Source organism: Oryctolagus cuniculus, chromosome 7 (genome assembly GCF_964237555.1).
Source record: "Oryctolagus cuniculus chromosome 7, mOryCun1.1, whole genome shotgun sequence".
NCBI classification, from domain to species: Eukaryota; Metazoa; Chordata; class Mammalia; order Lagomorpha; family Leporidae; genus Oryctolagus; species Oryctolagus cuniculus.
Genome location: NC_091438.1, coordinates 86,321,142 through 86,454,962, shown reverse-complemented (window position 1 = coordinate 86,454,962; position 133,821 = coordinate 86,321,142). Strand labels below are relative to the sequence as shown.

The 133,821-nt window shown below is 44.6% G+C and overlaps 1 protein-coding gene and 1 pseudogene across 4 annotated transcripts; both read right to left on the bottom strand.

Moving 5' to 3' along the window:
- Nucleotides 1-37,323: 37,323 nt before the first annotated feature.
- Nucleotides 37,324-127,125, bottom strand: LPAR3 (lysophosphatidic acid receptor 3). 4 transcript variants are annotated; one of them, XM_051856309.2, is made up of 4 exons: nucleotides 126,915-127,125; nucleotides 126,415-126,473; nucleotides 96,558-97,314; nucleotides 37,324-39,057 (listed from the first exon to the last, which is right to left on the bottom strand). In XM_051856309.2, exons 3-4 carry the CDS (start codon nucleotides 97,291-97,293, stop codon nucleotides 38,726-38,728), a joined length of 1,068 nt encoding a protein of 355 aa, XP_051712269.1. In that variant the 5' UTR covers nucleotides 97,294-97,314; nucleotides 126,415-126,473; nucleotides 126,915-127,125; the 3' UTR covers nucleotides 37,324-38,725. The 4 variants fall into 4 exon arrangements, with proteins under 4 accessions (XP_051712269.1, XP_008263185.1, XP_051712271.1 ...); XM_008264963.4 differs by lacking the exon at nucleotides 126,415-126,473; XM_051856311.2 differs by lacking the exons at nucleotides 126,415-126,473; nucleotides 126,915-127,125 and adding an exon at nucleotides 126,265-126,381.
- A 5,886-nt stretch (nucleotides 127,126-133,011) lies between these two features.
- LOC100340929 (survival motor neuron protein-like) overlaps nucleotides 133,012-133,821 on the bottom strand; it is a 2,720-nt pseudogene continuing 1,910 nt past the window's right edge.

Here is a 133,821-nt window from a genome sequence, read left to right as displayed (position 1 = left end):
AACTGCCTAGTTTAGGGTTAAAAAATTCCAGGCCACAAGAAAGGAAAAGCAATCCAAAGTGTGCCCTGGAAAACCAACTCCTTGGCTAAAGACGCACACGGTGGCTCTTGGTTGGGTGCAGACTCAAGTGCGCCTCCCTAGGCTCTCCAGGCAGAGAGGAGGAGGAATGTTAAGTGCCTGCTGCATTGGCGTTAATTAATTTCTCAAGGGCTGTGGCAATCAGGAGGCTCCTGGATGTCTTTCAGCCTGCTTTGCCTTTGGAGAGCGAGTAGTTAGTCGATGTGAATGCCGTGCGCTCGGAAATCTTAGCAGCTATTCAAGCGCTGGAGTGGGAGAGCAGAAGCGTGGCGAGTGAGGAAGAGAAGCAGCCCGGCAGGGCGCCTTTAGTCACGGAGAGAGGAGCAATTCCAGCTCCACAGCAGCAGAGGCTCCCTGTGGCTTCTCCAAATGTTATCCTTTGGACCCAGGCCCTCCTCTCTTCTGGAACAATGTTTAAACACACCCTGCTCCATCCATATTTATATAGCTCCCAGCAGGGAGCATAATCCCGAAGGGCAAATTCCAGGCAGAGCCATTCCAAAGAGGTCACCAGGATACTGGAGAGGCCCGGAGGGGAAAAGGATCCCCCTACCCAGAGTGTAGAGGCTGGCCTGGGTGGGGGCAGGGCACCGAGCGGAGGCATCTCGAATCTTTCAAGGCCAACCTCAGGGTTGCAGGTGCTTTCCCACTGAATCGCACCCTTGCAGAGGTGCCTGGAATGGAGCCATTTCCTTTGCTGTGCAGTCAGTTTCAGAGGACCCCATCCTTCCTCTGCTGACTCCCAATAAATGAGAGCGCAGCTTAACACAGAGCCTCCCACAGAGTGAGGCTTCCATGTACGTTCTTTGTGACCCTTCATGGAAGGGAGGGCGGCTGCCAATGAGTCTTGTGGGTTCTTTTCCTCAGCTTAGTACAGAAATAAAAAGCCAGAGGCCGGCGCCGCGGCTCACTAGGCTAATCCTCTGCCTTGCGGCGCCGGCACACTGGTTCTAGTCCCGGTCAGGGCGCCGGATTCTGTCCCGGTTGCCCCTCTTCCAGGCCAGCTCTCTGCTGTGGCCAGGGAGTGCAGTGGAGGATGGCCCAAGTGCTTGGGCCCTGCACCCCATGGGAGACCAGGAGAAGCACCTGGCTCCTGCCTTCGGATCAGCGCGGTGCGCTGGCCTCAGCGCGCCAGCCATGGCGGCCATTGGAGGGTGAACAAACGGCAAAAAGGAAGACCTTTATCTCTCTCTCTCTCACTATCCACTCTGCCTGTCAAAAAAAAAAAAAAAAAAAAAAAAAAAAAAGCTGGAAAACAATTTGCAAAGAGGCAGAAACTTTTATTTGACTGGCAAGTGACAGATAAGGCATCTGGTCTGAAGAGACCAGGCCGAGTGCCCGAGCGGGACACTGGCTTTGAGGAAGTGTCCTGGGCTTTTCAGGCATTATTATCTGTTCATTGGGTGCCCTTTGGACAGGGGGTTTCACATACATATGTTGATGGGCTTGGGGCTTAAGGACGTAGTAGGGGTCTCCTGGAGGTTGTCTCCTTAGGGGCTCAGCCCCCTCCCCTGCTAGCTCTGGGTAGAAGATTGCAGCTAACTTGAAGGCATGGTTTAAAACTGCAAAGTCACACAGGATAGCCAGGGTCTCTTGGAGCTGGTCCAACTCTCCCCAGGGGCTCAGCCCCTTCCCCTGCCAGTTCTGGGTGGGTGAAAGATTGCACCCACCCTGAAGGAGTGATTTAAAGCTGCAAGGCCACACATGCAGCAGATGCCAGTTGGTCTGGAGACAGGCTTTCCAGCCACAGCCGACAGCTTGCTTGTGAAGGACACTCTACCTATGTCTGAACATTCCCAGCCTCTCTGGGTGGCCTCAAAGGGTAACAAGTCCTTGGTGTTCCCCCTGATTCTCCCCAGGGAAACAAATGCTTAAGGCATTGAACACATACGTTGTCCTACCACAGCCTCCAAGGGTACCCAACAGACCTTTCCTCTTTTTTTTTTTTTTTTAAGATTTATTTTATCTATTTGAAAGACAGAGTTACAGAGAGAGGTAGAGACAGAGAGAGAGGTCTTCCATCCGTTGGTTCACTCCTCAGATGACTGCAACAGCCGGAGCTGTGTCGATCTGAAGCCAGGAGCCAGGTGCCTCCTTCTGATCTCCTACATGGGTGCAGGGGCCCAAGCACCCAGGCAGTCCTCTACTGCCTTCCCAGGCCACAGCAGAGAGCCGGATTGAAAGAGGGGCAGCTGGGACCAGAACCGGCGCCCATATGGGATGCTGGCACCACAGGCAGAAGATTAGCCTACTGCACCATGGAGCTGGCCCCCAGACCTTACCTCTTAAGTCCAGTTCCACCAACATCTAGGGAGCCCCTTCTGAGTGCTCTGCTCATTCAGCTAGTCTGTATTTTTAAACTGGAGAGTTGAGGCCATTTACATTCAGGGTAACCAATGATAAGTCACTTTGACGAGACTTGGCCCTGCCATTTTTCCACAAATATTCCTATTGTTCACTTTGGATTTTTTCTTAATACTTTTACTGGGGAATTTTCTGTGTTCACATTCTTTCATAGTGATGGCTAGCTTTCTGTGTGTAGCACATCCTTAAGTATCTTTTGTAATCCTGGATGAGTTATGACAAATTCTTTCAATTTCTGTTTGTTATGGAAGGTCTTTATTTCACCTTCATTCTTAAATGAGAGCTTTGCAGGGTACAATATTCTGGGTTGACAGTTTTTTTCCTTTTAAGACTTGAACTATGTCTCAACATTCTCTTCTACTCTGTGGGGTTTCTGATGAGAAGTCAGCTCTTAATCAAATTGGAGATTCTCTGAAAGCAATCTGGCATTTCTCTCTTGCACATTTTAGAATCTTTATGTTTTTACTGTAGAAATTTTAACTGCAATGTGTCATGGTGAAGATCTTTTCTGGTCATGTCTGTTAGGAGTTCTATGTGCTTCCTCTACTTGGACACCTCTTTCTCCCTCCAAATTGGGGAAGTTTTCTGTGATCATTTCACTAAATAGGCTTTCTAGTCCATTGTCTCTCTCTCCACAACTTCAGGAACTCCTAAGACCCATATGTTAGGTCATTCAATAGTATCCCATAAATCTCCAACACTTTTTTAAAGTTTTCTAATTTCTTCTTTTTTTTTTTTTTAGTCTGACTGAAAGACTTCCAAAGATTTGTCTCCTAACTTGGTTATTCTTTCTTCTGTCTCATCAAGTCTGTTGTTAAGACTTTCCATCACATTTTTAATTTGATCTATTGAACTCATCATTTCTAATATGTCATTTTGACTTCTCTTTAAAAATCTCAATTTCATGGGAAAAATTTTCATTCATGTCATGTATGGTTTCTCTAGTTTGTGTATTTGCTTCTGATTGCTTTTGAGTAATCCTATGATTAATTTTTTGAATTCTGTTTCTGGCATTCCATCAATCTCTTCATCTTCACATTCTAATATTGAAAAGTTGTTGTGTTCCTTTGTGGGGGTCATGTTGTCTTCCTTATTCTTATTTCTTGAATTTCTGCATTTATTTTTAGGCATTTGTGGAGTTAATTGTTGTTTTATCTCCTCTCATGGCTTTTTTGTTTGAGCTATGCCTCTGTGGCTTAGTGAAATATCTGCACTTTCAATGAATACCAAGAGGTTTGTGGGGGGTGTGTCCAAAGAGCTCTGGTCAGTGCTTCAAAGTGGGATGAATATCCAGGGTGATACCCAAGTTGGGCGTGGTAGATCTCCTCTTATTAACAGAAGTGGGGGAATGGTCGCCTCTGTTGGTATGATCACCCCCTCAGCTCCTCTCCTCTAAGCTGAACAATGCCTGGGAGTTAGCCCCTAGTGTTTTCAACACTCACTGGTGCCACTGTATGAACCATACAAATGATCCTCACTGTGAGCACAGTTCCCACTGCAATGACCCACCCCAGGCAACCATGGAGCTCCAAGTATGCGGAGCCACACCCAGTGATTGCCCAGAGACGCAGCTACACCCTGCAACTTCTCATGCAACCACCGAGTCATTCCTCCCAGCCAGGCTCAAAGTCAGTGGGGACTGCAGAATTTTCTCTCCACTAGATTTTCCGGATCACATGCATACACAATAGCCAATGGCCAAATCGTGCTTTCTCCCTGCCAGTGCTGCCAGTACTGCCGAGAAAATGGAGTCCTGTCAGCCATCACTGTGCACACTCATAAAAGCTTCCAGAGCTGCCACCCAAACTCAAAATGGTACCCGCCCTTTCTCAGGCAGTGGGTGCTGTTGTGGGGAGGCTGTGGTGAGATAAACTTGCCCCTTCTACTTTCACTGGGTCTGTGAACAATGGATAACCCCTTGGGATCCAGTCTGGACTCATGCCATGCTATTCCTCTGTCTGTATCACCAAGGGTTGCTGCAGTATGGTATCACCTTGGTCTCCAAGTTGCCACCTGCTCCAGCCTTCCACTGCTGCAGTCGTGTGTTGTGTTCATGTTTGTTCTGCACATCTGCACTTCCACACAGGTCCACGGCATTCCTCCTCCTCTTGTAGGACTTCCAGTGTGGCTTTCTCTCCAATTCTCCCCTGAGAGTGCGCTTCTTACACTTTTTTTTTTTTAACTATTTATCCCTAGCCTAGCACAGTATGCCAATCCCTAATCTGCCATCTTGGAATCCCTCGGGGTGAAATTTTACATGCTTCCTTCTCTACCTCAGAGGCAACCTCCAGAGAAGTGTGAAGAGCTGAGCATGGAGATGAGCTGGCACCTCAAGGAGATGGTCCTCAGCAATATGATAACCGAGTTCCTCGTTTTGGAAACAAATTTTCTATGTGGGTAACTAATTTTGAGCTACTTGGTCAACATTTTGTAGGGTTGGGGGTGGGCGTTTGTCCAGTTGGCTAGGATGCTAGTTGGGATGTTCATAGCCCATATTTAGTGCTTCGGTTCCAGTCTCAGCTCTGCTTCCAACTGTAGCTTCCTGCTAATGTGTACCCTGGGAAGCAGAGGGTGATGGTCCAAGGGCTTGGGTCCCTGCCACCCACAGGGGAGATCTGAGTTGAGTTCCTGCTCCCGGCTTCAGCCTGGCCCATTCTTGGTCATTGCAGGCATTAGGTTAATGAACTAGTGGATGAGCACTCACACTATCTCACTCTCTAGTTCTCTCTATCTCTCTCTGTCTCACAAATAAATTATTTAGAATTTAAAAAATAGAGGGTGAAAATTTCTATCTCTACCTTAGTTCCAAATCTGTAAATAGAGCTTTTGAGTTCTGTTGAAACGCTTTTTCCTCCATGAATCATTTCTATTATCAGCAGTTTGTTCCCACAACCTATCCTTAACCCACTACAATGCACTGTCTCAGTCATACACACACATCTGCACATTGGACTCCCTGGTTCTGTTTGTACACTTATGGGCCAACATCACAATATTATAGCCCAGACCAGCTTCTCAAGTGCAGTAAGCAACATGTTACAACATAGAAAAGAATCTTAATTCCAGGCTTGGAATTGAGTCAAGGCTGAAATTCAAAGGAGTGATGTTTATTGCAATGTTTACTTTTAAACCTGATTCATGCCTCACTGTTTATAATTTTTTGCTACATTTGAATGATTTTTCTGATGATTAAATGAAACAATGAAGAAAATGCTTAAAAATGCTCTACCTACAGTAAGCCCTTGAAGAATATTGCCTATGTTTATTATTTTTAATTTTTTTTAAGATTTGCTTATTTGAAAGGTAGAATTACAGAAAGAGAGAGAGGGAGAGACAAACAGAGACAAACCATCTGCTGGTTCATTCCCTGAATGGCTGTAATGGCCAGAGGTGGGCCAGGCTGAAGTCAGGAGCCAGGACATTCATCTGGGTCTCCCACATGGGTACAGGGGCCCAAATATTTGGACCAACTTTCACTGCTTTCCAAGGCTTCTTAGCAGAGAGCTGGACGGGAACAGGAGTGGGTGGGACTCGAACTGGTACCCATATGGGATGTTGGCACTGCAGGCGGCTTAACCAGCTACTTCACAGTGCCACCCTCTATGTGTATTAACAGGAGCAGTTCTTTTAAAGATTCAAGGGGTATATAGAAATATATCTTCCATGAGAAATGAGTTTGGTGGTTTTTGGTGTTGATTACTTTGGTCTAATTGGAACTTGTGTTGTTCTTCAATGTTTTGTGTTGATGTCTTGGTCTCCTCATTAGATCACACAGACTCTGAAGGCAGGGCTCTCATTTGATTTCTACTTTCATATCTGTCAGAGAATCTATCATCATTTCTTACATGTAATTGCTGCTCAATAAACATATTTAAATTTAGATTGACTAAATTCTAGAAGAGATCTGTCAATGAGTACCAAAGTGATAATCACCCCTCACCACAGTGCTTGGCAAGTGACTATCTGATCCTCAGTCTTTTTCTTTTTAACCCTTTTTCCCACTTCAGGAAAATGATCAGGTTCAGCATAAGGTATGGCAGGATAGGAAATGAACCCAAAGGATGGTGGACGAGGCTGCTTGACTGGTTCATACACCTGGCTTATCTTTGTGTCTCTTTTCCTCATGCTATACAGTGGCCCAGGAATTCTCATGACCTTTTCTGACCTCCAGGCTCCAGGGATCAGATGGAGCACCAGTTACCCCAAGTGCCAGTTCCCCCGATGGTTTGTTGTGCTGAGATGCAGCTGACTCCTCAAAGGTCAGGCAAAGCACAAGGAAAAGCAGCCCCGTTCTAAGGAATCACTGGCAACAAGTTGGGGCAGGCTGAGTTGGCTCTATCCTCTCTTTCAAATAATAAGCCATTCAGTCTGGTGAGAGAAGTGAATCTGCAATCCCTGGGCCTTTCCAGCAGCCCAGACAGCTGCCAGCTAGACAGTCCATTTCAAACCACCAATTAGGAGGAGCAGCTCAAGTTGGTTTGAACAAATCCAGGCACCTCTCTCTGCAAGTTCTTGATGAGCACGCTGGTCTGCATGGAAAACAAAGTTGTTTCATCTTTTGTGGCATTGTTTCACTCCAAAGAACAACCTGGATTTCTCTCAAAACTTGGCTTCCATTGACTTGCCCCCCAACCCCCACCAAATAATGTCAAGTTAATGAAATCATCTGCTAAGGGATATGAATCCAAGTGCAGTCAAAGACATTTTGCTACTTTTTTTAATACACATAGAGGCTAACCACATCAGTCAGCCAGCCTGTATTAGAAGTAAAATAGAATTTTGCTACCAGATAAAGACAGTAATTATTTCAATCAGCAGTTGTATTAGATATAGCAGGTAATGAGGAATAAAAATATTGAACCAGTCCAGTGACTCACCAGGCATGCTTTTTCTTAATACTCTAGCCAATGGAGCAATAAACAGTGGATTCAGCTGTGTGAGGCTAGTAGCTTTCCCCCCAAGTGGATTGAGTCACAATTCATCACTCACTGCGTGATAAAGAGGCAGCCCATCCCTGAACACTGCACAGACATGAGATGCCAACAATATCTGATCCACACTTGATTGAACATTACTCTTGGTGCAGAGTGACCCATGTGGAAAATGGAAAACCCGAGGTTGTTTGTTCATCAGAGAAACAATAACTTAATGATACTTTTGACTCCATTGCTGAAATACAAAAGGACATTCTTAGGATCTAGGGTGTTTTTATTCAGTACCTTATCAGACTATTCTTTTTACTTTGCATAAAGTAACAGAAGGAAGGGAAGGGAAAGAAGGGGGAGAGAAAGTAAGAGCAAGGGCCTCTGTGTTCTGGGAAAACTTTTGACCAAACTGGGCTAATAGAGCAGAGAAGACTGAAGAAGCTGATGGTCTTTTTGCACAGTTAGCACATCTGAAGTTTCTGCTTTGATTAGTGCCTTTCTGTGTGATCTGAAAAGTCTATCACTAAAGTAAAAACTGACAGTACTTCAAGGAGTTATTGACAAATCCATGATCAGAGTGAGAGATTTAACTCGTCTTTCTTAGTAATTGATAGCTAAAACAGCCAAAAAAAAATTCAGCAAAGTTATAAAGACTTTGAATACCATGATTAACAAGCTTTATATAAAGGATTTATATAGAGCACTGCACTCAACCATTAGAGACTTCACATTCTTTTCAAAATCACTTATTACACATTTGAAAAATAAGGGCATAAAGCAAATATCAAATCTTGATAGGTTGTAAAGCATCAGCATCATTAGACCACATCACAATTAAGTGAAAATTATCATTTTAAGTTCTTATACATTTAAAAACCCATAGAGGAAGGGTGGGCATTGTAGCACAGTGGGTTAAGCTGCCACCTGGGGTGCCAGTGTCTCATATACAAGTGCCTTGGAGTAAGGCCTGCCTCTATTTCCAATCAGCTTCCTGCTAAGGCATGTAGGGCCATCAGATGATGGCTCAAGTGGTTGGGTCCCTGACATCCATGTGGGAGACCCAGATGCAGTACATGCTGTTGACTTTGGCCTGGCCTATCCTTGGCTATTGCTGTCATTTGGAGAGTGAATCAGTAGATGGAAGATCTATCTTCTTCTTCTTCTCTCTCTCTCTCTCTGCCTTACAAATAAATAAATCTTTCTAAAAACTTTATAGAAGCAGAAAGAAGATAAGGAGCTGCCTGGGGTGGGAGGAAAGGAGAATGGGGAGTTTCTGTTTGCATGGTGGAGGGGTTATCTTTGGGTGATGGAAACATGTTAGAGCCAGATAGAAGCAATGCTTGCACAACAATGTGAATATATTAAATGACACTAGATGGTGTACTTTTAAAAAAATTTATTTATTTGAAAGGCAGAGAGGGGGAGAGATAGAAAGATATTCCATTCACTGGTTCACTCCCCAAATGGTTGCAATGGCTGGGGCTAGGCCCATCTGAAGCCAGGAGCCAGGAGCTTCTTCCAGGTCTCCCACATGGGAGCAGGGGCTCAAGCACTTAGGCCATCCTCAGGTGCTTTCCCAGGCACATTAGCAGGGAGCTGGATCAGAAGTGGAGCAGCTGGGATTTGAACTGGCACTCATATGGTGCTGGTGTTCAGGCAGCAGCTTAACCCACTAAACCACGACGCCAGCTCCAGATGGTGTACTTGAATATAGTTAACTTTATGTACGTGGTTTCACATCAATAAAAAAACAAGTGTGCCTATCCCTGTGCTCCAATCCTAGCATGTGGGTACTTGAGTAGTATAACTTGTGAAACTTGTTCAAGCTCTTCACTTGCAACATGTGCACGTTTGGTATTATATGTGTATACGTTCACATTATCTATATTATACCTCATACAGAGTGAAAATTTTCAAAATATGAAAACTAAGAATATGGAGTGACATCTGCATTGCCACTGTGCAGGAGGCAGTGCATTCTTGCAGAGCATGGGTTTTCAGGTGGGAAATCAGTGCTGACGAAGGATGACCGTGCTTCTCCCAAGTACAGAAAAACTAAGAGCTTAAAGACTTATTTAGGGAAAAAAAGGTTTAAAATCAATAAGCCAAGCATCCAATATAAGAAGAAAGAAAAACCAACTGACTATTCCCAAAGAAAGTAAAAAGGACTAACAACCTTGATTAGAGAAACACATAACAGATACAACGAGGATGCCCAAGAAAGCCAAAAATGGACTCTTTAAAGACTCTAATGTCCGAAAAGTTTCATAAAAAATTTAAAATATGTGTGTTCTATATACTTACATATTATATGTTATTATTAACCAATAATATTAAGAATGAAAGAGGAGAATACAAAAAAGACAGAAGTATATTGTGCCAATAAGCTTAAAAATGTGCATTAAGTGGACAATTTCCAGAAAAATACCACTTAAAATACTGACCAAAATGAAATAGAAAGCCTGCATAATCAGCAGTAAAAATTTTGCCACACAAAAAATCCTAGGCTTGGAAGCTAGTTTTATTTGTAAGTTTTATAATTTTTATTGGTGAGTTCTTCAATTTACAGCCCAAGATTGTAACCAGTATGTTAAATAAGCAGAGTTCATGGGATGTAACCAGGAAAGTTATAAGCTTTGTCTTCTACTGTCCCTTTAAACCTTCCACTGCTATTGAGTAAAAACTAAGGCAAGCCCCTTGACTTTCTCTGGTATTGTCAAGTAATGGAAGTAGTTATATTTACTTTTGGAAACACACCCAGACTCAAACTAGAAACTAAATGTCCAGTCCAACACCATTAGCCAGGATTCCAGTTTGAAAGTTCACCTTTCTCTGCACTCTACCTCCCCTTCCCTTCTCCCAGCCAGGGGCTCAGGCAGGCTATCCACCTATTTGGGGGAAGGAAATGGAGTTAGGGTCTTCACTTTTTCTCTCTCACCTTCTCAATCACTCCTCCTCTGTACCTGTTGGGTTTCCATCAAGACACAGAAAATGTATATAACCCCTGTTATCTGAGAAAGATTTCTTTAATTTTTTATTTTATTTTATTTTTAAAAATTATTTTATTTATTTTAAAGACAGAGTTACAGAGAGAGGTAGAGCCAGAGAGAGAGAGAGAGAGAGAGAGAGAGAGAGAAAGGTCTTCCATTCTGCTGGTTCACTCCCCAAAGGACCACAACGGCCAGAGCTGAACTGATCTGAAGCCAAGAGCCGGGAGCTTTAACCCACTGTGCCACAGTGCTGGCCCCTAATTTTTTATTTTAAATATTTATTTATTGAAAGGCAGAGTTACAGAGAGAGAAAAGGAGGGACAGGGATCTTCCATTTGCTGGTTCACTCCACAGTGACCCCAACGGCTGAGGCTGGGCCAGGCAGAAGCCAGGAGCCAGGAGCCAGGAGCCAGGAGCCAGGAGCTTCTTCTTCCATCTGCGGGTTCAATCCCCAGTTGGCCATAACGGCTGGAGCTGCACCAATCCAAAGCCAGGAGCCAGGAGCATCTTCCGGGTCTCCCACGTGGGTGCAGGGGACAAGCACTTGGGCCATCTTCCACTGCTTTCCCAGGCCACAGCAGAGAGCTGGATTGGAAGTGGAGCAGCCGGGACTAGAACCAGCGCCCATATTGGATGCCGGCACTGCAGGTGGCAGCTTTACCTGCTATGCCACAATGCCAGCCCCAATAAATATTTAAAATTAAAAATTAAAAAAATCTCTCTCAAATAATGGGGGTTATATACATTTTCTGTGCCTGAGGGAAACCCAACAGGTACAGAGGAGGAGTGATTGAGAAGGTGAGAGAGAAAAAGTGAAGACCCTAACTCCATTTCCTTCCCCCAAAAAGGTGGATAGCCTAACAGAGCCCCTGGCTGAGGGAAGGGAAGGCAAGGTAGAGTGCAGCTCTCCCAAGCTGGGTCCTGCCAGCTCGCTAGAAAGTGCAACTGGACCAGGGACCGGGAAACCGCAGTGCTGGTGACGCGGAGGAACCACAAGTGGACAGGACTCCACAGGGAGCAGCCCAGGAGGAGCTCCTCTGCCTGCCTTCCAGTCTCACCCTAGGCCAGCTGGCAGAGTAGAAGTGTGGCTTCGGTCTCAGCATCACAGAGCAGGGGGAAAGAGGGCAGGCTTGGAGCTGAGAGACAGTCCCTTAATGACTGACCCATCCTCATCCACTCTCCACTGTTTCTGATCCTCTCCAGGTTTGAGAGGTGGGACAGGAAGGGACACAGAGAGTCCTGACTTTACTGGCACTGTTCTAAGAGCGCTTTGTCCTCTCTGGATAGGCCAGGTATCTGAAGCTGATTCTTTCGCTCATGGAGTGCTTTTTTGTGTACTTTGGAGAACGTATTTCTTACCCGATCCCTGCTGATTTCCTTTGATCTGCATGAATGCACTGTATTGTGCACGTTGCTTATTCACCACCCCTTAGAGCCAAGGAAAGCAGCATCCACCTCCAGACTTCCCCTGTAATGAAAACTGTTCACCTCTCCAACAGATCCAAGTCTATTTGAGTTACGCTCTAAGGTGACCCAGTGCCAGCTCTTTTGTGCGCATCTGCCTACACATGAGTGGAGGAAACACATTCTTTGCCAGCCAACTTTGGGGACTGCAAGCTGATTCAAGCCCAGCAGCAGCCTTCTGCCACTCCATCGCCAAACAGATCAGCCAGCCCCTCTCTTTCCTCCTGTGTCCTGTACGGGAGCCCTACACAGTGCGCTGCACCTGCCTTGCTGTGGAGGCCCATGCCCGCGTTCTCCAAGGGGGATGAGAATCCCCTTGCAGTTGGCTTGAGTCACACGAGGAGTGTTTTCCGCAAAAATCCTTTGAATGCATTTTAAATTCCACTATCTCTAGCCATTTGCATGACTGAGAGGGTAAGAAATGCTTACTATCAAGGAAGGGATTCTTGGGTATTTCTGATGAGAAGGCTATCTTGGTCTAGTCTCTCACTTCAGAAGTTAATATCATTTGAATCTTGGTGCTTCAATTAAAACTTATCACGCTTTTAAACCAGTCTTAAAATCCTCCTATTCATGATGAGATTAGAATAATATTTATCTTAAAATAAAATGAAACATTTCCAGAAAGAAAAATTAGAGGCGATTCTTATTCATATGCTAAGTTGCAAAAAATTCTAAACAAGCTACTACTTTTTTACTTTTTTTTTTTTGACAGGCAGAGTGGACAGTGAGAGAGAGAGAGACAGACAGAAAGGTCTTCCTTTTCCATTGGTTCACCCTCCAATGGCTGCCGCTGCAGGCGCACCGTGCTGATCTGAAGGCAGGAGCCAGGTGCTTCTCCTGGTCTCCCATGGGGTGCAGGGCCCAAGCACTTGGGCCATCCTCCACTGCATTCCCAGGCCATAGCAGAGAGCTGGCCTGGAAGAGGGGCAACCAGGACAGAATCCAGCGTCCCAACCGGGACTAGAACCCGGTGTGCTGGTGCCGCAAGGCGGAGGATTAGCCTATTGAGCCATGGCGCCAGCCTACTTTTTTTACTTTTTAAAAAGTTACATAAATGGAACAAACTTCATGCATTTCATATATACAGTTTTAAGTGCATAATGACAGTTCCCACCTTACCCCCGCCTCACTCCCACTTTCCCTCCTTCTTATTTTTCTGTCAATTTTTACAATGACATACTTTCAGTTTTCTTTATAATCACAAGCTTAATCTGCCACCAAATAAATAACTCAACAAGCAGTAAGTAGAAAAGCCATTATTTTTCAGGAGTATAGACAACAGCTATAAACAATAATCAAATCTCAAAAGGTCAGTTTTGCTCATATACATTACTTTTTTTGTACTCTGTATATTAGTTACCATAAATCAGGGAAAACATGATATTTATCTTTTGGGGACTGGCTTATTTCACTAAGTATAATGGTTTCCAGTTGCATCCATTTTGTTGCAAAAGACAAGATTTCATTCTTTTTATGACAGTAGTATTCCATAGTGTGTATATATGAAAATTTCTTTATCCAGTCATCAGTTGGGTAGACATCTGGGTTGATTTCATACCATAGCTATTGTGAGTTGAGGTGCTATAAACATAGGGATACAGATAACACTTTCATATGCTGATTTCATTTTCTTTTGGTAAATTCCCAGAGAGTAGAATGGGAGGGTCATTTGGTAGATCCATTTTCACATTTCTGAGAAGTCTTCAAACTGTCTTCCATAATGGTGTACTAGTTTACATTCCCACCAGTGGTGGATTAGGGTACCTTTTTCACCATATCTTCACTAGCATTTGTTATTTTTGACTTTTGGATGAGGGCCATTCTAGCTGGGGGGAGGTGAAACCTCATTGTGGTTTTTATTTGCATTTCTCTGATGGTTAGTGATCCTGAGCATCTTTTCATGTGTCTGTTGGCCATTTGTATTTTATTCTTTGAAAAATGCCTGTTTGGAGCCAGCATTGTGGCATAGTGGGTTAAGCTGCCATCTGCAATGCCAGCATCCCATGTGGCCGCTGGTTCGAGTCCTGACTGCTCCACTCCCAATCCAGCTCCCTGTTGATGTGCCTAGGAAAAGCAGCTGAAGATGGCCCAAACCCTTGGGCTCTTGCACCCACACAGGAGACCCAGAAGAACCTCCTGGCTCCTGGATTTGGCCTGAACCAGCCCTGGCCATTGTGGCCATTTGGGAAGTGAACCAGAAGATGGAAGATTCCTATCTCCCCCTGTAAATCTATTTCTCAAATAAATAAAATAAATCTTTAAAAAATGTTCAAAAATATCCTTAGCCCATTTCTTAACTGGATTGCTTGTTTTGTTATTGTTGAGTTTCTTGAGCTCCTCATATATCCTGGATATTAATCCTTTATCAGTTGCATAGTTTGCAAATATTTTTTCCCATTCTGTTGGTTGCTACTTCACTTTATTGAGTATTTCCTATGTAATGCAGAAGCTCCCTAGCTCAATGTAATCCCATTTTTATATTTTTGTTGTTATTGCCTGAGCTTCTGAGGTCTTATCCAAGAAGTCTTTTCCTATGCCAATGTCTTTGCAGAGTTTCCCCTATGCTTTCCTCTAGTAATTTGATGGTTTCAGGTCTTAGGTTTATAACCTGATCCATTGTGAGATGATTTTTGTATAGGATGTAAGTTAGAGCTCTTGTTTTATAGTTCTGCATACAGAGATCCAATTTTCTCAACACCATTTGTTGAATAGACTATCCTTTCTCCATGGGGTGATTTTAGTTTGTCAAAGTTTAGTTGGTTGTAGACACATGGGTTAGTTTCTGGGGTCTCTAGTCTATTCCATTGGTCAACATATTTAATCTTGTGCCAGTAAGAAGTTCTTTTGATTATACCTGCACTGTAAGATGTCTTAAGATCAGGTATTGTGATGCCTTCAGCTTTATTTTTATTTAAACAAGCTACTATTAACCAAATCCATCTGAGTATTTAAAAATCAATACATCCCGGCACACTGGGTTCTAGTCCCAGTCAGGGCACCGGATTCTGTCCTGGTCGCTCCTCTTCCTGTCCAGCTCTCTGCTGTGGCCTCGGAGTGCAGTGGAGGATGGCCCAAGTCCTTGGGCCCTGCACTCACATGGGAGACCAGGAGAAGCACTGGCCGCAGCGGCCATTGTGGGGGTGAACCAATGGAAAAGGAAGACCTTTCTCTCTGTCCCCCTCTCTCTCTCTCACTGTCCACTCTCCTGTCAAAAAAAATCAATACATCATACTAAATCTGGTTTATCCTAGGAATGAAAAGTTGGATTAACCTTATAAAATTCATATAATTAACTACATTAACAACTTAGAAAAAGAAGACCATTTGACCATTGCAATAGATGGAGGAAAAACATTTGAGAAAAAGAAACCTAACTTGTGATAGCAACACTGAAAACTCTAATTAAGGTGATTTTTTAAAATAGGATAGAAGCCAGAAACTTACAGCAGATACCATACTTAAGGATAAACTTACAAGTATTCCTTTTAAATTAGAAACAAGCTGAAGAGGCCCAATATCATCATTATATTCAGTTTAAAATGGAAAATAATAATAGTTAAAATAAAAACTAAATAATAAAAAAACAGGACTATAAATAAGAGGTATACAAATTGAAAAAGAAGGAATAAAATTATCATTATTAGCAAATGATATGATTGCCTATGGATAATATTCAAAATAATTGAAAGCCAAAACATTAGAATTAAGAAGAGAATTTAGCAACGGGGTTATGTGTACAAAAAACAACTTCATGTCCATACATCAATTATAAAAATTATAATTGTGTACTTTTCAAAAGATACAGACATCCTATATGGTCAATGGTTTGAGTCCTGGCTGCTCCACTTCTGATCCAGTTCCCTGCTAATGCCCATGAAAGCAGCAGAGGATGGCCAAGGTGCTTGTGCCCCTGCACCCACGTGGAAGACCAAATGAAGCTCCTGGCTCCATGTTTCAGACCAGCCCAGCTCTGGTCATTGCATCCATCTGGGAGTGAAACAGCAAATGGAAAATCTTTCTGTCTCTCTCTCCCCCTCTATCTCTCTGTAACTCTGCCTTTCAAACAAATAAATAAATCTTTTAAAAAAAACTATAATAAGGTAAGATCAACATCTTTATGGAAAAAAGTTTTCATTAAAGACATTAAAGAAGACCTGAACTAATAGAGAGATTACTATGTTCACTGGTAGATAGATCTGACTAATAAATACACCAACTCTGCCACATACATTAAAATTCCAGTTGATACCTCAATAGTTCCTCATGGAACTTAATGATATGATTACAAAACTGACCTAGCAGTTAATGATACAATCACTGTGGAAAGCACTCTGACATGGTCTAGTATAGTTGAGACTGTACATCTCCTATGACTCCCAGGAATATGTTCTAGAAAGACTCTTGTACATGAGCACAGGTGACAAGTTCCAGGCACCACTGTTTATATTTAATAACAAACTGAACACAACCAAAGTCTTCACCAATAAGAGAATGACAAGTCAATTGTCATCTATTCATAAATATCTGTAGCAAGGAAAGTGAATCCACTATACAATAAAATCTCAATTTTCCTCAGATGAGAGGAAAATACATAAAATACGATGTTTTCATTACCTTAGCAAACAAGCATGAAAAGTCATATTCTGTTGTAAATGTTGTTAATCTAACAACAGCAAGAAGATGATAAAACCAACTTTCAAGGTAATGGGTATCTGTCAGGGAGGGACCATGGGCTGTGATTGGCAGGATCTCACAGGTAGGGCTGCCAGAAAAAATAAGGAGACCCAGATAGCTTGAATTTAAATAACAAAGACACTTTTAGTGTAGGTATGCCTTAGATATTGCATAAGACATACTTATACTGATTAATTATTCATCGTATATCTGAAACTCAAAGCTAGCTGGGCATCCTCTTTTTGCTATTTATTTTTGGTTAAATCTGGCAACTCAGAGGGAGTGTGATATTTTTAATGTTCTGTTTCTTAAGTTGGGTGGTAGATAAATGAACGTTCATTGTCCTACTTTATTTAAGGAGAAAAACTTTAAAATAATACTCATTATAATTCCATTTGGTAAAATCAAAGCTATTGGCCCCAAGCTTAAATAAATAAAAGTAAGCAGTAGCTATAGGTGAGGTGGGGTTGGTTATCAGGAGCTGGTCCTCCCCTGCCACTTGGGATATGTCAAATTGCTCATAGCTGGGCTTTTTTCTTGTTGCTTGCTCTCTGTGCTCTGATGATCACCTCACTCCATTCCACAATAAAAAGTTGCTGTCAGCATCACCCAGGTCAGGTGTCCCACCATCTACCTTTTACAGTATCTGGAAGTGTGGAGCATTATACAATGTGGGGTCCACTTCAAGCTCATCTTCTAAGCCATAAAAGACTTGTTCACCATTAAAATCCCTTCCTATTTCTCCAGCTCACATCTCTCAGAGAAAACATCAGAAAAGAGAACACAGAGGGCTTAAAGCAGTGGTCCGTTCCCAGTCCCAGGGGAAGGAGCTTACCAGAGGGAGAGAAGCTGCCCTTACATTTACTTGATGAAGACTCCATACCTAAAGATTCTTCATGAAGCAAGCGCACAAGAACAGGTAAAGTCTTTGCAATGATTACTAAAAAACCTAGGAACAAGAGCAAGGCATTCCAGCGTAGCTGCTCGGTACAAAGGGAAGAGATTTGGACCAGATCTATCTTTAAGAGAAATCTCAGAGTGAGCAGGTCTGTTTCGCCCACTGCTGTATTTCCAGTGCTTATTCCAGTGACTGGCACACAGTTGTCCTCAATACATGTTTATGTCCTCAATACATGTTTGAAGGCTGAATGAAAGAAGGAGCAAAGGTAGCATTAAAATTCTTATCAGATTCTTTGACAGGAAGAATTAAAGTCACATCAGGGCATGGGTGTTTGGCACAGCAGTTAAGACACCGCTTGTGATACTTACATCCCAATCACAGTGTCTGATTCGAGTCTACTTCCTGCTAATGTGCATCCTGGAAGGCAGCAGCTGATGGTCCAAGCACATGGAGCCCCAGCGCCCACATGGGAGATCTGGATGGAGTTTCAGACTCTGGACTTGTCTGGTCCAGCACTGGATGTTGCTGGCATTTGGGGAGTGAATTAGTGGATGGAAGATCTCCGTGTGTGAGTGTGTGTGTGTGTGTGTGTATGTGAATGCTTTTCAAATAAAAAATGAAAAATAAATTTTAAAAAGTTACATAAGAATCTGATGATTATCTTATATATCCCATTGTAGATAGGTAATAGTAACTGCTTGTTATTCTCAGTGTAAAGTGTGGATTTTTTTTTAAGATTTTATTTTATTTATTTGACAGGCAGAGTTACAGACAGTGAGAGAGAAACACACACACACAGAGACAGGTACCTTCCTTCTGTTGGTTCACTCTCTAAGTGGCTGCAGTGGCTGGAGGTGTGCCGATCCAAAGCCAGGAGCTAGGTGCTTCCTCCTGGTCTCCCATGCGGGTGCAGGGGCCCAAGGACTTGGGCCATCCTTCACTGCCTTCCCAGGCCACAGCAGAGAGCCGGACTGGAAGAGGAGCAGCTGGGACCAGAACTGGCACCCATATGGGATGCCGGCGCTGCAGGTGGAGGATTAACCTAGTGCGCCACAGCACTGGCCCCAGGTGTGGATTTTTTGAATTCAAAGAACCCCTGGGAGAAACCCACATACCTATTTCAGTCATGACCTGGTGCTCTGAGCAGGCAAATTCTTGCATTCAGTCATTTGCTCAAGGAACATTTATAAAGCATGTGCCAGGTACTGTGGTAGGCCCTGGAGATTGAGAAGGAGTGTGCAATGAACATTTACCAAGTGTCCAGCCACAGATCATGACTTAAATGAGCTAACTTGCAGCCTTAAGTAGTAGATACCATTATTATATTATTTTACAGATGAGAAAACTCAGAGGACAGCAAGACCTGGTCAGTGGCTTTAAGAGGGGAGACATTATTTTGAGGATTATATCAGATTTGTAGTACACTATTCTGAGTATTTCTTTTAAAGTCCCATGGGGACAGACTATTTATCTATCTATCTATCAGCTATCTATCTATGTCACTTGAGGTGCTGTCCCTGGTCACCTACATAAGTTTACCTACAGTTGTGTAACAATATTGCTACCCAATCAGAAGCTTAACACAACATTTAATTTCTCTCAATTCTGGTGTGTTGGGAGTCAAGGTTTGTTTAGCTGGGTGCTGGGCTTCATGGTCTTGTTTGTAAGCGGCAATCAATGGATGAGCTAGGGTTGGACTCTCACTCTTCAGCTTGCCTGGGGAGGGACACACTTCCAAGCTCATGTAGTTGTGGATTGCACACAGTGCCTGTGGGCAGTAAACTGAGGGCCTTGGTTTCCTCCTGACTGCCAGCCCTTGGCTGCCCTTAATTCCTTGCCTGTTGTTTCTCCACCATGACAGTCGGCTCCTTCACAGCCAGCAGTGAAAGGGTTCCTGGCACAAGGGACATTGTTATCTCGTAACACAACCCAGAAGGGACATCCTATCAGGTGCACTCCATATCTTTTTAAAGATTTATTTTTATTTTATTTGAAAAATAGAGTTGAGAGGGAGGGAAGGAGGGAGAGACAGAGAGAGAGAGAGAGAAAGAGAGATATCTTCCATCTACTGGTTCATTCCCCAAATGGCTACAATGGCCAGGCTGACTCCAGGAGCCAGGAGCTTCTTCTGGGTTCCCCATATGAACGCAGGGGACCAAGTACTTGGGCCATCTTCCACTGCTTTCCCAAGCCATCAGCAGGGAGCTGGATCAGAATTGGAGCAGCCAGGACTCCAACAAGTGCCCAGAGGAGATGCTGGCACCCCAGGCAGCCGCTTCACTGTTATGCCACAATGCTGGCCCCTCACCTGCACTGTATTATATTTGCTAAAATAGTCACAGGTCTGTCCACCTTAGGGGAGAAAGGGTCTGACCAATTGGCCAGCTTGGAAGCACAAGGAAATTTTAGGAACGGCAGCCACGCTTTAGAAAACCAGCGACACAGGCATCAATGAATGGGGAGAAAAGTCCTAAAACCAGAAACAGTTGCCACTTCAAAACAATCGTTCCCTAGCCTTCTCCATGGGGGCAGGGTCAGCTCCTCAAACGAAATAAAAGAATTCGAGAAAAATCAAACGTCCAACCAAATCCCACCGGCACTGCACCGTCTTGGGGAGGAGGGGCAGGCAGGGGCAGGAGGCAAGCCTTGATGGATTCTTGTTATCTGTTCCGTCACTAGAGGCCTGTGGACCGGGAGTTCCTCCGTGTGCCAAGGAACACTCTGACTCAGAACAAAGGCACCCGCAGCGCGGTTCATGGCCCCAGCCCCAGCCCGAAGGGTGGAATAACTAGAAAGTTTCTTCTGTGTTGTTTGTAATACATGTGAGCTTTTTGGTGTCCTCCAGTGGTCTTGGGACTAGTACAAACTATTCACAGGTAAATGTTGCTTTTTAAATATTAATATTCGATTTATTAAAGTAACCGATTAAGAAAACTAAATTTCCTGAAGCTTTTAAGCTGGGCATCAATCTTGCTGTTCCTTGTATATTGTACATACATATTCTGTTATATTTTTGAAAACTATGCTAAGGGCCTTTGAATGGTATGTGATCTTACGTATAAGCTTAGCTAATGCAACATCCTCAAGCATTTTAAGTTACACTTACACATCAATTTATTTTATTTCTTTTCAAAAATTACTTTAATATTTTAAGTAAACTAATATAACTTTCCAGAGTATTAAAAATAACACAGAACAGCACCAGCCCACCAATTGTAAATAGGGCTAACCTTCATTTCTTTTAAATATGTCATACTGTAAATAAACTTAGCAAAATTATAATTTGAAAATCTAAATAAATTATTCACACATTATAAATTAGAATGTAAAGTCGGTTAATTCTACTATTAGGCCAAATTCTCTTAAGTTTTACAGGCATATGAGGTGCCAAATACCAATATATGACATTAATATGCAATGCATATACTTCTCTTAAACACATCCCTGCTTGAAGCTACATCAGCTGGAGTTGAGCCATGCTTCTCCACCGTGTTAGCTTGTTAGGCTGCTATAACAAATCACAACTAACTGGGGGTCTTAAAACACTGATATTTATTCTCTCTCAGTTCTGGAGACTGGAAGTCTGAAATCAAAGTCTCAGCCAACCCCACTCTCTCTGGAGTCTCTGAAGGAGAGTCTTTCCTTGCCTGTCCTGGCTTTGGGTGGCTGCTAAGCATTCCATGGCTTCCTTGCTTGAGGCTGCATCACTCCAATCCCTGCCTCCACCTTCACATCACCTTGCCCTCCACGTGTCTCCTCTTCTGTCTCCTGTAAGGACATTCGTCATTTGATTTAGGGCTCACTCAGGTATTCCAGAATAATCTTATTTTAAGGTCATTAGCTTTATTATATCTGCAAATATTCCTTTTTAAAAAAGATTTTATTTATTTGAAAGGCAGAATTAGAGAGAGAGAGTGCACTTCCATCCACTGGTTCACTCCTCAAATGGCTGCAATGACCAGGGCAGGGCCAGGCTGAAGACAGGAGCCAGGAGCTTCTTCTGGGTCTCCCACATGGGTTCAGGGGCCCAAGCAGATGTGCCATCCATCACTTCTTTCCAAGGCCATTAGCAGGGAGCTAGATGGGAAGTAGAGCAGCCAAGTCTCGAACTGGTGTCCATAAAGGATGCTGGCATTATGGCCAGCGGCTTTACCTGCTACACCACAATGATGGCTCCAAAGATTCCTTTTTCAAATAAGGCAACATGTACAAGTATCTTTTTAGGGGCCACTATTCAAGCTACTATACCCACAGAAGAGCTGTCCTTCCCATGAGTCATGGGAACACCCAGAGGTGATGCTTAGGACACTGTTTGCCTTCCCAGCAACAACACTTCTGGGATTTGCTAAATTCTATTTTAAGCAGTTTTGCTAATGCTGTTCACATGAGGCTGTCTCACAGTCCATGTCCCCAAGTTCACATTTTACTGAATCTTCCTATTCTTCTCACAGAGTCCACATCTACCACCCCCAACAAAGCTGGACCATATACTTCATTTGATCAAGTATTGCATTTATAACTACTTAACATAGTCAAATATATTGTTTGGATATCTCTACAGGTATTTGAGCTTTGAACTTGACAAAACTCTGTATACTTTTCATACCCTTCCAATCTATTAGAATGCTCAATTCTTTTTTTGACAGGCAGAGTTAGACAGTGAGAGAGAGAGAGAGACAGAGAGAAAGGTCCTCCCTCCATTGGTTCACCCTCCATATGGCTGCCACGGCCGGCACACTGTGCGGATCTCAAGTCAGGAGCCAGGCATGTCCTCCTGGTCTCCCATGTGGATGCAGGGCCCAAGGACCCGGGCCATCCTCCACTGCCCTCCCGGGCCACAGCAGAGAGCTGGCCTGGAAGAGGGGCAACCGGGACAGAATCTGGCACCCCAACCGGGACTAGAACCCCGAGTGCCAGCGCCACAGGCAGAAGATTAGCCCAGTGAGCCGCGGCGTCGGCCTAGAATGATCAATTCTGAGGGTTATTAACATGGTCTGACATCTGTCTATGGCTTTGTCTGACTGGTGAGTCACATTTCTGAGGTCTTTCCACCAACAGTTTCAATCAGTGGGTAGGAATTTCTCAGGGCTTTGGAAAAAACTGTTGAAAAAGGAATCTTAAAGAACCAATTCTGATAATAAGTCTGCCTAAAGGAGGTAAAATTGTAGAGTTGTTAAGAAACTCATGCATTTATACACACATATACATACAAATATATATACTTTGGGGCTCAGGAAAATCCCTTAAGCTTTCTGAGTTGGGGTACTCATGTTTACACAATAGAGGTGAAAACCACACCAACTTACTTTACTGAGTTGCAACATGCTACAGTTTGCATGTGTTTGTCCCCAGGGACTCATTAGCCCCCCACCCCCACCCCCACCCCCCCAGTGTGGTAGTGTTGGGAGACAGTGTGGAATATTCCAGTGGTGGGCTTAGCGGGATATATTCGATCATTGAAGGGATTGACTTTAGAAAAAATGATGTAGTTCTTGTGGGAGCCTGGTTCATTCTTGAGGGAGCGTTGTTCTAAAGCAGGAAGATTGCCCTTCCCCGGTCTCTGACTCATCATGTATGTGATCTTCACCTTCCCCGTCTGCTCCCACTTCAGTGATGCGATCTTCTGTGAGACCCTCACCAGGTGAGTGGAAGCCTGAACCAGCTTTTGAACCACCAGAACTGTGAGCTAAGGAGGCCTCTTTTCTTTTTCATAATGAAGATTTATTTCATTTATTTGAAAGACAGAATTAAAGAAAGAGGCAGAGACAGAGACAGAGATATTCCATCTGCTGGTTCACTCCCCAAATGGCTGCAACAACCAGAGCTGAGTCAATCCAAAGCCAGGAGCTTCTTCTACGTCGCCCACGTGGGTGCAGGGGCCCAAGGACTTGGGCCATCTTCTACTGCTTTCCCAGGCCATAGTAGAGAGCTGGATCAGAAGTGGAGCAGCCAGGACTTGAACCAGCACCCATATGGGATGCTGGCACCACAGGCGGAGGCTTAACCTACTATGCCACTGCTCCAGCCCCAATATATTACATGTTTTTACCATACACACACATACACACACACAGAACTCAAGGAAACATAGATTTTTGTTCAGTACTTTGTGGTTATGGCAATGTAGGTATATGCACAAGCATAAACTCATCCAAAGGTATACACTGAGTATGCAACTTCTGTATATCAATTATGAGGGGACTTCAAAAAGTTCGTGGAAAATGTGCGTGACCTTTTAATATTCCAACTTACGAAAAACTTTTTGAAGTACCCACACATATCTCCTTTTAAAGAATATTTCCAATATTAAAAGGAGGTTCCTCCATGCATATTTTACATATTCATTTTATTCATAAATAAAAGATTTATAATATTTATGAGTGCTTACTGTCTGCCAGGCAGTGTTCTACGTGGGCTAGATCACTGACAAAACAGGCAACCGTGGAGTTTCAGTTCTCGTGCAGGGGAGCATTTCAGAAGCTGTAGATAAGCACTAGGAATAAAACACGGTGCAGGGGAGGGGGAAGGGCAGAGCTAGGGGTGGAATGGGTTGCAATTTCAACAGGATACGCCAGGTCTCATGGGGGAGTCATTTGAGTGGAGACTTGAAGGAGGTGAAGGAGTGAACCACACACAGTTACACAGGGAGACAACATTTCAGGCAGAGAACCAACAGAGCAATGACCTGAGGTAGGAGCAGCCCTGACTTGTTCAAGGACAAGCAAAATGACAATGTAACTCAGTGGTGTGAGCAAGGGGAAAGTAGGAGAAGGAGCGAGGTGACACAGCCAGATCACGAAGTCCTTGACCTCACTGGAGTAAAACAATAGTCCAGGGGTAGCATGACTGGACTTTAATTTCAAAAGGACCACTCTGGCTGGAGTGGAGAGAGCAGACTGTAGAAAGGGAAGTGTGGAAACCAAGAGACCAATCCCCGGATGTGTAGGTCTTCAGGGAAGAGATGAAAGTGGCTCAGACCTGGAAGTGGTGTGGGAGGTGGAACACGTGGTCAGATTCCACTTTTGTATTGAAAAGAGGCAAGGCAGCTTGTTGACCGATTGGATGTGGAGGGCAGACTTCAGATTTTTGACCTGCAAACCTGCAGGACTGTGTTACCAGCAACAGAAACAGGTAGGGCTGTGAGTGGAGCAGGTGGGATGAGCTGTATATTGCACATGCAAGCAGAGTTTTCCACACCTGTCTGGAGTTTGAGAGGGTCTTGACTGTAGGTATAATTTGGGAGTTGTCAGCATTGACATGGAATATAGAGCCATGTTCCTGGATGAAGTCACTGAGATACAGGGCAGATACAGAAGGTGACTGGACTCAGGTGGAATCCTCCAACATTTAGAATCCAGAGAAAAAAGCAAAACCAGTAAGAGACCTGGAAGGGACAACCAAGAGAATGTGGCCCCTGGAAGCCAAGAAACTGTATTCTCTATGGGGCTGGAGTCTGCCTTTCACTTTCTGGGCCTATTCTCATGTCACGGTGACAATGAGCCCCTTATCAGTCCAGGTGGCACCTGTTGTAAATCCTCCCAGTCACCCCAACTCTTCATCTCCCGCTCAGTGTCTTTTGCCTTTCTGCATAGATTTCTGTGCAGAATCAAATGGATTTTAATTGTTTTAAAATACGAATGGAAATAAAAGTCAAAGAATGTGATTCAGGATAGCAGCAGTTTTCAGAAAGTGTATCTGTAAGGGAAGCTGTTTGGCACAGCGGTTAAGATGCTGCTTGGGACACCTGCATCCCATAGTGCAGTGCCTAGATTTAAGTCCCAGATCTGCTTCTGATTCCAACTTCCTGCCAATGCCCACCTTGGGAGCTAGCAGATGATGGCGAGAGTGGTTGGGTCCTTGCCACCCATTTGGGACACCCGGTTTGCGTTCTGGGCTCCTGGCTTCAGCCTGACCTAGCTATGGATGTTGCAGGCATTTGGGAGTGAACCAGCAGGTAGAAGATTTTTCTTTCTTTCTTTCTTTTTTTCTTTCTTTCTCTCTCTCTCTCTCTCTCTATCTCTATCTCTATCTCCCTTTCCCTCCTTTCAAATAAAATGAAAATAAGTAACAATAAAAAGTATGTCTGTAACTCATTTATATAATTTACATAAAACATGCACAACACATTGAAATGCCCCTTCAGTTGTGAGATTTCAGAAAAATTCTAATTGGCTCCATGGCAACAATGAATTTTATTGCTTACCCTGTACAGTGTACAAAGGCAATCCCAATGGCACTTTTGATAGACAACCTAATGAGAGACTTACTCATACATTTTAGACAGAGCGGCAGTCACTGAGTAGGTAGCCCATTCCGTCCCCTGAAAATCTACTGGAAGAGGCGTAGTCACAAGCAAGAGCTCCTTTTGAGCTCAGGATCCATGTTACTTCCCTCAGAATCTTTCCCAGTACCTTAGTACCTTAGTACCAGCATGCTGCTGGCCCAGGGTGGGTACTACATAAATGTTTGCTCAGTGACTCATTCATCACTGAATGCCTTGAAACGAGATTTTGTTTTTCAAAATAAAAACAGTTAAAATTTTGATTAACATGTCATTTCTGTGCGTTTTATATTTCAACACATGTATAGTGTACAAACTGATCAATTAGGCAATTAATATTTTCATTTCCTTACCTTTTCTTCATATTTGGAGGCTACCCACTGCTCTCCTCTAGTTATTTATTTGGTATGTAAAAATAATTTTTTGGATAGAAACAAACTCAGACAAGCAAAACAATTATACTTAGAAGCTGCCTTTTATGTTGAATTTATTGCAACTTTTTGATTGGATCATTTGTAGTTCTCTTTTTCCTGTAACATAAAAACTCAAAAGTGAATTTATTTTGTACCCAAGGACAGGCGATATACTCAACTTATTTGAACCATATGTATTTCCAAAAAGAGTAACTAGAGAGAGAAGGGAGCTGCAACTTTCTAACCAGCAGTACTGCTGAGGATGGATACTGGTTTACTTTGCAAATACTGCCCTCTGCCATTTTTGCTGCAATTTAAAGAATTATTATTTACCATATTATCAAAGTTGCTTTTTAAAAAAAGACTCTGAGAAAGCAAGAAAATCAGTGTCATCACTGAGCTTATTACACAGGTGCATGTGAGAAACTATCTATGGGCCAAAGGGCACAAAACAGAGTTAGTCTGCAAATCCACCAAAAGGGCCATTTTCAGGATCAGCCGCCTTATTGGATGCATAACCAACAGTCTACCTACGGTCTCTTTCAGCGAAGGAAGCAGGGGAGATGAAGAATCACTTTGTCAGCATGTTCTAGCTTTTCAGATGATTCTTAGCTGTCTTTAGAATTTTTTTCTTCAGCACTCAGACGGACAGCTATAAAATTGATTGGCTTGAAAGCCAAATAAAATAAAACACAGTAGCTCACTTTATCAGTTAATACTCACTATATATTATGAGCAGTGCTGTGTTGGGATATCGACCCTGAGATTAAAGCTGGAGAAATATAGATTCTGAGATTCTGTGGACACATAAAACTCCCATGCCATGGTGACAGATGATAATGAGCTTATACTCAAAGACTATTTTTTACCACAGTGGAGCCCAACAGCTGTATTTTTTTTTTTTTAATAATGTGTTGTACAAACCAAGCAGGGAGCATTCACTTAGGAATTCTGCAGTGCAGCTTCCTCAGGCGCAAGCATGTTGGCAGCCGTCTTGCTTCAGGCCGCAGAGGACAGAGACTCTCCCAGTCCTTTTACTGCTCGGTTGGGTGGTTGGTTGCATAATTTGTCCCTCCATTTACTATAATCCATCTGGCCTCAAGGCGTCCTTCATGACCATTCCTTGTATTCATCACATTCTCCATGTTCTTTTTCTTTTTCTTTTTCCCTCCAGCTGGAAAGTCCTTTTGTATCAATAAAATTAAAAAACTCAGGGCCGGTGCTGTGGCATAGTGGGTAAAGCTGCCACCTGCAGTGCCGGCATCCCACATGGGCACCAGTTTGAGTCCTGGCTGCTCCACTTCTGATCCAGCTCTCCGCTATGGCCTGGGAAAGCAGTGGAAGATGGCTTAAGTCCTTGGGCCCTGCACCTATGTGGGACACCTGGAAGAAGCTCCTGGCTCCTGGCTTTGGATCGGCACAGCTCCAGCCATTGCGGCTAACTGGGGAGTGAACCAGTGGATGGAAGACCTCTCCCTCGCTCTCTCTGCTTCTCCTCTCTCTGTGTAACTCTGACTTTCAAATAAATAAATAAATCTTTAAAAAAAAAAAAAACTACTCCTGGGAACAGCTCTGGAGCACAGCACTGGCCTCCCATGTTGTAGCACCAGTTCCAATCCTATCTGCTCTTCTTACAATTCAGTTCCCTGTTGATGCAGCTGGGAAATCAGCAGAAGATGGCCCAAGTACTTGGGCCCTGCCACCACCTGGGAGACCTGTATGGAATTCCTGGTTTCAGTCTGGCCTGGCCTAGGCTGTGGTGGGCATTTGGAGAATGAGCCAATGAATGAAAAATCTCTTTCTAGGGGCCGGCACCGTGGCTCACTTGGTTAATCCTCCACCCATGGCACTGGCATCCCATATGGGTGCTGGGTTCTAGTCCTGGTTACTTCTCTTTGCTGTGGCCCGGGAGGGCAGTGGAGGATGGCCCAAGTGCTTGGGCCCCTGCACCTGCATGGGAGACCAGGAGGAAGCACCTGGCTCCTGGCTTCGGATCGGCACAGCGCGCCGGCCGTGGCGGCTATTGAGGGGATCAACCAACAGAAGGAAGATCTTTCTCTCTGTCTCTCTCTCTCACTGTCTATAACTCTACCTGTCAAATAAAAAAAAAATTAAAAAAAAGGAAAATCTCTTTCTCTGATTCTCCCTCTCTCTGCCGCTCCTTTCAAAGAAATAAAATGAATCTTATATGTTTTTTCTTTTTTCTTTTTTTTTTTTTTTTTGTGACAGGCAGAGTGGACAGTGAGAGAGAGAGACAGAGAGAAAGGTCTTCCTTTGCCGTTGGTTCACCCTCCAATGGCCGCCGCGGCCGGCGCACTGCGGCCGGCGCACCGCGCTGATCCGATGGCAGGAGCCAGGAGCCAGGTGCTTTTCCTGGTCTCCCATGGGGTGCAGGGCCCAAGCACCTGGGCCATCCTCCACTGCACTCCCTGGCCACAGCAGAGGGCTGGCCTGGAAGAGGGGCAACCGGGACAGAATCCGGCGCCCTGACCGGGACTAGAACCCGGTGTGCCGGCGCCGCTAGGCGGAGGATTAGCCTAGTGAGCCGCGGCGCCGGCCCGAATCTTACATGTTTTAATTTACTCATATTTTTAAAGATTTATTTATTTATTTATTTATAAGTCAGAATTACAGAGAAAGAGGAGGAGACAGAGAGAGCGAGTGATATCTTCCATCTGCTGGTTTAGTCTCCAAATGGCCCCAACAGCTGGGGCTGGGCCAGGCTGAAGCCAGGAGCCAGGAACTTCTTACAGGCCTCCCACATGGGTGCAAGGGCCCAAGCACTTGAGCCATCTTCTGCTGTTTTCTCAGGCACATTAGCAGGGAGCTGGATCAGAACTGGAGCAGCAGGGACACAAACCGGTGCCCATATGGGATGCTGGCACTGCACCACAGCACCGGCCCCCTACTACTCCTGTTTAACACACTGCTAAAGTGTCACATTTTTCACAAAATTTTAACTTATTAAATCCCAAATTTTCAATTTTGTGAAGATTTCAATGATACAGTATTTACTTCAAAGTTACTATATGTGGCAATTTAAGTCTTTATAGATGTCCAATATTATGACAATGGGACATAATGCATTGAAGCAAAAAAATTTCTGGGTAAATTGGTTCTGTATTCAAATCCGGACTTTATAACATTTATTAGCTGTGGAGCTGTGGGCAACTAATACCACCTTTCTTTTTTTAACCTCTAAAGTAGAACTTAAAATTCTTATGTTTGTTTCACAGCTAAGCATGTAAAGTTCTTAACACAATTCCTAGACCATAGTGGCCACTCAATCCATGTTGGCACCCTCCTTGGCTCCTGTTTTCTGCATTACAGTAGCAGTTAAAATTGTAGCCCTCACTTAGGTGAACATGCACTGAAGTTTTCACAGCAGGATTTCCTGGGTCCCAGGCTCTTAAGTGCACCGTCCCTTCACTTCTTGCCTTAATCCATGGTTCTTAACCCTGGCTGCACGTGACAATCACTTTGGACGTACCCATGGCTGGGCCTAATCCCCCAAGATTCTGATTAAATTGGTGGAATCCAGACATGGCCTGACAAAACAATTCAACTCTCTGTCTACACGCATAAATACAGCCGGACAGTTGGGCTGGTGAGAAACATGTGACTTTTCTGAATGGCCACATCTTCAATCCGTGCCCACCCTCCTCACTGGGCGGCAGTTCTACCAAGTCCACTCATTGCCCCACTCCTTGGGGCTATGATTTCTCACCTTTGCCCACCTCACACCTCCCGCTCCTCCTACCCTATCATTACCCCGTGTGCTCCCTCACTGCTAAGAGGAAAACAGTAAGCATACTCCCACATACTCTTCCAACTCCCTGATGCATACCCGTCTTCCCTCCTCTCACTGTGGATGGAATGTCCTGGTTTGGATCAAAGACCAAACCTTTTCACCTAGACTCTGGAGCCCGTACCTTTCAGCAACTGTCACCTCTCCACTGAGTTGTCATTTGTTCCATATCTACTGCATCATTTCCATGCTGATCTACTAGGCAGTAATAAGTTTCATCTTAATGTAAATTCCTCCCTTGATCTCATAATGTCCTCTAGCCACTGCCCCATTTCTCAAGTCCCTTTTAAGGAAAAATAAAAATCGCCTCAAAAGATAGCCAGTCCTGGTGTCTCCTATGCTCTCCCCCATTTTCTCTTGAATATATTCCAATCAGGTTTCCCTCCCCACCATTCCACTGAAACAGCTTTGTCAAGGTCACCTATAACCTCCATGGCCAAGTCAACTGTGAAATCTTAACCCTCAGTTTGCAGTAGTTGACTCAGTTGTGCACTCTGGGTCTCAGCTGACATCTGGGGTTCTTTCTACACCTCTGCTTCTCCCTCTCTGGCTCCTTAACTGCCTGCTCTTTTCTCTGACCTTAAACATTGAGGATCTTCAGGGCTCATGTCTCAGACCTGTTATTATCTCTATCTACACTCACTGTCCCAGTCATTTGTCTAATCTCATGGCTTTAACTTTTGACCATATTAGGTGGCTGTGAGGTTAATATCTCTTGTCTGCATCTCTTCTCTGAGCTTCATAATTGCTGATCTGGCTGCCTTCTTGACATTTCCACCTGGTTGTGTCTCTGCAGCATCAAATGTGACACATGGAAAACTAAATTCCTGACTTCCACCCACTCCCACATCTGTTACCCCTACCATCTTCTTTGACTCCATCCAAAGAAATAAATTCCATGTTTTGGACTCAAGTGCTTGAAGTCTTTTTTTTTTTAAGATTTTTATTTATTTATTTGACAGGTAGAGTTACAGACAGTGAGAGAGAGAGATAGAGAGAAAGGTCTTCATCTGCTGGTTCACTCCCCAACTGGCCACAATGGCCGGAGCTATGCTGATCTGAAGCCAGGGGCCAGGTGCTTCCTCCTGGTCTCCCATGTGGGTGCAGTGGCCCAAGCACTTGGGCCATCCTCCACTGCCTTCCCAGGCTACAGCAGGGAGTTGGACTGGAAGAGGAGCAACCAGGACTAGAATCAGCACTCATGTGGGATGCCAGCGCCACAGGCAGAGGAGTAAACTAGTGCACCACAGTGCCGGCCCCTGAAGTCATTTTTAAGATACATCCATAACAATAACTACAAATATACATTGCTCAACGCTGTTCTCCATAAGAATCTCCATAAAAACCTTATGAGATAGAGGTATCATTGCTATCCTCGTTTTATGGATAAAAAGGTAAGGAGCAGAAAACCTTGCCCCAAATCACACAGCAAGTAAATAAAAGAGCTAAGATGTAAAACTAAGCCCTTTGGTTCCAGCTTCCATGTGCTTAACTATAAGGTTATGCATTAATTCTATGCTTGAATACTTAGATTGTCTAGAAGTGTCCAGTAGCTATAAATCACTGTTTTTACCTTTTAATTTCAGAATAGTTTGACATTTGCAAAATAAAAATCATACAATTGTACAAAGAGTTTCCATCTACCCCACACCCCTTATACACAAATATAAAGGAGAACTTAACTCAGTTTGATCCTTGAGTTAGTCACTAATGCATCTTAAATATCCACTCAATCTTGTGGTCTTAAGTTCCTCATTTGTAAAATTAAGATGACCCCTATATTAGAACTTCCTCAGAAGGTGTATTAATCAGGCTATCAGAAGAAAGAATGTTAGTGTGACTTCTCCCCTGAACTGTAAACTCTGAACTTAGATCTATTGCTATTCTCTTCTATAAAGGGCTCACCAATTGCATCTTCTAGGATCATAGGGACACTGCAGTCTTTTTTAAAAATTATTTCTCTTATTAATTTGAAAGGCATAGAGACAGAAAGTGATCCTCTATTTCTGGTCCATACCCCCAACTGCCAGGGTCTGGACCAGGAGCCAGGAATGTAATCAAGGTCTCCCAGGGACCCAAGTACTTGAGATGTTTCCTGCTACCTTCTCAGGGTGCACATAAGCAGGAAGCTGGAATTAGGAGCAGAATCAGGACTCAAAACAATGCAATTTGATATGGGATGTAAGCATCCCAAAAGATGTTTTACCTGCTGCACCAAACATCCATCCCTGGAAATCTGCCATTTAAATGACTTTGCACATCCAAGTTTGACAATTAGCTTTGCTTACATTATTTCAAGATCCTATTCTACTTACTACCTGAAAACCTGAAGGAAAGATTATGTAATGATATATCTGCCATAGTTGTATGTCAACTCTAACCATGAATAATTTGAATAATTTATTTCTTGTGCATTACTGTCAGCTTCGATGTCACGGATATGGATTATGAACAGCTAATAACACACGAGCTATGCTCTTACATTCTTTTTGTCTTTGGAAGACAATGCTTTTGGAAGATCCCGATATTATAATGAGGAACTTTCACATGGCATGTACCAACACAATGTTTTAAAGAAGTTTTACCCCTTACTGTAGAACTAGTTATACTATCTCTTCCCTAATAGGTCTGAGGAAAAGGGGAAAGTGCCAGAAGCCAAGAACCGTTCCCCGGCCCTGCCCTTTCTTTTTCCTTTCCCCATGGGCTGGTTTGTACGTCAGCGCTCAGCTCTGCTGCTCATCTGTTCTCTACGTTCTCCTGCATCCGGAGGGCTGGAAGCCTTGGCACTACACTTCCCAGAATATAGAGACAGGAAACGTCCCAGGTTAGACCTGCCAGTGCCAGCTAATTATGAGAGATGAAGAGACCAGAAGGGAAGCAGGAGCCACGCTCTTCCTCTAGATGCAGATTTGAAATCTGAGGTTGGGCAGTGGCCTCTGGGTGTCCTTCCACAAATTACTGACCTCAGCAGGCTGCTTCCAGAGAGCCCTGAACTGTGCAGCAATAAATGGCGAAAAGTTAACTGCAAACCTGAAACCTAATTGTGGGCTTCCCTTCTCCAGCTCCCTCTGGCCTCTCCAACTGTTTTATGAGCACCTAATTGCCTGTTTTAAAAACTTCCCTGCCTTAAATACCCAGAATAGTTTGTTTTTCTGACTTAAGACTAACTGATGTGTCCCATCTGCTAAATTTATATAAACCTGTGGTCAAGTATGCACACAAGCAAAGCAAAACACAGAAGTCTAGTTTAGATCATCAGTACCATATCCCCAACTCATAAACTGTAAAATGTTTTAACCCCCAAAGTAGCCCTTTTCTTCCAATAGGTGTTAGAGAATTCTGTTATCAAGAATGATATTCCAGAGGCCAAATACACAAAGTTTATCGATATCATCAATGTGCTATCGTTATACCTTAAGACCGGCAGCAACAAGAACCACATGTCCCTCCTGTTTTCAGCTCCCTTTCACTTCAGTTCCCTTATTTGGTATTTGTGTATATGTTTGATTTATGATTTTGCTAACGCTTTTAAGAGCAAGAGTTTTTTTCGGTGGAGAGTGCAGAGTCCCCAGCACGTTGGAAATGTTCAAGAGATTAATGTGCGGTTTTCTATTTGTCATGAGGAAGAAAAGAGCAGCTCACGTGTTTCACCATTAAGTCCACTCTTAGGAAACATAAGGAGGTCATCCAGCCTGTTAGGCTCTCTGCACGGGTTAGCAGTTCCATTTAGTTCCAGAAAACCCTCCTGCTCTGTACTGAAGATGGATTTATGATCATACATGTCACAACTACCTACAACGCAGATTTTAGATCATCTCCCTAGGTGATTCTTATTCTGAAACCTGAGAAACACTGCAGTAAATGACAATAGGGCTCCTTTCCATTGAAATCCCTATGCAATAAATGAAAGTCACAGTATCCTGACTATGGCTCCTTCCAGGATTCTCATCTGGGAGATGCTATGTGAAATCAGGACTTTGGAGATGGAAAGATCCTTACAGATCTTTTAATTTCAACCTCTCATTTAGAAGCCCAGCAATCATGTTTAGAGTTTCATAGACAGTGTAGGAAAGAAGTCAGAACCCACATATTCAGAATTTAGCTCAGTACTTTCTTTAGTATGGGTTATCATGTGCACTTGCTGGAGTGGTGAACTACACAACTCTACTTACGCTAGGAATACTGTTGACAGGCATATTAATTGACAGGGTTTTCTGGCAGATTGCAGTAAAGTTCCAAGTTACTCATTGTGTTTTGAATATTCTGAATTTTGAATAGATTCAAATGTATCTTGATGAAGGCATACGCCTTTCTAAGATGTAAAACTGTCTCCTAGCAGGCATCTCCTCCCCTTTCTCTTGAATGTACCTTATTACTGTGCAATGCACACACTCTCAACAGAAAATAAAGTACAGATGGACTTTATGGAAATTTGAATTATGCAAAGTTGAAATTGTTAGTACAGAAAATTATATTGTTTAGCTGCAAAAAACTGCTAGGAACTGCAAATTCCAAGATTGGCTGGCTCAGTGAATGGCAAACCATGTTGTGGATTGCCACACAGAGTCACTGCAGTGTCACATGCTGAAGTGTTGCCCACACATTCACTCATGTGCTTTGCAATCTCCACACGTGATTTCACTATAAACACTTAGCTCAGAAGTTACAGATGGGGGCCAGTGCTGTGGCACTGGCATCCATTATGGGTAATGGTTGGAGTCCTGGCTGCTCCAATTCCCATCCAGCTCCCTGCTAATGTGCCCAGGGGGGCTCAAATTAGGTCACCATGGCAACTGCTTGCTTGAAAAAAAAAAAGAGAATGTTTTAGAAATAAATTTTTTCAATTTCTTACTGTATTTTTCTTCATATGCATAAGCTTGGGGCCAGTTATTGGCCTTCATCAGCCTATGCACAGAAATGATAATGACATTACCTTGCCTATATTTGTGCTAATTCCAAACACACACAATTCCAAACCAGAAAATAAATGCAAGTCTCCAACACAGCTCTAATTTCCCCCAGAATCAGCACTTGGATGTTTTATATACTACAAATCCCAATGTAGAGGTGTTGGGTCCCTGGCCTCACTGGCACTCACAGCACATGCTTAGCCCACATGTGCTGTGTGTCTGTAGACTGTCTCACAGCACATGCTTAGCCCACGTGTGCTGTGTGATGTAGACTGTCTTCCACTTGAGGGGGCTACAAAGGGCTGGGTTTGCCTCTCAAATAAATAAATAATATCTTTTTAAAGGGGTGTTTATATATTTGAGGGTATTTTAAAAGATGTGTTTTACTTATTTCAAAGTCAGAATTAGAGAAAGAGAGAGTCAGAGAGAGGTCTTCCATCCATTGGTTCACTCTCCAAATGGCCACACCCGCCGGAGCTGGCCTGATCTGAAGTCTTCTTCCAGGTCTCCCACATGGGTAAGTGTCCCAAGCACTCAAGATATCTTCTGCTGCTTTCCTAAGCACGTTAGCAGGGAGCTGGCTCCAAAGAGGAGCAGCAGAGATTCAAACTGGCACTCACATGGGATGCTGGTGCTGCAGACTGTGGCTTAATCCCTGCATGACAGCACCAGCCCAATAAATAAATTTAAAAAAAGTATAAATAACAAAACTCTATGAGCCCCTACCAACTGCCATCAATAGTTTGCAATCTGTTAATTTAGGAAAGAGCACACTCTAAAAAGCACTGGAGCAATGGTATAAAGATAAAATACAGCAGAACGACAAAAGACAAACCAACCTCACAACAGCATCCGTTCTAATATTTATTTCTCTGTGAAAATAGTCTTAAAATTATGTGTTGTGTTCAGGACAGCATCCTTCACACAAAATGCAGCCTGTCTTCCTTTAAAATCTTTAGAATTCCTCATCTTTAAGTGACTCTAACCCCAACTCCAGTGCCTGAATACAGTATGTGTAACATCAGACAGATCCCTAGGGGTTCCCAGTTTAACTCCACATCAGTGCTCCACCAGGGTGATGGAATTCTCTGATAGACTTCCCAGAGTTAGGTCTGTGTTTGCGGGTTAGTAACTGTAGTACACAGTGAGGTGCACCATCACGTGGGCTAATGCTTTGGTTATTTTCACTCCAGGCTCTGACAGGGCTGGAGTTCATTGATAACTCACCTTCCCAGGTGTCTTCCCAAGGCTTACTTTCATTATTCATCATCAACCAATCAAAAAGAAGCCCAAGCCATCTTATTGCTGCTCCCCCCACCCCTCAACCTCCTGCCCATAATGATGAGAAGATCAGAGAGCCAATAAGCACAAAGCACTCTGCCTCTCAGGAGGAAAACCAGTCTATAAACACAGAGCACAGCACGCCCTGGGCTCTGCACTGGACCATGCTGCAAATGAGTACAGCTGTGCCGCCTGCACTAACACTTCTGATGTGACACCACAGGGACCTGGTCCCCGGCCATCCTACCATGGGCTAATCATGTGCTCTGAATGCTGATGGAGCCAGGGAACCAACACGTCTGCATTGGGAGTTGTAGTATTACAAAAGCATCTAAGTGCTGATTCTGAGGAAAATTAGAACTGTGTCAGAGACTTGCATTTATTGTGTGGTTTGGAATTGTGTGTGTTTGGAATTAGCACAAACGTAGGCAACGTAGGGCTTTTGAAGGCCAATAACTGGCCCCAAGCCTACTACCCACATGAAAAAAAATTCATCATGAAAAAATTTATTTCCAAAACATTCCTTTTTTTTTCAAGCAGGCAGTTGCCATGGAGACCTAACTTCTTTCACTAACACAGACTGATCAGAACAACTTGGACAAATCTAAGAAAATGCAATCTTGTTTGGATGGGGAGCGGCCCATGCCTTGAGTCACAGGTGCTTTGGCAAAGTCTGGATGAAATCTGCAGTATCACCATAGCAGTGACTTGCAGATAACCTTGGGACTGTAGAATCTAAGCAAGAATATTCTTTGTTTCTCTCCACCCCCTACTAAGGGCTGGGTTTGTCGAGTGTTTTCAGCAAGACCTGAGAACCCAGACGCCTGTCATTTCCAGATATACATTCTTTTCTACTCTTGCACCGCTGTGGATTTGTGTGTGCGTGCACAAAAAGAAAAGCATTACATTTCCACCGGGAGTCTCCACACTTCAGAGCCCCTCCAGACAGCATCCTGAACATGGCTCTCTGCTGCACGGTATAAAAATGGTTCTTTCCTTAAAATAAAACCTTTGCAGATCCCTGAGTAGCTATTTGGGGACTGGAATTCAGTTTCAATTCCCCACTGTTTGGCCAGCTGTGACTCAAAATGCTTACATAAAACACTGAGAGTATGTACTTTGTGGCAAACTTGATGTGTCTTCTGCAATAGAAAGGTGTGCTAGAGTTACCACAAACTGCATTGTTTACTTAGAAAACACACAAAACAATAAGTAGCTCAACAAGAGAGGACACATCTTTTTAAAATTTTATTTTACAGGTAGCTTTGATATAAGCTTCAGATAGACCCACTGACTACACAGTTTGTGAAATCTATACTTTCAAATCATTATACTCTCTATTTTAGGCCATTCTATCTAAAAGCATGGCTTCTCAAATCTTTTTATTACAAGTAGTTCTTGCACAAAAATGTTATATCACAACAGCAAACAATGTAAACGTCTTCTGCAAACTACATAAATACGATCATATCTGCCTGGATGTTCTTCTTCCTTTAGGTCAGAACACACTCTGAGTGCTTCCACAGCCAACTTTGGTCAGTAGCTTTCGGGAGTGCAACCTTGCGTTTTCTTCTTGGCCAACTTGCCCTTTACCTTACCTTCTTAGATCTTCGAAGGAGAATTCAAAATAGAACCCACGGCAAAATTCTGCCCACAAGTAAGACAAGTGCAAGAAACACGTGGATAACTCTGGGCAAAATAGGAGACGTGAAAAGCGCCCACGTATACGGTCTGAGCAGCCATCAGTGGTTGAAACACAAGGGCTGAAGCGAAGCTCCCAGCTGAGGCTCTCTGCTAGGGATCCGGCCTGCTCATCCGCAGATAACCTTGCTCATCCGCACAGCGTTGACTCGGCTCTCTAGAAACTGCTAGTTTCCAAGGGGCACCTCTCTCTCCTTTCTCTTAGACCACAACAGGCTGTGTCTGCAGCTACTGTCCTCGATGGAGCAGTCTCGGTGCCAGCAGATTTACTTCGCCATCAGTGTCTCTGGAGTCTTTAAACACAAAGTTAGGTCATATAAACACACACACAGGCACACACATCTGCACACGTGTGCACACTCGGAGCAGCACACTGAGGCCTGTTTCACTCCCAAGGAGGCTTTAAACGTTTCCCTTGTTTGTTATTATTAAGTCAGTATTTTCCTCGGAATGTTCCTTTAGTTAAACATCAGGTTGAATCTGGAGCCTTTAACGGATTTGTTATTCTTAGGTTCCTATTGAACACTTAGCTACTGGCCATGTTTCTTTGATGGGGAAAAAAACTATTGCCCAAGCATCTCTAAAAAGTACAAATGCATACAAGAAGGACTACAGAGGCTTTCCAAGAAGCTACCTAAGGTGGCTCAAGTAACATTATTTATCATTTATTTTGGCCTGAGCCCTTTAACAACATCCTCTGGTGGAGGCAGCAGAGCCCAGAGCGCCGGCGGGGTGGGCAGATGCTCTGAGCACTTCCCAGGACAAGCAGAAATCCACCGTGCGTGTTCTCAAAACGCCCGGTGTCCCTGCTTTGAAATTATGGAAGACAATATTAAAAAAAAAATCTAAATCTAGCAGTGATCAATTCAGACCTCAAATAACACTGTCCATGGGCTTTGGTGGAGACAGGTCACCCCAGGGGCAGCCACAGCTTAGGAGCTGCTGCTTTTATTACAGACTGTGCTTTGGCTAACGCTGTCTTCTATGTACTGGCTGCCCGTGTCGCTCCTGCTGAGGACCGTGGAGGGCACCCGGGAGGGGCGCCTCTCGGGGCTGTTCTCCTGGCAGAAGCAGCAGATCATCTTCTTCATGGTGCTGTACATGTCCTCGTCCTTGTACGAGTAGATGATGGGGTTCATGACGGAGTTGAGCAGTGCCAGCAGCAGGAACCACCTCTTCACGTGCTGCACGCCGCACTGAGTGCAGTTCAGGCCGTCCAGGAGCAGCACCACCAGGCCTGGGGTCCAGCAGACCACAAATGCCCCTGGGGAGAGAGAAGAGGAAGCAACAGGTGCTCAGACTCCAGGCTGCTTATTCGGGGCTCCTTTCTCCCAGCTTTTGGTCAGTGGCATCCAGGGCCCGTAAGGACTTGTTTGGACAACTGCAAAGCAGACTTGCACCCTTCATCTAAGCAAATCTGTGCTTTGGGGAGGCAAACAGCTGGGAACTGCCTTGATTATCAGCCACATTCTAGTTCCCTTATCTGCAAAACACCACTGCACATCCATGATCTCTGGCTGTTCTCTGAACCATGCTGGTGGCACCTGCCATCACTATCCACACTTGACAGCTGAGAAAATTGTGGCTCAATTCCAGGGTGAAATGGTGGGGGAGGACTCCCTGTCTCCAGGGCTTACACTTAATCTTAAATTCTTCTGTTTTCTAAATTAGATTTTTTTTGACAGGCAGAGTTAGTGCGAGAGAGAGAGAGAGACAGAGATAAAGGTCTTCCTTTTCCGTTGGTTCACCCCCCAATGACCGCTACAGCCGGCGTACTGCGCCACTCCGAAGCCAGGAGCCAGGTACTTCCTCCTGTCTCCCATGCGGGTGCAGGGCCCAAGCACTTGGGCCATCCTCTACTGCCTTCCCGGGTCACAGTAGAGAGCTAGATTGGAAGAGGAGCAACTGGGACAGAATCCAGCGCCCCAACTGGGACTAGAACTCGGAGTGCCGGCACAGCAGGCGGAGGATTAGCCAAGTGAGCCACGGTGCCGGCCTCTAAATTAGATTTTTTAGTGCATTTCTGCAAATAAGATGGACTGCAGCTACTGCATTCTCCTAGTGTTTTAACTAAATTACCTACTCGCAAATTTTATTCTTTGTGCATCTGTGTTGATGCTTAGAAAGCACTCCATTCTTGTTGACATAGTCACAGGCTATCTGCTTAATCATAGGCTCTAGGTTTAGATCTGTTTTGCCTGAAATAAATCTTTCATGATAGGATCGTTAAAAACATGCTTTTTAAATTCTGCTACAACTGAATGTGAACAGTGAAGTCTCTTCTGAGTCTCCAGGCAGTGGGTCGTACTTATCTCTGAATTCTGTGAGTTTTCTCCTAACATGAGACAGAGGCTCAACACTGCCCAACTTAGTTGTAATAACCATAGGTAACCTTTATGCTTACTGTAAGCCAGACGCTAGTGTTGACTCTTTCCTTGACTAACACATAGGACCGCTCTGTGGAGTTTGGCATTATTGTCCCCAGCAAAAAATGAGGCACAAGAGAACTTCACTAACTTGCCTACGATCAAGTAGCTTTTAAGGGATACCTATTTTTGAATACAGGCAGTCTTTCTCCACAGGCTGTGCCCTTGTCTACTAGGTGACCCAACTCTGTATTATGCCCATTCAACAAAGATTCATCTCATTTTTTAAAAAATATTTATTTGTTTTTTGAAAGTCAGTTAGGGGCTGGCGCCATCGCTCACTTGGTTAATCCTCCGCCTGCGGCACTGGCATCCCATATGGGTGCCGGCTTCTAGTCCCGGTTGCTCCTCTTCCAGTCCAGCTCTCTGTTGTGGCCCGGGAAGACAGTGGAAGATGGCCCAGGTGCTTGGGCCCCTGCACCCACATGGGAGACCAGGAGGAAGCACGTGGCTCCTGGCTTTGGATCAGCACAGCGCTGGCCGTGGCGGCCATTTGGGGAGTGAACCAACAGAAAGAAGACCTTTCTCGCTGTTTCTCTCTCTCACTATCTGTAACTCTACCTGTCAAATAAAATAAAATAAAATAAATAAATAAATAATAAAAATAAAAAAGAAAGTCAGTTATAAGTTTTATATATATAGAGAGAGAGACCTTCCATCCACTAGTTTATTCCCAAATGGCCACCACAGCTGGAGAAGGGTCAGTCTGAAGCCAGAAGCTTCTTCCGAGTCTCCCATGTGGGCCAAAGGACTTGGGCCATCCTCTGCTGCTTTCCCAGGTGCATTAGCAGGAAGCTGGATCAGAAGCGGAACAGTCGGGACTCAAACCGGTATGCATATAGGATGCCAGCATTGCAAACTATGGCTAACCCTGCTGTGCCACAGTGTCAGCCCCCTCAGCTCATTCTTAAAATGTGCTAGAAGCTATACCAGACAGTCAACAAGGTAGAGACCGACCAAGCATCCAGAAAGCTAAAATGCTAATGGAAGAGAGAGACTAAACAAGCAAGTCTATACAGTGTATCACTAACTAGTTATGCTTGCTGGTTGGAGTGAGTCCTGGAGAGTACAACTGTGGTTTTAACTTCTTTCCAGCAAGACAAGTAAAGAATTTCAGAGAAGTGGTGGAAGGCAGGAAAGTTCCGTGCCCATGTCTACACCTGATGAGCTACTTTTCTAGTTACGTGAATCACTTCTCTGAGCCTCCATTTTCTCCTTTATAAAATAAAGATCATGAACTGGATTGGCTGGGAGGTGGTTGGAAGGATTAGAGATAATGGAAAATGGTGCCCAACACTGTGTTTGGTTTACTAAGCAGTGATTATTCTAGCTTCTTCATTCCCAACAAAATCTGATGTCTCTGAGGTAGCTGGAGGGTCTGGCTCTCTGTTTCATGAGTATAGTTCACAAAACACTCCCTTTTTTCTTCTGTCCTGTATTGTTACTGGTCTCAGTGATGTATGTGGACAAAGAACTGGATGTGGAGATAAGAGATCAGAGATATGGGTCCTAACTGCATGGCCCTGGGCTTTGTTCAGTTGTAAAGTGAGGACTGCAGTCTAGGTCTGGGATTTTTCAAAACATGGGTCAGGATTCCTTGGTGGATATATAGTTTAATGGGTTCGATCAGTTTTTTTGTTTGTTTTTGTTTTAAATGACAGAGAAGAATAGAGTAGCTCCAAGTATATAATATAGACTAAGGGAAGCTTTCTTTCATGAAAAATGTTTTTAGGAACACATTATATTTATGTATATATTGCATATAAATAAAAGTCTATTTCTTACTACTGGGCTTGGTCAAACATTCTGAAAACACTAGTGCAGGAGACAACTCCAGTTACAACAGTAACAAGTGGTAGAACAGTAACACTTGTGTTCTCTGACTCTCCCAGGGAGGGGCTGCCAGGCAGTCCTGAGAGGAGAACCACACACAGCAGACTTCAAAGCACTGGAGCTGCCAGGGCGGAAGTGAAGAATCTTTGCTACATGCAATCGCATACTTCCAAAGAAATCCTGCTGGAAGTGTTCCAAGGCCCTTGTATTAATGGGAAGGAGGGGAAAACTCTATAAAAGTACACATCCAAATTTAATAGAAGATATTACTTGCAAACTAACATAAGGAGGGAAATGGAACTAAAGGAAAAAGAAAAACTCTCAATACAAAAGAAAGGAGGTAGCAACAAGTGCAATGTACAAAGAAAATGGAACAATGCAGTTTGATGATGGAAATGAATACAAATACATTGATAATCAAAGTCAATGAAAATTAAGATATAGTTTAAAGACAGATGAATCTAAGCAGCTTGAGGTCTAACATTATATCTTTATGAATATTGACACAAAATTTATCATCATGCAATAATTCATAATTATTTTCCCTTTGTGTCAAATTACATAAAACAAACCACTCAGTTAACACTTGGCAACTTTTTGTTGAATAATAATTTTGTATTTGGCAGTAAGAATTTAAATAAATTAACTCATGTAATGTTCATATCAACACTTGGAAACAGGCACTAATACTGCCCTCATTTTAAACCTGAGGGAATGGAGGCACAGAGAAATTAGGTGATATTCTCAAAGTCATACAGCTGATCGGAGGCAGGGGCAGGATTGCAGTCCAGGAAGCCTGGGTCCAGAGCCTGCACTCTGTCCACATGCCTGGCTGCCCAACAGTGGGCCACAAAGTGAGTAATGGGAGATGGGCGGAGATACTTCTGGACTTTGAAGTCGCCACTGTTGGTTTGCTAACAAAAGGGTTTTCTGGCCAGAGAAGGAAAGAAGGAAGGAGGTTGGATTGGAGGGAAGGAGGGAGGACTGGAAAGAAGGAAACAAGGGAGGGAGGGACAGAGGGAGAAAGGTAGGGAGAGGAGGAGGAAGGCGGAAGGACAACAAACGTAGAGGCTGGCCACTGGGTTAGAACAGAGACAAGCATCTGCTGCTCTGTCCTTACTGTTTCCAACAGCAGCAAAGGGCAAGGCACCTGGGAAGAGCAGCCCCCTAAGCCCAGGCTGCTAAACTAGAGCACGGCTGCTTCAGGGAGGTTGCCCTGAGCTGACCACATGCCCAGAGGTGACCCTGGGGAACATGGCCATTCTGACTCCTCCATCCAAAGGCGAAGCTTTCTTTCCAAACCCATCTCAGAACAGATGCTCAGTTCATCCAGCGGTCCGTTGATGAGGGCTTTTTACTCTGTGTCTTCAGCTACATATGAAGCACCCAAGAAAAAATTTAAAAGAAGAAAACGTCAAGAATGGTTTTGGCTCTGGGAATCTGTAACCTTAAAGAGACCTTAGAGAATGCGGATAGAAAGACACAAATGGGCAACTGTTCTAATTCTTAAAGCTGGGAAAGCCTGCGTGTGTGTGTGTGTGTGTGTGTGTGTATGAAATATATGTATCAGCCAGTCCCCTATTAGTCTTCAATAAATTGTAGAAGAAGAAACTAAAAGGTTTGCTGTTTGTGTGTTGATGTTTAGTCTCAAAGCTCGGACTACAACTGCTGGGAACCAGCGGCGTTCAGAGAAGATGTCGTGCCAGGCCCAAATCTCTTTAAAAACAAACAGGAATGAGTCCAGAAGTATCTACCTGGGACCCAGGAGAATAAATTAGGTCTGATTCCCCTGGAGGAGAAAAGGCCTAGAAAAGACATGTGTTAGCCGTCTCCCAAAATCTCAAGGGCATCACACAGTGAGAGGAGCACAGAGGTGTCTCGGGCCGTGTCAGGTCACCTGAACAAGTGGAAAAGGACAAAGAGACAAGACTGGGATGTCACACCTCCTCCAAGCAGATGAAGGGATGGCAGAGAGGAGTCTGCTGTTCAGCACACACACAGCCTCCCTTGACCAGCCACTTCCTTTGCCTGGATTGTCCTGAGACAAACAAAGGCAAGGGATTTTTTCCTAAATGAAAGGTAGGGCTTAGTGTTCACTTTACACATTAAAAAACTCCCTAAATTCTACTGAACTATGAGTTTCTACTTCTTATAAAATTCAAGTAAATATGACTTATTTCACAGACACAATATGGGAACAGGATGGTTAGGCTAAGAACTGATTATAATGGTTTCATTAAGATATTGGTTCCCAAGCTTGGCTGGCCATCCATACTACCGTGGGAGATTTTTAATCATGCAAATTCTGATTGGGATCCACATCAGATCCAACAATCAGAACCTCTGGGGGATAAGAAAATCTGTAGGACTAAGAAGTTCCATAGGTAATTATGACACACGATTAGTTTTGAGAACTATTTCTCATACTGAGTCCAAATGGCTTAATCAAGCTGATTCCATCAGTAAAATCACAGACTCTTACAGACTTAGCAATGAGCCATGGAAAAGACTGTGGGCAGAATTCTCTAAAGCAGGAAAATAAGCATCTTTAGAGATTGGTATCTTCAATTTGTACTTGGAAAAATGGGCACATAACACATAAACATGAGGAGTCTTCAAAAAGTTATGATTTCAAATACATATTATATAAAATCTATGAATATTTCAATAATTTTTTGTACCATAATAAACTTATCTTTGAATTCCATTTTCCATAAATTATTTATTTGAAAGGTAGAGTTATAGAGAGAGAAAGAGAGAGGGAAAGAGAAAAAGAGATCTTCCATCTGCTGATTTACTCCTCAAATGGCTGCAATAGTCGGCCAAAGCCAGGACCCTGGAATTCCATCTGGGTCTCCCATGTGGGTAACGGAACCCAAGTAGTTGGGCCATCCTCCTCTGCTTTCCCAGGCACACAAGCAGGGAGCTGGATTGGAAGTAGAGCAGCTGGGACTTGAACCTGCACTCATTTGGGATGCTGCATTGTGGGCAGCAGTTTAACCACACTGTGTCACAATTGCTGGCCCTTTTCCACAAACTTTTTGAAGTATCTTCACAAATTTACCAACACTGGCAGCAAAGCTACTCTATAGGCCATGCATACACAGTTCTCCTCCAGGCCTCTGTTGATTACTTGGTTTGCCCTGCCAGGCATGCCTTCCCACCTCTCAGTGCAAGGTCTATGTTTCTTTCTAAGCTTAGCTCATATTCCACTTCCTCTACTGGACAACTCCCATTTCTCCAACCCACAGTGACCACTCCCCACTCCCTACTCCTGTGGCACTGGGTACATTATTTGCTTAATTCCATGCTAGCATTTCCTGAGAGCTCTGGGCCGTGCCATGTGCATAAGACCTCGATGCTCCTCTCTTTCAAACCTGTTACAAGCTCACTACTCTTTCCATTAACTCCACCTAACATGAAAAAGTTGAAGTTCAATAGCTTTTCCTAGGTTCAGGAGCCAACAAATAGAAGAGTTATATCTTGAACCTGAGCCTTCCCAATGGACGCTCTTGAGCACTATGTTATGATGGAGGTAGGTTTTAATACATGAGTCCTATCTCTCAGGCACGTTACAGACTTCCTAAGTATGCAAGCTGTGCCTCATACCTGTTTGTACCCTGGGAACTGAGCAAGAAGGCCCACATTTAGTAGCAGGAGAGATGAGTTAGGCGAATGTAACTGAAGTTAATTAACAGTCAAAAGAGGCTTCCTTTCCAACTTGGCCCCTATGAGATGGCTCTCACAACGAAGGGTGGCAAGAAGAAGGGCCATTCTGCCATCAACCAGGTGGTGACCCAAGGATCCACTATCAACATTCACAAGTGCATCCATGGAGTGGGCTTCAACAAGTGTGCCCCTCAGGCACTCACAGAGATCCAGATGTTCACCATGAAAGAGAGGGGACTCCAGATGTGTGCATCAACACCAGGCTCAGCATCAAAGGAATAAGGAATGTCCCATACCACATTCGCATGAGATTGTCCAGAAAACATAATGAGGATGAAGTTTCGCCAAACAAGCTCTGCGCTTTGGTTACCTATGTACCTGTCACACTTTCAACAATCTACAGTCAACGTGGATGAGAACTGATTAAGTCAGTACAGCGCCAGGTACTGTACCAGATGCAGCTCTTGTTGATGTAAGTAAGTAGTGTACTGTCTTGCCCATCAGGGACTGACAGGGATGGAAGCTGAACATGGTGACTCTAGTACTGTCAGAAAATTAGCTGAAGTGACACCCAGTTGAACTGCGTTAGGAAGGTTAGGAATGACAGTGCAGAGATGAAACACAGCATGATGCATTTGAGGAATTCCACATAGTTTGGGATGGTTTTTAACCAGAAAGGCAACTGAGAAGGGAACACAGGGCCAGACCCAAAAGATCCTGTGTGAAGTACTCAGGAGTTTGGGTTAAAGCATAGACACTGTCAGCCTTTCACAACCAGGAGTTCATCCAAAGACTTTAGTCTGAATGCCTTCAGACACCATTGTATATAATGAAATAACTTTTTTTTCCAAGTATCTACAATGATATGAATTATATACTGCTTTTGAGAAGATTAAGGAAATATTTCTCTATTCTATGGTTCATAAAGAAACCCTAATGAGAAAGCTCAGGTCAAAGGTTTTTCAGACTCAGTAGCAACTCACTAGGTTGTGAAATCAATTTAGTGGGTTTGCAATCAGCAATTTAAAAAATGGTGAAACAGGCCGGCACCACGGCTCACTAGGCTAATCCTCCGCCTGCGGCACCAGCACCCCAGGTTCTAGTCCCAGTCGGGGTGCTGGATTCTGTCCTGGTTGCTCCTCTTCCAGGCCAGCTCTCTGCTGTGGCTCAAGAAGGCAGTGGAGGATGGCCCAAGTGCTTGGGCCCTGCACCCCATGGGAGATGGGGAGGAAGCACCTGGCTCCTGGCTTCAGATCAGCGCAACGCGCCAGCCGTAGCGGCCACTTGGGGGGTGAACCAACGGAAGGAAGACCTTTCTGTCTCTCTCTCTCTCTCACTGTCTAACTCTGCCTGTCCAAAAAAAAAAAAAAAAGGTGAAACAGAAAACTTCAGAGTACATCAAGTGTAGTATGAAAGTTATTTCAGCTACATTCAAAAACATATGTGTATTGCCCTGTGATACAGAATGTATACATTTCTCTCTCTCTCTTTTTAAAGATTTATTTATTTATTTGAAAGTTACACAGAGAAGGAAAGGCAGAGAGGGAGAGGTCTTCCATCTGCTGGTTCACTCCCCAATTGGCCACAACAGCCAAAGCTGGGCCGATCCAAAGCCAGGAGCCAAGAGCTTCTTCCAGGTCTCCCACGTGGGTGCAGGGGCCCAAGGATTTGGGCCATCCTCCATTGCTTTCCCAGGCCACAGCAGAGAGCTGGATGGGAAGTGAAGCAGCCGGGTATCAAATCAGCACGCGTATGGGATGCCGGCACCACAGGCTTAACCCACTTTGCCAGAGCGCCATCTCTGAATGTATGCATTTCTTATTGTGGGATTCAATTTTTAAAATCAGAAGTTTGAAATCTGCTTCCACAGATCTGTGCCTGAAAGAATTTTTAAAAATTAATACCACCTACATATTTTTGAAGATTTATTATTTATTTGAAAGGTAGAGTTACAGAGAGAAGGAGAGACAGAGATCTTCTATCTGCTGGTTTACTTCCCTAAAGGCTTCAAAGCCAGGAGCCAAGAGCTTCTTCTGGGTTTCCCATGTGGCTGCAGGGGCCCAGGGACTTTGGCCATCCTCCACTGCATTCCCAGGTGCATGAGCAGGGAGTTGGATCGGAAGTGGAGCAGCTGGGACTTGAACCAGTACCCACATGGGATGCTGGCACAGCAGGCCGCAACTTAACCCACTGCTCCATGGCACTGGCTCCTCAAACATTTTTTTTAAAGTAAAGAAATATTTCACCCAAAAGAAACGTACTATTAAACTTCATAATCTGAGCTGCTCTGGCTTAAAACTCAAACAAACAAAAAAAGTCGGGGTGGGGGGAGAGGGTGTTGGCTGAAGTCTTGCATTGTAAAATTTGCTCTTATCTTTGCACTCCAAAACTCCTCCCCCATGCACACACTAAGGCACTACTTGGTGCCAAGAAACTCTTGGTAACGCTACTGACCACACTTTGAAAGTTACCATTATAGAATAGTGGTTCCCTGAAGAATTCTAATCAATGGTGTGGATAAGCCTTATATGGTTGGCCTTTGGTATCAGGGAGAATTGTTTCCAGGACCTCCTATGGATACTAAAATCTACACATGCTCAAATATCTTATATAAAATGGTACAGAATCTATGTACATGCTCCTATATAATTTAAATCATCTCCACATTATCTGTAATATCTAATACAATGCAAGTGTTATGTAAATAATTATTACACTATATTGGTTAGCAACAGTACAGTTCAGTACAGACTCGACCATTGTAGATCTAAGTACACAGTACACATCAACAACAACACAATTATTTTTCAAAGATTTTTGATCCTTAATTAAATCCATGGATGAGGAACCCTTGGATAGACTGGAACAATTGTGTTTCATTTTTAAAAAATTTCTTCATTTTTGAAAGGCAGAAAGAGAGAGAGATCTTGCATCTGCTGGTTCACTCCTCAAATGTTCCAAACAGCCAGGGCTAGTCCATGCTGAAGCCAGGAACCTGGAACTCAGTTTGGGTTTCTCACATGGGTTGTAAAGACCCAACTACTTGAGCTGTCATCTTTGCCTCCCAGTGAGCGCATTATCAGGAAGCAAGGTCAGAATCAGAGAAGCTGGGACTCAAACCGTGTACTATGACATGGAATGTGGGCATCCCAGGCAGCACCTTAAGTGCTGCACCAAATGCCTACCACCCCTGCCCCGCCCAATTGTAATTTAGAGCAAAGCTTTATCTGAGTACTCAGGGGGAAAGGAGGCATGTAAAACTAAAGTCTTGCTCCAATGGCATCAGCCTCACATGAGTGCCCTTACCCAGTCCTGCCCAATGAGATACAGAAGAAGGTGTGACCTGGGCATCTCCAGTTTTAACCAGTTCCCTGGGGAATGCACGATAACATTTGAGAGCAATGACTCTAGGCAGGGAGACTCCTTAGGACTGGCAAAAATCCAGGTGACACTGACCAAACAGTGGGTGTGGAGATGAACAGAAGTAGATGGGTTTGAGGTGGTGAGGAGGAAGGTACCTAAGACGTCATGATGAGCACTGGTCTAGGAAGTGAGGTGGAAAAAAGAACCCAGGGAGGCTGGGTAGCACGTGGCTGGGATAACTGGGTAGGGGAGACAGAGGAGGGACATGGTGACAAGGTGGAGATTTTAGGCAGTGGGTGCTTAAGAGTGTCTGGAACCCCTCTGGTTGGGGATGTAGAAGGCAGCCAGAAGCAGGGGTCAGAACCTTGAGAGCTCCAAGTCGAAATGTGGACTCAGGACTCAGCGACAATGGGAGGCACTGAAGCCTTCTGTCCTTCCATTAATAAACATTTCCTAAATAAACACCTAGCATGTGTCAACTATGAAGAGTGAATGTCTTCATGATGATTAAGTTTGGAGAGCAAATCTAATGTCCTTCTATCATCAAGTGATGGGCAGTTACATTGATAACAAGCAACCATTTTTTATTTTAATGACTTTTTAATTTTACTTGAGTATCTGTTTGAGATTCACTAATAGTTCAGTTAGACAATATATGAGCTTTCCTTTAATAATTAAATAAAATAATTTTAGTCTATACCAAAAATCAATAAGTTCAATGTTAATTTTTAAAGTATATCATATATATATGAATATTCAATTACAGTATTGAGATGACATTTTAATTATTGAAATTTAAGGTAATCAGAAACACCAACTTAAGGAATGTATAAAACTTTGGAAGGAAGTTACAATTAAAAATGAAAATGTTGGTGACAAGTAAAAATAAGATCTTTCAAAATTCCTAATCAATATTATACTTAGACAATTTGTAGCCACTGCTCACCTCGATTTGGAAGTTTACAGAACATCTCAAACAATGCTCTGGCTCTGGCTTCATCTCCACATTCTAGGAAGTAAGCAGCACATCACTCGTGTGTGGGAGACACACCCCCCTGGAGTGTATTTAAGATGGTTCAGGAGGTGGGCTTGCGGTGCTGTGCTTCAGGTGCAGTTTCAGACACCCACACCCCACATGGAAGTGCCTGGTTAGATTCCCAGCTCCCTTGCTCTCAGTCTAGCTTCTGCTTATGGGCACTGTAGCAGGCAGCAGGCAGTGGCTCTAGTCCTCGGGTCCCTGCTACCCATGTGGGAGACCTGCATGTAGTTTCAGGCTCTTGGCTTCAACAGGGCCCACCCCTAGCTGTCAGGGGCATTTTGGGAGTGAACTAGCAAATGGAAGCGCTCTCTCTATGTATCTCTCTGCCTTTCAAATACAATGGAAATAAATTAATTAATTAAGAAGAGATTAAACATTCCTGGGGTTTGGGTTAGAGACAGAATGTTCAGAAGGCTGGGGCTAGATGAAACCTGCTCTTCAGAACTCATCCTTTACTCTTCCATCCAGTGATCCTAGAGGCATATTTCCATCTGTTTAAAAGCTCACACACGGAATTAACAAACAAACAAACAAACAACTTGACATGTGAGTGGCACACAGATAAAACACCCATAACAATACAAACAACTGCACAAAGTAGTCTCACTTTGGCACAAGGACTACTAAGCTCATCAGCCAGGAGGATATGATTTAAATCTGTTCACTCTGTTATTCTTTGCTTTTAGCCCAGGAAAAAGCAGCAGGACACAAGCAATAATACTAACCTAGGAAGCCACAGGGCTGTCTGATTTACTAAAATAGAAAATTACAACTCCACATAAAAATCAGGTTGTGGACCTCATCCTAGGGAAGTACTCTTCTTCCTTGAAAAAGAATTTTGAAAGTAAAATTTTGAAGCACGTATCTATTTTGGGTTAGAAGCATTATAATGTGTGAGTCACATGAATAGAATATTCAGGTGAAAATTCACGAATGGCATTAAGGAACTTGTTCAACAATTTTAAAATACAACTTTCGGATGTGGTGTGCATTTAGATTCATATTCATTTACCCACAGGATTTTTTTAAAAATGCATTTATTGGAAGGCAGAATTACAAAGAAAGAGGAAGAGAGAGAGGGAGAAAGAGAGAGAGAGAGAGAGAGAGAGAGGAGAGAGGGGAGCAGAGAGAGAGATGGATCTTCCATCTGCTGGTTTACTCCCCAAAAGGCTAGAATGGTCAGGGCTGGCCAAAGCCAGGAGCCTGGAATTCCATCTGGGTCTCCTACATGGGTAGAGAGGCCCAAGGACTTGGGCCACCTTCTGCTGCTTTCCCAGGCACATTAGCAGGGGACTGGATTGGAAGTGGTGCAGTCAGAGCTTAAACAGGCAAATATATATGGGATGCTGGCATTACAGGTGGTGGCTTAACCTGCTGCGCCACAACGCAAGCCCTTACCCACAGAATTTTAGAAGCCCAATGATTGAGAAAATAGATTGTCACATAGGTGGAAGGAATGAAAATATGATTTAGTAAGTCTGAATTATTTATACTGCAGAAAACAAGAAAACACAAAGATACTTCAACTAGGTGACAAGGAGTCAGATATCCCACAAATGATTCATTTAGCAGCACTGCTACCACTGCTGGATCTTTTGCCTCTAACAACCAGTTTAGACACTTGCTTTAAATTTGTGGCCAGCTTTGGAAAGCTGGAAATCTCGATGCCAGGGAGTTGTGAGATGAAATTTAAAACAGAGTCATACCAGCTAGAACCACAGCCTAGACCTAATTCTAGTGTTTAACTCTTGGCAATAGTTGGAAATCATAAACTATATAAGTAAGAAAACACCATCTCCACCTCCAGATGCCACGTTAAGCACCATGTGTACCGACCAACAATGCTTTACTCCCTCACTAACGATCACACCAAGGGCTTTCTGGCATCTAAGGAGAGGTGTGAGGTCAGCTATCTGGATGGGCAGAGGAGCAGCTGGTTGCTCAGTGGAGTCTTAGAGACTGACGGATCCTAACTAGCCCTGCCCAAGGATCTGAAGTTCTTCCAGCTGGAGGTGTGCCTGCGGATGAGGAAGGCCTTCGTTGTGCCTCCCGGAGATGCACTGACACATTAAGCTGTAGGTACAGAACATTTTATCACACAAACTGCACTAGCACAGAACAGGGCCCTGAGGGAATGGAAGAGGGCTCTCTTTTACGGGGCTGAAAATTTTTGAAAGGACTAAAAGCATGGGGCAGTGCACAGGAAAGTCAACTAGAAGAGGAAACCAGACTCTGGACGTGCAGACGGCACAAAACGCTGTTCTGAGCCCAGAGGAAGGGAATGGGAAGTGAGCAGGAACTGGAGGAGTGGGCTGAAACCATGCCTCCTGTCGGAGATGAACCTGGAAGGATTGCAGCACAGTAGAGCTCAGGGCTGCCAACGTCCTCACATCGAGCTTCCGCTCCTCACCCTAGCCCAGCAGCCATCACTAACCACCACAACACTACTGGCTTCAGAGCCCAGCTCTGACACAGAGTCCTTTGCTGTCCAGTTCTCCAGGCAGCCTCCAGCCCTGCAGTGGAAACTTTCAGGGAGAGGAAACTCACTTCCCATTCCTCTTCCAGTAAAAAGAGCACAGGCCTGAGGTCAAGCAGATCCTGAGTTGAAATTCCGTGTATGGGGGCCGGCACTGTGACATGGTGGGTAAAGATGCCGCCTGAAGTGCTGGCGTATCATAAGGGCACTGGTTCCTGTCCTGGCTGCGCCTCTTGTGATCCAGCTCTCTGCTATGGCCTGGGAAAGCAACAGAAGATGGCCCAAGTCCTTGGGCCCTTGCACCCATGTGGGAGACCTGGAGGAGGCTCCTGGCTCCTGGCTTCAGATAGGCGCAGCTCCAGCCGTTGTGGCCAATTGGAAAGTGAACCAATGGATAGAAGATCTCTCTCTCTCTCTGACTTTCAAGTAAATAAATCTTTAATATATATATATTAATATATTAATATATATATTTTATATATAAATATGTATAAGTATATATATATTATATATATATATAAAAGAAAGAAATTCAGTGTATGAGTGAAGGCAAACCATTCTCTTTTCTGGACCTCCTATTAGCTATGAAACGAACTATGGGACTTTTGTGAGAATCATTGAAACAACATGTGAAGAGGGCCAAACACAGAAAACGCTCAGAAAATGTGAGTTTCGATTGCCCACAAGTATTGGTTACTTCCCCTACCGTGCTTCTTCTGCAGTTTATAGGCAGTGCCTCAGTAGCAGCTGTGTGCCTACAGGTGTATGTGCGTGGGTGTGTGCACACTCACATCTTAGTCCATTTGCTGCTGCCATCATAGAATACCACAGACTAAGAAAACGGTAAACAATAGGAGTTTATTTGGCTCGTGGGTCTGAAGGCTGGGAAATGCAAAATCATGTGGCCCAGTATCTGGGGAGGACTTCTGTGCTGTGACATATCATGGCAGGATGCACAAGATCGGGGGGAGGAGCAAGCTTAGCACAAACCTGCTCTGGAGATAACTAGCTCGGTCCCAGGATGACGACATTGGGCTATTCATGAGCACACAGCCCTCACGGCCAAACTGCCTCTTAAAGGATTCATGTCTTAATATTATTGTAATGGCAATTACATTTCTTTTTTTTTTAAGATTTATTTATTTATTTGCAAGTCAGAGTTACACAGAGAGAGAAGGAGAGGCAGAGAGAGAGAGAGCGAGCGAGAGCGGTCTTACATCCGATGGTTCACTCCTCAGATGGCCACAATGGCCGGAGCTGTGCCAATCCAAAGCCAGGAGCCAGGAGCTTCTTCCAGGTTTCCCACATGGGTGCAGGGGCCTAAGGATTTGGGCCATCTTCTACTGCTTTCCCAGGCCACAGCAGAGAGCTGGATTGGAAGAGGAGCAGCAGGGTCTCGAACTGGCGCCCATATGGGATGCTGGCACTTCAGGCCAGGGCGTTAACCCACTGCGCCACAGCGCTGGCCCCGTGGCAATTAAATTTCAACATGAGTTCTGGAGGGGACATTAAAACCACAGCACTTGTGCACTCACACTCACAATTAATTACACTCCCCCCATTTCTATACTCTTGTACCTGCCTTGTTGACTGACATCCTCAAGAGAGACAGATCCCTTTCTTATCTTTCTCAACTGAGACTATCCGGTGCTTAGCCAAGTGCCCTAGACCCAGTAGGTACCTAATGGATGCTCACCAGATGGAAGAGTAGGATTCTTTATTAGAGTCCAAAACCTAGAGTACAGTTTTCATAATGTAATTCTATTTCTCTGCTCTCTGTTTCTCCACCTATATATTAACGTGTTGGGCAAGAATGACCTGTAGGGCTACTTCTGATGCTTACATTTTATGGTTATGGTTTTTATTCAGTTTTCTTTAATTATAGCCAATATATAGCCCAGGTAACTGAGAAGAAAGGCAAAAATGGATGCCTCGCATAGTGCCAGGTAAGAGAATTCTGTGGTAAAACTTCAGATGCATGTCATGATCGCAGCAGAAACTGGGGTCTTGATGGGGCATTCAGAGCTCTTTTGGACATTCAATATTTATTCTACTAGTGTACAGGGAGCATTTAAGTCCTAGGCGCTGTGCTGAATCACCAGCAATAACAAGGAGACCGATGCGTAAACGGTTACTATGCAGGCATAAACAAGATGCTGTAAGGGTCTGACTCATCGTCTCCATGACAGTGAGAATGAGTGTCCCCAGTAGCATCACCATGGATTGAGGTTTGTTTTGGCTTTTTGATTTATTCAAGAGGCAGAGAGACAGAAATGGATAGAGGGAGAAAACCATGATCTGCTGCTTCACTTTCCAAATGCCTGTAATGGGCTAGGGTTGAACTTGGCAAAAGCAGGAGGTAGAATCTCAACCCAAGTCTCCCACAGCGGTGGCAGAAACCCAGTTCATTGAGCCATCAACCACTGCCACGCAGGGTCTGCATTAGCAGGAAGCTGGAGTCAGGAGCTGGGACTGAGTATCAAACCCAGGTACTCCAATGTGGGACATGTCTTAAACAGTAGACTCGACACCGGCCCTGGATTTAGTTTTTAAATGGATAGATGTATTAGGAATACCTTTGGCTGTGCATTGTGGATAAAGGTTATGTAGGGGGACCACTGGATTAGTGCTCTTGCTCCCAGGACTGGACTTTTTCTCTCCCTTCTACTATCTTGTTAGGGAGGGAGAGAGGAGAGGAGTGTGGTTTTCTTCTTGGAACCATAGCTATGGAGCGCATGAAATCTGTTCTTTTTATACTAATAAAAAAAGATTAAAAAAAAAGAAGTCTATGACTGCTGCACTATAAGATACCTCTGTTTAAAGATACACCATTAAATAAAATATTCCAAGGTTTTTTTAAATAACTCTAAGAGGTTTCTAACTCAGAGAAAGTTCCAGGAGGCAAGGTCAGGCCTGTCCTTGTCACTAGGAAAGTGGGCAACCCCTCAGGGCCCCAATTCTTCCCTCTTGAGGGGACTCAAAACCATGTGAGTGAGCAATATTGCAAAGTCACAAGTTGAGGGACTGTGCACCAACAGAACCCACCAGCCATCTAAGTGAAGAAAAAACCATCATGCAGACATTGTGCAGACACCACACCACCTGCGGGTGAGGCCGCCCAGTGTGGACTGCAGTGCCCATGGAAATGCCAGTCACAGAGCCTAACGGCGCCCACGGAGCTGTGCAGTGTGACGACTCCGCCAGCAGTAACATCACTACCCAACAGCTCTCAAGTAGCTCAGGAGTGCTCAATAGGCACATCTTGTAAAAACTGACAGAAGTGATTTTTACACAGTTTGAAGACTATCTGCTAGCTCTTCACACAAGTCAGTATTTGTCCTTTCTGATGAATACTTTATCAGCAAACTTCAACAAGAATTTCAGCCAAGATTTTAGGTCAGAAATGTTCCTCAGTGAATACTGTGGGTCTGCAAGATTCTTTTTCTTTCTACTTACTCGAGGCTTTTTTTGAATGGTTAAAGTTTTTTTTTTTTTTTTAAGATTTATTTATTATAAAGGCAGAGTTACAGAAACAGAGGGAGAGGAAGAAAAAGAGAAAGATCTTCCATCCATTAGGTTATTCCTCAAATGGTCACAATGGCCAAGGCTGTGCCAGGCCGAAGCCAAGAGCCAGGAACTTCTTCTGGGTTTCCCACGTGGGTATGGGGACGAAGCACTTGGGCCATCTTTGCTACTCTCTCAAGTGCATTAGCAGAGAGCTGGATTGGAAGTGGAGCAGCTGGGACTTGAACCAGGGCCATACTGGAAGCTGGTGTTACAGGCAGCGGATTTACCTGCTATGCCACAAAGTCCACAGCAAAAGTTCTTATTTTTTAACTTTAAGATTTACAAAACCCCTCAGAATTCTAGAAATTTTCTTAAAGATTTATTTTACTTATTTGAAAGAGTTACAGAGAGAGGTAGAGACAGAGAGAGAGGTCTTCCATCCTCTGGTTCACTCCCCAGATGGCTGCAACGGCCAGAGCTGTGCCGATCTCAAGCCAGGAGCCAGGAGCTTTTTTCCAGGTCTCCCACGTGAGTGCAGGGGCCCAAGGACTTGAGCCATCTTCCACGGCTATCCCAGGCCATAGCAGAGAGCTGGATCAGAGGAGGAGCAGTCAGTATGAGAACCAGCACCCATATGGGATTCTGGCACTGCAGGAGGTGGCTTTACCCACTATGCCACAGTGCTGGCCCCCCAAATGACTTTTACCCTCTTCCTTATAACTTTTATTGTGTTAATTTTTTGCTGTAAGCATGTTTTTGTTTTAAATAACATACCCTTACTAAAACTACTTCCATTTCTATTTTGGTGACAAATATACACTGTATACTATATACTATATGTATTATATATATAATTTTAAAGATTCACTTATTTATTTGAAAGGCAGAGATACAGTGAGAGAAGGAGAGAGGGAGGGACAGAGAGAGAGAGAAAGAGAGAATCTTTCATCCTCTGGTTTTCTCTTCAAATGGCCACAATGGCCAGGGCTGAGCCAGGCCAAAGCCAGGAGCCAGGAGCTTCTTCCAGGTCTCACACGTGGGTGCAGGGACCGAAGAACTTGGCCGTTTTCTGCTGCTTTTCCCAGGTACACCAGCAAGGAACTATACCAGAAGTGGAGCAGCTGGGACTTAAAATGGTGCTCATATGGGATGCTGGCACTGCAGACAGAGGCTTAACCCTCTATGCCACAGTGCCATCCCCCAACAAATATATTTTCATGAGCTAGATTCTATTGCAAAAATGCCACAAGAGGATTCTACAAGTTGTGAAACTAGAAGTTGACGATTGCTTCTCCCAAGGAATGTTTTAATGCCAGTTTCACTCCATTCTGTTGTAATTAGTTTACTAAATAGGAAGATACCCAGTAAGAACATAAAGTCATTAAATGACAAACTTATGTAATAACTCTTGAGGTGGAATCAATAAAAATAAACTGTGTAAAATGGAAGGTTACTGAAATATTAATTAAATTTTTGTCTATTGGTTGTACATTAAGTAAAAAAATGTCCAAAGCTAAAGAAAGAGAAATATACTGTACTGTATACTGAGCCAAAAGGTCCCAAATGACCCCTTCCCCTAAGACCATGACTATGGGTAGTCCCCAGCTGAACACAGGGGCTGGGGAAGTGGAGGCCACCACAGAGCGTTATGGGGTGGAGGGCCCTAGACTCCTTTATTTATTTACCATCAGATGATGAAGGGCCACATAAGTCCATCTTCCAGACAAATGAGGCTTAAACACCCTTCAAATAGAAGCACTAACCCCTTTCCTTAAGAAATGGAGCCTACTGATCACAACCTGGCTATTTTTTAGTTTTGCCTTTTAAATTTGTTTGAGAGGCACACACACACACGCACACACACACACACACACACAGACTGAACTCCCTTCTGCTGCTCAACTCCCAAAATGCCCATAATGGTAGGGACTTGGCCACGCTGAAGCCAAGAACCAGGAGCTTAATCCAGATCTCCCATGTGATTGAAAGGAAACCAATTACTTGAGCCATTGCCTGCTGCCTCCCAGGCTACATAATTGGAGGAAGTTGAAGTCAGGAGCTGTAGGTTTGCATCATGCCTAAGCACTCCAATATGGGACACTGGCATCTCAAATGATGACTTAACCACTAGGCCACATGCCTACCCCTCTTTGCCTTTTCTTGATGACTAAGTCACCGCTATGAGCATCTGTCACCTGCAGAGCGGGTGATATTACTAGACAGCTACCCTTCGCTTGTCCCCAGTGAGAAAGGTCCTTAGCCATCCATGGCCAGTGTGTCAGTGCCTCTAACAAGCCATGCTGGGTGTTCCCCACTCCCCTTCAGTTGGCTGCTTCTAACATATTGAGAGCTTAGAATGCAAATAACCAAATTTGGTAAGAATTGCAACTGAATAAAGTCAATGGAGCTCTGAAGAATGATATCAGCAACAAAGCACATCAAAAGACTTTGACACAACAGTATGTATTGACAGGATGTTGTCCACAGGAGGTACAGGTGCCAGAAGACTGTTTTGTAGATCATGTCAATATGGGGACACCAAGAAGACAGAATTCATATCCATATGAGCTAATTTCAATAATTCAATCTGTCCCATGAAAGATGGAAAACTAACTCACTATCATCATGACTATCTAAAATCACATCAAAACAAAAAACAATCCCCCAAAAAAGGTTACTAAGCAAGTCATTTAAGTTCCACCTGAGATCTTGACACTGGCATAAGGACACAGGAAAACACTTTGAGTTCCTTTTTCATTCTATTCCAAGCCCACACAGTGAAAGCGAGTGAAGCAAGCATCTGCACACACACAGATTTAAAGATAGTCTGCTGTGAGTACACCCTGCTAATTCCTAAGTACCCAGCTTCTCCAATAACTCGCTTCACTTTTTTATGATTTACGCTGTCAAGAAGAAAATAATCCAAATAGCAAACATGTGTAGTTTTAATGTGGCCAGGTTAGAATTCAGAGTACCATTTAAATTCTGTCAAAATATCTGTACTTGCTAATCCTTATCATATCTGACTTTTCTTTAAGCTTTTGCAATTAGTGTTTACCATACTTTGTTTCAAAGGAATGCAATGTAGCACCACCTTTGTTTTCTAAAGACTTTAAATTTTACTTTGTAAGACGCAAAGCAATGCCACTAAGTGCACATTGTTCAATTCTAAGAATATAGCAATAATTACTGATTAACTTCATTAACTGGGGGTATGGAAAGCCAGAGGAGCAACTATGGACTTGTTTCCTTACTTTCCTTATTCCTCTAGTCCCTGGCTGTTGCACTGCCTTCCTTGGCCCAGTTTCTTCACATGCTCTTTTATTCACTTTTCTTTATTTTCGCTTTTTCCTTAGGAATTCTGCTTGTATCCTATTTGTGATGGCAACCTCACCTACTTTAACTCTTTCAAACTTAAAGAGCACTCACTTGACTTCACTGTTCAGATTTGCATACAGCATTGCTGTCTGAGGACTTCATGCATCATGCAGCAAACACTTATGGAGCTTCTCCGAGGAGCCAGTGTCAGTGCTGACTGCTCAGGAAACGGATAAGCCAGGCAGTCTTTCCCAGTTCCTGACTTCATTAGCTCCTTCTCAGAGCTTCAGCTCAGGACTGCCTCTTTGGAGAGGCCTTTTCTTTGTGCCATAAAAGCTGTGTCCAGTTCAGTCATTCCCTAAAATATTATTATGCCAGACTTCCCTGTATTACTCCGTGCAATTATTTTCTTATGAATTGATAGGTTGAGTGATATATTTACCAAATGCCACTGGACCGGTTGCAAATGAAGGCTGAGAGCAGGGATTTTCCTGCTTAATTTACTGACAGACTCTTCCCACACATACAAGGCTACCTACTTCCCCTCTACAATTCCGATTCCATGGAAGGGACCCAAAGAAGGGATGTTCAACAAATGCCACATAGGATTCCCATGCTCAGGCAAATGTGGGAGCTGCTGCATCTTACATAAACCATGATCTTCAATTCTCTGTGGCCAATCAAAATACTTGACGACCATATCTCCTTCTATCTCACAAAGAAAAGGTTTCTCAGAGGTCCTCTGCTGCAAAGGAGAGGATCTTCAGCTCTGATACGTTCTGGAGTCTCCCCGGAAACGTCATTTCCTAATAATGAATGGTACAGGCCTCACGGGACTTAGGGGAAACCATTGCCAGTGAGGTTCATGCCCAAGAAAAGCACTGGGAAGGCCCAATCTTGTTAATAACTTACTGTAACAAACAAATTATGCCACTAGACAAAGGCAAGAGCTAAATGCTATCTAGAAACATTTTCTTATCTTGTACTGAGCAACTTTTTGAAGTTTCATAGATGGAATGTGATGGGAGACTCACGCATACAGTGAGGATGAAAGCAGAGGTGGAACACATGGTGGACACAAACAGGAAGGGAAGGGGGAGGGGAAAGGAAAGGCAGAGAAGGGAGGCAGACAGACATGGCAGGGACTACAGATAGATGCCATGGAGACAACCTGGACATGGGGGAAAAGGGTTACTCTTTGAGGTAAGCCCTCAACTGAAGTCACCAGACAGAGATACTGCAGCTCTAGGTCGGCTAGACCACTACTGCTGTGGACTGAAGGCAGTATCATCTAGGCAGAAGAACACCATCAGAGCCCGGAAGGACCCAATTCTATTCCCTTGGGGAAAACTCTTGGTCAAGATGTCAAGGTCAGGCTGTTCTTACCCCTGGACTCTCTCTACTATCTGATCCTGTTCAAAAGACAACTTTGTTTTTCAAGTTTTTGTTTATTTTTAAATTTTTTAAAACTTTGTTATGCAAGTTTCATGTATTACATATATAGAGATTTAGGAACACAGTGATACTTCCCATCCTACCTCCATCTCGCCCACGCTCCAAATGTTCTTCCTCCACCTTCTCCCGTTCCCACTCTTAATTTTTACAACGATCTATTTTCTGTTTGCTTAGTGATCATGTAGTTAACTACACAATAAGTAAAAGAGTTCAACAAATAGTATTAAGAAAAAAAACACTGTTCCTCAACAGAAGAGACAAGGGCTGTAAACAATCATTGAATCTCAAAATGTTCATTTCATGCCAATACATCATATTTTATGTACTCTATTAGTAACCTTGGATCAGGGAAAACATATCTCCTTTTGGAACTGGCTTATTTCTTTTCTTTTTTTTATTTCACAGGTAGAGTTATAGACAGTGAGAGGGAGACAGAGAGAAAGATCTTCCTTCCATTGATTCACCCCCAAATGGCCACTACAGCCGGAGCTACGTGTTTCTTCCAGGTCTTCCATACAGGTGCAGGGCCCAAGCACTTGGGCCATCCTCCACTGCCCTCCTGGGCCACAGCACAGAGTTGGGCTGGAAGAGGAGCAACCGGGACTAGAACCCAGCGCTCATATGGCATGTCGGCGCTGCAGGTGGAGGATTAACTGAATGAGCCACGGCGCCGGCCCTGGAACTGGCTTATTTCACTAAGTATAATGATTTCCAGTTGTGTCCATCTTGTTGAAAAACACAGGATTTCATTTTTTTTTTCCTGTTGAGTAGTACTCCATAGTGTATATATAACATAATTTCTTTATCCAGTCAACAATTGATGGACATCTGGGTTGATTCCATTTCTTAGCTATTGTGAACTGTGCTGCAATGAACATGGAATACAGATAACTCCTTCATATGCTTCTTTCTTTTTTTAAAAAAAGATCTATTTATTTGAAAGTCAGAGTTACACAGAGAGACGAGAGGCAGAGAGAGAGAGAGAGAGGTCTTCCATCCACTGGTTCACTCCCCAGTTGGCTACAACAGCTGGAGTTGTGCCAATCCAAAGCCAGGAGCCAGGAGCCTTCTCGGGGTCTCCCATGCGGGTGCAGGGCCCAAGGACCTGGGCCATCTCCCACTGCCTTCCCAGGCCATAGCAGAGAGCTAGATCGGAAAAGGAGCAGCCAGGACTAGAATCGGCACCCAGGATGCCAGCGCTTCAGGCCAGGGTGTCAACCTGCTGCGCCACAGCGCCAGCCCCACTGATTTCTTTTGATTTGTGTAAACTCCCAGGAATGGGAGGGCTGAATCATATGGTAGGTCTATATTCAGATTTCTGAAATAATCCCCATACTGTCTTCCACAGAGGCTGTGCCAGTTTACATTCCTACCAAAAGTAATTTAGGGTACAAAAGGCAACTTGTGATTATAACTGAACTTTCCAGTTACCTGAACCCCTTGGTAATTATTTTGCTTTTGTCCAAATAAATACATTGGCATTCTAGGTAGACAGACAAGACACACACACACACACACACACACACATCCTACCACCACCACCAGAGAGGGCAGGCAAAGGGAGGAAGGAAAAGGCAAGCTGGCCTGACCTCATTCCTTGTTCACATTCCTCCCTCGGCCACTATTCAGGCCCAGTGATCGCCTCCCCATTCTTTGGAGGCCAGCCCATCATCAGACTCCATGCAAAGCTTTCCCCAGTCACTCTCCCAAGGGCTGAGTCCAGTGTTCCTGCCCCACACTTCTATGGCCCCCTCCACACTTATTGTCTCAATTACTAGGTTTTCCTTCTATCTGGCCACTAGACTGAGAGCACTTCCAGGGCAGAAACACTGCCTCAGTCACCATGGATTCTGGACATCTGATGGGACGACAGGTGTAGAAGGTGCCCAGTTTCCAGGAAGGCATGAGAGGGAAGTTGAAATGTCACAGAGAGGAAACACAATGAAAAATCAAACATGTTCCCTGTTAGGCTTTCATGTAAAATCTCTCATTCCAATGCACTGTTTTCAGATAGAACATTTCCCAAGAAATCAACCCTGATCACTTTTTGGTGCCATCAAGCCTACAGCACTGAAGGAGACCCACCTCTTCTCAATATGAATTTATCCCTAGTCTATTCTATTCCCAAATTTTTCAAGTTGGTGGTTGGACTTTCAAAATACACTTTGTTATGAGCACATGGACACAGTAAGTCACTCATAAAAGTCTGCTTCATCCATATACAGTTCATTGCTTCATAGGCAGTTGCAGACTTAGAGCAAGTTGATTTGCAGTGGTTTTATTCATTAATCTATTCTTGGCTAGTCATATCCTTTTTTTCCTTGATAATATTTAGAAAAATTTCTGATCGTTTCCTCTCAAATTGTGAGCCTTGTCTTACATAAGACCCCACCTGTCCCTGCAAGGGGTGGAAGAGGTGTCTCTGGTTTGCTGGTTATTTCTTTAAGATCCTTCAGATACCTCTTATATCTCTGTATTGGAAAATGAGATAATTCTTAAAACATACAATTCATATAGACATATATACATATATTTATGTATAATACATACACATATTGTGCATACTTTAATATATTTGTTTTATGTTATATACAAATAAATATCTAATTCAGAACTTATTGGTGCAAATTTCCATTATAGCAAGACTGGGAACATGGTTCTCTACTAAGACATTATTTCTGCTGAAAATGGAATTAGACTTTCCCTAACTGTATCCTGGAAAGCATGCAGTAAGTTAAATACAAGGAATGCTGCTGCTGGCAGTGCCATCCTGTGGAACCACCAGGTTTTCCTATGGCAAAGGAAGATCACAGTTCAGATGTGTGTTGCCAACCATATGTAGGGCCCCTCTTCATCTAAGAATACTAATACAAAAAGTTAATGTGGTTTATTTCTTATTTTTTCAATAATCATCAACACAATTATTAATCTCTCCAATAAATGTTGGGAGCTCAAAACGACTTGACAGTTTCTGCCTTTAAAGTATTCCAGGAGTACACTGGAAAAAAAAAAAACTGTCATCAGGTAGTAAATGACATGCAGGAAATGAATGGCATGGGCGAATGAGACAGGAACTTGGAGAAGTGATCACAGGTTGGGGTAACTGACGAAGACATGATGGAGAAAGTAGGGCTTGAATTATTGGGGAGAAAGGATACTCTCAAACTATTGTCCCGGCCCCTGGCCAAACGTCACAAATAAATTTACCAATCTTTTTTGAGATCAAGTACTACACCTTGGTGCTGTGAAATAACAAGCTGGAACAACTCCCATTTCACCCAAAAGAACTCTCTGAACCATGTTATCACAGGTACTGGGAAGCCAGGGCTCCTCCCTGGATTTTCAATGTTTATTTTAATATAGACCAGAAGAGTCTGAGGATCTTCGTACAGTGTATGTTTTTCCACATTTGTATAAGTCAAACACATTTAAAACACACATCATAGTTTCAGAGAATCTTCCGTTCAAAAAGTTATTTTTATCATCCTAGTAATTTGATAGATTAGTAGGTCAAAATGTGTAAGCAATAAATATTTTTTAAATTGTTAATCAGTGAAGAAGAAACTTCTAAATCACATAAATACATAAGCTGAGAAAGATCACTCAAAGTGTAAAGTGGTCTTTCTTTAAATTAGAGATTGTCTACCTTGGTCTAGGATATGGGACAAATCAAACACCCTCGCTCAGTAAAAGGAGTCTCAAGAGTTTGTGGAACCAAAGAAATCATGACACTCGAACAGAAAAAGCTCATCTTCTGGTCCCTTAGACCTCCCCTCTCCACCCATAGGAAAAATGTAAAAACTCCCTCTTTCAACATTTTTCCTGAAACATTTGTGTTTACTATTGTATGCAATGACTAATGTGGTATTTTTACTTAATGATGTAGATATACACAAGGATTTACTATTTAGGTAAACCTGGGTAATACCCTCTGAGCACTGTTTCCTCATCTGTAAAACAGAGATCCTTCAGGGGGTGATGAACATGGACTGAGAAAATGGGTACGAGGCCCTTCCGTGCGGTGTTGATCATTACATCATCATCACGATCATGGCTGTATCATTGGCTCTTATTATTATTATTATTCCAGGAAAGGCCTATTATAGTCTGATATTTAGAAACTTGGAACAGCGTTGGTCAGAGGGACAATATGACGCAGTAACTGAGCAGCTTAGCCTCTAGAGTCAGACTACTGGGTTCAAATCCCAGGTCTACCACTTCCTTTTATATAAAATTGAGTAATATTCATTTAACCTACTGATTCCCCCTGTACCTTAATGATCTTATCCATCACAAGATGATAGTAAGAATACCCATCTGGAAGCTGGCATTGTGTTGCAGTGAGTTAAGCTGCTGCCTACAATCTTGGCATCCCACATGGGTGCTAGTTAGAGTCCCAGTTGCATCATTTGCAATCCAGCTCCCTGCTTATGGGCCTGGTGAAGCAAAGAAAGATGGCCCAAGTGTTTGGGCCCCTGTACCCTTGTGGGAGACCCAGAGTTCTAGACTTCTGGCTTTGGTCTAGTCAGTGCCAGCACCAGCAGATGGAAGACCTCTCCCTCTCTCTCTCCTTCTTTCTCTATCTCTCTGTCTCCCTATACCTCTGTCACTCTGCCTGTCAAACAAATAAATAAATATATTTATATATTAAAAATAAGAATATCTATCTGCTGGGGTTGTTTTAAGGGATATACATATAAATTTATGTATTATATAAGTCTATATTTATGTATCACAATATATATTTTAATATAGTAATGAAAGAGGCAGATATATACACACACACACAGAGTACACTTTTATTCACTGTTTCATTCCCCAAATGCACACAATGGCATGGGCTGGGCCAGGGGCCAGAGCCAAGAGCTGGGAACTCATTCCAGATCTTCCACATTGGTGGCAGGGACCCAACTACTTGAGCTATCACCAGTGCCTACAAGGATCTGCATTAGCAAGAGGCTGGACCTGGAGTCAGGGCCAGGAAGTGAATTCAGGCATAACTGCCAGGCCAAATGCCTGTCCCCAACGGACTTACTATGCATCAGGTATCCAGAACAGAGCTTGGCACAGAGGGAGGCTCTGCATGTTAGCCGTTTTTGCTGTTGGCCTCTCTCTCCAGCTTTAAAGATGATCAGAACCAAACTTAAGAGTCTAGGAAGAGGGCTGGCGCCACGGATCAATAGGCTAATCCTCCGCCTGCGGCAATGGCACACCAGGTTCTAGTCCCGGTTGGGGCACCGGATTCTGTCCCGGTCACTCCTCTTCCTGTCCAGCTCTCTGCTGTGGCCTGGGAGGGCAGTGGAGGATGGCCCAAGTGCTTGGGCCCTGCACCCGCATGGAAGACCAGGAGAAGCACCTGGCTCCTGGCTTCAGATCAGTGTGGCGGCCGCTGTGGCCATTGTGGGGTGAACCAATAGAAAAGGAAGACCTGTCTGTCTCTCTCTCTCACTGTCCACTCTGCCTGTCAAAAACAAAACAAAACAAAACAAACAAACAAAAACAAAGAGTCTAGGAAGAGGTGGGAAAATACTGAGAAACTAGAGCTATTTGAGATACACAAACTACCTCTTGTTTTCTGAGTAATCCCAGAGGTACAACAGTTTTTAAAAATAAATGCAGCCATTTAGAACATAACTATATAGATGAAACTAAGTGAAAATGACCCAAGTGACCGAAGTTGCCAATACTGACCTTTACATTCAGCATACCTCTTATACAGCACCAGAAAGGCTGTAAATATATTTTTATGTCCATTTTCTCAACTAAACCATAAGAAGGTTCAAAAAGTTCATGGAAATGTGCATTATGAGAAAACTATGCATGGAATTTAAAGTTTTTTTTGTTTTTGTTTTTGTTTTTTTTGTATAAACACAAGTCTTTTAATGCCAATTTCCATTAACATCTGAAGTACTCTCATGTATTTCAAGGACTGGGACTAAACTCATATATACAACAACACACATAAAGTAGCACTTAATCAATATTTATTCATAAATGAATGATCAAACATGAATAAATGAATGATCTAAAGATCAAGTAAGGCCGGCGCCGCGGCTCACTAGGCTAATCCTCCGCCTAGCGGCGCCGGCACACCGGGTTCTAGTCCCGGTCGGGGCGCCGGATTCTGTCCCGGTTGCCCCTCTTCCAGGCCAGCCCTCTGCTGTGGCCCGGGAGTGCAGTGGAGGATGGCCCAGGTGCTTGGGCCCTGCACCCCATGGGAGACCAGGAAAAGCACCTGGCTCCTGGCTCCTGCCATCGGATCGGTGCGGTGCGCCGGCCGCAGCGCACCGGCCGCGGCGGCCATTGGAGGGTGAACCAACGGCAAAAGGAAGACCTTTCTCTCTGTCTCTCTCTCTCACTGTCCACTCTGCCTGTCAAAAAAAAAAAAAAAAAAAAAAAAAAAAGATCAAGTAAGAGGCTGGCATTGTGGTGTAGCAGGTGCTGGTTCAAATACCGGCTGCTCCACTTCTGATCCAGCTTCCTGCTAATCTTCCTGGGAAAGCAGTGGAAGATTGTCCAAGTTCTTGGACCCCTGCTACTCATGTGGGAACCCAGAGAAAGCTCCTGGCTCTTGGCTTAGATAGGCCCAGCTCCAGCCACTGCAGCCATTTGGGGATTGAACCAGCAGATTTCTCTGTCTCTCTCTCTCCCCCTCCCCCTCCCTCTGTAATTCTGCCTTTCAAATAAATAAATCAATCTTTAAAAAAAATAAACATACGAGCCGGCGCCGTGGCTCAATAGGCTAATCCTCCACCTTGCGGCGCCGCCACACCGGGTTCTAGTCCCGGTCGGGGCGCCGGATTCTGTCCCGGTTGCCCCTCTTCCAGGCCAGCTCTCTGCTATGGCCAGGGAGTGCAGTGGAGGATGGCCCAGGTGCTTGGGCCCTGCACCCCATGGGAGACCAGGAAAAGCACCTGGCTCCTGGCTCCTGCCATCGGATCGGTGCGGTGCGCCGGCCGCAGCGCGCCGGCCGCGGCGGCCATTGGAGGGTGAACCAACGGCAAAAGGAAGACCTTTCTCTCTCTGTCTCTCTCTCTCACTGTCCACTCTGCCTGTCAAAAAATTAAAAAAAAAAAATAAACATACATGTATACATGTAGATGTTAGCCTAGGTTAAAGAAGTCCTTTTTTTTTTTTTTTTTTTTTTGACAGGCAGAGTGGACAGTGAGAGAGAGAGAGACAGAGAGAAAGGTCTTCCTTTGCCGTTGGTTCACCCTCCAATGGCCACCATGGCTGGCGCGCTGCGGCCGGTGCACCGCACTGATCCGATGGCAGGAGCCAGGTACTTCTCCTGGTCTCCCATGCGGGTGCAGGACCCAAGCACTTGGGCCATCCTCCACTGCACTCCCTGGCCACAGTAGAGAGCTGGACTGGAAGAGGGGCAACCGGGACAGAATCCGGCACCCCGACCGGGACTAGAACCTGGTGTGCTGGCGCTGCAAGGCGGAGGATTAGCCTATTGAGCCACAGCGCCGGCCTAAAGAAGTCCTTTTAATTCAAACAGCAGAGTTCAACCATTGGCTAACCATACAGAAGATGAAAGCAATGGGAAGAGAAGTAGAACAGTAGTGAGATTCCCATAACCCAAAATGTCAATTCTGCAGGTCCTATAAGCCTACAGTGATTACACTGAAGTTTTACTATGAATCATCTTGTTTCCTTGTCAGTTCTAATTCGCCAGCCAGAATAATGGCATTTCACAGGACCTTTGGCAAGATCATTTGCTTTATGCAGATGATACATACTTGTGCAATTAAAGGATTTAATGTTCATGTTCAGGTCAAATGATATCACGTCATCTTTCCATACTTATAAAAATCTTTCAATGAATCCAATAAAACTGTTTTCTTGTAGAATCAGAGACTCTGAGACTTGCAAGAATTCTGAGAGGTGGTCCATCCATCCTCCTGTGCTGTGGAAGAATCCCCTAAATAGCACCATATCTGAGGGCCATCTTACATCTACCTTACAGCTCCAGTAATGAGGAGTTCACCACAGTCCAACAGGCAGCCAGCTCCACTGGAGACCAGCTCCAGCTTTTAGAGAAAAAAGTTTCCTGATAATGAGTTAATATATCCTTTCTGTAATTCCTATCCTTGGTCCTAGTTTTAGCTTCTATTTTTCAGAAATAAAATTCATTTCCCAGGAAGCAAGTCTTAAACTGCTCTAACTGCCATGTCTCCATTTCTTCTGTTCTCTGGGGGACACTCCCCCCATTCTTTCATCTGTTCTGGCTCCTTCAAAACCCAGGCTCCTTCCTAAAGGTGCTGAATACGCTTAAGCTGGCCTTAGTTGCCAGTATGCTTTTACATACATCCAGAGAAAACAAAACAATTTCTTCCCCAACTCTGGATTCTACTCATTCAAGTTAGGAGCCTACAATCACATTCCCCTTTCACATGAACACGGGCATGATGGCCCCTACCCTACAGCACTTCTGATTAACAAAAATCCTTAGGCTTTTATTGTCCCAGAACATTGATTGTTGTTAAGGAGGTTTACCCCATCTTTGTGTTTGGATGGGTGTGGTGTGTGTTACCTAAACTCAACACCCACATCCATTATTATAAAACACTGTTTCCGCTCTTTTGGTATATCATTGTACTCTGTTGATATCTGTTGACGTGTGGATCTTTCTACCTAACTATTCCCCCCACTTTTTGTCATTTACCTATTGAGCCACCTATAGCAATGTTTTTATGTCTGCTTTAAGTTGTTGTTCTTTTGCTCAGGAAATACAGGCCAAGCGCAGAGTTAGCCTTGAGATTCTTGTTAGATGGACATCAATCCTGCTAATTACCAGCCTTTAGGTATAATTTGGTTACTGACACATTCCTAACTGTTCCATCAGTCTGCTCACCAGAATTTTACATCCAGTCACATCCATACCATTTACAGCATTCTCTTGATCTACCTGCCTGGCAACCATATCACAAAATGTAATGGGTTAATTGTTATTTAATTTATAGGGTGCCTTACAAACACCACTTCTATTTTTTTACTTAAAAATCCATTCTGCAATTTTGTCAAGCATATAGGAGTCTTTGTTAAACATTAAAGTAGTTAGGTAAACAATGTAAATTCATGCCTTATTTTCCAACCTTATAAAACATGGCTCATATTTATTATATATTCAAAATTTTCTAAACGTGGTCAGAAAATGAAACATAAGGTTCTGATGCTCAAAACTGCTGCACTCATTTTTTTCACATACAGTCTATGAACAATAACCTTTCATTTCAATCAACTATAACAATTTATTTGGAATTTTATTTAGAAAATTAGAACAAAATTCTAAAACCATAATACTCAAAAGTAACAGCAATTTCTGTGCTTTCTAATGCCTTCCCTGTATAGAGGAGGAAATTTACACACAAAGGGATTAAATAATGATTACCAGCAAATGATTCAATGAAAGCTAATCTAACTTGAAAACTAAAAGCTCTGTACTCTTAAGAAAAAAATAATTTTATAAAAACAACCTCACCTGATATGAGTACAACATTTTAAAGAAAGACAGAAAATTCTCTAGGCCAATTCCACAGAGTTAGCAGATGTGGTTCCCTTCAGGTTCTGAGCAAAGTTTGGGGCTAGCAAGAAGAAGCTGGGGTCTTTTTCCACTCCAGAAAAGAAACAAGATAATACCAACTCTGATAGAATCAAAAGGGCACTACATGAAATGACAGGCAGGGCTCTCATCATAAGGCATGGAAATATGGTCTAGCAGGAGAGTCTTTATTACTTTCAGTATCACACACAAACACACACACACATACACACACACAATGGCATTCATATCAGTTGGCTGCTACTGAAAAGGAGGGTTGAAATACGAATGGTGTAAGAGGATGAAGAAACAGACTGGTGAGGCTGCAACAGTCTGTACAGACTGCAATCACACTTCACTTCCCCTTATACAACTTTTATTAGGTAAAATCAAAGGGGATATGGTTTCTACCTCTATGTAGAAACTTACATTCTTATTTAAGGATGAAAAGAATGTTACTTGGAGCTGAAAAAAAAATGACATGATTCAGAAATGGTACCTTAGAATATACATCACTTAGCACCGACATCTACTTATGAAATATCTTCCTGTGGGGCTTGACCCTACTGTTGTAATACAGTGGAATTGCAGAGCTCTGCAAAGCACAGGCCTAGCACATATTGGAGGATAGAGAACATCAGGCCACCTCCAGGAGATAAAAGCTGTACTCACTTCCTACCAGCATAGACCCTGGGAGCTGGTAAACAAGCAGGAATTACCTGGGACAAAAGGTACCTGGCGGAGAGATCACCGTTGCCAACAGCCCTGTGTCAGTAGCTGGTCATTAGTGTCTCTACATAAATGCTAAGAAACTGTGCAGCCAGTACTGACTCGTGGACCCAGGTGGATTCCTTCAGAGAGCACCCTCCTGTACTGTATGAACGTATTCCGCCATCTACTCCTGGTACCATTTTCAGTGACTGCAATATCTGTACTCATACACGGGTTACATGTACAGAGCCAGTACTACTATCCTCCCAGTTGTCCAGTTCAGAAATTTGGGGGTCTTTGATTTCTTCCTCCCCTGCCTAATCCCTCTTCCTCCTACAGTCTGAGCATCACTAGTGCTGTCAATTCCGCCTCCTTGATGCCTTTCTAATCTATTCATTCTTTCCAACTTTCCTATCCCTCTGATGAGAGTTACATCATACTGCCATCATCCCTCATCTGGATTCATTTAATAACATTCCAAACAGATTTCCTGCCTCCAGTATTATCTCCTCTGTTCATTGTGCACAGTGTAGTCCATGATCATCATAACTGGCAAGTCTGACAATGCTACCTCCCTTCCTGAAAGCTTTCTGGGGGTAGGCATTTGGCCTAGTGGTTAAGACAACCTCATCCCATATCAGAGTACCTGGGTTCAACACCCAGACCTGGCTCCTGACTCCAGCTTTCTGCTAATGCAGACCCTGGCAGGTGATCGTGCAAGTAGCTGGGTCCCTGCCATTCGGTTTTGGACTGAATTCTTAGCTCCTGCTTTGGCACAGCCCAGCCCTGGCCACTGCAGGTATTTGGGGAGTAAACCAGCAGATAGGATCTCTTGCTGTCTGTCTCGCAAATAAATAAATATTTGGGGGAAAAAAAGTTTCCAGTATAAGGCCTGAAGTCCACAACCTGATAGACATGCCTTCATGAACTCACCCAGCTGACCTGTCCGCCTCCTTGCTCCTCTGATCAACATCTCTTGTGCTTCCTTGTTCTGTCTCCTGTGCTATTTGCAGTTCCCTGGACTGGCCATCCAGTCATCATTTCTGGTTCTCTCTCTCTCTGCAGCTCCCTCTGCCTTCAGCTTGCTTGACAAATCCACAACCTATTTCCTCACACAACTCTATAGCTGGCAGTGCTCAGTTTAATAAACATAGTACCTTACATTTATTGTCTGGGGCTCCACCGGAGCATTTTTATACACACCTTTGAGGTGAGTAGTATGATGCTCCCATTTTATAGGTAAGGAAGCAGAGGCACTTTAGGTATCGCTTGGTCTCGAAGCATGCATGATCTCTCAAAGCTGGTTGATGTTTTAGAACTTTACAACAACCTCTTTGTATAACTAGCTGTTTTCCCCAATTTTCTGCACCAAAGGTTGTTGGTCCTTAAGGGAAAAAACACATCTGACTTTTGGTAGGCTCAGCTCAGGGAGTGTTTGCAGAATTACTAAATGGCAATGCTTTGCAATATGATGCCGGGGTTGGCAGCATACTCCAGAACCAATGTGTTTCATTCAAATCTCAGCTCTTCCCATTCCGGAGTGCTTTTAAGCAAATTATTTAACTTCTCTGCATAGAAGAGGGATAATATTGCATACTTCATTGAAGAACTAAACAAGTAAGTATCTGTGGAGTGCTTTGATGAGTTCCTAGCATATAATAAGAGTTATTTAAGTATTCATTGTTCTTAGCCTTAACATCAATGAAGAAGCTGAAAGCACTTGCAAAACTGAATATCACCAGTTCAATTTTATAACCAAGAGGAACTGACAGAGATAAAGTGAAAATTCTTAAATATATGTTGGTCCTAGAATTAAATGTCATCCAAAGACTTGTCACAAAGCATCAGACACCTAGCTTAAAGACTCCTTCTAAATATCTTATCAGTTGGCTTTTAAAACAAAACAGCAGAAGAACCAGTAGGCCCCTAACAAACTCCAAAGAAGATACAGCCCAGAAGTGCCACTCCAAGCATTTCACTTGCTTACACTAAGGATAAACTACTATACAAGAAGACTGAATTGATAATAAAGTTAGAAGGCAATGTCTCTTAGATTTATGAGAATGTCTAGAGTCAAAGAAATATCATTTGATAAGGGAATTTTTCTTAACAATTTACATATTGACAATGAAAAAAACTGCACTGCAGGCATCCACAGGGGATTTGACAGTGTACTCTTAAGAACAAAGCAGATGTCTCATTAAAACACTGATTTTGTTAAACGAAAGACATCACCACAGGAATCAGCTGTGCTGGGATTTTGTGGAGGAATTTATTATGTTATCTCCCATCAGGGACATTATCTTTTGCTCAATGACTATTGGAATAGAAACCCCACTGCCTGAGAGAGGAGACACAGAATAGAGAGAAGTTTTATTCAGACTTGCCTTTCAGCTGAGCAACCAGAAGCCTTGGTCCCTGTGGCTGTGACACCTGCAAATGCCCACTGGAACTGCCTTGTGAAGAAACAGGAACTAGAACTTACACTACACACGGCCCCTAGTCCCTCAGTTCTCAACAGTTACCCTGTCTTTGGCAATACCTAGGAAGGAAGATAATAAAGGATCCAATGAGTTCCACATCTTATTTTTTTTTCTAAATCACAGATCAAAAATGAATTCCTGCTGGCGCCGCGGCTCACTAGGCTAATCCTCCGCCTTGCGGTGCCGGCACACCGGGTTCTAATCCCGGTCAGGGCTCCGGATTCTGTCCCAGTTGCCCTCTTCCAGGCCAGCTCTCTGCTGTGACCAGGTAGGGCAGTGGAGGATGGCCTAAGTGCTTGGGCCCTGCACCCAGGAGAAGCACCTGGCTTCTGCCATCGGATCAGCGTGGTGCGCCGGCCGCGGCAGCCATTGGAGGGTGAACCAATGGCAAAGGAAGACCTTTCTCTCTGTCTCTCTCTCTCACTGTCCACTCTGCCTGTCAAAAAAAAAAAAAATGAATTCCTGAGATCCATTTCCTATTTTTGTGACTTTTATTAAATCCTACTTAAAATATTAGCATAATTATAAAGATCTTCATTTTTCTTAGGGGTTTGTAAGGACAACCAGTGATCCTTTAATGACCAGTATTTGTTCTATTCATCAAGTTAATCAAAACATTTTGAAATAAATCCCCATTACAAGTAAAAATCAAGAGAGTCCTTGGATTCTGTTGAAATGGGGTTTGTTGTTTAGAGGAAGAGAAAAGTGAATGAAGCGTCCACGAGAGTCTAAGAACTTTCAACAGTTCCTCTGTCAGTTTCCAAGCTTCCACCTCTGTATTTTCAAATCATTCCATGGTTACTGCTTCATATTCTGAGACTAAAATGTATACCTGCAAGTCGAAGATTCCCTCTTCTATGGTAGTTGCTTCTACTGGCACAGCCCTCTCCATTACTCAATCTCTCTCCTCCAAGAGCCATAGGCAAGGATGCATCTACACGGAAACACAGGGAGGCTCCTGGCAAACCTGATCCCACTGCTGATCACCACTGCTGCTTCAAAGTACTTGACCCAAACTAGATCTACCAAATCCCCTCCCCAGACTCCAGCTCTTGCCAGATTTGAATGCATCTGAGTCCAGAAGGGACCAGCTGAGACCCTTCCCTGAGAATTTGTACTTGGGAAAAAGACACCTTGACCTGAATACACAGGAGCCATGGGCTGTCGTGTTTTGAGCCATATAAAAAGCAGCAGCTAGGGTACAATGTTCATAGAAGAAGAGCAAAATAAGAATATGGAGATATGGGGCCAGCACTGTGGCACAGTGGGTTAACGCCCTGGCCTGAAGCATCGGCATCCCATATGGGCGCCAGTTCGAGACCCAGCTGCTCCACTATGAGATCTCCACAGAGATCCAGCTCTCTGCTATGGCCTGGGAAAGCAAGGGAGGATGGCCCAAGTCCTTGAGCCCCTGAACCCACGTGAGAGACCCAGAGGAAGCTCCTGGCTCCTGGCTTCAGATTGGTGCAGCTCCAGTGTTGCAGCCAACTGGAGAGTGAACCATCAGATGGAAGACCTCTCTCTCTCTCTCTCTCTCTCTCTCTCTCTCTGCCTCTGCTGTGTAACTCTAACTTTCAAATAAATAAATAAATCTTAAAAAAAGAATATGGAGAGAAACTCAGAAGAGAAGTGAATACAAAGAACTTGGACTACACGAGGCTTTCCAATCCCTGGTTCCAGGCTGTTCCTGAGGCATGGCAAATCTCCACACCCTGGGATTGTGTGAGACACTCCTGCTCTGCTCCTTTTCCGCTTCAGTTGACATGAGTTAGTGCCTGTTTTTACAATCAAAAGAATAGTTAATGCATGAATGGAATTTTATATCTAAGTATAGAACTAGAAACTGAAATGCAAGTTTCTTCCATACAGGCCATAACCAGTTCCGTCAGCTCAGTCATTTGCTGTAATCTTAGAATCCAAATCAAAAACCTTGGTCACTGCTCAAAGGTGAGGAAGCCCCAGAGAGTCTGGAGAGACCCATAATGCATGGCTACAGAAATGATTTTAATGATGCAAATGAACCAGCAGAAATCATTTTCCTCACATTTCCTTCAGCTTCATCAGAGCTTTAAACCAAAACCTTAAAAGAAATACACCTCCATTAGTTCTCATTCTGATAAAATGAAAAGTATTAGTGCAAATTAACTTCACCAGTCAGCTGATTCATAGTACTCTTCAGAGACTGTCCTCTTAAAAAAATTATCTGTGAAAGTACTTATGAGCAAGCACATTTTTCTGTTCTGTAGGTAAATGAGGGTAGGCTTGGGAGTTCCTTTTGGAAGCAGAAGATAATAACAACAGAGCCATGTTTGAATTTCAGGCTCAATATCACATTTGGCATGGATTTCAAAGTCTTCCAGGGGTGCTGCTCTGTTCACAAGGAGGTGAGGTTTTTCTTGTTTGAGCCCTCTTGCATAAGACGCTTGGAGGAGAGCAAAGTAAAAAAAAATAGGCTCCCTACATGTTGAGACACGGAGGAAGTCTTGTGCAGGAAACAAAAACCGCCCCATAAGCAATGCTTCCATCTCCATGAGCATTTCTCTCTGGGCAAGGTTATCCTTTCTGCAAAAGTTGAGGCTTAAAAGGATGGGGACCAAATGATGACGAGAAAGTGGACTCTCACCTAGTCTTCACTCTGCTCAGAGTTGGTCCAGCAGGATGAGTCAGGAGCCCCCCTCCCCCAAACCCGCGAGGCACAGGCCAGCAGGAAATTCTAACTCCTGTCCTCAGCCTCACATTTCAAACTGCCTTTGCTCCTTCTCTTGTCCCCTCCACTGGTCTCCTGCTGTGACTTTCAATCAGTGTGAAAGTCCCCAGGACAGGGAGGTGACCTGTCCTTAGATACAGGAGAAAAAACTGGGCCTGGTGAGTGGACAGTGCTATCTGTGACTTTCCTCCAACCCACTTTATTTTCAGCTGTGAGTTCTCTCCAGAGATTTGAAAGCACATTTAATAACGAACAAAGCAAAGAGGCAGAACGAAGGACGGTCAGGTACAAGAGCGCGCTGGTCTAGCCTTTTCCATGCTGCAGGTGCGGAGGTCTGTTCAACACCTGTGTGAATTTCAACAAAGGCAGCCTTGCGGTAGGGAGAGAGGTGGCGTGCAATGCCACTTCCTTCTGCAGAATGCTGGCAGAGACTTGCTGTCTAGTGGTTATGACTTGTGTTCTAGTGGTTCAAGTGTTACTGTACAGGAACAGCATCGCTCTTTGAAAGACACACACATGCGGTTCATGGTTTCGTTCGCCTGAATGTGGCATTTGACAAAGAAAGTAAGTAGCTCAGTTATCTTCCTCTAGCAAATCAAAAGTTGGTGCAGCTCTGGGGCTTCTTCTGGAACCTGCCAAACTGGCTCTGTACTCAGGCCTTCTGCACTTGCTGTTGCCAGCTCCAGCTGGCGGGGCCTTCTCCAGGTTATCAGGGGGGCTCAGTCTTCACTGCACGTAGGTATTCAAAAGTCACATCAGCAGAGAACCTTCCAAGACCATCTGGTCTAGAGCGGCATCCTGTCCTGCACCTGGTCTCCCTCCCACACACACCCCTCCTCTTGTCCTTTTCCCTGCTTTATTTGTCATCCCAAGTCATCACCATACTTGACATTATATTCTACTGGATATAATATATAACAGGTATAATGTTTATGGTTGACCTACTCTGGAATGCAAGCTCATGAAGGCAAAACGTTGTCTTGTTTATCATGCTATTCCCAGGGTCTCTGCCCAGTAACAGCCCTCAATAAATGCTATTTGAATGAATGCACAGGAGCGGAAGCCATTTCTAGCTTAACAGATGCTCACCTCCCTGTCAGCGTTAGCTGACTCCTCTACACCACCTGCCCTTGGTGTGCCGACAGGGAGTGATGGAAGGGCAGCTCTCCCCTTCCAAATGCCTCGTGCTGAAGCAGAGAGGCTTCACCGAAAGGAGTGTGAATCACAAAAACCTGGTGTTGATGGAAAGCCCAGGAGATTTCCCTCACTGTCCGTGGAAGTGCAGATGGATGCAGCCCTGGAGGATAATTTAGAAGGACCTAGCCAAATTTCAAACAGGACTTCTCTTGACCGAGTGATTCTCAGATACCACAGGTCATAAAACAGTTCCAGGGATGCTCAGGTATGGATATTCCAGGTTGCCCACTGCAGCATTATTTTAATGGCGAAAAATCAGAATCAGCAGACAAAACAGCAACCATTCACGATGGAATACGATGTAACCCTATGCAGCCACTGAAGAGAATTAGACCTATATGTTTATGATGACATGAAAAAGATTACTATACTGTCAAGTATGAAAAGGAAGATGGAAAACCATCCTATTAAGAACACAGTTCTGCACAAAGTCATTTCTATGTGCATGTGAGCACTGTACACACACACACACACACACACGTTTATTAGCACAGGGAGAGCACCTGTAAGAGGGTACACCAAACCATCACCAGTGGTTCGGAGATCTCCAAACAGAATGGAGGGGTAATTTCCATTTTCTTTTTTTTTTTCCAACTGCCACTTTCTAAATCATAAATTTTGTGATGCACACACTTTAGTGACAAGTAAGTCACATTCAGAATAACAAAAAATAAAGATGCTAAACTTCATTTAAATTCTGGAGCCAAAGTTCTTCAATATTTATAAAACTAAAATTCTGGGCTCTGGTCTCAAGGTCCAGATGAACAAACAGAGACACTTCTCTAGGCTTTATTTATTCCTGACCCATAAAATGAGGCTGGGAACATTTCTCCTATCTTCTGCTCAGGATTACTGGCTAGCTAAATTAAAGTCATAGGAAGATTTAAAAACAAAAACAAACAAACAAAAAACTTAGGGGCCAGCATTGTGGCATAGTGGTGCCTCCTGAAGTGCCAGCATCCCATATGGGTAGCGGTTTGAGTCCCAGTACTCCAATTCCAATCCAGCACCCTGCTACTGTGCCTGGGAAAGCAGCAGAGGATGGACCCAAGTGCTTGGGCCCCTGCAACCATGAAATGGGAAACCTGGTCACAGCTCCTGGCGCCTGGCTTCAGATGGGCCCAGCTCCAGCTGCTGAGGCCATTTAGGGAGTGAACCAGTGGATGAAAGATCTCTCTCTATTTCTGTGATTCTGCCTTTCAAAAAAATCTTTAAAAAAAAAACCTTAAATTTTAACTTTAATTTTTTATTTAATAATCATACATATTTATGAGCTGCAGTGCAACATTTCCAAACGCATATACAATGTCTACTGATTAAATCAGGGTAATCAACATTTCCCTTGCTTGCTATCACTTTTTGAATACTGGAACCATGAAGCACCGCTCTTCTGCTCACTCATGTAACACATAAAGGTTTACTGCGAAGTACAGTCACCCAGCCATGCCTGAATACGAGGGATGGAGTTCTTTGATCAAACTCTGATTTGGTATGTGTTACCCAAACTCCCTCAATTCCTTCCACCCATCTCCTAGCAAACATTATTTTGTGTTCAAACTGAGGTTTTAGCTTCCTCATATGAGGGATAAGGGGCGGTATTTATCTGTCTGGCCTATTTCACTTAATATCATTTCCTTTGAGACACATGTTTAAATCATTATTAAATCTCAAGTGGCTTATTTTCACTTAACATGATGTCCTTTGAGGAATGTTTTTGAATCACTGTTAAGTCTCAAGAGGCCATCATGTGTATGCTTTAAGCTGCTCAGTCGTGTTACATTTAACTTACACCCAAGAATCCTCTCTAAGAAGGACTTTGACTTTCCCAGAAGACAAAACTAAGGCATGGGAAAGTTACTTTTTGTCCTCAGAAAGCAGAGTTACAATCAAATGCTCTGACTTAAAAATTAGCTCTGTGGGGGTCAATGCTGTGGTATAGTAGGTTAAACTTCCGCCCGCAGCACCGGCATCCCATATGGATGCTGGTTGTGTCCCACCTGCCCCTCTTCCAATCCAGCTCCCTGCCTATGGCCTGGAAAGCAGTAGAAGGTGGCACAAGTCCTTGGGCCCCTGAAACGACACAGGAGACCTGGAAGAAGCTCCTGGCTCCAGGCTTTCGATCAGCTCAGCTCCAGCCACTGCAACCATTTGGGGAATGAACCAGTGGATGGAAGACCTCTCTCTCTCTCTCTCTCTCTCTCTCTGCCTTTGCCTCTCTGTAGCTTTGCCTTTCAAATAAATAAATAAAACTTAAAAAAAAAAAAGGAAAAGACGCTCTGGACTAAATCCATCTGACAAAAAGAGCTAAGATTATGATCAGGAGCAGTAGTGTGCAGCCTTTGAACCATAAAATAAAATAAAAACTATGTTTCTTATCACACCAAATGTTGGTCCACTGTTAGCAAAAGCAAAGCAATTAATCCTTATAATTATGTTCACACAACATGCTTTTATGTACCCTACCAGTTTTGGAAAATTTCTTCAGAATACTTAAGATTTTTAAAGAAGAGAAAATGCCAGCTTTGATAAAATGAACGTGCCTGCATTTGAAGGAAAAATGAAACCTTTAGAAAAGAAAAAAGCAGTGAAACCACCAAATTGTATAAAGGATACTTCATCCACCAGGAAGTTTCTGAAAGCTGCTTGTCTGTCATATACAAACAAGGTATCCAAACCCAGGACTGGACACCACGTTCTGCCAGTGCCACACAGCCACAATCCTAAATTATTGTTCTTGCCAAGTAATCAAATAAGAGAGCACACTTCTAAATAAGGTGGGAGAGCTCCAACTCCCTCAGTTTTGAGCAGGCAGCAAGTTGCAGTCTAATATTGCAAAGTTCTATCAAGCTCCTAGTACCAGGGGTTCAGTGAGTTAATACAAACTTAAGATGGTGAGTTTACTGATCACAAATATTGCCAAAAAGACTTCTCAGATATATCTCCCAGGTTTTTTTTTTTTTTTTAAGGTATTTTAAAGTTGCTGCAGCACTATAAAGGGACAGTAGAGAATGACCAATCACACCACCACAGTTAAGGTCAGAGATGCTGTCTCATCTGCATTTCCTTGTAGATTCCAGTCCTATTAGTGAGTCTCAAACACAATGCTGCAGAACCCCATAGAGTTTTTAATTTCATGAGGCTGCAGTGATTGCCCCTTGTGCCCAAACAGACAACCTGGAGATGTACTGCTCAAAAAAAAAAAAAAAAAAAAAAAAAACAAACAAACAAACAAACAAAACACACAGCAAACCTTATGGTCAATTCCAGAAGTCCCTTCTGCCTTCCCACATATAGCGACTTCTATTTCTCCGCTTTTCTTTATGACTTTTCCAGATGGAGAGTTCTATAAAATACTTTCAGGCCAGACTTCAGGCCCTGGATCCTCAAGAGTGCAACAATGTTGGAAGCACAGTTTGCAGGTCACTGTAAGAGGTCAGCGAGAAGTCCCCTGGTGTTAATAGCTTGAGTAATATTGTTTTCTCCTTCAGACCATGCCATTAAATTGCTTTCATTACCCACAAAGGGATTATTTGTGTCACAGCAAATGAGATCTGACACTAATTCAAACAGGCTAATTTCAACCTAACAAAATAGTTTATTCCTAATAACTAAAGGAACAAGACAATGACAAAAATTTATAAAGACTTGTTACGATACACGAGGGGTCTTCAAACAGTATATGGAAACTATGCATGGAAACTATGCATGGGCTTCAAAAAATTTGTACACCAAAATAGATGTATCTTTTGGGTCTATTTTCCATGAACTTTCTGAAGCACCTTCATGAAGAAGAGAAAAAGGATTGTTTTATAAATGGCTCCTTCCAGAGCAAAGGATGATGCTACTCGATCACTTATAATGGGGAAGCCAGCAGAGAAGAATCAGGAAGCCTAAAGATTCTCCAAATGCACAAAAATGCTGCCTCCCTGGACTGCAAGCTGACTTGAAGCAGAGGAATGAGATTTCCTTTCTAAGGTAGAACAAATGCATGCATTAGCATTAAGTTCTTGTAGGACCATCTCTATGTCCTTCAGAGGCTCTGCTCCATACTGGTGAAAAGACAGTTTTAGCTTCAGTGAGAGCCCCTAGAGCAACACGGGTCGCTGTGCCACCATGGCATCCGGGAAGATCCTGCAGTCCCAGCAGGAAGCACTCAGCTCCACCCTGCGGCAGCACTCACAAGTCCGCCATGTGTCTGTGGTCACAGTGGGAGATCCGAGTGGTCACACAGATCTGAGGAACTCTGCTACGTGTTTCACAGCACCTGGACCCTCAGAATTCAACTCAATACAACACATCCAGAGGCCAGAGCCTCCACACCTAGGACCAAGCAGCTCAGAACACGTCCTGGGGAGGAAAGCAGTGACCTTGCAAGGCAGGAAATGTGCAAGCTGCACAAGAAGTCCTGACCTTTGGTTCAAGGTCCATCTGTGGGGCTCTTGAGGTGACCTTCGTCCTGAGGAGGCTGTTCTGGCTGCAATATTTGTGTCACTGGCCTTGTGTGGCCCCTGATAGCCAGATACAGAGTAGGAACAGACTGTCCCCTGACTCATTAGCGAGCACAGTTCTGAAAGTGTGGCACCATAGACACACCAAGGCGAGTCCGGGGGACTCGGCACTGCTCAGATAACTTGCAGGTCTCTGCTGTGCAGCAGCATTCCAGCTCCTGTCAGTGCTCCAGACCAGGGATGAGGAGCTTCACCCTGGGTACCAGCCCTGGCTAGAGAAGACAAGAAGTCTCTAAGAATATCGAGGAGCATGATCCTGAGACAGGATGCCCAGCTAGTCCACACAATCCTCAGGGAGCTGATTTAACAAGACATGTCTGCCCAGGTGCCCTGGATTGTCATACGGTTAGCCCCAGCACGGTTAAAGCCAGTGGGTTATACTCAGCAGCCAGGGCCAACTTCATGGGCCTGCAGCCTACGTGGTCACATAGGATCAGTCACACAGGGCTGGCACTCAGAAGGGCCTGCACTGCGTTTATTTATTTATTTTTTATTTATTTATTTTTTTTGACAGGCAGAGTGGACAGTGAGAGAGAGAGACAGAGAGAAAGGTCTTCCTTTGCCGTTGGTTCACCCTCCAATGGCCGCCGCGGCCGGCGCGCTGCGGCCGGCGCACCGCGCTGATCCGATGGCAGGAGCCAGGAGCCAGGTGCTTTTCCTGGTCTCCCATGGGGTGCAGGGCCCAAGCACCTGGGCCATCCTCCACTGCACTCCCGGGCCACAGCAGAGGGCTGGCCTGGAAGAGGGGCAACCGGGACAGAATCCGGCGCCCCGACCGGGACTAGAACCCGGTGTGCCGGCGCCACTAGGCGGAGGATTAGCCTAGTGAGCCGCGGCGCCGGCCACTGCACTGCGTTTAAAGCTCTGCTGGTGATGTCCTGAAATCCTCAAAGTTCTATCTTTGAACTTGTGTTTTGTGAGTCAAAAGAGCATGAGGCTGAGCCAAGGAGATACATAGAAGAAGGGAAAGAGCTTCATATTTTAGTAGCACTTTATCCCGCCTTTGGAACAGGTGCTCACAAAATTATGCAGCAGGCCCTGTTAGCAGTGGTGAAGTAAGCGCCTCCCAAGTAGCCAGCCTCCCTGTGAGGGAGGGAACTGAAGACTAATCAGGGGTGGGCTTTCGGTTTAGTGGCTAAGCCACTATTGGGATGCCCACAGCCCATATTAGAGTGCCTAGGATCAAGTAAGTCCTGGTTTCAGTCCTGATTCCAGCTTCCTGCTAACCTACCCTGGGAGGCAGCAGGTGATGGCTCAAGTACTTACATCCCAGCCACTCACACAGGCGACTTGGATTGAGCCAGCTCTTGGCTTCGGGTATAGTTCCAGCTGTTGTAGGCATCAGGGAAGTAAACTAATGGATGAAATATTTCTCTATTTCTCTCTACCTTTGAAATAAATAAACAAGAAAAAATGCTAATCACCAGGGACCTTGAGGACCCTAACCCTACCAGCAAATCTTCTTTCATAGCTAAGGGTCCCTCGTCAAAGTCAGTTCCAGTCCCAGGGTGGCAAGATGCCCTCCTCAGATGCCCAACAGCTCAAACAAAGACGACCACTGGTGTGAACCAGGACACAGGACTTATATCAACAAATCACAGCATGAAGCCACAGAGCACAGAGTCCTTAGTGACACAGGACTAGTCTCTGTGGTTATGTTCCACACAAGGGCAAGCCCAAAGACAAGGACCACTGGCTTTCACCAGCTACTGCCTCTCTGATGCTCCACCTCTAGAAAGGCTGGAATCTGGGCTTCCAACCCCAGGAGGGGCACAGCTCTGGGGCAAGCACAGCAGGTTTTGAACTGGGGCTTTACTAGATCTTGATATATGACCTGGGGCAGGTTCCTACCTCCTTGAGGCTCATATTTAAAATGGGAGCAGCAAGGCCTTCTTCACAGAGCTTTGAAGAGGCTTAGCACAATGTGGTGTAATCAAATAAAACTTTTGCTCTCCCTCCTCATGTTGTTATTTAGAAATGAGACAATGGTGCATTAAGAAGCCTGACAACTACAAGTGCTTCATGAATGCTGATTGTTACAGTCTCCTTCCTCGTCCCTCTTACCTTTGTTCTTGTGAGCAGACCCTTCATTAACCACCAGTTCCTGTCCCAAGACCCACCAGTGAGTGTGCTGTTGGTTCTGCATGTGTTAAATACCAACTGTGTACCAGGGACTACAGAAGTGAAAGCAGAGAGACAAAGTCCTGCCCTGGACAAGCTCACAGTCTTATACGAGATATAGGTATTTAGCAAATCAATGGTGATAAAATGAGTTAAGCACTTTACGTATATAAGTAGTGTATCACAGAAGCTCTGGATATTTAGCTCTGCCTGGAGCAATGAGAGAAAAGTATCATAGAGAAGGAAGACCCTTGAGTTGGATATCCTGAAACATGGCAGGGAGTTTGTCAAGCTGAAAACATAGGGGTACATCAAATAGTGACTGCAGAACAGTGACAAGTCTGGCATGACAGAGCGGGGGCTTTGTGGGAAGAGTGTAGCTTGGAAAAGGAAGTTGTGAACAGACCTGGGAAAGAGGCCTTGGAATCCCCCCTAAGGGATTAGGGCTTTTTCAATTATGCAAGAGGAGATGAGAAAAGATCAGACAGAGTTACCTGTGCTTTCTAGGAAAATGCAGGTGGAATGCAGGCCTGAGCAGAAAAAGCCTGGAAGAAAGAATCCAGACAGAAATGATAGTTAGCAGCAGATGGTCAGCCTTGGTCTTAGGGCTTGCGTAGGTCCTGGGACACCACTGAATAGATTGGGTGACTACTAGGAGACACATAGTGAGAAAGAGGGTGCTGCCAAGTCTGCCAACTTGGAAGGCAAGCCAGATGGAGCCACCACTGCAGAGATCCAGTGCAATGTGTGGAGCAGGTTTAAAGGGAAGAGGAAGTCTGTGGTGCCTGCAGGACACTCAAATGTGTGTGTAACGGGCAGGTGGAAACAGAGATTTCGATCTCTTGGGAGAGGCTGAGGATGGAGACACTGCTTTGGAAGGTATTCTCATAGAGACACTGGTTCAAGTCACAAGAGTAAGATCACCTCGAGAGAACTGGAGCACCCAAAGGTAAAGGAACCAAGCATTTCAGAGGTGGTTTGAAATGGAAGGTACTGGACAAGCAACAGAGAAGGAAGAGAAGTACAAAGAAACCATCAAGGATAGCACAAAGTAGGCCGCCACACACAAGGAGTCAAGTCAAATGGGTGTATTTGCCAGCTGGCAGGACAATGCCTTAGTTAAGCACAGCTGTCAGAACTTAGGGGAAGAAGCTAGTGTACTATGATGAAAAGGATTAAGAAAACAGAATAAGAATGGGGAGAATCTGGTAAGGAGGGAGGACGCAGAGCGGGAGTTGGAACAGGAGTGAAGGCGAGAGGGTATATTGCTAATGATCAAGCACACCGCAGAGCAAAAACAGGGACAAAGCATGTGCTTCGGGTTCCACAGCTCCTGCAGCTAAGCTAAAAGGGAAGGGTGGAGGCCTTGACAGGTCGACTAAGATGGCAAAGGGGGAAAGTGGAGGTGCTCAGGTCAGAGGAAGGAAGCAAGGACTGCGGGTTCTGCTGGGAGGCGAGAGGGAGGGCAAGGCTCAGAGGCTGCAGGGAAAGTGGTGGGGTGATGAGGTCTGATCTTGTTCTTGCTTTTTGGTTCCCACAATGGAGTCCTCCTTCCTGTTTCCAGATGTCTCTAGTTTTGACCACCTATGTTTTAAATCTTTGCCTCCTCCTGCCAGATTTCTGCAAGCTTATGCTCTGCGGGCCTGTTCCCCTTCTGCTTCCCTGCAGCCCCCGGCAGCCCCCCGGCTGCGGTTCCTGCCTGTGCACACTCGGCCTGCTGCTGACAGATGCACCTTCCTGCAGCAGGACTATGAAGGCCAACTCAGCCTCTCTGGCATCTGAGCTGCCCACTGTCCCCGGGTGGTAGGCCTCTCCCAGCCCTCTCCACAGTGATGTCTCTCCCTCTGACCCACCTCCCATCGCTATTAAACTCTGCTTTGCGTGTCACAAGTCTTACCTTCCTCACATCCCATCACACCCTCAAGATCTCTCGCATGAGTAGCAGGGGCCCAAACACTAGGGTCATCTTCCATTGCTTTTCCCAGGGCATTAGCAGAGAGCTGGATAGGAAGCGGAGCAGCTAGGTCTTGAACCAGTGTCCACATGGGATGCTGGCATTGTAGGCAGTAGCTTTACCTGCTATGCCACAACACTGGACCCTCTTCATAATATTTTAACGGCCAAATGTCTTTACCTAGGCCATGAGTCATCCAGTTGGCCACAGGTGCCACCTCTCTCTATTGCCTTAGACCCATCTCAGGCCCAATTAACACACCCATGTTATATTCCTGGTCTCTTGAAGACACTTGACAGTAAAGTTCACACAATCTTAGGACTCAAGGCCTTCCATTCTCTGGCTCTAAGATGTCTCTCAAATCAGATCATCATTGCTGTTTAAACCCCTTATTCCAGAAATTCACCTGTCCTGCTCCTCCTTCCCACCGACAGCCCTACATATGGGAACACCTGTCTCCTGCCCTGCCTCTTGCCCTACTCAGAATGCCACACCCTCTTCTCGCCACTCATTACCTGAGATGTGGCTTTATCTCTTTTAGACAAAAAGAGCAGAAATCTCTTTTGTTCAGAAAATACAGAGAATAAAACAGGCTCAGTATTGAGCGGTGGAAGCTCTCAAAACTTCCTGAAAACAAACATCCTTATTGTGTATCTAAGGACAGATACGTTTCATCAAGGCAAGAAGCTGGGATGTAGTAGAAGAGCAAAGAACTAAAAGTTCAGGAGGCTGGCTCCACTGCACCAGCAATCAGCTGACCTTGGCCGAATCTCTCAACAGGTATCCATGCCTCAGGGCAACCGCATCCATCCTTCATACACCCTGCACAGCTCACAGTAACAATCTGACGAAAAGGGAGAGCAGGTGGCCAAGCTGGAGGGACACTGTCAGAGTGAGAGGGGAGGGCTGCTCACCTGTGCTGCCCCCACCAACACCTCCTGGGTTTCCTGCCCCTCGCCCTAGCTTCCATGCTGATCCCTAGGTCCGTGAGCAGTGACTCCAGCAAGCCCCAGTTCTGCCTGAGCCACACACTGAATGCAGCAGTCCCCGGTTGACGTTTTCAAAGTATAAGTAATGTTAACATGGAATCTGACAGAATCCTACCATGGGTCAGCTCATCCTGCACAACTCCAGCTAGTTCTCCTAACCTGTTTCTCAAAGACGTCGAATTGGAAAAGCGTTTCTGTAACTTGCACTCAGAAAATACGCAATCAGTGTTCCAGCCGAGTTGAGGTTCTAAACGGAAGGAAAGCCAGAGAAAAGGTTCTGAAGCACAAAGAGTGAAAGGGGAATAAAAGGAGCTGAGAGCACTTAGTGTAACTGAACTTGAGCAGATGAGGAGGAAAAGGAAGAAGGAAAAAGTCAGACAATGCTTTGGAAAAGGGACTTTTGAACTGACCACAAAGGGAGGCACCGAAAGCACTAAAATGGAAAAAAAACAAAAACAAGAGCCAGACCTGAGATGGCAAAGGGCCGTGTGCGGCACAGGCAGACGACACAGAGAGACTTCTAACAGCGCTGCGGTTGAAGAGGTGTAAGGTGGCAGGTGACAAGGTGGGAAGAAGGGGCACACGCAGTGACACTATCTTCCCTCTAACATCAGACCGAGGTCTTCTCAATCGTCACGTCGTTCCCCTGCAGCATGCGAGGGATGAGTCCAACAGAACTGTTGGGGCAGCGCCTGAGTGCACTCCCTTATTTACAGTGACAGCTCCCCCTGGAGCCAAGGCCTCCCTCCACTAAAGCGCCTCTTGCAATGTCATCAAGCACCCAGGAAAACCGTCTGCAACAAGGGTGCTCCTTGGATCAGATATTTCAAGACAAAAGTACAGATATTCCCTGGGCTCTAAGCACTAAGTATTTGTAACTCTGAAAAGACGTAGTCATTCTTTGCTGATATGGCACTTCTGTATGCCCACAAGGCGAGACCCTGTATGCCAATGAGCTGTTTATTTCACTCAGCATTTTGTAAGGCAAGGCTTAAGAAATTAAACTTTTTTTATTTCAGATATTTGATTATTAAGGCATGCAAGGTAACAAACACTAAAGTAGGCTTCTGTGTTTTAGAAGGAGTTACAGGGCCATGGAAGTTGAACAGAAATGTCTCAGCCTCGTTAGCCATGCTTCTCTTGCCTCCTGGTTTTGAAGAGTGTGTGTGTGTGTGTATGTATTTGTGTATGTGTGTGTATGTGTGTGTATGTGTGTGTGTGTATATGCAGGTTCATTCCCTCCCTCCCTCCCTTTCTTCCTTCCTTTTCTTCTTTGCTCTCTCCCTCTCCCCCTAGTCCCTTTCTAAAGCTCATTGAACAATGTTAAAAGCCTGGGTTCTGGTCCCAATTCTTTTCAGACCCAGAGAAAATTTCTCAGTCCCACGAAGGTGACAATGGCATTTAATTGACTAGACACCAGGTCTGATTGTCATCAAGATGGGAACAGTTTCTATGAGGAACTTCCTATAGATCTACAAGATGTGGAAGCTGAATTACAGGACTCTCATTCAGCTAGCGATTGCTGCTCAGGCTCTCATTTACATTTCTTCATAATGTTGTAAAATGAAATGAGTCATTAATGCAAAGATAATCTAGCAGGGACAGGAATCACCAACAGAATTTCACAGGGAGAGAGCAGTACGTAGAGACCAATGCAAGTGCCGATTTTTGCAGTCCTATGGTGACCATGTGTTGGAATTGGTGTTCAGTAACATAGCTGGTTCGATTTGCTAGTTGCTGGGCAGCCTCTGCAAGAAATACCTATTCAGCTTCCTCCTGGCTACTTGTCCATATTACAAAATCTGCCATCATGGTGACACCAACAGTGGACCTCTATTCCCCATCTCCAGGGTACTTGGGGGACATTATTGGGGATAAAGGGACACTCTGCTTGAATACAGGGTGAGGCTCTTCAAACTAAGGCCTAAGAAGATTAGCTAATATTTACCCAGTACTTACTACCTACCATGTACCATGATGATTGCTTTATGTGCATTATCTCATTTAATCCTCAAAACCTCACCATGTCTAAGTACCAATATTATGAATAGGGAAACTAAGTCACAGAGGGTTTCAGTAAATTTCTCAAGGTCACACAACTTGGAAGTCAAAAAGCCACGAGGCAAGTCTAGCTCTTTCCCTGACTCAAGAGGCCCTCCTCTGACTGTCTACTCTAATAAGCATCAAGTTTGAAGAGTATGGAGCTGACATTCTACAGAGGATGTTGCAAGTGTCCTTAGTATGCTGCAAAACTTTGAGAACAAATCAAGAGTCAGCTAAGTGTTGAGAGATCATGTGACTTTGTAGAAACAAACTTAGCCACATACCAAAGAAGACAAAAGTTATAAACCTTACGGCTTGGGTCCATGTCACTGTGGCTATGAATATGAATATAACAGGCTATGAATTGTCTATAAAGAGCGGGGTCCTGGAGCTACTCCCATCTCAGCTCTGCTGCTGATCTCAGACAAGACTCAAACCCCTCTGAGTCTCAGTTCCCTCACCTGGTAATAATAACAGAGCCTCTCTTCATGGTTGTAGTGAAACAAACAAGCAGAAAACAACATGTAGTTCACTCAGAACCGTGGATAATACACATGAATATTAACTATTAACAATTTTACCAGCGTGGGTCTATGGACAAACTATCTTTTTGTTGTTGTTAGGGGTATTATCATTATTAGTATTGTTACTATTAAAACATTTGGACTAGATATCATGCCTTTAAACAGGTCCACATAGTTGTTCTGAGTGGCCAATGGCACAAACTTCTAAAAGTATAGAACATTCTGACCTTGTCATGGAAAACACTCAAGAAATATTCATTTCTTTTCTCCTTCCCAAGACAGAATTATCACTTCCCCTCTGAGACCTCAATTTCTTGTATGTGCCCACCCATTCCCCTGCCACTGTCTACCTTACAGGCGTGTTCCAGCCAGAACCTGCCAACGGTAAAGCTGGAAGTGTGGAAACCTAGGTTCTCCTTTTAGTTCCAGCTTCTGAAAAGCCACTCAACTTCCCTAAAACTCAGTTCCTGCATTTATTCATTCTATGATAATCTCAACAAGTATGTGTCACACATGGTACTGCATGGCAGCTATGCAAAGAAAGATAACCACGGGACAGTCCCTTACTTCAAAGTGTATACATTCTCCTTCAAAATAAAGACATGTAAACAATGAAGTATATTGATTGAGGTGTAGATAAGATTGAAAGGCTGCCCAAAGGAGGTAAAAATCAGATTTACCTGGGCAGGGACAGAAAGATTCAAATAGACTAAATATTTGAGTTGCGTCATCCAAGATGAATGGGAGTTTTCCAGGAAGAATGAGGGGAAAGGTGTAAGAGGGGCAAAGGGAAACTGCAAATAATTTATTACAACTTGAGTACAGGGTGCATTTAGGACAGTGGAAAGAAAATAGAATAATAATATCTTTCCTACTCACTTTGCAGGATTTCCATGAGACCAAATGAGAACAATGTTCTTAAACATGGAAGACACAGGATTCAGAAATATCATGTATAATTATGAGCAATACTCTAGCAAGCTCTTTTAAAAAAAGACTTATTTATGTACTTGAAAGTCAGAATTACAGAAAAAGAGGGAGAGACAGAGAGACAGAGGTCTTCTATCCGCTGGTTCACTCCCCAGATGGCTGCAACGGCCAGCGCTGGACCAGACCAAAGCCATGATCCAGGAACATCATCCAGGTCTCCTACCTGGGCAAAGGGGCCCAAGCACTTGGGCCATCTTCTGCTACTTTCCCAGGCACATTAACAGGGAGCCAGATTGGAAGTAGAGGAGCTGGGACTCAAAACAGCGTCCACATGGGATGCCGGCACTGCAGGCAGCTTAACCTGTTAAGCCCCTAGCAAGGTTCTTTGTAGTACTTAATTTTCACCTACTTCCTCTTAGCAAGAGAACCCCAGGTACTGTTTCTCCACCTGCCACCAGTTCATCTCCTTCCCCTCTCTCCTGAGAGAAAAAAAAAAAAGGAAAAGTGAGCATCAATCTTGGTGGAGGGAAAAACACAGTACATAGAGGGCTTGATGGTGTGCATGGTTTCAGGCACGTTCCAAGTATTGAAACGCAGTTCTCACAGATAAGGGGGAACTACAACAGTGGGTCACAACATGCAGTTTGAAAAACATCACCATAAGAGAAGGTTGGTTTATGGAAGACTTGAAAAGTCTGGGTCACAAATACCTTCACCCTTTTGTTTCTTTTCTTTTTAGGATTTACTTATTTATTTGAAAGGCAGAGTTACAGAGAGGCAGAAGCAAAAAGAGAAAGAGAGAGAGAGAGAGAAAGAGAGAGACTTCCATCTCCTGGTTCACTCCCCAAATGGCCGCAACGGCCAGAGCTGTATCTGAAGTCAGCCAGGAGCTTCTTCCAGGTCTCCCATGCAGGCTCAGGGGCCCAAGAACTTGGGCCATCTTCCATTGCTTTCCTAGGCCATAGCAGAGAGCTGGATTGGAAGAGGAGCAGCTGGGACTTGAACTGGCACCCATATGGGATGCAGGCACCACAGGAGGTGGCTTTGCCCTGTCTGCCACAGCACCAGTCCCCATCCATTCTTTTCTTTTGTATTTCAAAACACACACACACACACACACACACACACAAAATAGCAGAAAGTCCAGCCCATTTTCTGGGAAACAACAAAACATTGCTGTGTACACAGTACACATGGTGTGCGTTTGACAACAAATGTCGGGGTTTCCACCGGGCTTCCTGTGTGTCAAGCGGCTGTAGCTGATTAGACTTGTTGACAAGCAGGATTTCAAGCCTCTCTTGGGCAGGGCCTTGGTACCATTTGGAAAGCAGGATCATGTGTCTCCAATGTCTTTTCAGTGAGAACATTCAATAAGCACCTTTTTTCATGTGAAAGGCCGCATCCCACATCGCAACCCAGCCGGGAGCAAGCATTCTGCCTGGAGGCTGCAGAGAGGGGAACAAGCTGCCTGGCTGCTTACCCAGTCACACACCAACTTAAAACTCACACAACAGGGGCAGGCACTGTGGCATTACAGGTGCTGGCATCCCATATGGTGCTGGTTCAAGTCTCAGCTGCTCTGCTCCCAATCCAGCTACCTGCTAATAAGCCTGGGAAAGCAGCGGAGGATGGCCCAAGTGCTTGGGCCCCTGTCACCCATATGGGAGACCCAGATGAAGCTCCTGGTTCCTGGCTTCAGAACAGCCCAGCTCTGGCCACTGGGAAGTGAACCAGTGAATGGAAGATTCTCTTTCTCTCTTGCTCACTCGCTCTCTAACTCTGCTTTTCAAACAAATAAATATATATCTTTAAAAAAAAAAAAAGCTTCACACAATGGTTACCATCCCCCCTTGAAGAAAAAAAGGCCTGTTCTCCATCGAGTTCTGTGTACTTCTGTGTTCAGCCACAATCCTGAAGCAGAGAGAAACACAAGGCCATCTGATCTCTCTTCTCCGAAGCGGAAAGCCGACACAACTTCTCTAGCTCACAGCTGAGCTGTTTTCCACTGCACCACACAAGCGTCTGTGCTCCTTGGGCCTTCCTTCTGGTGCTACACAATCTTTAGATAGTTCTCCCACTACACTTCTGATTACTCTGCCTTTTCCTCTTGGCCATTCAAGCCCATTTCCCTACTCCATCCCAGGCCTTCTAAGTGCCTTCCCCCATCTCTACAGCTCTATCCTTCCTCCTGCTCTAAGGTAAGATAAAATTCCCTGAACTCACAGACCACTTACCTCTTAGATACTGCTTAACAGACAATTAATATATCCTCTTGGCTGACTTTCTAATATGCAAAAGAAGAAGGTTTGTAATAAACTCCAGTTGAATCTTAAACTTTTCCTACAAGATACTTATCAAGGAGTAATTAGAAAAGCTTAGCAGTCTGTCGGCACCATGGCTCACTAGGCTAATCCTCCGCCTGCGGCGCCAGCACTCCAAGTTCTAGTCCTGGTTGGGGCGCCGGTTCTGTCCCGGTTGCCCCTCCCAGGCCAGCTCTCTGCTGTGGCCCGGGAAGGCAGTGGAGGATGGCCCAAGTGCTTGAACCCTGCACCCCATGGGAGACCAGGAGAAGCACCTGGCTTTTGGCTTCGGATTGGCGCAGCGCGCCAGCAGTAGCGGCCATTTTGGGGGTGAACCAACGGAAGGAAGACCTTTCTCTCTGTCTCTCTCTCTTTCTCACTGTCTAACTTTGCCTGTCAAAAAAAAAAAAAAAAAAAAAAAAAAAAGCTTAGCAGTGAGTTCAATGACAACAGATGGCCGCACTGCTGATTATTCTAATACCCTGGTGTTTGGGAGATGCTTGTTTTAGGTAACTGAATTCTTACATATTTTAGATAGAACAACTGGGACTTTCTTCTTAGGAAGATACTGTGGTAAGTATACCCAGGGAAAGAAGCTTTATGCTTTTTAACTTTTAAAAATAATTTATTTGAGAGGCAGAGAAGCATACAGTGATCCCCTACCTGCTGGTTTGCTTCCCTGGTGCAGAGAATGGGGACGAACTTGGGAACCAGGAACTCAATCCAGGTCTCCCATGTGAGTGGCAGGGACCTGAGTCCCTGGGTCATCACCTACCCTCCCAGGGTGCACATTAGCAGGCAGCTGAAATTGGGAATGGAACCAGATACAGACCCAGACACTCCAACATGGAAGGCAAGTGTCCCGACTGGTGGCTTAACCATTGCACCAAACACCTGCCTCATGTGCTGTGATCCACAATCAATTATCAAAACTGTGCTGACTGCTGCTTCATAACATTCTCTGTCTCTCTCTCCCTCCCTCCCACCCTCTCTCTCTCCCTCTCTTCCTCTCTCCCTTCTTTCTTTCTCTCTCAATCCCCCTCCTTACACACATCCTTCTTTTTTGTTCCTACCTTTGGGAACAACTTAAAGATTACCTATTCCATTTCAGATGAGGAAATCTAACCCAGAAAACATGGGGGGAAAAAATCACTCTTACAGAAGAGGAATGAGCTGAGGCTAAAGTGCAAATCTGTTATCCAAAGAAGTCAGGAGCCAGAAGTCTGAAAAACCTTATTCCACATCAGTCCAGTTTCATTTCCCTGTCCCCAAACTTCCTGTCTTCCACTAGAACCCTCTGTCTAACCACCACGGAACTTCCCCAGGTCCCTGACACCAAACTGTCTTCCCACCATTAACCAATTCCCCAATGTTGCTCCACCTCAATCCTACAACTTCTCTTATTTACCAGACAATTTCATCATTTACTCCCGTGCTTCTCTTACCCAGTGCCACACCTGGCAGAATCACACCGCTCCTACATTGTAACCCCTTCTGAAACTGTTCTAGATAAAGCCACACATGAAGCTAACAACCATGACTGCGGCCCCAAAGAGCACGGCAGCCTCTTCTATCTCATGCTATCTACTATACACGCTTGAACAAGTTCTCTTTAAGCAGGCAGGTGGAGCTGGGCATTCGGTGTAGCAGTTGAAGACATCACCTGCATTCCATGTCAGAGTGCCTGGGTTCAAGCATAGCTCCACTCTCAATCCCAGTTTCCTGCCAATGTGCACCTAGGGAGGCAGCAGGTGACATCTCAAGTATTGGGTCCCTGCCACCCTGTGGGAGACCTGGATAGAGTCCCCACCTCCCAGCCTTGGCCTGGCCCACACCTCTGGTGCGGATTGTTTCCCAAGAAATCAGTGTACAGTCCCTACAGTGTACAGACGTGAACCTCTCTCAACCAGGGATCCCCATTATGAAACCTACCACATACGGTGGGAAATGTCTCAGTGCCTTAGAACATAAGGCCTGGGAAACCACAAAACATCTTGTTTGTCTACCTGTAACCCAGGACTGGGATTGGGGCAGGGGATGTGGGAGAAGGGGTTAGACCACCTACCACAGAGAAAAAAGGAGCAAATTCTACTAAACCAGATGTGTGGTCTTGGCACAGGGCTCACAGTACAATGCAGAACTCGTGGAGCCGTCCCAACCCACTGCATTAAGCTCTCCTCCCTTTCTTTCTTAATTTCACACCAATCAGGATCCTAGAAATGACATGTATGACCTTCTCAAGGTCATCAATAAGCTACCACTTAGTAGTAAGCCTTTGTCTTACTGCCTGTCTCGGGGTACTAACCCTCCTACGGCAGGTTCAGCTGCCTGATCTGAAATTTCTGAGCACTGCCGTGATGCTCAGAAGGCTGTGGATTTTACAGCATTTTGGAGTGGGGGCTTCTGAATTAGGGATGCTCAGCCAGTAAAGTCTATGCAAATATCCCCAAATTTGTAAAATTCCAATATCTAAAATACTCCGGTCCCAAGGATTTGGGATGAGGGATACTTAACCTGTGCTCCCTTTCCCCGACTGCCTTCTCACTTTGTCTTTGCAGCCAACACCATCTCAGGGATGCTCTGGCTCCCCTTCTGGGCTCCTTGTCTTCTCTACCTCCTCACATCAGGGCACCTTGAGGCTCCTTCCTTGGTCCTCTGCTCCTCTACATCACATTTGCTTTCAGGGTGAATTCAAACAGTCTTGGGGTCTAAGATAGAATTTCTTCCCTCTGGGGACTCTCAAATGTGCACCTCCAGCTCAGACCTCAAGCCCAGCTGGATTCCAGCTCCCTCTGCAACAGGACTGGCATTGCACTTAGGGTCTAGTGGGATCCGAAATTCAGCTTGTCCAAAACCACACTCCAGATCATTCCCCCCAAATTCCTCCTCTTCAGTCATTCCCATCCAGGTTGATGATATTTCCCACCCTCCCCTCCACCTCTCACCATCCCTACACCTTACGCATCAGCAAATCTTATCAAGTCTACCTTGAAAAAATGTCCAGAATTTGATTAGCACCTCCAACTGCCCTCTGGACATTCTGATCTCTCCCACGTCCTGAAATACCCTCAGGAGCAATTTTCCTGTTTCTTCCCTTGCTTTACTATAGCATTTTCTTAAAACAGAAGACAGAGAGATGCCATCAAAGTGTAAGCTAGAGCGTGCAGCTCTTCTGTTCAAACTCTTCCAGCAGCTTCTCATTTCACTCAGATAAGAAAAGCTGAAGTCTTCACAGCTAGACAATTCGGATGGCTCCTGCCCCGCTGCCCTCCCCATCACCACCTATGAGCCTTTTGGCCTCGTCCTGCTCCCTCTGTCTCAATCCTCCCCAGCCACGCTGCCTCCCTGCTGTCTAGGGCTCCTGTGCTTGCTCATCTTCTACCTGGAGCTCTCTCCCCCAGATGTCCCTCCCCCATTACTCCTCGCTGATCTTCACTGTACTTTCCTTTACAAATCGCAAACGATGCCTGCTTACCACTTCTTATCTCCATTGCCTGACTTGTCCTTCTCCATACCATTCACTTTATCATTTCTACTTATTTTGTCTTCCCCCCTTCGAGCATAAGCTCCGGGCCAACAGGGACTGGAAGTGCTTTGTACCCAGCAGAGGCTCAGTAAACCTCACTGAATGTACAGGAATCACGGTTTGCTCGGTTCCTCTTACCTAAGACAGTCATCACTGTCTTCATGAGCTTCATGGGTGTTCTCCGGCGGCTGATGGAGCCACTTACGTGGGGAGACAAGACGTTGGTCTTCCTCTTGACGTACATGTAGATCCGCAGGTACACCACAACCATGATGAAGAACGCCACGAGGTTAGACACAGTCCAGAAAATGAGGTAACTCCTGCTGTAAATCGGGGCCAGGGATGAGCAGGTAGAGATGTCACAGAGACAATTCCAGCCCAGCGTGGGGACTGCTCCCATGAAGATGGCGATGGCCCAGACAAGCAAAATGAGCAGCGTCACCCTCTTCTTGGTCAGGTTGCTGTGGATCCGCATCCTCATGATTGACATGTGCCTCTCCACAGCAATAACCAGCAGATTGGTCAGGGAGGCAGTCAAGCTAGAGTCCAGAAGCCCCTGGCGGAGAAACCAGCGGTTGACAGTCAACGTTTTTGAAACTGGGCCCGTATTAAACATCAGGAAAACATAGGCGATTCCAGCAAAGAAATCTGCAGCAGCTAAGTTGGCCAACAGGTAGTAGAACGGGAAATGAAACTTTCTGTTTTTGATCACAGCTGCGATGACCAGAGAATTAGAAAAAAAAATAAACAGGCAGAAAAATGTTCCAACACACAAAACGATCAAAAGCTTGGTTCCTGTCCACTCATCAGCAGTGTCAGTGTTGCTCCTATTATAAAAAAAGTCCATCCGCTTATCATAATGGCACTCATTCATCGTGGTGAAGAACTGAACATCCTAGAAAGAAATTTAAAGAAGAAACAAACATCACTCTTTGCAGAATCAGTCGCTAAACCACCAACTGCTAAGCCCCTTCTTCAGGCTAACTCCTAGTAGCCCTTCAGGCCTCAGAGTACAGGTCCCTTGCTCAGGGACCCTCGCCTGACTTCCTACCACAGTGTGCAGCTTGTGCTCCATTCGTTCTGCAGGCTAGGCAGCAAGCTCAGCAAAGAAGGCTCTGTTTTGTTCATCATTCTGACCCCAGAAGCAAGCTGCCTGCTTGTCTCATGACAGGTAAGTCGCTGACTAAGTGGATGAATTACCATGGAGGTGTCAACAGGGCAAACGGACTGAGCCTGTAACACCCACTCGACATCGATAATGCTTATAAGAACAGAGCACATTGTGCTGTTCCCTGGTGGTTTGCAGTTAATTTCTTTTTTTATGGATTATGTTCATTAATCAAGGGCAGGTTGGTAATTCTGGCCAATAATGGGGATTGAAATATTCTTCAGATGACCAGATAGTTTCCCCAAGAGCTCAATTTCCCACCACTACTGAGCCTCCTTTTACCACCATTTGCTTTCAAGCTGTGATTACAACATTCTCCTCTTAAGCACATGATGCAGGGAGGAACCATTGCTCTCAACACCTCTTCCTAACCTTTGCATTTACGTCTTCCTTATCATCTCCTAATCCAAACTGTACCACTGAGAATTTGTTGAAGGAATTTTCCAATTCACTAACTTCAAGTCAGTCTCCTTCTCTGGCACTTTTTGTTGTTGTTGCAAAAATATTTTTTTAAACTTTTATTTAATAAATATAAATTTCCAAAGTACAGCTTTTGGATTACAGTGGATTCCCCCCCCATAACTTCCCTCCCACCCACAACCCTCCCATCTCCCACTCCCTCTCCCATTCCATTCGCATCAAGATTCATTTTCAATTCTCTTTATATACAGAAGATTGATTTAGTATATATTAAGTAAAAATTTCAACAGTTTGCACCCACACAGAAACACAAAGTGTAAAGTTTGAGTACTAGTTATAGCATTAATTCACATTGTACAACACATTAAGGACAAAGATCCTACATGGAGAGTAAGTGCACAGTGACTCCTGTTGTTGACTTAACAATTGACACTCTTGTTTATGGCATCAGTAATCACCCTAGGCTCTTGTCATGAGTTGCCAAAGCTATGGAAGCCTTTTGAGTTCGTCGACTCCGATCTGATTTAGACAAGGTCATTGTCAAAGTGGAAGTTCTCTTCTCCCTTCAGAGAAAGGTACCTCCTTCTTTGATGGCCCATTCTTTCTACTGGGATCTTACTTGCAGAGATCTTTCATTTAGTTTTTTTTTTTTTTTTTTTTTTTCTTGCCAGAGTGTCTTGGCTTTCCATGCCTAAAATACTCTCATGGGCTCTTCAGTCAGATCCGAATGCCGTAAGGGCTGATTCTGAGGCCAGAGTGCTGTTTAGGGCATCTGCCATTCTATGAATCTGCTGTGTATCCTGCTTCCCATGTTGGATCATTCTCTCCCTTTTTTATTCTTTCAGTTAGTATTAGCAGACACTATTCTTGTATATGTGATCCCTTTGGTTCTTAGTCCTATTATTGTGATCAATTGTGAACAGAAATTGATCACTTGGACTGGTGAGATGGCATTGGTACATGCCACCTTGATGGGATTGAATTGGAATCCCCTGGCACATTTCTAACTCTACCATTTGGGGCAAGTCAGCCTGAGCATGTCCCAAACTGTACATCTCCTCCCTCTCTTATTCCCACTCTTATATTTAACAGGGATCACTTTTCAGTTAAATTTAAACACCTAAGAATAATTGTGTTTAGTTAATTACAGAGTTTGACCAATAGTATTAAGTAGAACAAAAAAAATACTAAAAGGAAATGAAATGAACACTATGAGAAAGAGTGACTTGATCGGCCCTTGTCCTGACTGTTGATGTCCCATCTTTTAAGTGGGTTGTTTGTTTTGTTCTTGTGGAGTTTCTTTATCTCTTTGTAGATTCTGGTTATTAATCCTTTATCTGTTGCATAGTTTGCAAATATTTTTTCCCATTCTGTCAGTTGTTTCCATGGCACTTTCTACATGGCCGCTGGTAGAGGATCACGGCTCCATGGGCACTGAGATCTGCAGGTTAGCAGATGTCCAACCTAATGTGGGCATCAGGATAGACCTGCCGAGTGATGACAAATCTTTGGGTCACATGTCTGAAATGAAACCCCAAGCTGAAGAAACGGGCAGACAGGGGAGATACTAATCTTCTCACTGCAAGATCTCTTGGACTTGAAAGGTGAGGAACTCTGGCTGAGGAGGGGCTGGGCAGGATGTTCTACCTCACAGTGAGATGGCCACACCCATGAAGATCTCTACAAAGGATCTCAGGCTCTAGCACTAGGAGTCTAACTTTCAGTAGAATAGATTATGGACTCCTCAACAAAGAATGAAGTTGCAGCTTATTTGCAGGGAAACCAGAGACCCAGTATGCCCAGGAGCTGAGACGTCCACTGGTGGGAATTAAGTGGCTCTCACAGTAAAAGCCTGGTAGTAATCGCCAGCTTTTAAAGTTCTTGCAAGTTCTGAAATCCAAAACCACATCCGCTTCAGATCATACTTTTAAGTAGTACAAAACAGAAGTGTACCTGAGACAGAGTTCTTTTTCATTTATATTTTAGTAGTGTAATGCTACTTTTAAATGAATTAGCTACTTGCTTCTCTGCCACAGCAAATGGGACGTAAAATATCATTGCGTATGTTTAAAATAAACAAGCTGGGAGTGGTGGCAAGAGACAAACCATCCCAGTGCCTTTTAATCACAGGAAGAGGGGACTCAGTATTTTTATTATTTTCACTTTATTTGAACGGCAAAGAGATCTTCCATTCACTGGTTCATTTCTCAAGAGCCTGCAACAGCCAGGGCTGGGTCAGGCCAAACCTAGGAGCCCAGAACTCCATCCAGGTCTTCCACGTGGGAGGCAGGGACACAAGTATTTGGCCATCACCTTTTCCCAGCCAACAGAAATGTGAGCAATGAAACCCTGTTGTTTATAAACTAACCAAGTCTCAGCATCCTTGTTACAGCAGCAGGAGCTAAGAGATCATTTGAAAAGTTTTATGGTTCAATTATTGTGTGTCCTTTCACTAAATATAATGTATTTTCTTTTGTTACATGCTCTAGATAGGTAATAGGAACACATTCTTAATTTATGACTTGTGTTATCCTTGGTTAATTTATTAGAAATATCAAAGTTTTTTTTTAAAGATTTATTTATTTATTTGAAAGGCAGAGTTACACAAAGGGAGAGAGCTTGTCAGGGCTGCTTTGTGGTGTAGCAGATAAAGCTGCTGCCAGAGATGCCGGCATCCCACATGGGTGCCAGTTCAACTCCTGGCTGCTCCACTTCCAATCCAGCTCCCTACTAATGTGCCTGGGAAAAGCAGAAGATGGCTTGGACCCAGCCACCCAAGTAGGAGACCTAGAAGAAACTCCTGGCTCCTGGCTTCAACCTGGCTCTTCCCTCTTATTGCAGCCACTTGGGAAGTGAAACCAGCAGATAGAAGACCTCTCTCTGTAATTGACTTTCTTTTCTTTTCTTTTTTTTTTCTTTTTTTTTTTTTTTTGACAGGCAGAGTGGACAGTGAGAGAGAGAGAGAGAGAGAGAGAGAGAAAGGTCTTCTTGGCCGTTGGTTCACTTTCCAATGGCCACTGCGGCTGGCGTGCTGCGGCCAGCGCACAGCGCTGATCCGAAGCCAGGAGCCAGGTGCCTCTCCTGGGCTCCCATGTGGGTTCAGGGCCCAAAGACCTGGGCCATCCTCCACTGCACGCCCGGGCCATAGCAGAGAGCTGGACTGGAAGAGGGGCAACTGGGACAGAATCCGGTGCCCCAACGGGACCAGAACCCGGGGTGCCAGCACCGCAGGCGGAGGATTAGCCTGTTGAGCCGCGGCGCAGGCCTGTAATTGACTTTCAAACAAATACATCTTTTTGAAAAATAAAAAAGATTACTACGTCACAAAGATGTGAGAATTAAGATACTACAAAAAAAAAAAAAAAAAACCTTGAAATTTTTTCCAATTTTCTTTTGAAGGGATTTTATCTTTTTAGTTTTGGTTCTTACATTTGGTAGAATTTATAATCATATGATACACTAAAACCTCAATGATTTTTACTGCAAAAATCTTCAAATTCAGCTTGTCCCCATCAAAACCAAAATGACACATCCTTATTCATGCTTCAGCAAACAGCATCCTGAGACTGAGCAGTGATTTTTGTTCCACAAAATCGTGATATCTCAGTAAAACTGTGATTCAGCCACAAAGCAGCTCCCTCCTGAACCCCTGGACCCAGATTCTACTTTTGAGCAAAACCAGCAATAAGAGCAAAAAAGTTCATAGGGATGTAATAAAAAGGTTCCTTCAGGATGAAATATTATACAGCAAGTGCAAAGCATGTTTACCATGAAGATGTGGGGAGACAAGAAAAAGCACACATCAGTAGAATGTGGCCGATCTGAAGCCAGGAGCCCGGAGCTTCATCCAGGTCTCCCATGCGGTTGCAGGGGCCCAAGTACCCGGACAATCCCCCACTGCTTTCCCCGGCCACAGCAGAGAGCCGGATCGGAAGAGAAGCATCAGCCAGGACTCGAACTAGAGCCCACATGGGACGCCGTCACTGCAGGCAGCGGCTTTACCCGCTATGCCGCAGCGTCGGCCCCAACAAATCTTGAGCAAGCTTGTAACAAATGACTAGTTTATCATCCCTTGGCCCTCTCTCAAACCTTAAAACCTGACTCTGTGATTTCAGACAAATTATTTCTTCAGTCCTAGCCTAAACACCCCTTCCACGACGACATCATCCCTGACCGATTCGAAGCAGCCCCACAGCGCTCATTCCCAGAGTGCCCTGTAGCATCTTCAGAGAGCCAGCCGGTGGCTCAGTCACCCCCGGGGACTCGAGTTTGTGCTTATGTATTTATCGTCCCCCTCCCGGCACTAGACCATTCCGCTCCAGCAGCGCAGGGACCCCACCTGCGCGCCATGACAGCGTCTGCACTTGCTGAATGAATGAGTGTCCTACACTATCTCCCCCGCCCCCGAGTGAAATGAAAGCTTTCGGTGAAAAGCCTTTGCTGACTCACATGGCAAGCACAAAATACAACTGCAGAGCTCCATCACTGATTACCTCTGTGTCACCAGGTGAGTTACCAAATGTTTCCCTCTTGTTATTACCATTTCTAATCACTAATATCTGAATGTAGATACTGTTATCATACCCATTTTGCAGATGAGGAAAACTGAAGCACTCCTGCTCTAGGTCACACAGCTGGCCAGTGAAGACCCTGGATTCTATTAAGGCAGAATCACTCCATAGCACTGCTGCTTATCTACAACACATTATCTTTCTCTCCACAGGCAAAAGAAAGAGCATGCAGAACCAAGAACTATGGTTATACTTACAGTAACTATAGAAACTATACCAAAATAGGATAATCTGATCCAATCACATTCAAAGACTGCTTTTCACCATTAATAAAAAAAGGAAGAAAAAAAAGTACATCCGAAATAGAATTCGGTTTCTTTTTAATTTGCCCAAGGAAGGGTAGATAAGGCAATTTTCTGAAAATATGTTTTCAACTTTTATGATAAGCAGGACACAAAATGGACAATTCAGGACCAGGTTAAGGTTGCTGAACTTTACTTCTGCCAAATCCCAAGCGGTTTTTCATTTGTTTTTATACTAAAGGTTCAGAGGGGCTTGATAGTTCTGACCCAGAAACAAAAGATGCTAGACTTTGGAGCGATTACCACAACTTCAAACTTCAGTAATTTAAGACTTCATAAAATGATGGCTTACGAGGTCTATATGCGGAACCCAAATGAAAACTTCATGAGCAAAGCTTTCATTTAGACTCTCCCAAACTTGCTTCCCTGAAAAAATGTCCAGCCAGCATGGAATGTGGAAACAATTATGAAAATTAAGACATTGGAAAACCACTCCAGCAGCGTTTATTTCTGGCTGGCCTGCCTCGGAGCTGGCTTTCTGTCACGCTCTCCACCTCTTCCTCCTAGGAGGATACACGGAACACAAGGTCAGTTGATGCTGCAGTATTTTCTCTTCCTACAACCCACAAATGCGGACCAGTCCTTTCCACGCTGGACACCCCAATCCAGAAGGGAGCTGGACATCAGGTTGGTCAGCACCCTAGGACCACCCTGCATTAGTAATCACCTTTGTTTATTGAATTCTGTTAAATATTTCATGTTAATGGCAAAATCAGGAGAGCATGGGCAATTTAAATCCACATGTAATCTCTATGGCTCATTTTAACCATCAGTTCCAAGGCTTTTACCCTGTTCCTTCAGCCCAGAAGCCCTTCCTCCCAGATACCCACAGGGCTGATTTCTACACCCTACTCCTGCTCCAATGTCAGTTCTCAGGGATCCTTCCCCGCACCCCACTCTTTAGTACCCACCCACCCCACTGCACATAAGTCAATTCCCTGCTCTAGTTTGCTCGATATTTGTCACCACCCGACACCACCTACCTGGCGTAATGGTCTCCCTCCCTAACTGGAAGCCATGCTTAGGAAGGCGGGCTCTGATTGTTGTTATAATGCATCCTGCAGTACCTGGAACACTGCCTGGCACACAGTAGGCACTCAGTAAATGCCTGTTAAATGTGGAATAAAATGCAATATCCCGGGGCACCCATGCCCACACACCCCCTCGCCTACCCACAGCGACCATGATGGTTTCTCCTTCTGCACACTCTCTAATCTGTGCCTCCCAACTCTTTCATTTCCCTGGACAGACTTGGCTCCAAGTCTGGTCGACTGTGAGGTGTGATGAGTGGCATGTGCTGTCCTTGAAAAGTGGCTGATGGCAGCAGGCAAGTCTGGGTGGTCTGAGGAGCAGTCCCACAACAGAGACCTCTCCACAGCGAGTGCAGATATCCCAAACTAACCCCAGAAGAGAGGGGAGGGGCTGGTGTTGTGGTGCAGAAGGTTAAGCTTCTTGTGACACCAGCATCCCATACCTAGCACGAGTTTTGAGCACCACCTGTTCTGCTTCCAATCCAGCTCCCTGCCAATGTACTTAGGAAGGCAGGGGACGATGGTCCAAGTTCCTGGGCCCCTGACACACATATGGGAGATGTGGATGGCGTTTCAGGTTCCTGGCTTAGGCGTGGCCCAGCCCCAGCCACTGCAGCCATTTGGAGAGTGAATCAGTGGATTGGAAGATCTTTCTTTCTCCCTGCCCTGTCAGTCTGGCTCCCAACAAAACTTTATTTGAAAGTCAGAGTTACACAGAAAGAGGAGAGGCAGAGAGAGATAGAGAGGTCTTCCATCTGATGGTTTGCTCCCCAACTGGCTGCAACAGCCGGAGCTGCGCCGATCCGAAGCCAGGAGCCAGGCCCCTCTTCCGGTCTCCCACATGGGTACAGGGGCCCAAGGACTTGAGCCATCTTCTACTGCTTTCCCAGGACACAGCAGAGCACTGGATCAGAAGTGGAGCAGCCAGGTCTCAAACCAGTGCTGCTTCAGGCCAGGGCATTAACCCTCTGAGCCACAATGCCAACCCCAATAAATAAATCCTAAAAAAGAAAAGAGGTGGGGAGCCCAATGGCCAAAGATATAGCAATCAAAGTAACAAAATAAATAAAATGATATGAGCTTGTAATCCAACGTATAAAACAAATATCCATAGTTCATACTGAAATAAATAACTAAATGAAATAATCAATGGCAAACAAAAACTGTCTCAGGCAGGACTTCCACATCGATCATACAGCTCTTCCACCCCAAAGGAGGGGCAGGACAATTTTCCATTCCTGAAGTGTGAAGTGCACCGATGACTTCCTGCCAAAGAGGACAACAGGGATGTGGGGGAGGGGGAGAACTGACAAACTGTACTTCAGGCCCATGGTGAAGGCCAACATCAACAGAGCTAAGTCATGTCGCTCATCAGTAATCTTGATATGACATGGCAAGAACAGCCCTTCCTCCTCAAAACCTAATCATGATTAAAAAACAAACAAAATAAAAAACCAACACAAAACAGAAAAACACCAGACAAATCCCAATGGGGGAAATTTTACAAAATCCCTGCCAAATTCTACAAAATTCCTCCTCAAAACTGTCCTGGTCATCAAAAAAAAGGAAAATCTGAGAAACAGTCACGGCCTAGAGGAGCCTCAGGAGACCCAACAACAGAATATAATGTGTGTCCAAGTTGAGACAGCATGGAACTGAGTCAAAACTAGGAACCCGGTAGAAAAACTTCAGTTAATAATTGATCTGTATCTGTTCATTCATTATAACAAACAGACCACAGTAATGTCAGAATTCATAGGAGAGATTGCCTTGGGGGGGGGGGGGGATATAATCTAGAAAGCTGCGGTTCTGGCTGCTTATTTTTCCTATAAATTTAAAACTGTTTGTCAATAAATATGAAAAGTAATTTGTAAAAAAGGGAGCAGGATGTTATCAGCTACTGTACTGCAGCTGTTTCAAAATAGAGCCTGGATGTTTCATAGGCAATTACTGCTCTCTTTGTCATGGTAAAATATATGGGGGAGCAGGAATTTGTGCAAGATTAAACTTAAATGCATATTGTCTGTAGTAGAGTATTGGAAGTCTGATATCCCTGGATAAAGTTAATATGTTTACTTTAGGGGTGCTTAAGGGTAGGGCTTTTTTTTTTAACTTTTATTTAATGAATATAAATTTCCAAAGTACGATTTATGGATTACAATGGCTTCCCCCACATACCGTCCCTCCCACCCACAACCCTCCCCTTTCCCACTCCCTCTCCCCTTCCATTCACATCAAGATTCATTTTCGATTATCTTAATATACAGAAGATCAGCTTAGTATACATTAAGTAAGGATTTCAACAGTTTGCTCCCACACAGAAACATAAAGTGAAAAATAATAGATGATTTTTTTTAAATGATGATGAAATCAGATCAGACCTATTGTCATGTTTAATCCCAGTGAGAGTCAAGTTGGGAGTTGATAATTTCTTTTTTTTTTTTTTTTTTTTTTACAGAGGATCAGTTTAGTATGCATTAAGTAAAGATTTCAACAGTTTGCACCCCCATAGAAACACAAAGTGAAATATATTGTTTGAGTACTCGTTATAGCATTAAATCTCAATGCACAGCACATTAAGGACAGAGATCCTACATGAGGAGTAAGTGCACAGTGACTCCTGTTGTTGACTTTACCAATTGACACTCCTGTCTATGGCATCAGTAATCTCCCTATGCTCCAGTCATGAGTTAAGGGTAAGGCTGTTACAAATGTGCTTCCTTATCTTAATACATCATTTCTCTTGAAAAAGTTAAACCTTCAACTTTGCTAAAATTCGGTTACTTGTTTCCTTTTTAAATTAATTAATTAATTTATGTGATAGGCAGAGGGAAACAGACAGATAGGAACAGAGCGAGCTCTCATTTCCTGGGTCACTCCCCAAATGCGCACAACAACCAAGGCAGGGCCTGGGCTGAAGCCAGGAGCCAGGAATTCAACCCATGTCTCCTATACGGGCGGCAGAAATCCAATTAATTGGGCCATCACTGCTGCTTCCTAGGGATGCACTGAAAGGAACTGGAGTCAGCGCTGGAGCCAGGAATAGAATCCAGACACTCCTATTTGGAAGGTCCATGTTTTAACTGCTAAACACCCACCCCTTGATAACTCTGCTTCTTATGAACAAATCTTACACTTACATAGCTAAAATAGTTCTGATCCTCCAGTCTTTGCAAAGTCTCCACAATTCACCCATTAGTAAGGCAGTGGCCACACAGAGGAGAGACAAACACAGACTGTGCTTGGGAAAATACTTTAAACAACATGAAACACAGGCGTCTCAAGACATCTTTAGCTCAACAATGATGACACGCAGGGGCAAACTGCAAGCTGAGCTCAGGAGAATAAAGCGGTTATTGTGTCAGAGCAAGCTCACGAGCCCTCTGGGCAAGCAGAATAGCCTGTGGCGTGTCAGCCAGTTCACCTACTGCCTTCTCCACAAGCAAGGGGGTGGCTCTGCAGAGGCTGTGGTGTACACACGGCTCCTATCCCAGGACATGTTTAATAAACAGCTATCATCAAAGGTATTGTTCCCCAGATGTTCCTGATGGCTGAAGACTGTCTAAAGCCTCTTGATTAAACAGGAAGAAACACGTGAAAGCACACAGAGCTAAACTCAAGAGGTGACACATGAATTTCATGTGATCGGCAGATTCCTGAGTTCAGTTTATCCAAACACAATGTAAACCTTTAATTGTTTGCTTTATCTGTTACAAAATTTTATCTTATCTAACTCATTAAGTTAGAAAGATAGCATACATTTTGTGCCTTGACCTTCATAAAAGTGAAGATGTTTATCATAATGCTTAAAACTAACATTCTTTATATATAATTCTGTATGTTCTAATAATCCTTAGACCATCGTGTAATCATATTTCAGCAGTTTCATTGTCTGAAGGAGTCAAATGTCAAAATTGAAAGTGTGGGGGCCAGTGCAGTGCTGGCTTCCCATATGGGTGACAGTTCATGTCCTGGCTGCTCCACTTCCGATCCAGCTCCTTGCTAATCTACCTGGGAAAGCAGCAGAGGACGGCCCAAGTCCTTGGGCCCCTGCACCCATGAGAGACCCGGAGCAAATTCCTGGCTCCTGGCTTCAGATCGGCCCAGCTCTGGAATTTGTGGACATTTTGGAAGCAAACCAGCAGACAAAAGACCTCTCTCTGTCTCTCCCTCTCTCCATCTGTAACTCTGCCTCTCAAATAAATGAATAAATTTAAAAAAAAGAAAAGAAAAGAAAAAGAAAGTGGACATTGAAGCTTCTCTTAAAAGATCTTGAATATCTGCAAAAATAAATTCTGAGCAACTTCAAAGCACCAGATAAAGTACCAGATAACCTGTCATTTACATGGTAAGATCCACATCCCAGACAAATTGGGGGTTCAAAGCACTCCTGATCCAGCCCTAGTGTGGCCTCCCTTTGCTCACTCTACCCTGTGACCCGTCCCCTACTTCCAATACTGACAAGGACATTCAACAGTCTCTTGCTCTACACCATTTGTCCCTACTGTTACCAGCAACAGGTTAAGAGTGACCTTCAGTAACTTCTTGCTTCCAGAGATCACACCCTCCCAGGCTACAGCCAGACTGAGCCCTCGAACTCTCTGCGGACAAGAAAACAGTATTTTCAAAGCAAGGTCTTCTAAAAGAGGATTCAGCAACCCTCAAGGGGAGGGTTTAGGGTTAAGGTTAGGGTTAGGGTGCTCAACAAACAAGTCTGAGGGGTTTCCTGAAGAATTCTATGCTTTGATTGGGAAGTAGACCTCATCACCCAAGGAGGAGGCTCACCTCTTCCCGACCTGCCTGCCTCCCTCCCCCACCCTGTGCCTGCCTTGTATAAAAGGCATTGAACTCTGCTGCACCTTCTGAGCTCATCAGCTGCCCCACCCTGCCCTTTTCCATGCACTCAGCAGCTCACTGGGCTGGCCCTCAGGGACCACAGCAGCAGGCTCCCCTGCTTTCCAGCATCTGCCAGTGAGAAACACAGCAAGAGATGGGGAGGGAGGGAGGGAATGAGGTTGAGATATTCCCTTCCCTGCTCCCTCTCTCCCAGGGTGCTGTAGGTTGGCTGGGTTACATACTGCCGGCAGCCCTCTGCATACAGGTAGCCTCCCTTCTCTCTATCCTGAGCTCTTTGTTGTTGCCGGCTGGGGGACACTGTACCCTCTCTGGCAGTTTCCATGAATTCTGTCCCTGCTGTATTAACAGTACCCCCATCCCATTACTAGCTTGACTGTCTCATCTCTTTCTGGTAGAAGTCTACAGATGACTTTCAAGATGTGTTTTAATACAACAGAAACATTATTTGGTAAGTTAAAATATGTGTAAGTCTTTTAGAATGATCTAGTGCACCTAACACTTCCTAGTTATAAATATAACAGCTCTAAGAGAAGGAAAGAAGACTAAATTATATTCGCAAGGGCATAGACCAATTGTTTTGTTGCCCTCAAAGTCCCCTCACACACACCAAAACCTTAGGAGATTTCTCTGTGCATAATGGTTCAATAAATGAGAAATTTACTAATAGATAATACAAAGATGACAGCATTGGATTCCAGATCTCTGCACGCTGGAGACTAACTCACAAATGTCCTTCAAGGTAATCCAAGTTCAGTTCTAAATCTATCTATATTTCTGGTCTTGCACACCATGGAAAGCACATGACACGGAGGATTCGCCAGGTTTGAAGTTAGACACTGCAGAGAATGGAGCAGTAGACTCTTCTCCCGATGTCTGTGAGGAAGACAGTGGGAGCAGGCAGCCTGATACAAGGCAAAAGCAATGCAGATGTAGCTACAAGGGCTGTACTTTGGTGTACACCACTGGTCCATCTGCCACAGTGGAATTCCCAGTGACTTGGCCAGCCAGAGAAGATGTTGGAAAAATGCTCTCCCAAAAGGTCTGCTGTCTGCAGCCTTGGTGGAACTACTATAAGGGCAGATAATCTTTAGACCTTGGTGACATGAGCAGAACACAGTCCCCAAACAAAGAAATGTGGGGTCAGAGGACTGAGAGGAGAGCTCAGGAATAAGCTCTCTCTATGCTATCAACAGCCTCATCTTATTGCAGCCATTCCTAACCTCTGCTCTTCTACCTGTTCCAATCCAAATTCAACCATGCTTGGGGAAGATCAGAGGCGATCCTTGACTTTGAGATTTTTGTAATCTGTACAAATGGAACTATCATACATGTACACACTGATTCTCGAAAAGTGACTTTTCACCTACAAGACTGACTTAGCCATTTGGGGAGAGGCCGCCCAACACTGCACTAAGCTTTCTTTGTGCGTCAACCTTTGCTACCAGAGAATGAGCTGCTTAAGGGTGAGAATAGTTTCCTACTCACGTTTCTGAATCCAATGTCCAGTGCAGGGGCATGGCATAGATGCAAAGCAAATGGTTTGCTTGGGGGGCCAGCGCTGTGGTGCAGCAGGTTAACGCCCTGGCCTGAAGTGCTGGCATCCCATATGGGTACCAGTTCGTGACCCAGCTGCTCCACTTCTGATCCAATGCTCTGCTATGCCCTGAGAAAGCAGCAGAAGATGGCCCAAGTCCTTGGGCCCCTGCACCTGGGTGGGAGACCCAGAAGAAGCTCCTGGCTCCTGGTTTTGGATCAGCACAGCTCCAGTTGTTGTGGCCAATTGGGGAATGAACCAGCGGATGGAAGACCTCTCTCCCTCTGGCCAATTGAGAAGTGACCCAGCAGATGGAAGACCTCTCTCCTTCTCTCTCTGCCTCTCCTCTGTGTAACTCTGACTTTCAAATAAATAAATAAATCTTTTTAAAAAAAAATGGTTTGCTTGGTGTGTTAGTTTCAGTTTGCTAGCTGGAAGAAGAGATGGAAATCTGAACACACGGGGTTGAATGATGCTTGGATGATAAAGGAGTGGAAAGAAAGTGTAGGCTATTCTTTTTTAAAATTGTTTGCAAGATAGTTGGTACCTCTCCTGTGGCATTCAGCATGCCTTATTAAATATTTATTTGGCTTACCATCACTTCTGTTAGAAACCGGTAAACTGACTCGCTGTTCTCTGAAGCACAAACAGAATCTGGCTTGCAATAGGCTCTATTTGTTCATATACTTCCCAATTTCTTGTTTCCAGCCCTCATTTTCTTTTTCTCTATGGGAGCTGACAGTGACTATTCCCTTCCTGAAACTTCCTCCCTCAGCCTCTGTGGCCCCACTTTCCTGGTTCTCTTCCCACTGTCCTCAGCATTCCTGTCCCTGTTCCTCCAACAGCCTTGGCATGTAGACACTCCCTGTGCCCTGCCCCTTGCCCTTGAACTCTAGTCCACCAAGACCACTATTCCTGAAATACTGCCTCTTTTGTGGATGAGCCCTCAACAATTACCTAAATCCCGGATACCTCTCACACACCCTTGCTCATGCTAGGCTCCCACTCACCTGCCAGAAGCCCAAAGCGCCCTAATGATAAACAAGAAGAAAGGCACCGTGAGAGCGGCATGCAGGCTCTCTGGAACTCTCAACCTCCCTCAGCCCAGCTGCCAGAGACAAAAGATAAAGTTCAAACTTGAAGCACTAGGTTTTTAACTTAGACAGTGAACATGATGGGGACCTCCGGCTGTACTAGTTGTTTAACAATTGACATTGTTAATTGGCAAGGTGCATTGGAATTGGAAAGCTTCTATCCAGCTTACACTGGTAGGATCTATTGGTTTTGTCAATAATAACCTTTAAATTAATTTATTGATTGATCTGAGAGATCGGGTTGGGGGGGCAAAGAGCAGAGAAAGAAGGAGAGAGGAAGAGAGGAAAAGAGCACTCTCATTTGCAAGTTCACTCCCCCAATGCCCATCACAGGCAGGACTGGTCCAGGCCCAAGTCAGGAGCTGGGAACTCAATTCGCATCTCCCAAATGGGTGGCAATGACCTAACTACTTGAGGTTTCATCTGCTGTCTCCCAGAGTCCACATTAGCACGAATCTAAAATTGGAAACGGAGCCAGGAATCAAATGCAGGCATTCTGATATGGGATTTGGGCATCCTAGCCAGTATTTTAACCACTAGGTCGAGTGCTATCCCCAGGTAAGATCTTTTGCTCTCTTTCTCTCTAGCGTTTTGGTTGGGTTCAGGATAGACTCTTGGAGCCACCTTCCCTGAGACCCCTGTGGGTCCTGACTACTGTAGTGTTCCCTGCCTCTGTCTGTCCCTGACCAAGCACCCTGGACATGGCCTGTGGATTCTAACTCAGCACCGAAGTTGGGCATTTGGTTTTTGGACATTTCCCTAAGAATGAGTTTCAGCCTCTTCTCCCTTGAATTTCCCATTGTTAACCCCAACATAACATCAGCCTACAACCTTTAGGCTTCCTTGAGGGACCAGATCCTAGTCTCCAGTTCTGAGAAGCCCTGTTCTGCTTGGGGTGACAACGAACTCACAATTCTTCTAATTCATTTGCCCATCACTGTACCCTCTGATTTCTCTTATAATTATTTTTTTGCATTACTATCTTTCAAAAGATTTATTTATTTATTTGAGGGGCAGAGTTACAGACAGAGAGAGGGAGAGACAGAGTGGTCTTTCATCCACTGGTTCACTCCCCAAATGATTGCAATGGCTGCGCTAGGCCAAGCCAAAACCAGGAGCCAGGAACTTCCTCGAGGTCTCCCATGAGGGTGCATGGGCCATCTTCCACTGCCTTCCCAGGCCACCAGCAGAGAGCTGAATAGGAAGAGGAGCAGCCAGGGCATGAATCAGCACTCATATGGTGCCGCCACTGCAGGTGGAGGCTTAACCTACTACACCACAGCCGGCCCCTTTTGTATTATTATTTAACTTTATGTTCTGCAATACAGAGTGTTAGATCATGCTTTCCTTTTATTATAGAGTAGCAAACCTGTAGTTGGACACTTCACTTGGCAGCCACCTTGCAGGTAGGGCAGCTCCATGACTAAGTGCTGGCCAAGGGAATATATTCACAAATGAAGTGTGCCACGGCCAGGAAACCCTAAAATACCAAGGGTGCACTGTCCATGCTCTTTCCCCTTCCTGCAAGTTGGAGTGCAAACAGGCTGTTGACTCAGCTCCGAACATTCAGACCACAGCAAAGCCTGGGGAACCCAAAATCAAAGTAGTCCTGGCACTAGTTTCCATCAACGAGGAAAAAAGTTCAGAAGTTGTGAACAAACACTAAGAAATGACTCTAGCAACTTGAAATTGCTGTGAGATGCAAGTGGATTTGTTTCTGAACAGCATATAAACAGAAACATTGATTTTTGATACAATTAAGAATAATTTCTATTGAAAGAAAAGAAAACTAATCTTCAGCCACAGAGTGTGAGGAGCACTACCTCAGTGGAGGGACAAGATGAAAGGAACCCTTCAAAATCAGGGCTGCTTAACATAAGAGAAAAAGAAGCTTCTTGTAGATGAAGGAGTTCTCAGAATGAGAACCTAAGTGTGGCTGGCTGGTCCTGGCAGCTTCTAGCAAGTAGTATAAGCAAGAGATGAGCTCAGGCAAGAATGGTAGGTTTCTAAGCAAAGGTGGAAAGGGATGGACAGTGTCTAGAAACTGAGTACCTTGCAGGATTGGAAAAGTTCACCACTTCTCTTACCCCAGAGTAGAAAATGGTATCACAGCCTCTCCTGAAGACTTCCCAATAAAGCGCCGCTGTTGAACACAAGGCAGACCTGCTGTACAGGTCAGAAGAGGACCTCAAAGGAGACACCACGTGACTGAAGAGAAGAGAGATGACCCAAGTGCAGAGGCTAGGAGATAAGGTATGCTTAGGAACCTGCTCCACAACAGAATTTGGACGTGTTCACTGGCGTGTGGCACTGACTAGAAGAAGACAAGAAACCCATGAAGTTCTTAAGGACTCATATTGCCAGGGAAGCCACAGCTTGGCCAGGAAAGGCCCATGTTCTCCCCCACAGGGCAAATGCAGTCCAACAGCCACTCCCAAGATGCCTACAGTGGGCCAAGAACAAGGAAGGACTTCCCAGGGGACAGAGCCAGAGTTAGGGCCTCTTTGAGAGAGCAGAAGCAGGGATTAGCCACAGAGCTTACTCCACTCCCAGAAAAGGGGCATCTGAAGAATTCTAGCCTAGCAGGGCTTCGGCAGTTTGAGGCACCTGGGACTGCTATGGTCACCAGTTCTTCTGAATGGCAGTTGTTATGGTGGTTTTCTTGTAGATGTTTCTCAGTCAGAACAAAGAAAGGAAAGAACATTTTAGCCTGGATATTTAAGACAGAGGTTGGAGAAGGGAGAGCCCGAGGTGTAGACTTCTGGGACAGCCTACATCCTTAGAGCAAGCACCATGGGCTGTGACATGGGAGCGGCAGAATGTGGGGCAGAGGAGTGGAGGCTGGGTGTCACCTGCACCAGGCTCTTCACCTTTGGCAGTGGTTCTAAACTGGCGCATGGCTGACCTGGCCAGCACTTTTGCCTTCTTCCCTAAAAAATGACATAATTACTACAACAATTAGAGACAGTTACTGAAAAGATTAAATAAAAGTGATGCTTGCAACACAGCACACAGAAAGTATTAGATAAATGGTAGACTGTACTTCCCAAGAAGGTTAGATGACTCAACATTTCTAGAAAGTTCAAGGAAATAAACTGGCATTCTGGGAGATTAACTGTGCATGCTCTCTAATACTACAGTTTAACAGGAATGACAACGCCATCCTAGAATGACACTAAAATAACTATAGCTCAAGAAAGAAATTTCTTGCTTGAATATGGGCTCAGCGTCACAGTGACTAAGCTTCAGACAGTGCTCAAAACAGAGCCTAGGAGGTAGCAGTAGGGAAGGGGAAATGAGGCAGGAGGGGAGGCAACACAGTGTGGTGGAAGACAAAGGATTTGGATTCGGGGTTCAAATCCCCGAAATAAGCAGATGAGCCAAGTGGTTAGAATATGTCACATCAGTGGTGACAAACTAAAAGCTTTTTCATCAAGAAACAAGGCAAGGATGTCCACTCATCACTTCTAGTCAGTATACTACTGGAAATCCTAGCCAGAGCAATTAGGCAAGAAAAAGAATTAAAAGGCATCCAGATAGGAATGAAAAATAAAATTATCTCTGTCAGCAGATGACATGATCTTATATGTAGAAAACACTAACAATTCCCCAACGAAACCTATTAATAAATTAATTTGGTAATGCTGCAGGGCAAAAAATAAATATAAAAAGAATTGGTTGCATTTCCATATATGATTAATGAACAATCCAAAACAGAAATTAAGAAAATGATTATGTTTACAATAGGATCAAAAGGAATAAAACACTGAAGAATACATTTGATCAAGGGACAAAAGATTTGTATACCAAAAACTATAAGACACTGATGAAACAAAATCTTTAAAGGCACAAATCGAGACCAGCATTGTGGCACAGTGGGCTAAGCTGCCCCTTGAACACCAGCATCCATATCAGAGCACTGATTCAAGTCCCAGCTGCTCTACTTCCAATCCAGCTTCCTGCTAATGCACCTGGGAAGGCAGGCCCGATGAGTTGGGCCTCTGCCACCCACCCACACGGGAGACCTAGGTTAGTTCCCGGCTGCTGGTTTTCACCTGACTCAGTCCTGGCTGATGCAGCCAGCTGGGTGTGAACCAGTGGATGAAAGATATCTCTCTGTCTCTGTCTCTTTTTATGTCATTCTGCCTTTCAAATAAGTATTTTTTTTAATATGGAAATAAGTGGTTTTCCATTTTCTTTTTTTTAAATGATTTATTTATTTATTTGAAAGGCAGAGTTAGAGAGAAAGAGAGAGAGAGATCTTCCATCTGCTGGTTCACTTCCCAAATGACTGCAACAGCCAAGGCTAGGTCAGACTGAAGCCTGGAACCAGGAGCTTGATCCAGGTTTCCCATATGGGTGCAGGGGCCAAAAAAGTTGGCTATCTTCCACTGCTTTCCCAGGCACATTAGCAGGGAGATAGACTGGAAGTGGAACATCCAGGACTTGAATTAGTGCCCATAAAGGATGCTGGTGTCACAGGTATTGGCCAAGCTTGTTATGCCACAACACTAGCCCCAAAATAAATTTTTTTTTCAAAAGAGACAAATAAAGTGCAAGATATCTATGTTCACGGATCAAAGGCTTAATATTGTTAACATATCCAAAGTCATCTAAAGAGTCAATTAATCTCTATCAAAATCCCAAGGGCAGTTCTCATAGACATAGAAAACAACAACCCTCAAAGTTATATGGTACAACAGACTCTGAATAACCAAAACAATCGTGAGAAAGAATAAAGGTAGAGCCTCCCATTTCCTGATTCCAAACACAAAGCCACAGTCATTAAACACTATGGCTGTGGCATAAAGATAGACATATAAACTAATAGAACACAATTATAAAGGCCAGAAACAAATCCATCAACTGGTCTTCAATAAGGGTGCCAAGAACAGGAAGAAGAAAGCCACTTCAACAAATGGTGCTGGGCAAATGGGATATTCACATGCAAAAGGGCATGGCCTCTGGAGCTAACCAGCCTGAGTTAAAAGTTATGTTTATCAGCAAGTTAGTTAATTTCCCTGTGCCTTAATTTTCTCATCCACAAAATGGGAATAGCCAAGAGTGCTTTCTTCCTAAGGCTGTCAGAAGATTTAAGTAAATAAGATGCTTAGAATAGTCTCTGACAAGTAGTGCTACTTAATTCCTGTTTCCATCAATGGGGCCTAGGTCAAGTTCTTTAGCTTCTTGGAGCCCCAACTTCTGCCAAAATCAAATGTGTTGAGTTACTAGATAATATAAAACATGCATTTCACTCCTGGTCTAGGGGAGTTGTAGAAAGTCCGTTGAGTTCCAGGGTGAGCCTGTTCCCAAGGGGTGGAGAGCCAGGGCCCCAACAGAGACCAGGGGGAAGAAGGAGACGATGGGAGGAGGCTCTTGGGTAGGTCACTGGAACACTGGAACCACCCCAAGGCCAAGGCCTTTTCTCCTCTATCAGCTCCCTGCTCAGAGTCACTAGCTGGTGTTTTTCACTGTCCTTGAAAGCCTTTGGTCCCAGATGCATACATATAATCAGGGAAGAGGGAGAGAGCCAGCTGGGCTGAAAACCTGACATTTAACATTCTAACTATCTTACTTACCACACTTCCTCTAGACCACCCTGTCAGGAGTAATCCATCAAAATCCATTCACTGATACAGGGTAGAATGGCTTTCAAAATGAGTTCATGTCTCTTTCCCTGCCTGACCCCACAGTGAAATGGGCAGTAAAACCTTCTCCACTTCACAGAGAAGAAAACTTAAACCAGGAAACTGAAGCACCCCAACCAGCCCTCACCCTCCTGGCATGGGGCTCTTTCCACCACACTGACCACTGGAGCCTCTTCTTCATAGCAAATGCTCTGCCCCCACGGGAAATGCAATTTGTAGATTTGTTCTTCCTGATGACATCCGTGCCTTTTGTAAACATTTACTGATGCTAGGAGAAATACAAGCTGACTCTGGTCTGGGCATCAAAGATTTGCAAGAGTAACCATCCTTGGGATTTCTGACCAGAGTTTATGGGGGGGAAGGCCTATGTAATCAAATGGAAATGTCAGAAGAAAACTCTAAATACATGATAGAACATAGCAATGATTAGTCAGTTCACCCGTTTCAGAGAAAGAAGCAAAGCAACCCTGTTTACATCTAGCATGTTGAACGATGGAGCTTAACACCTTCTCCCAAAGCACTATATGTTCCTCATCAATGAACAGACTTTGGAATGAGGCTACACACACCAATGATTTGAGTGTGTGGCTCAATGGATTAAGCCTCCCCTTGGAATAACCACATCCCCTATTGGAGTGTTGGTTTGACTCCAGCTACTCCACTTCTGATCCAGCTTCCTGTTAATGCATCCTGGAAGGCAGCAAGTGATGGTTCAAGTGCTTGAGTGCTTGCCATCTATGTGGGAGACCTGGATGGAGTTCCTGGCTCCTGGCTTCAGATATTTCAGGGGTGAACCAACACATGGAAATTTCTCTCTGTCACTCTGCCTTTAAAGCAGAGTGAAAATAAGTAAACATTTTTAGAAAGAAAACAGTATGTAAACAAACTGAAAAAGACTAATGATGGTCTGGTAGCAATCCATGGAACTTGAATGTCGCTAACATTCCACCCCCTTTCCCTCTGCTGCAAGTCTCTGGAATTTGCACATTGGTGAGTTATACACATGTAATGTAATGGTCCTGTTATAATGGATTCTATCCAACCATTGAGTTCACTCACTCTTGTCCAGTTAACATTTCCTCACTGTTCATGGCATGTAAGACAAACAGATGCACAAGACTTGAATAAAGATTTGAAATGCCCTTAGGAAGCTCTTAATCTAGTGCAGCGGGTACCCAGGCAGAACCAATCCTCTCTTCCTCTCAGGAAGCAGTTAGTAATACCTAGAGATGTTTGTGACAGTCAAGACTGGGAGTGGGGTTGACATTGTGGCATAGTGGGTTAAGCCACCATCTGTGATATCAGCATTCTAATATGGGTGCCAGTCCCAGTTCCAGCTACTCCACTTCTGATTCAGCTAATGCACCTGGGAAGGCAGTAGAATAAGGCCCAAGTCTTTGGGTCCCTACCACCCATGTGGGAGATCCAGATGGACTTCCAAGCTTCTGGCTTTGGCCTGGCCCAATCCCAGGTACTGTGACCATCTGGGGAGTGAACCAACAGATGCAAGTTCTCTATCTTTCTCTTCTTCTCTTTCTCTAACTTTAAAAAAAAAAAAAAAAAAAAAAAAAAAAAAAGGACCAGGGTGTGCTACTGGCATCTACTGGGTGGAGGCCAGGGATGCTGCTCCCCATGTGACAATGCCCAAGACATCCTTCCACAATAAAGCCAAAATGCCAACAGTGCCAAGGCTGAGAAATCCTGATATAGAGTTTGGGGTAGGACATAGAAGGATAGTACTGGAGTGAGTTTGGTCCAAACCATAACAGTGATAAAACTGAAGTTCTATCAGATTGACAACATTTAATCAAGTGAATAACACTTAAGATTGACAAGGAGGTGGGAAAAATGGCACCCTCATAATATATGGATGAGAATATAAACCTATAACAGCTTTTTGAGAGGGCAATTTGGCAACGTCTATCAAAAGACTCTAAAATGCACCTATTATTCCATCTTTGCTTTCCTCCCGTTCCCATCTTCTCTTTTCCTTACCCTGCTCTTTTCTTCCCTCCCCAGGACAGAGCATGGAGAATGGGTTACCATGAAGGGGAGGCTGCTGTCATGAGCTGTCACTTGGGAGCCACATCTAGCTGTGAGCTGGAGGGACCAGAGCCAAGGATGAAGCCGCACAGAAACACAGGACAGCAGGCCCAGCAGCCAGGGACAAGAGGCAGCAGGAAGGGAGGGGGACCCAGAGGAGACAGGATGACCTTCATGGCTGGGAGTTTAGTTACTTCAAGCAGATAAGTAAAAATATTGAATATACTAAGAGTCACGTTTCTGACCACCAGAGAAGATATATACCAATAATACCAATAATATAAAGGGGAAAGAGTAGAAATGTTCACTAGAGTGCTGGATTGAAATTGGAAATATTTAGGATAAACCCACCATTTTACAATGCGTGGCCTACTACAAGGGCAGAAAAATTTATAAATTTAGACATGTATATAAATGTGTGTAAACATATATGCATACATGTCCTCGCTCTGTCCTCTGGGAGACTTAGAAGCAATGACACCCTAGTAACAATGGGCATACCAACCTCTGTATCTTGAAATCAGTACACCATTCTCACTGTACATCACCTCTCTACACTTACTCATTTTATATACCTGCAACTTCGTAATTTTCAGTCTATATCTTCCCATTCCTCTACACTCCTCCTTGTACAACATGACAGCTATAGTTTAATAATCTTGCATTAAATTTGTAGAGAGAGTAATTTGTAAAGAGAGTAGATTCCAGCAATTCTTATCTCTCTCTTTCTCTCTCACCCTCTCTCTCTCTCTCTCTCTCTCTCTCACACACACACACACACACACACAAAATGACTATGTGAGGTGTATGTTAATTTGCTTGGCTGCAGTAATCATCTCAGTACGTACATGCATATCAAGATACCTAAATCAAAATATCATGTTGTTTAGCTTAAATTAATAAATTTTGAAAAGAAAAAATACCATTCTCTACTAAAAGGGTAAGTCAGGGAAAGAACAAGATGAGCATGGAACATCTTGCAGAAAACAAAGAAGTGCTTAATGAATAACAGAGATGTGTCAAAAGGACATAGGATCCAGCTCTGTGACATCCCTATGGTCAAACAGAGGACAATCTGAGCATTAAAACAAACAATGATAGTAAAAGACATCAAATTATTGGCTACAAAGAGAATGCATGAATATTTCCCAATATAAGTGACTACTTGGCAAAGAGAGAAAGGTCCATCTTCCTTGGAGTAGAATTCCAAGTAATAAATGTAGAAAGAGTAATGGAAACAAAGAGTCACCATTTGGAAACCCTCACAGAGTGGCTGATTCAGGCAGAAGTCATCACAAATGTTAAGTCTGTAGGCAGGGGTTTAATGAGGTGCAGGCTATTAGTACAGCCTTGGAACACTTCCCCACAAACACCAGTAACTTTGAAAAGACAAAGTGGTGAATTTATGGTGGCGAGATTTGGCAGATATAAAGACAAGGAGATGATCAAGGTCAATATCCCAGGGGTGGGATGGGTTGTAACAGGTACCTTCTCTTGTGAGGAGCTGAGAACTGCAGTTTTGTTACTGCCATATTCCTTCTAAGAATGTACAACCTGAGTCTGGTTCCAAGGAAATGCTCTAGAGACCTAGGCTGATGGTCATCCTGCAGAATATAAGATCTTTACCCAGTACACTGCAAAGATTTTAGCAGCCAGGAGCTTCATCCAGGACCCCCATGTGGGTGCAGGGGCCCAAGCACTTGGGCCATCCTCTGCTCTCTTTCCAGGCATGTTAGCAGGCAGCTGGATCAGAAATAGAGCAGCTGGGACTTGAACTGGTGCCCATAAGGGATGCTGGCATCAAAAGCAGATGCTTGGGGCTGGCACTATGGCAAAGCGGGTTAACACCCAGGCCCGAAGTGCCAGCATCCCATATGGGCGCCAGTTCAAGATCCGACTGCTCCTCTTCCAATCCAGCTCTCTGCTGTGGTCTGGGAAAGCAGCAGAAGATGGCCCAAGTCCTTGGGCCCCTGCACCCACATGGGAGACCCAGAAGAAGTTCCTGGCTCCTGGCTTCAGATTGGCGCAGCTCCAGCCGCTGCAGCCAATTGGGGAGTGAACCATTGGATGGAAGATCTCTCTCTCTCTCTCTCTCTCTGCCTCTCCTTCTGTCTGTGTAACTCTGACTTTCAAATAAATAAATAAATCTTTAAAAAAAAAAAAGCAGATGCTTCACCCACTACACCCCAGCACTGACTCCAGGACCTGGTTTTTAAGAGTTGGAATGTTTAAGGATGGTGGGGAATAATGTTTGAAATTTGTTCACAAAGGAGTCAGAATAAACACTAGTGATCCTATGTGACATACAGATACAAGATAAAGACATTAAAATGATTTGACATATGTATTTATAGATGCAGGTAAGAATGCATCAAAAAGTCAACAGAAAAAATGAATTAAAAGATAAGTATTTTTTACAAAAAAATATTGAAAAAAAAAGAAATCTGTACAGTATCCTAATGAGTATGTGTGTGTGTGTGTGTTTATAGAGACAGAAAAAGAAAATCAGAGACACTTTTTAATTCTAATGCTGTGGCAACAGAGAACAAAGATTATGCTTATTTTCTGTTTGCCAGACCCACATGCTAGTTTTTGCCCAGGAAGGGACTAGCCCCATTAAAAGAGATGACATCAAAAATCAAGCAGGGCAGGAAGAAAATGATTCCTGGGTGTTCTCCTGGCAAGACTCCACACCCAACCCCTTACTTTGCTCTTCAATGACTAGTTACCACCAATGGCTCTGAACCTTCACTCTGGGTTGCCAGCTGTCACTGGGGAATAAATGCCTCTAACTGACCCCACTGCCCACCTTGGACTGACATGGTACCTGGAGCTTCAGAATTTCTACAGAGGCTGGATTTGGGGACAGCCTGGCTTAACAGGGGAGACCAGGAGCTTGCCCCTAAAGCTTCAGTTACTAAGCAAGCACACTGTGTTTATTTAGACTGCATGCTTGCTTTGAAGGCTTTTGAGCAAGCTGGTACACCTGTGGAGGGGCCAAGGTGCCCTCCGACCCCGTGCTCCCACCTGCCAAACTCCCTTGATAACCACTGAATCTGCCCACGACTGAGTCAAGGTCAGACTGGTAGGAGCTCCAGCCTAATGTCTCAAGGAACAATGAGTAATTAGGGGGACTGATTACCACTCTTAGGAAAGGGTGAGGCAGGCTGTACTGGGCAGACTGCTTTCCAGAGTGACACGCAGTCTTGTGCAGCCTGGGGTATATGAGTGACTCACAGCTGGGGAGGTGAGACAAGGTTCATGCGAGCAGGGTCGTAGCTGGGTTCATGGGGAAGGGAGGAGTTCTTGGCTGTAGGCAGACAGGACCTGACGCTAGGAGTCAGGGGCTTCAGCAGCCAGGGACAGAAGGGAAGAGGACATAGGCCCAGGGGGTAGTGACAAGGGGCATGGGCTACAACCTTCCTCCCAATGGGCACTACTCTCCTGGCTCACCAGAACAGGCAGAGAACCACACACAGCTTTCAAACAGGATTAAATAATTGTGTTTTGGGGTGTGGGGCATGCTTGAGTCAGTTTAGCATTTTGCAGACTGAACCTTAGAGAACCAAGTTAGCAGGAAGGTACCAGGCAGTGAGGGTGGTACAGGTGCACCCCACTTCAATGTCTGAGGACTGCTGCTTCCACTCTGTTCCTGACATCCTGGGTGAGTCACTGACCAGGTTCTGTCTGCTGAGACCTGAGGAGCAGACAGTACAGGTAATTCTCAGAGGGAATGAAAGCATCTGTGGAACTCTTGCCTGTGCCTTCCATCTTGAGCACATAGTGTTAAGTAATCTCTGGCTTGAAGCCGGCCTCCCTCTCCCATTCCCCACGGAGCAGCTGCCCAAGCTTTGGTGTGATTTCCTCCTGAAATTGAGTGTAACAGCAGAGGACAGGAGAGAAGGATGTGGAGGGACAGCCGCAATGGCCACTCAGCAATAAGGCACCCATGCAGAGACCCCAGCGCCCCTGCAGAGCCCCCGCTCAGTGAGCCTGCCTGGGACCTCACACACTGGAGGCTCTGCTTCTTTAATTCCAGCATTTGGATGGCCCTGCACAGGGAGCAGCGTTCTTCCACATATGTGACTTAACCCAGGCAGAGAGGTAGAAATGGCATGATCCACATTTGTGAAAAGAAGAAAATAGATTCATGGATGACAAGTACTATATGATAGGTTGCAGAAGCTCACCAAAGTGGGGCTGGAGGGTGGGAATTTAGCTAAGAACATAGTGGTTGCCTGGGATTATGGCATCCCATATCAAAGGGTCTGATTGAAGCCACAGACACTCCACTTCCCATCCTGCTTCTTGCCAACACACACCCTGGGAGGTAGAGGATGAATCAAGTACTTGAGTCACTGCCACCTACATGGGAGACCTGAATGCAGTTCCTGGCTCCTGGCTTCAGTCTGGCCTAGCCCTGGCTGTTGACTGTATTTGGGGAGTGAATCAATGGATAAAGGGCCAGCGCCACGGCTCACTAGGCTAATCCTCCACCTGCAGCACCAGCACCCCAGGTTCTAGTCCCGGTTGGGGCGCCAGATTCTGTCCCAGTTGCTCTTCTTCCAGTCCAGCTCTCTGCTGTGGCCCGGGAAGGCACTGAAGGATGGCCCAAGTGCTTGGGCCCTGCACCCGCATGGGAGACAAGGAGGAAGCACCTGGCTCCTGGCTTCGGATCGGCGCAGCGCAATGGCCGTAGCGGCCATTTTGGGGGGTGAACCAACGGAAGGAAGACCTTTCTCTCTCTCTCTCTCTCTCTCACTGTCTAACTCTGCCTGTCCAGATAAAGGATTTCTCTCCATCTGTCTCTCTAGTGAACTATGTGTATCAGTGGTTGCAAACTCTGTTTGCCTTTCAAATAAAATGAAATAAAAAAAAAAAAAACTTTTAAAGCAGGGCTAGCATTAGAGTTCAGATCCCGGTATTCTAAGTACCTCCAGCCCCTCATTTGTAACAAGCACAAACTCTCAGCACCTAAGCAGAGAGTCCCCCACCCTTACCATTACTTCCCCCAACCATGGCAGGAATAGATTCCAGGGCTCTGCCCATGTATGTCCATACAGAATCGAAGGACTAAGGATCATCAAGGACAGAAAGCAGGAGGGCTTAATACTTGGAGGAGGAATAAGGGAGGGAGCAAAAGGGCTAGTGATGGGAAAGACATGCAGGAAAAGTGTGCATAAAACCATAAGTAACTTCGGGCTTGGGATCTATCTTTGCACTCCTGCTTACACTAATATCAATACTTTCCAGGGAGGAACAGACGGCCACCAGCATTTCAGGAGTAATTCCTGTCCATCAGAGACCCTGCAAAAGAGCTTTGCCTTTTCATCTTGGGTGGTGGCTATAATCCTCATTTTTACAGATGAGGAAATTCAAGCTCAGAAAGGTGAAGTTACCTAACATGTCCCAGGCAGCAATGCCTGAGCTGGAAAAAAGGGTGGTCTAGTTGCGGGGTCTTGTTCTTGCCTTTGCCCCACATTAATAATGCTTTGGGCCTGGTCTCTGCCATTTTAAAAGCCTGCAATCAGACTCAGCCACACGGGTATAATCACAGGCCAGAAAGCATCTGAACGAAGGTATACTCCAAGGAGAACTGCTAATGGGTAATGTGAGTTACAGTCATTCCCATGTGAGTTCTGGTGATTCCCCTTGCCCCAGCCCAAAGAAATAAGAGGTTGGGCTTAAGTTATGGGGATTACTCTCCTCCGCAGAGAGCTGGGAAACCCAAGGAGACACAGCCAGCCTAACGCATGCACGTACATGTGACTTTGACAGTGTCCCTCTGTGGCTGCCTGGCTACAGTGCTGTGGGTGCATTTGTTCCTCTGTGCATGTGTGTGTTTTTCAAAACTGAGAGACGGTTAACATGCTGTCATGTCTCAAATAGGTTTGATGGACATGCCAGAGAAACTGTCACAGGGCCAGTATTGTGTCCTAGCAGGTTAAGCCTCTGCCTGCTGCATCCCATATGGGCACTGGTTCCAGACCTGGCTGGCTACTTTACTTCCAAATCCAGCTCCCTGCTGATGCATCTGGGAAAGCAGCAGAGGACAGCCCAAATGCTTGGGTCCCAGCATCCACAAGGGAGACCCGCAGGAAGCTCCTGGCTTCGTCCTGCCCAGCCCTGGTGACTGGGGACATTTGGGGAGTGAACCAGCAGATGAATGATCTCTGTGTGTCGCTCCTCCTCTCTAACTCTGCCTTTCAAATAAATAAAAAAATCTCAAAAAAAAAAAAAGACTGTTACATGTTTTAGTTTTTTCACCTGTCTTCATTCATAGAAGACACAAACAGACCTGTTCTACCAAACATCTTACAAAACAGCCAGACCCCTAAACTGCATCTGATTTGATAGAGTCTGGGAGCTGCTGTATGCATTTTGTTAGACTTAGAAATAAGTCATTTGAAACTAAATCAAAGCTACAAACTTCTGAGTTCTAAAGATAATTAAATAAGTAAGAAAAATTTGCTAAAATGACCAATCTCATTAGTTATTGAGTAGTATCAACATAAGTGCTGCCCAGATGTTTGGATGTCCAAGTCCTCTGACGATATGAAGTGAATACAATCTCAAAACCCAAGAGTCAAGTGAAGCTTATCTCACGTACACAACCCTCATTGGCAGGGTTTGCGTGCTGGACTTTTTAGAATGGCTAGTTTGTTTAAACAGGCATGGTGTGAACAGAGCCAAGCCTGCGTGCTTCTAACTGTATCACTCCTGGTTGAAAAAGAGGGAAACATCATTCACCAGGCGCAGACGGCCTCCCCGAGTCAGTTCAAGGCCTCTTAGGAAGCAGGGTTCGCAACCACTGACACAGAGCCCACTGCATAAACCCAGCAAGCCTCCTTCAGCAACGGAAACAGTTCGTGCCCTCCTGAAATACGGTGCATGGAGCAACTGCCCAATTGTGAAGAAGGGACTGCCTGTGACGTTCACTTTCTCCTCCGACTTCGCAAAAACAAGGTGCAATCCGGAGAGGTTGACCCGCCCTTCATTTCCAAAGTGAATTCCAAGACACCAGGTCAAGGAAAGGGGAGCGGGGGGGGGGGGGGGGGGGCAACAAATCAGAGGAAACATTGAGCGAAAATTACTCAGTTAAAAATTGACCTACACATGCTTTTCAGGCCGTTTTAATGATTACCTTAATAAGACCAAAACTGTTTCCGATACTCACAGTCACTCCTCAAATTATATGCTTGAGAAAATTCTAAGCAATTTGGGGTAGCTGGAACTTGGTGAGAGAAAGCAATAAAGTAACATTGCGACGAACAAAGCGCTTCTGTCTGCGGGTGACGTGGGGGTTGACGGGGGACACGCCACTCACCCAGCACAGCCGGGTGGCTAGTTAGTTAGCAATCACTATTTCCTCCGATCCTTAGATGCCTGCGCATGGTTCCAACCGTTCCCGCACCGGCATGTCATCGCACCGCGTGTGGAAGAGAGAGGTTGAGAAACGTTAGCTCCCTGGGGTCTGTGGAGAACACACTTGCCTAATCACCGCCACCGCAGCAAGACCGAGGGTGACAGTGAACCACCTGTGCGAGCGAGCGCAGCCGCGGCGCCCAACGCACCGGCCCGCGCGCGGCACGGGCGCACGCGGCCCTCAGCCCGCATCTCTTCATTGCTCCGAGAAGGAGCGACGGAAACCGGCAAGACGCGCCACACTCCCACCCTCAGAGTCCCAACTCGGGGCGGCCCAGTGGGGTTGGGACCCAAGCTGAAAACCGGGCAACCCCGAAAATTCGAGGTCTGGGCCCGGCAGAGACCCGCGTGCCCCGGCCGGTCGTGGCTCCGGGACCCTCCCCGCGCCCGGCACGCACTCACCGCTCACGTTCGCCCGCACCGCCGAGCCCAGGAGCGGGGACCCCTGCGGCTGCCGCATGCCCTCGAAGCCGAGCGCGACGGGGCGACCGGGCGCCGAGCTCCGGCCAGGCGCGTGGAGCAGCCGAGGACGCGGCGCGCGGGCGGGGCGCCTCCTCTCCAGCGGCCGCTGCGACGCTCCCGGAGCCCGAAGAAAGTTTGCACGAGTCAGGAAGGGGCGGAGGGGCCGCGTCCTCGCCCGGCCCCGCCCTGCCTGGCCCTGCCCCGCTCGTCTGCACTTTCCCACGGGAGGGCGCCCCCCACCGGCCAGGCCGCGGCCCTCCCGCAAACGCGCTCCTGCGTGGGTTTGTCCTCAAGGCGGTGGCCGCCCGAAGAGGGTCTGGCGCTCGCTGAAAGACCGCCTGACAGCCAGGCGTCGGTCCCTGCCTCCTCACCTGGGGGCGGCAGGACTTGCAGCCCTGGCTCACCACCTGTGGGAGGCCCGCTCCTCGCCAGCCCCAGCCCGCAAGCTCAAAGACTAGAACCCCAAAGCTTCCCCCGGATGTTCGCATAGATCTGGCCCAGGGCCCTATCCTTTCTTAGAGCAACAGTAGACAAAACGTATTTAAGTTTCTTGTAAGAGGCTACTTGGCCTCCCCTGGTAAACAGTCCTGGATACATTGTTTTGCATAACTGAAATATAAAGCTTCCAAGGACCCACCTTTGGTAAAGAAGAAGCAGGTAAAAAAGAAAAGCAAATGTCGTCAGGGCTTTGTTCTAGGCTTTGTTCTATCTGGACTCTGCAAAGCAAAACCAAGGCCCAGAGGCACTCAGAGTTGAGTGTGCCTGGTGAGCTTGCAAGAAGGAAATACGGAGAGGCAAAAAGTCCTTCTCACTCATGCTTCAAAGCCCTGGGAAACACAAATTCCGTGTGCCTAATTGTCTTCCTAACCCTTTGCCAATCATTCCTTCCTTCATTCATTCATCCTTTTGTTGTGGATGCAACATTGAAATTGGAGGGGGGAGGGAGCGTTTGGCCCAGAAGTTAAGACTTGTCTTGGGATGCTCCCAACCTATAGGGGAGTGCTCCCTTGTGAATTCCAGTCTTGCTATTGTGCACCCTGGGAGGCAACAGGTGATCCCTCAAGTGCTTGGGTTCCTGCCATCAGGTGGCAAACTCTGAATTCTGGCCTGCTGGGCCTGGCCCTGCTCCTGCTGTTGTGGACATTTTGGGATTGAACCAGCAGATAAGAGGTGTGTGTGTGTGTGTGTGTGTGTGAGAGAGAGAGAGAGAGAGAGATGCCTTTCAAATAAAATAAATTTAAGACAACTTTTTAAACACACACATTGTAGTGGGTATTGTGGCCCAGCAGGTCCAGCACTGCTTGGAATACCCATATCCCATACCGGAATGCCTACTTCAAGTCCTGGCCCCTCCACTTCTTATCCAGATTTTTGCTAATGCACCTGAGAGATGGTATATGATGGCTCCAGTACTTGAGGATCAAAGTTCCTGGCTTCTGGATTCTGGCTTCACCTTGGCCCAGCCTTGACTGTTGCAGGCCTTTGGAGAGTGAATCAGCAGATAGACAATCTCAAAATATCTCTTTCTCACCCCCACCCCTCATTTCAAATAAATAAATGTTGCAAAACATGAAATCCACATACACTGATCATCAACTCCTCTCTGTGCCCATGAACAACTACATCCTAGGAAACCACCTGTCCAGTAATCTTTAACATCAGAGACTGTTCTCTCTCTGGTTCTCTCTCTCTCTGTGTCTCTGAAAACAATGTTTTAATCATGTTAGATTCCTTACCCAGGGCATTTCATCTCATCCTATAGACTGTGACAGCTTAGTGTGCCTCACACATTCACAGGGATATGGCTAGATTTTGATCACCCTGTGATTGTTGCTTCATCCAGGATTTGGAAAATTTCAGTGGGGTCTTGCAGATGAACTGTGTGGAGAGCGGTACAACTTGCAAAGCTAGCGCTAAAGATCCTGTGTACTGGAACAAGCAGAAACCTTGCCTATGATCTACGAAACCAGGATTAGGGGAATAAACAGCTCGACTCAAACATCACGGCACGGAGGGCAGCTGGGAACATCAAAATTCTCAACCGCCAGCACTTAGTGATTATTTGACTCAACAAATGTGTAGCATGGAGAGTGAGTAAATTGTTATAGGCTGCACTGGGAACTGTAAACACCATTTCGAACCTTCTTTGGCTGGGAAAATCTGTTCCAAGTTCCAAACGACGTATTAACACAGGCACTTGGAAGCGCATTACGTCATAGCTTCCTGAGCACTGCAGAGGAGAGCATGGGTCCTGCAGAGCCAGGTGCGATGCCTTCAAGGGGAGAAAGGAGACGGGGCCTGGTGACCTGTGTTACAATAAGAAAAAGTTGTTCTGGCTGCATGGTTGTTAACAAGTGTGGGTGAGACCTGATGGCAAGGCAAGAAGGGACAGAGGGGAACAGGAGCAGCAACAGAGACCCAAAGGCAGGAGCAGCAAAAGGAAAAAAGATGAGCTGCAAGAGAACTGGAAAGAAGAGACACCCCTCCTACCCCCGTGCCCCACTCCCAAATCCTGGTTTTTAGGGGGAACCTTCTTCAAGTCCTTGGGTCTATGGTGTCTCCTTTCTCTACATCTAATAAAATGTTTTTATTAGAAAAACCAAATTAGAATTAGCATCAGAAATGGCAGACATGAAGTCTGAGGGTTTACCTGGCCTTACACATCAGTGGCTGAGCCCTCATTCAAAAACACTGGTGTTGGGGTCTGGGGTTCCTGGGAACACAGATTTGTAACATTGTTTCTATAAAGGAAAGGGCGACAGTGCCCAATAGAACTGAATGGTGGTGGCTGAATGGACAGCTATGACCTTGGAGAAACTATACCAGCCAGCATTTACATAAGGGCAGGGCATAAATGCTGCAAGATAAATAAGCAAGTAAGATTGAAAATGGCCCCCTGCCACGGTGGAAAGCAACATGGGAGTCTTTTCTTCCTCTTTGGCCTTGTGGAAAGAGGCCCATGTTCCTCTGTTCCAGATTCCGCTTGAACCTTTGAGCATCTGGGCAGGAGCTCACAGATCTTCTGTTAGTACCTTTGGGAAGTGTCTGCGCTGATTTTGTTCATCTGCTCTAACTTGTGCCAAGCATGCCTATGCAGGTGACTCGTCTGAGAGTGGAATGGCAGCTGTAGAGTGAAGGGTGGCAGTGGGACAGTAACAGCTGGCATGTTCTGAGGATAGACCGAGTAAACAGCTCCATAGAAAACAAAGGAAAAGAAAGATAGCATAGGCAAGGCAGGTGGCCCCGTGGAGCAGCTCTCGGCTGCACGAGAGTAACTTCCATCGGAAAGACACAGAAATAGTTCACCGAGGGGCCTGCTATGTGGCATAGAGCTAAGCCTCTTCCTGCAGTGCCAGCATCCCATATGTGTGCCAGTTCAAGTCCTGGCTGCTCCTCTTCTGTTCCAGCTCTCTGCTATGGCCTGGGAAAGCAGTAGAAGATGGCCCAAGTGCATAGGCCCCTGCACCCAAAGCTACTGGCTCCTGACTTCGAATCAGCATAGCTCCAGCTATTGTGGGCATTTGGAGAATAAACCAGCAGATGGAAGATCTTTCTCTCTATCTCTCCCTCTCTCTGTCTGTAACTCTACTTCTCGAATAAATAAATAAATAAAATCTTAACAAAACCAATCTGTTTAAAAAATAGTTCAATAATACCAAAACAGTCAGATTCTACATAAATTCATTTAGATTGAGCAAACCATATCACATATGAAGTATGAAACAACTTTATACTTTGGGGAGAAGTAGAAATACTTCTTGGATATTCATCCCAATACCAATTAATTCTGCATATGTTTTAAAAGGTTTATTTATGAATTTGTGAAGCAGAGTTACAGAGAGAGGGAGAGACAGAGAAAGGTCTTCCTTCTGCTGGTTCACTCTCCAAATGGCTGCAATGGCTGGAGCCAGGAGCCAGGAACTTCTTCCAGATCTCCCACGTGGGTGCAGGGGCCCAAGCACATGGGTCATCTTCCACTGCCTTCCCAAGCCATAAGCAGAAAGCTGGATCAGAAGAGGAGCAGTCAGGACATGAAATGGCACACATATGGGATGTTGGTACCACAGGAGGGAGGTTTAACCTACTACACCACACTGCCAGCCCCAAGTCCGCATATTTTTATGCTTCTGAAAAGAGTGACAAGTTTTGAGAATGAAAGTCATGAGTGGAGTCTTGATATAGTGGAGATGAAAATACATTATAAAGCCATACATAGTACCTGGGGTACCCTTTGTGCTGGTTTTCCCAAGACAATCTAGATTTGTGTCTGTCATCCAGATATAGTTCAGTTGCAAAAGTATCTAGGTTGCTTGCAAAAGTATATAGTCACCTTAAAGAATTTTTACACTTGACCTTAGCCAAAAGGTTGAGAAGCAATCCCTTAGTGAATTTTTAAAACAAAATGATACTGGTGTAAGAGCTGAGAGACAAAGCAAGACCAGAATAGTAATTCCATATACAAATCCTAGTAAACATAAAAAAGTTTGTATTTGGAGAAATAGTCATGACAAATCAATAGGAAAAGGAAGGTTTATTCAGTCAGTGGTACAAGTTACTGACTTTGGAGGAAAAAGATTAGATGTTTACCAAAGTAATTTTCATATGCTTAAAAGAGATGATTTGTCAAAAAGGAGAAAGAGAATCATTAAGCAATTTAAAAAATAAATATTAATGCTTATTTGATTTCAAGTTTGGGGAGAACGTTTTTAAATATATGAGGAAGGAAGGAAATCATAGGGGAAAATATTAATGTGCCAGACTACATGTGAAATTTATTATATATTTTTAAACATTAGAAAATAGAAAAAATAGTACAGTGAATATCCACATATGCTAATCAGATTCATTAACATTTTGCCTTCTATGTTTCATAAATTCACATATATATTTTGCTAAATCTTTTCAAAATATATTGACAACTCTACAACACTTCACTCCCAAATCCTTCAGTGTGCAGATTAAAAGGCATTCTTCTATAAGCTATATGATTCTTATCCTAGCAATAATCCAGTATCATTTAAAACCCAGTTTGTACTCAAATTCCCTCAGTTATCCCTTGCCAAGTGTTTACAATGGCTTCTATTTTTTTTTTAAATAAGAGATTGATTTACTTATTTGAAAGGCAGTGATACAGAGAGAGAGAGAGAGAGAGAGAGAGAGAGATTTTCTATCTTCTGGTTCACTCCCCAGGCCATAGCCAGCAGCCAGGAGCTTCTCCCTGGTCTCCCACGTGGGTGCAGATGCTCAGGTACTGGGGCCATCCTCTGTTGCTTTCTCAAGCCCATTAGCAGGGAGCTGGATCAGATGTGGAGCAACCAGGACTCCAACCAGCACAAATATGTGATGCCAGCACTGCAGACAGAAGCTCAGCCTTCTGCGCCACAGTGCCGCTCCCTACAGAGGCTTCTTAACCAAACAGTCCAATCACAGATCCCACATTATATTTGGCTATGACATCTGTTACATAACATTTAATCTACAACAGTTCCCCCCTACTTCCTTATTTCTTTGAATACAGTGATACTTTGAAGAAATGAGGCCAGTCCTTTTCTACAACATTCAGGATCTATCCGGTCATTAGTTTAATGATTAGCTGTCATCTAACTTGTTGCCTTAGCCCCAGAATTTCCTGAAAATGGGAAACCAGCTCTAAAGGATCAACTAAACTCCAGTGAAGTTATAACAAGAGCACTTCATAGCAATACAGCATACTGCATACGCGTTACAAACCAGAGAGAGAGTCTGGCTGTGTGACTACCAGTGATGCAGGTGTCTTCAGATTTTAAGGACCTACACATTGTAAAAGTGAGTTGTTTTTTTTTTTCCATACAGCCAGCCAGCCAGCCAGCAAGTAATCCTGGTGGGGTACAGCTCAATCTTTTATTTACCTGCTTTGTCATCAAAATATCTTTACTATTGCTTTACATTAACTTTTCAATTTTTTCACATTTCTGTTTCTTAAATTATCAAAACACTTGTTTTCCACAAACCACAGCATTTATAGCAAAGGTTCACCTTAAAATGATGCACTCACTCCTTAACTGAAGTGTGAGCATCTTCCTTCTTTCTGACTTTGCTGGAAGCATAGATAGCAGCCAGGATGATAGCCACTCATGAAATAAGAGATTAACATACTTCCCAAGGCATCAGCTTCATCAAGAGAATCTGGAGGGGCCCACGCTGTGGCGTAGCAGCTAAAGCCACCACTTCCCATATGGGCACCAGTTCGAGTCCCAGCTGCTCTACTTCCAATCCAGCTCTCTGCTATGGCCTGGGAAAGCAGTAGAAGATCAAGTCCTTGGGCCCCTGCACCCGAGTGGAAGACCCAGAAGAAGCTCCTGGCTCCTGGCTTCAAATTGGCACAGCTCCGGCCATTGTGGCCATCTGGGGAGTGAACCAGTGGATGAAAGACCTCTCTCTCACTGCCTCTCCTTCTCTCTTCATGTAACTCTGACTTTCAAATAAATAAATAAATCTAAAAAAAGAGAGAGAGAGAATCTGGACATATGAGAGGTGGTGGTGGAATTGCTGGTGGCCCAGAAGGAAATGGGGGTAGCCAGCATGACAGGAAGTGGGGTGGTACGGGTGGTCATGGTGGTGGAAGTGGACCATTGAACTTTAGACCTGGCTTTCCTGGTCCCTGGCCCTGGCATGGGGGTTGCAGAGGGAGGAAAAAGCTCTAAGGATTAGCTTTTGACTTGATATTATTTGTTTCCAGGAGTCCAGGAGAAGTCCTCACTGGAAACTTGACTCTCATTTTCATTCTCCTGAGCATTTTGTTCCGTGTTATTAGCTACTTCAGATGTCTGGGAAAAGTAGAACAGACAGATTTTGCTCTTCTCTATTT

Coding starts and splice junctions, on each gene's coding strand:
- LPAR3 (XM_051856309.2), bottom strand. CDS start 97,293: ATGAATGAGTGCCATTATGATAAGCGGATGGACTTTTTTTATAATAGG. Junction 39,058..96,557: donor GACAGTGATGACTGTCTTAG/GTAAGAGGAACC, acceptor CTCTCTCCCCAG/GGGCATTTGTGGTCTGCTGG.